At 39.5% G+C, this 122,022-nt stretch overlaps 2 protein-coding genes across 5 annotated transcripts; one reads left to right on the top strand and one right to left on the bottom strand.

Moving 5' to 3' along the window:
- Positions 1-646: 646 nt before the first annotated feature.
- Positions 647-20,434, bottom strand: LOC101395985 (survival of motor neuron protein). Of its 3 annotated transcripts, XM_004420470.3 has the most exons (10): positions 20,322-20,434; positions 17,575-17,646; positions 15,972-16,091; positions 14,847-15,047; positions 14,547-14,699; positions 13,005-13,094; positions 11,766-11,876; positions 7,570-7,620; positions 2,299-2,324; positions 647-982 (listed from the first exon to the last, which is right to left on the bottom strand). In XM_004420470.3, the coding sequence occupies exons 1-8, from the start codon at positions 20,394-20,396 to the stop codon at positions 7,573-7,575; spliced, it is 870 nt and encodes a 289-aa protein (XP_004420527.1). In that variant the 5' UTR covers positions 20,397-20,434; the 3' UTR covers positions 647-982; positions 2,299-2,324; positions 7,570-7,572. The 3 variants fall into 3 exon arrangements, with proteins under 3 accessions (XP_004420527.1, XP_087286344.1, XP_087286343.1); XM_087430218.1 differs by lacking the exon at positions 13,005-13,094; XM_087430217.1 differs by lacking the exons at positions 647-982; positions 2,299-2,324 and adding an exon at positions 4,385-7,403.
- Positions 20,435-33,130: 12,696 nt separating this feature from the next.
- Positions 33,131-120,751, top strand: BDP1 (BDP1 general transcription factor IIIB subunit). 2 transcript variants are annotated; one of them, XM_087430215.1, is made up of 39 exons: positions 33,131-33,541; positions 36,147-36,426; positions 38,116-38,225; positions 39,868-39,927; positions 41,214-41,342; positions 42,459-42,592; positions 43,570-43,664; positions 50,681-50,735; positions 53,239-53,382; positions 56,656-56,940; positions 58,354-58,501; positions 63,024-63,179; positions 66,352-66,511; positions 68,580-68,671; positions 69,674-69,869; positions 71,113-71,246; positions 74,787-75,660; positions 76,850-77,037; positions 77,488-77,710; positions 79,627-79,805; positions 80,777-80,987; positions 82,616-82,755; positions 86,764-86,965; positions 87,223-87,386; positions 88,433-88,817; positions 92,177-92,299; positions 96,793-96,829; positions 97,310-97,402; positions 98,470-98,695; positions 99,771-99,928; positions 102,452-102,602; positions 102,851-103,031; positions 105,478-105,541; positions 105,828-106,014; positions 106,972-107,176; positions 111,432-111,471; positions 112,088-112,355; positions 113,995-114,241; positions 118,062-120,751. In XM_087430215.1, the coding sequence occupies exons 1-39, from the start codon at positions 33,336-33,338 to the stop codon at positions 118,191-118,193; spliced, it is 7,062 nt and encodes a 2,353-aa protein (XP_087286341.1). In that variant the 5' UTR covers positions 33,131-33,335; the 3' UTR covers positions 118,194-120,751. The 2 variants fall into 2 exon arrangements, with proteins under 2 accessions (XP_087286341.1, XP_087286342.1); XM_087430216.1 differs by lacking the exon at positions 33,131-33,541 and adding an exon at positions 37,146-37,244 and having other exon boundaries at positions 36,335-36,426.
- Positions 120,752-122,022: the final 1,271 nt, after the last annotated feature.

Genomic DNA, 122,022 nt, shown 5'->3' with positions numbered 1-122,022 from the left:
ATAGAAAATTCCCTTCTGCTAAGCTTACTTATCAGGCATTGAATATTCATTTATTCAACAAACATGTACTGGGAAGTTACTAATATTACAGGCACAGTGAGTGTGCCCAGGCAAAACCTCTGAAGAAAGAGCACTTGTCATGTTAGCCTCTTCTCCCGCAGCTAAAGGACAAGAGAATCCCAGGTGCGTGGACACCCCTCCTTAGACTAAACTCAAACAGTGGGAATTTCTACCTCTCCCGAGAATGTGAACTGAGAGACACAGAGACAGTCCAATGGAACTGAGGTAGTGACGAGGCGAGAATGGCGCGGGCAAGCACGTGAGGCAGTGTGCATGACGAGGAAGTGGGGAGGCCAGGAGACAGAGGCCGACAGACAAGAGGAGGTGCAGGGAGGAGGACAGTACGACCTCCGAGAAACACAACACAGCCTTGGGTCCTGACTGGCCAGGTCCAGTCCTTGCGACCTGCAGCTTCCGTGAGGCTTGGTTCCCTAACCTTGTCCTCACCAAAGCGTTATACAATCAGTTGCATCTTCACAATGCTACCCCTTCACCCAGGTAAGTCTGAGGAGTTTTCTCTCTACATCTTTAGAAAGACTCCACCTCACCACATATATTCCAAAGAAAAATATTCAGACAGTCAAAGTTAAAAAGCAATTATCATTTATTTTTAAAAGCATTAATATAAAGCTTAACATACTAAGAAAGTTACAGTATACAAATGTGCTCAGTCGTGATTTTGACAGCTTCATTTTTCTGCACCATATGGGACTTTGAGTTTCCTTTAATCACTCACATTTACGTTGTTCAGTTATTCAAACTGATCACTCCCTTGAAACACCTGGCACAAGGGACATGCAACAAGGGGGAAATGCAGACGATTGTGCCACCTAACCAAGCGTTCATGAAGAAAATGATGAAACCTTTGTTCACACCAACCAGGGCACATCAAAATACCATTCTCCTTGGGAGAGAGGTGCACCTGAATTTGAAAGAAAAAAGAATAGATACAATTATGAAATTTAAAAACCTATTTTCCTATAAAATCTTAAAGAAAGAAGAGAGAGAATGGAAGCAATACACTTATCATGGTAAATAAAACCAGAATAAAAATATGCTAAATAAAGACAATGTAATACTAATTTCAATCTTTATGGGATACTTAAATAATTAGACAAACTGTGAAATTCATTTAGAAGAGTAAATGAGCAAGAATATTTAAAGAAAATTTTTAGATAGCACTGGTATTTGATCTGTCCTAACAGAATTTAAAATTAATTACAAAAGAATGATCAAAATCATGTGTTAAAAAAAGAACAGTTATTAGAACAATACAAACAACATTCTCCAACTATAATATAATAAAATTAGAAATTAAACCTAACTACCTAGAAATTAAAAGTTATTAAACATTTCTAGAGTTGAAAACAAAATTCAAAATTTTGGAGTATCTAGAAAACGATAAGAATTCTACATAATAGAATCTACAGAATACAACTACAGCACTGTTCAGAGGAAAATTTATGGTCCTAAAACATCCATTTTAATAAATAGGTAAAGAATTAAAAAAAAAAAAACATAAGGAAAGCAGAAACAGGATATTAACCCCTGTATAACATTTGAGTCCACTGGACCCAATTTTAGGTTTTCTTTGAGTTTCAATTTGGCCAAGATTTATTAAAATTATAAATGCATGCCCTCTTCAATCCAGCAGTTCTGATTCTAGAATCTAATTCTAGATTAGAATTCTAGATTCTATTTAGACAATCCTAAAGATGTATTCATACATCTACAAAAGAATTATGTAAAAGGGTACTGACTGTAGTAGTACACAGCAAACAACTGGAAACAACCTAAACTTCCATCCATAAGAACTCAAATTTAAGTATGGTACATATCTACATATAAAAATATCCTGCAACTGTTTAAAACAAGATAGTTTTATATACTGATATGGAATGTTCTCCAGAAATACGGAGCGGGGCCGGCCCAGTGGCTTAGCGGTTAAGTGCTCGCGCTCCGCTACTGGGGGCCCGGGTTCGGAACCCAGGCAACCACCGACGCACCGCTTCTCTGGCCATGCTGAGGCCGCGTCCCACATACAGCAACTAGAAGGATGTGCAACTATGACATATAACTATCTACTGGGGCTTTGGGGAAAAAAAAGGAGGAGGATTGACAATAGACGTTAGCTCAAAGCCGGTCTTCCTCAGCAAAAAGAGGATTAGCATGGATGTTAGCTCAGGGCTGATCTCCCTCAAAAAAAAAAAAAAGAAATACTTAGGAAAAAGCACTTACCTATTAAAGAACACTGCACGAATTACCTACAAAAATGAAGATTAAAAAAGTTTAAAGGAGTAATGATGATAGACACATCTCGCCAGATTTATTTTAATTACACATTATTTATTTTTTATTATCAATAAATGTACACAGCACAAAAATAGAAAAAACACAGAAGGGGTATAGTGTGAAGTCTCCACTCCATGCCTGCCCTTCAGTCCCTCTTGAGAGGTAACCCAAGGATCACCCTGAGATGATGATAATGCACACACACACACGGATGTAAATATACATTTACACTAATGGCAGGGAGCATAATACACTCAGTTCTGCATCTTACTTTTTTCACTTAAATATATCTTCCTATCAGATTGCTAAACATAACAAGCAACAATGTAGTTTTTAAAAAAACAAAAAAGAATTAAAAGAATAAACTGAATAATGTTCAAAAATAGATTCAAACTATTTGAGAACTTTTATTTTACAAATAAGAATAACAGTGGATAAAGAAATAACTTTTAAATAGACTATACCAAGTAGAAACTCTAACAATTAAGTAAGCATGAAGAATGAGGGCATTATTAACTAGTTTATTCTTTTGGGGAAGCAATGTGACAACATACAATGACCCACAGAACTATTTAGAATCTGAGGCCCAATATATGAAGTTAATCATCAACACACCAAAATAATTCTATGGAACTATGTTAAACAGAAAAGCCCAAAATAGATTTGTTATTGCCACGTAGAAATCTATATCAATAATTCCAAATTTGACATATTAATCTTATGTACTTGAGAGGTATGGAGTGTAACACCATTGGTTAGTACATTTTGTTTTAACCACCACAATAGATTAATCTTTCAGGAAATATGCAACAACCGAAAATTAATTGTTCCAAAACGGGAAAGGTGATGCAATGAATTGTGTCATCAAACCAAGTATTCAAGAAGAAAATGATGAAACGTTTAAAAACAGGAGGAACAGCTACTAGTGTACTTGTTTTCCTGCCACAGATGATGCAATCTGACACAGTGCCCAACGTTAACGGTTTTCAGGCACTGGCCACAGACAGCGCAGGGCTGAGATCCCTGAGAAAGGGAAACAGGCGAGGCGAGCTTCCATCCACCCCTTCCTGGCTGGCCACAGTGCCCACACTGCAGAATGGAAGGCGGAGCCTGAGCAGAAAGTACTGCTCTTGCTGAGTGGAAGAACCGAGGTCAGAGTTTGCGCCCTAGAATAAGGCAGCTGGAATTTGAAGATGTAGGGCCTAGAGAGGAGGGACATGAAGAGAAGGAGCTCCAGAAACGTGTGTAGAATTTCCACTGGGTCCTTGCCCACATCCTCAAGTATGCACATGGAGGACAGGACTCCCTGGAGCCTGAGAGCCGGAGAGAGGGTTCTGAGGTCACACAGAGTGCACCATCTACTATGTGGTCCAAGGCAGTCCTTTCACCTATGAGTCTGCTTTTGCGTCTGCAAGATGGGAATAATAATAGTATCTAACTCGATGGTGCTATAAAGATTAAATGAAGTAACTATGCCTAGCACACACGGTAATCACTTGAAAAATACAGCTATTATTATTACTTAGAAAGGAAAGATAAATTTCATGTGACAGTTTCTAGTTTCTTTTAAAATAGAAACCTGAGGCCTGCCCCATGGCCTAGTGGTTAAGTTTGGTGCACTCTGCTTCGGCAGCCCAGGTTCACAGGTTCGGATCCCAGGCTCGGACCTACACCACTCGTCAGACAAGCTGTGGTGGCGTCCCACAAACAAAATAGAGAAAGACTGGCACAGATGTTAGCTCAGGGCTAATCCTCCTCAAGCGAAAACATAAAAAATAAAAACCCAAACTAACACATACCTAAGGGTCTACTGAAACCAAGTTCTATAAAATAAGATTTTATTTACTTTTAAGTAGAAGTCTTTACCTATACACAAAGACTCTTTAATGCTCAAGTACACTGCTTCACATCTGTCTTCTTCTGCCTGGAAACCAAGAACTGAATTTTATTTTTAATATTTTTATTTTAATATTTCAGTAATTTAATATTTTTTAAATATTTTAATATTTTTAATATTATTTTATTACAAAAATTTTATTTAAAGTAGAATATAGCTCAACTCTAAATTATATGGATTTTAAAATGTAAAAGGTCAATTTATATGTCACAATAACTAGTAACAAAAGGATCAGAACTTCAAAGCTCTGAAATTAGTTTCTCCAAAAGCTTCTCCAACTATATTACTTGATATCTTCAAAATATATTATATATATTATCTCAGAGCTGAACTCACAAGTAATTCTAAGTTAAAAACAATCCTGTGCAAAAGAGTACATGCTGTATGATTCCATTATGCGAAGTTCTAAAATAGGTAAAACTGATCTGTGCTCACAGAGGTCAGGGATGGTAAGCGTGCGAACAACGGCACACCTTGTCAAAACTGATCAAACTCTTCACTTCAAATCTCTACATTTTACTGCACATAAATTATACCTCACAAAAAGCACTGGGGAAAAAAATGGAAGCTGTGTACAAATGTTCTTGAATCCTCTGCAAAGGCCACAATTCATATATAATGATGACCATGTGCCAAGTGCTTAGTGAGATAACTGAACACTGAGTGTCTTCTATGGACTGCAACTGTATATGAAACACGAACTTCCCCAGAAGCAGGGGCTGCTCTTGTTCAACTTTCAGAATTTATTTCTGAATTAAAGTCATTCATTGTTTTCCCATTCACCCAGACAGAGCTTCAAACAATACATGACTTAAGTTCATCACTATTAAAAACCACCGACCCTGTAGTTTATTTCTGTTAATGGCAACCACACAGAAAAGCTAAACTTACAAGAGGACTGAGACCAAGGAATCTCTGGCTGATCCCTTAGTGAAGCCACTCTTCGAATACGGCCTCTCACTTTCTGTTTGTCTCTCTTCTGAGCGTACATTCTGCCGTGGCTGAGGAACAGACCACGGAATTTCCCATCTAGGATTCCTCACAACCACGAGGACAATCACTCCTGTGAAGGCCGGAAAACCAGCCCCGTTGTAACTTTATTACTAGGGTTAGTCTAGACACACAGCGTGGTGGCTGTGCTGTGTTCTGTCTGTACTCAAGGGGCAGGCTGCTTCACTGTTCAGCATTTAAGGCAAGGTAAATAGTGCCTAAAAATAACCCTAGGTCAAACACCATTACAGTTAACTTTCAAAACCAGTCACGTAACGCAGGATTTGTTATAAGAAAAGTCTTCCTTAAAACTGCAAGAAATAGAACTGATGCCTAACCTTTCATCATGGGTGAAAGAAGTGATCTGAAAACAACTCTGAAATCTCTCTCCCATTCACCATTTCTCTCCTTTGACACTCCCTCCAGTCTATGCTCTAAGCCCATTCCAGACTTCAAAAAACTGCAGATCCTGCAGACCTGATGAAGAACAAGACAGAGTGCCTTGTCTCTCACGACAGAGGAAAGACACACAGTAAACAACAAAGATACTATCATGTGAAAAGCTATGGAATAGAAATAAGTCGAGAGCAGATTCAAAGAGGGGAAATTATAGGGACGGGGCGGGGGTTGAGAGGGCTGGCATGGGAACAGTGACGTGACATATTGAGAGCTACCTTAGGTCTCCAAACACTGCCCCGGTGCTTCCGGCTTTGTGCCCTCTCCGCCTGGAACACTAACCCATTTCATCCCCTGCCTCATTTTTCTATTCCCCTTTTTAGACTTGGCTGAATAACTAGCTGAAGAACTTCAAGTAAACAAAAATGACTTTAATCAAAGAATGAAATATGAATCATTACATTTTTAAATGTGATGATTTATATAATTTTAAAAATACCCCTCCCAGGAATGAATCTCCCCTTTTGAAAATCAAAAAGAAAATGTTTTTCAAAATTTGCTTTTCAAGGCAACATGGAAACATCTACCAAGAATCATAACGTCCACACTCTTTTACCAAATAGTCACAACACAGAAACTTATCCTAAGGCTATGACAGAAATGACAGAATAGAATCAAATTACTATATATAAGAAGGTTATTTACTATAGCATTATCCAGAATGCCAAAACCTACTGAACTAAAGTAATAGTGGCATAACACGCAGGCAAACAGTCTGACAGAAAGAATATGTGAAAACATTAAAAATATGATGTTAAGTGGGGATACACACACACACACACACACACACACACACACACACACTCCATATCAAAATATAGATGAATATGGACCAAAAGTGTAAAATAATATGTGAAAAAGGAAAACAATGATAGACACACAGCTTTTACTAATTCAGTTTTAAAATACTGAACATTTTTCTTATGTACTTTTCAAACACACAGAAAATAGAATAGTTCAATGACTATCCATGCGCATATCGCTTAGATTCAATAATAACCATATATGCTTCATGCACACACACATATACATTCTGCTAAATCATTTAAAAATATATTAAGAGACATAACACTTCACCTCTAAATACTTCAGTATGCAAATTTAAAAAGACATTCTTCTATAAACTACAACACCCTTATCACAGCTCATAAAATGAGCAATAATTATCTAATATCACTTGAAATCCATTCCATATTCAACTTTCCTCAACCCTCAAGTCTTTTACAGATGGCTTTCAAAACAGGGTCCAGTCAAGGATGCCACATGGCATTCGTCTGTTATGTCTCTTAAGTCACTTTTAATCTAGAATAGTTACCCATTCCACGCCATTTTTTTCTTTCATGACACTGACTTTTTGAAGAAAGAGGGCCAGTTATCTTCTATGACATTCCACATTCTGGAACTGTCTGATCATTTCTTTTCTGTCGTCATTTAACTTGTTGCTCTATCTCCAGGATTTCCAGTAAATGGGAAAGCAGATCTTAAAGGTCTGATAAATTCCAGTTGAACTGTTTTGACCAGAACCTTTCACAGGTAACACAGTGTGTTTCATAAGGCATCACACATTCAAAGGCAGTCTGGCTGCCTGACTACGGATGCAGCTTCTTCACTGAGTCTAGGGACCTCTCTATTGTGAAGAAATGTTTCTCTTTCCACACCACCAACAAACCAGTGTTTGCTGAGACAGCACTTTGACATCATGAGGATTCTAGAGAGGATGTAGATCAAGCTATTATCAAATAGTTTGGGCATCAAAATGTCTTTAATATTGTTTTACGTTAACTTTTCAACACTTTAATTTTTAAACATGTTTTCCACAAACTATACAATTTATACACAAGTAAGATTCACTTTTATAATGATGGCAGACTTACTCCTTAATTGAAGTGTGAGCACCTTCCTTCTTTTTGATTTTGTTTGAAACCCTGTAAAGAAAATAGATGAATTTAAACGAATAGCATACACATCTTACATAGGTGTGAATAAACATTTTGTTTCACATAAGACATTTTACTAATTCTATTTAACAAAACATCATCAGAAAATAAGTTTACAGCTTTCCAATGTACTTTAAAAGTGATCTCAAAGTAAACAATTATTAGGCTGCAATTAAGAAATTTTCTTCTGGGCCAACCCTGATGGCCTAGTGGTTAAGTTCAGTGAGCTCCACTTTGGCGGCCTGGGTTCGGTTCCTGGGCGTGGACCTACAGCACTCATCTGTCAGTGGCCATGCTGTGGCAGTGGCTCACATACAAAAACAGGAAGATTGGCAACAGATGTCAGCTCAGGGCGAATCTTCCTTAGGAAAAAAAAAAAAATTTCTTCTTTCACTAAGTCCAATGATGTTCCTGAGCCGACTTATACCTTATTTCCATCAAATAAAATATACGATGTGTCATGCTCATTTATTAAAATAAAACCACTAAAGACCAGTACTCACTAAACAAAAACATTTTTTTTTTTTTTTTTTTTTTGGTGAGGAAGACCAGCCCTGAGCTAACATCCGATGCCAATCCTCCTCTTTTTTGCTGAGGAAGACTGGCCCTGGGCTAACATCCATGCCCATCCTCCTCTACTTTTATATGGGATGCCACCACAGCATGGCTTAACAAGCGGTGCATCGGTGCACACCCGGGATCCGAACCAGCGAACCCCCGGCCACCGCAGCAGAGCACGTGCACTTAACCACTTGTGCCATCGGGTCGGCCCAAACAAAAACATTTTTTTTTAAATTTTTAATTTTTTCTGAGGAAGATCGGCCCTGACCTAACATCTGTTACTAATCTTCTGCCTTTTTTTGCTGAGGAAGATTAGCCCTGAGCTAAGATCTGTGCCCATCTTCCTCTATTTTCTATATGGGATGCCACCACAGCATGGCTTGATGAGTGGTGCGTAGGTTCCTGCCCGGAATCCGAACCTGCGAACCCCAGGCCACTGAAGCGCAGTGCTCGAACTTAACCACTGCGCCACCAGGCCAGCCCTTAAACAAAAACATTTTAGACTTTTTTTTTTCTTAAAGATCAATACTCAAATATTTGTTTTTCCTAGTCAGACCTAGCCCAAATGTCCTATTCCTCTCTTCTGGCCTCAATGCCTCTATCTTCCCTACACATATACTAGCTTTCCACTTCACTACTAATCTATACCTTAGGGGTCATAAGATGTACTAAAAGTTATTTGTTACTAATAAATACCAAAGTTATGGCCTATTTTACGTGATTTCAATCACATTACTCTTAGTTGTTCACATTCTGCCTGGATCTCTAGAAGGAGAAAGAGGCAGAGGTTAGAGCTGTATCCAAATCCCGTCTGGCTGCTCGTATGGGAACAGGCTGGTAATGGAAAAGTGGTCAATCACACGTGCTTCGTGGAGCAATGGTGTCTAAAACATACTGAAGCTGCTGGGAAACTTGATAAGGAGTAGTGGCTTTTTTTTTTTTTTTGGTGAGGAAGATCAGCCCTGAGCTAACATCTGTGCCCATCTTCCTCTATTTTGTATAAGGAATGCTGCCACAGAATGGCTTGATGAGCAGGGGTGGTAGGTCTGTGCCTGGGATCTGAACCTGCAAACCCCAGGCTGCTGAAGTGGAGCGTGCGAACTTAACCACTACGCCACTGGGCTGGCCCCACTGGCTTCTTCTTTTTAATGGTAAAAATTTCAGAGAGACAAAAATGCAAGATCTAGGAATTTACACTTCTGAATAAAACATATGTTTATATTTTAATTTATGCGGATATACAAATAATATCCCTAAAACTAAAGATCATTTTTCTGGAACAAATTAGTCATAGGTTTGCCCTGAGTTTGTGGCAAATATTCTGGACAAGGCTGCTTTCCCAAGAATTGCTGCTTGCACTCAGAAACAGAAACATCTGCACTTTGTTGGTCAGGACCAGAGGTGAAAGTCCACCGAAAACCTGTGAAGTTTTAATAACACAGTACAATAGAGTACATGAAACAGGAATGCTTATAAGTACAATTTGACTAACTAATTTTCATCAATGTCACCCTTCAAATCAAAAGGATTCTAACACATCAGTCATTCATATTTTTTAACTGTTGCTAGAGCTATCAAAGTAGAAAGCAATAAGATCCATAACTATTTCAGGCTATGGTAAAACAGACATTTTCAAGCTGCACTGGTGGCAATACACATGGAAATAAGAATTGTGGAAAGCCAGTCAAGCAGCACCAACAGCTGTTGAAATGTTTCTACTTTTTGACTCGATAATGGTACATCCAGATATCATAAGAAAATAATCTACAAGAAGCTATATATAAAAATGGTTATCTAATTATCAGAGGAAAAACTTGCTAGTGTTCAACATTCAGCAAACTACGAACATATTCTGAATTAGATTTATCATGACCAGGCACTATTCCAGATGCTAGAGATCCAAGAGTTACAACACAGACAAGGTCTATTCTAACATTGATTGTAATGATGGCTACATAACTGTGAATATACTAAAAACCAAACCCATTGACTTGTATACTTTAAAAGGGTCAATTTTATACCATGTAAATTATATCTCAATAAATTAATAAATTAATAAATATATTAAAAAATATATTCATAGCAACACTAGTTTTAATAGCTCAAAATTGGAAACAACCCAAATGTCCACCGATGGTTAAAACAAAGATTACAGTATATTCACACAATGAAGTGCAATACAGGTACAACTACACACAACAATGTAGATTAATCTCACAGAGTGTTGAGCAAAAAACGCCAGTCACAAAGGAGTATATTGTGTGAATCTATTAACAAAAGTTCAAAAAAGGGCAAAACCAATCCATGAGGTTAGAAGTCAGGAAAATGACTACCCTTGGGAAAGGGATTGGTAATGACTGGAAGGAGACATAAGGCGGCTTTGGGATTGTGATAATGTTCTTTTTCTTGATATTGCTGATTACACACATGTGATTGTGAAAATTCATCAAGCCATTCACTTATAGTATGTGCACTTTTCTGCACGCATAGTTCAATAAAAAGTTTACACTAACAACAACCAAACAGAACCATGAACCTATGCATAATATGAACCCAGAAGTAAGTCAAAATACAGTGCATCTGGATAACAGAGCTATGGATGAATCCCCACCCCCTGCATCTTTCCCTGTCTAAAAAATTTTAAAATAAACATAAATCATGTCAATACTCTATATGTACTTTATATACATTATTTTTCAAAATATTTCATAATTTAAAAAAAATGCAGAGAAATCTGAAGTATAGAAGAACGAATCTTAGGAAGTTAGTCCGATGACTGGTCTCAAAACAAATTACAATTGTTAATTTGTTACTTTTCATCATCTTTTTTGGTGATTAAAAGGGGAACTTCACCAAATGGTACAAACATACCACGGTTATACAACAGCTGAAGAGTAGCTTTTAAATAAGAATGTTAATGGGGGCATGTACAGATTGATACATTTAAAAAACTACACCTTCAAGTCAGTTGTTTATTTTCCTCTACATATTAATTAACTGAAAATTCAAGTGCGTACAATACCACGTCATAATCTTAGCACAGCATAAGTTTCCTTTTTTAAAAATCTAAAATTTTCCTGCTAAATTACAATAGAACATGTCTGCAACAGACTGATGTAAAAATGACAAGTTTGAAGCCTCAGTTCCTAAAGTCCAGTTTGGCATTATCACCCTAGACCTTTCTCTATGCACACAAAAAAAACCTAATTTTTTGGTCTTTCTTTTATCTTTTCTCAAAGTATTATCCTTTCTTCTTCCATCTCCTGCAATCCATTTTATTTCAAATCAAAACAAAGATAATGAGATTGAAAAATAATTTAGAAAGAATGTCACTAAATTAGAAAATGTATAATCAAAATAATCTAATAGCAAAGATTTTTAAATGCACTACAATTACACTTAGCGGGGACAATAGAAATTTAAGCCTTAGAAAGTTGTATTTTTTAAACTTTAAGGTAGTTTTCAACTCTTAGGATCCATCTAACATAACAAACTGCTTTTCAGTCACAAACAAAACAAAGTTACATAACCACGAAGTGACTGTCGGGAAAAGAAGCTGAGTGATCACTTACCATATAGTAACCAGTATGATAGCCACTCATGTACCAAGAGATTAGCATACTTCCCAAAGCATCAGCATCATCAAGAGAATCTGGACATATGGGAGGTGGGGGTGGAATTATCTGGAAATGGAGAAAAATATACTTGAAAGTCAGTAAACAAAAATGTGAGGTCTGGAGGTCCATTTTACGTCGAGAATGCTAGATGTTAAGTTATCTTTCCCTACATTCCATGTTATCTCCTATTTAAAATTTTTAAAAACCTGACATCTGGAGAAGACCAACCAATAACAACAACAAAAGACGAACAAAATTAAATTGAACAAGAATCAAAAGACAAGCAGTCACATAAGATGTTTAAACATTTTGCTTTGACTAAAACTGTTGTTCTACTGCATTAAGAAGCTACGAGGAAAAGATGCAGCATAAACACTTCCATGGTTTTCCTCAGGAGACGCCTACACCACACTCCAAGCAACGGTCCTGGGCCACACATCTGCGCTGCTCCCATCCCAACACAGTTTACCAGGAGGTGTCTTTGTAGCTACCTACTGTTGATATTTAAAAGTCTACCACCAGGGCCGGCCCCGTGGCTTAGTGGGTAAGTGCGCGCACTCCACTACTGGCGGCCCAGGTTAGGATCCCGGGCGCGCACCAACGCACCGCTTCTCCGGCCATGCTGAGGCCGTGTCCCACGTACAGCAACTAGAAGGATGTGCAGCTATGACATACAACTATCTACTGGGGCTTTGGGGGAAAAAAGGAGGAGGATTGGCAATAGATGTTAGCTCAGAGCCGGTCTTCCTCAGCAAAAAGAGGAGGATTAGCATGGATGTTAGCTCAGGGCTGATCTTCCTCACACACACACACAAAAAAAGTCTACCATCAGACACCAGGATAGTCTACGTGATCCGCAGGTAACATGCAAGCATATCTGAAAGGGCAAAATATTAATCCTCATGTACAGTGTGATTCAGTCCTTTTAAATAGGAGCTACCTCCCTATTGAATGAAATACAACCTCTGCCAGGAAGGCAGCAGGCAATATAGGGCTCAGAGTTGGGGCCATAAGAGGACTGAGTGTGGGTAGCAGAAGGCACTAAAAACAAAAAACCTCAGGTTTAGTTCAAATGTTTACCCATTACAACCTGGCCCTAGGGATGGTCTAAAATGACCCTTCCTAATTACCTATGGTCTGCTAATCCCAACTGCATATGAAAGCAAAGTTGAATCTGAATTCTTTTGTACTTACTGGTGGTCCAGAAGGAAAGGGAGGCAGCCAGCAGGAGAGGAAGGGTGGTGGTGGTGGTGGCGGTGGTGGGCCATTGAATTTTAGACCTGGCTGTAAAGAATATTTCAAAGAAAGACTAATTTATCAATTTAAATATGAAAGAAGGAAAAAAGATTCAATGCCAAAAAGAATCAAAATAATTGTCCAGAATACTATCTATATTATACATATCAAAAAGATTAAATAGAATTTCATGTACCAAATGCTCAAGTCAAATAGACTCATAAATCTAGATTTTTCTCATTTCCTTTTTATATAAAAACATTCAGGGAGTAAAACCAAAGTAAGAAAGATTTTTAATTACCTAATAAGTCAGAGACAATATGTTTAGCACGATATTTTAATTGTAGAAGACTATATGCCCCACAATTTCGTTAACTAAATCGTATAATCTTTTTTTTTTTTTTTTTTTGGTGAGGAAGATTGGCCCTGAGCTAACATCTGTTGCCAATCTTCCTCTTTTTGCTTGAGGAAGATTGTCCCTGAGCTAACATCTGTGCCCATCTTCCTCTATTTTGTATGTGGGATGCTACCACAGCATGGCTTGATGAGTGGTGTGTAGGTCTGCGCCCAGGATTTGAAGCCGTGAACCCTGGGCCGCCAAAGGGGAGCACTTGAACATAACCACTACGCCACTGGGCCAACCCCTGTACAATCTTTTTATGGACGTCCTTTTAGTTACACATGCTAACTTAGAGCATACTTTGTAAAAATTAGTAAACCTCTCACTTCAGAAAAATCAGCCCCCTGAGACCAAAAAAGCAATTGATATATATAAATTAAGAAGTTTGATCATTCTAGTAACAATAATATAATCTTAAGGAAAAGTTTTGATGAACCTTAATAAGTCATGCTTGATTTTTTTAATTTTTAAAATTATTAGTGCCTGAATACCACAACTTCCAGTGAAGAAATCGTTGCTTTATACAAACAACTGGACAGGGACATACCTACTTGGGTTCCATCACATAACCTAAAATAAAAATCTCTCATATTTAAGTTGATATGTTATTTATAACCAAAAGAACCATAAATGAAAACAAAATTTACATTTTATTCTACAAAACCATCTGGTAGCTCCTTAGGATTTTATCTGTATTAGATGTAAATACTGTGTTCTCTTCCAATTTTTCAGTATCTTACACAAGATATGCGGAACTTACTCCCCATCTTACACACATAGGGAACTAGAGCAGAACACTCAGCTGATGATAAAGCACCGTTACCCCCTTTAACTTGAGATCACTAAATTATTAGTCTAATATGTAATATGACAACGCCATAAAAGTAGTTGGAAAAGTCTTTCATTATAAACTATTCTGCATTACTTTTCCTTTTCAAAGGATTATTTCCCTTTCAAAGAATTCTCAAGTGTGTCTTTGTAACATCTAAAGAAAGCTACACAAGTTTCATGGGAAAAGCTACAATTCACTTAATGGAGGGGTTGAATGTTGCAATATTATTAACTATCTCCTGGGAAACTGTTTCTGGGTAGAAGTTTACCTTTCCTGGTCCCAGTCCTGCTGGCATGGGCGGTGGTGGAGGGAGAAAAGAGTTCCATGGAGCAGCTTTTGATTTGATGTTATTTGGTTTATTTCCAGGAGACCTGGAGTTGTTCTCACTTTCATCTGTTGAAATTTGACTTTCACTTTCATTCTTTAAAAAGAAAAAATATGTGTATTTTTGTAATAAAAGTGTCATTAGGGAAAATTTAATGCCTCAGTGGATCAAACTGACAACTATACTGTTTCATTTCTCATCTAGTCTCTGCTTCCAAGAATTCTATTTTTTTTGTATCCTTACCTCTGGAGCATTCTGTTCTATATTATTAGCTACTTCAGAGGTTGGGGAAAGTAGATCAGACAGATTTTGCTCCTCTCTATTTCCATATCCAGTGTAAACCACAACACAGGTTTCTCTCCTAAAATCAACTGAAGCAATGGTAGCTGGGTAAATGCAGCCGTCTTCTGACCAAATGGCAGAACATTTGTCACCAACTTTCCACTATAAAAGAAACCAAAGATACATGCACACACGTATTTCTTTTAAAGAGGGTAAACTATAATCTTGTTTAGGTGGGGTGAAGTGGGGCGTGGAGGGGATAGTCTCCAGTTAACTGATCTGGAAGGCAGAATGATACAGTGAAAGAGGCTTGGGGCCAAAAACACATAAATCTGAATTCTAATATAAACAGAATTCTGCCATTTACATAATCATGCCATATATTTGCCATATAATATAAATTCTGCCATTTATATAATCATGGACAAGTTTCTTACTCTCTGAGTCTTGTTTTCCTCATTTGTTAAGTGGATTAATACAATCCACTTCACACATCTGTTATAAAGAACAGAAAGGCAGGAAGGCGCGTCGTGTCCAGCACTCTGGCCCAGCACTCGGCCAGTGCTTATCAAACGTTAGCTCTCTTCCTCCTCGGTAACGGAGAAACTAAAGTGACTCATGAGACACCAAAACATTTAGTTTCCAGGTCTACTCTTTTAAATAGCAGAAATGTCTCTACCCAGAATTTATGGTTCCCGGGTATAAATAGTTTTAAGGCTTTTGAGGAAAAAAAGGAAACCAATCTCTCAGTTTAAGAAGTAAAATACTGCCAATTCAGTTTAAGGCCCTGAGGTACTCCTCCCAAATAGCACTGTCTTCTCTCTGCCCGCCCCCCTTACCGCTGCCAACATAAAGCAAACACTGTCCTGAATTTAGTATTTAGCATTCCCACCTAATTCCTTAGCCTTTTATTGACATGCATGTTCCTGAACAATAGAAAGCCGAATAGCTGTTCTAGAAATTTGATGATTACATGTCAATGGAAAACACTGTACAAATCACTGTAAGTTACAGATATTTTACACCATTTAATAAAGACGGTAACAAGAAATCCTTTGAAGTAAAGTCTCATTGTTTTAAAATAACCTGCTTCAGGGGAGTTGTAGGATTCTTTTTTTGGTTTTTATTCTTCTTCGCAGGTTTTCTTTTAGGTGTGCCTTTTTGTTTATTTGAAGCTTCGGAAATGTCACCATTCTTTAGAGCATGCTATGAAAATATGAATAGAAAGGGACATGTTACAGAGCAATACATAAAAAAAGTCACACTATAACTCAGTCACTATAAGCTGGTCTCAAGGGCCCACCACTTCCGATAGACAGCCTCTACTTCCTCTTCTCCCCACCCCACAGGCTACGGAAACTGCTCTCGAAGGCACTGTCTATCTGATTATCAGCTCCTAAGATCCTTCTAAATCAAGTCTCCTCACTCCCAACCTTTCTGTAACATTAGACTCTGCTGACTACCTTTCTTCTTAATATGTACAACATTCTGGACGATAGCAATATAGGGCCCCAATGCTTTCAGTACTTCTCCAACCGAGTCTTAAACTGGGCATTCCCAACAAGAACTGGCCATCCTTCCTTACCTGCTTACGACCATCTACTCCTATTACTTCAATTATCACCTCTAGGTCAATGCACTTCCAACACTATTACCCAGCTCTGACTTTTCTCCTTAGTTCAAGCCAACATTTCCAATGACTAATTTCATATCTTCACATTTACCTCAAACGCAACACAAATAAAAGTAAACTATCTGTTCCCTAAATCAGTTCTTTTCCTCTACTCAGACTATTTCCCCCTGCAGTATCACCTACCCCACCCCACACCAAGCCCCCTTTCAATCTGCATTTTAGAGAACTCTCTTGGTGACCCTGCCTTAGTGCACCTCTAGTCTAAGTGCATACTGGAAAGCATGTTACTGAAAAAATTTAGAATTCAGCTTCAAGGATGACATACAGGTCAATCTTTACCTCATGCTACAGGAGTGACTACAGGAAGAAGGGGACTCTGTGCTTGGTGTTCTGTAAGTGTATGCTCTGTGCCTGGACTACGATGGCCCATATATGGTGCTCAATAATACTAAATACTTCAGACAGTGGGGAAAGCAATGATGTTGGACAACTGTGCAGACGTCTTGTTTGGGCCACAAAAACAGACTATACTCCCTAAAAGAACTGTATACTCTTACCATCAGGAACACTTGAGTTGATACCCAACTCATAGGATTTGGGGAGGATTAAATGAATTTAGCATATATAAAGCACTTAGAACAGTGCCTAGAACACTGTAAACACTCTACAATTATTAATTATTGCACTACTGCTATTTATAATCATCATCATCTCAATAAAAAGCAATAAATATTTCAATATACAAAAATAATTCAGGCTGTCCTTCAAATCTGAGTTAGAGGACTTCTATAGTTTGATACAATGTAAACATATTAAAAGCAATAAATGTTTAAAATTCTCCTTAAATTGCCTCTGCTAAAGGGATGACATTTACACAGACTACCAACTTCTAAAGGAAGATATCATCTTATTTAACTAACCCATGTCATCTTTTAATTTTCAAAATTAGAACTGAATAATACGCACTTTAGCACTTTACTATAAGTATGTTATCAATTACTTTTTTTCCCAAATAAATAACATGAGGAAGTAAGGAAAAGAGTAAACATTTCACACCTTAAATGAAGCCACAGCTTTATCATAAGCTTTTATCAATGCTGTATCATCCCAAATGTCAGAATCATCACTCTGGAAAGGGTAAACAATAAAAACAATTCATGTTTGGATGAGTTTCATCAAAAACATATGCTAGATAGTACCAAGAACCATCTTAAACCAGACATAACAAAATTAAACTAAAAATGGGTATTCTAAATCCTAAATAAAACCACAGGAAGCCTTCCTCCTTAGAGATGATATGACATTACGCCCAAAGCTAGACATATTGTTCTAAGAGGTATGCCATGAAGTCAACACTCCACAATTTAAGTCCTACCCACTGACAAGAAGTGGATCTGTTCAAAACGTAACCCATGTTTCACTCTTTTCTAAGAGCAGAGGAAGGGTTTAGTCTGCAGAGTCGGAAAGCATCTGGCCATCAGCTTGACTTTATCCAGACCGGTAACTCTGTTCTGACCACGGGCTCAGAAAGCATACATCTTCCTCTTGACCTTACAATGTGCCTAGATTATTCAAAGAAAAATTCTCAAAATGCTTAAGGATACAAATTGTTAATAGGGATTAATCAATTAATTTTCATTTCAAATGGGAGTGATATTAAGTAACTGGGAAAAGATGTAAAAATCATTATGTTATTTTTATTTTTACTTACATTTAATTCAATTCAAATAGAAATGTTTTTGAGCACCCACTATCTACTAAGCACTTATCATTGAGACGTATATGAAATCATACCGCCTGCTCTAAAGACAGATGGTCTAATTAGGAATTTAAGACATACTGCCACACAAAACAAAACAAAAAATATAAAAAAACAGGATCAAACATTAAAATGTGAAGTACAAACAATAAATGTTTTAATTACAGTCATGTGTTGCTTAACGAATAGGGATACGTTCTGAGAAATGCGTCATCAGACAACTTCATTGTGCGAACATCATAGAGTATATTTACACAAACCTAGATGATAGAGCCTACTACACACCCAGGCTATATGGTACTAATCTTATGAGACCACCGTTGTATACGCGGTCCATTGTTGCCTGAAATGTCGTTATGCAGTGCACGACTGTAAAAGGAAAGAAATGATTTTCTCTGGTTCAAGATGGTGATGTAGGAAGAGCTGAACTTACCTTCTCCCACCAACACACCAAATCTACAGCTGCATATGGAACAATTTCATCTGAAAACTAGCTGAGGAACCCCTACTCATCCAGCAAACAAGAAAAAAAGAAAACAACATGGAAGTGGGTAGGAGAAACTGAGACATAGTAACCCACAATCAGGAGGAAATTCAAATCCTGGAGCTTCTCCCTGAGGAGTGAAGGGTTTGAATCCCCCACTACGCATCCTAACTTTTAAGACCTGCACCTGAGAGACAAGCCCCCAAAACCTCTAGCTTTGAAAACCAACAGGGCTCGCATCCACGAGACCCACAACGGAATAGTAAGCTGAGAAACGGCTCTTAAAGGGCTCAGGAGCTTGGACTCACCATCCCCAGGGCCCAGTGCAGAAGCTGACTGAGAGGTGTCTAGACTGTGTATGAAAGAGGTGCATTGGCTTATGTTAGGGCATCAGCATGAGAGGCAAACACCTAATACAACACACACCTAGGGGCCTGCTGGGATACTCTCTGGGGACAGAGGCTAGCAGGCACCATCTTCATGCTGTCTGCCTTGCTCTAGACGGCAGGTGCTATCTCTATGCTCCACCTCTGCCACGCTCCAGAGAGCCAGTATCTCCTGGAAGGCAGCTTCTGCACACATCTGATGCCCCAGTATTTGCGGCTGCCACCCAGAGGACACCCTTTGATCACCTTTCTCTGGAGGCCAGGGGGCTTGCATTCCTGGGTCCCATGGGACTATAACAATCAGAGCGACAGTTCTTGGCAGGCTACCACCCCCAGGGCACATGTGCAGACAGCAGACTGAAACACACGCCCAGTCTTTCGGAGAAAGAGGCGTATTGGCTTGTCCTGGAGCTTGGGCCTCAGGAGCAGGATTCAAGTTTGGCACACATCTAGAAGCCTGTAGTGGTGTTCTTGGGGAATGCAGGCTGGTGGATGCCATCTTTACGCTCTCCCTCTGCCTCACGCTAGCTCACTGGTATCTCCCAGAAAGGAGCTTATATACTTGTCTGGAACCGTGATTTTTGCAACTGCTGCCAGGGGACACCCCCAGATTGCCTGGCTCTGGCAGCCAGTGGGGCTTACACTTGGGGTCCCACAGGACTGTATATGTTTGCATACTTTAAAAGCTGTGGCCTGAGGGTCTGGCTTCCAATCAGCCCGAATCTAGGTGCTGACTGAGATCCTCCCCTTTGGGATACTAACAGGTCTTGGAACACCCTCAACAACCGGGAACCACTAAAAATAAAATAGGCTGCTTGGACAATCAGGAGAGTTTGAGACACAACCAAGAGCTGGGCAGGGTTGAACAATCAAGTTCATCTTCTAGACCCCTAACTGCTTTCCTCGCTTCCCCCTGGGCTCCCCCGCTCAGCCCCAGTCGGAGAGAACGAACAGACCAGAGGAGGACTAAGTTGCGGCAGGGCCTCGGCGCAAAGCCCACAGGACGCCGAAGCTGCGCGGGGAAGGAGCCTGCGGCTGAGGCTCCCACATGGGGAAAGCTGGGGAGACCAGCGGACCACGGCCCCGCAGTGACCCAACTGGCCAGGGCCCGCCGCGGCCACGGAAGGAGCGCGAGGGCCTGGGGGGAGGAAGGCAGCGCCGGCCGCGACCTCACCTGGCCCGTGCCGCGCCGGAACAGCACCGAGTCCTCCTGCTCCGGTCCGCCGCCGCCGCCGCCGCCCATCGCCATGGCGAGCCTGCCCCGGGGTGCCGGGCGCGCGGCGTCCCTCCGAGTGACGACTTCCGCCGCCGGGGCCTCTGGGAGCGGAAGAGGACGGCGGCCGGGAGGGCCCCGCGCGCTCGGGGCGGTCGCGTCTTTGTGCGCGGCTCGCTTTGGTGCTGCTTTTCTGTGTTCTCTCAATTGTTTGATTTCACTTTTTCATATGTTCAGAGAGTGATTCGAGTAGGGTGTGTTGGTTTTAAACAATAAATTTTCTTAAAAACTAGTGTTCATTGCAGATAGTTTAGAAAGTATGGGTAAGCAATACAATAAAAATCAGTGCAGAGGTAACCAATAATAATACAGCTACCATTTTTAAAAGTGCTTTTAAGAGTGTATATATTTATTTGTTTAATTTTCACGACAACCCTATGAATTATGGGCTATTATTCCCATTTTAAAAATGAGGAAACTGAGGCACAGAGCATCTGCACAGCTGCCCGGAGTCCAGGCACCAGAGCTCATGCCTCCAGACACTTCCCAGCCTTAAACATTTAGGTTAATATCCGTTCTCCTAAATCTTTTCTAGTAAACTTTTGAACTTAAAAAAAAAAAAAATGGGATTGAATGTCATATACTGTTTCAGGATGTGCATTTTCCCACGTTTGTCTTTACATGGATCAAGCAGGTTTCTAGTTCTTAGTGGGAGCTCACCGTCTACTTCTCCCGTATTCCTTATTACACGTTTAGGCTTGCCAGATGGCTTTCACATAGTATATATTATAATTTACTAAAAAAAAAGTCCACCCAAATAAGTTTGAGGGCTCCCCTTTGACTTCTATAGATATCAGAAATAGATGTATTTTTTTATTTTATTTTTATTTTATTATTTTTTGTGTGAGGAAGATCAGCCCTGAGCTAACATCCAACGCGAATCCTCCTCTTTTTTGCTGAGGAAGATTGGCCCTGGGCTAACATCCGTGCCCATCTTCCTCTACTTTATATGGGACACTGCCACAGCATGGCCTAACAAGCGGTTTGGCAGTGCGTGCCCAGGATCTGAACCTTTGAACCCCGGGCTGGGGAAGCAGAGCACACGCACTTAACCACTGCGCCACCAGGCTGGCTCCCTTAGATGTATTTTTTCAAAAGCTCACATAGATTTTTCTCAATCATATAAATTCTCAAAATGGCATTTGATACAGAAATTTAAACAGAATTTGGAACCAGGTTTCTTTTTGTTTTTATTTTTTTGATATATAACTTACATACCATAAAATTCATCATTTTAAAGCATACAATTTAGAGAATTGTAGTACATTCAAAAAGTTGTGCAGCCACTACCACTATAAATTCCAGAACATTTTCATCATCCCTAAAAGAAACCTTGTATCCATTAGCAGTCACTCCCCTTCTCTCCTCCCTCCAGCCCCTCACAACCACTAATCTACTTTCTGTCTCTATGGATTTACTTATTCTGGGTATTTCATATAAATGGAATCATATAATATGTGACCTTTTGTGTCTGGCTTTTTTTACTTAGCATAATGTTTTCAAGGAATTAGTTTTAATAAATTTGAAATGGCAGGTTCTTTGTTGAAAAAAGTATTTCTACTTAGGACCTACTTCCTCAAAAATAAACCTATGGCATTTTTGTCCTCAAAGAAAATATGAAGTTCTTTTTCTCCTGATGGTGACATCCAGATTTAAATCACTATACTTTACAAAGCTATTTCATAAGATAGACAAAACACTCAAAGCATAGTGTAGTGAAACTTCCAAAGGAACCATTTCATCAGATTTGAAGGCACTTACATAAACGTTACATTTAACTTCATGAACTGGAACCAATCTTTGTGCCTAAGGAATTTTCATACTAAAAACCTGTCTTCAGTGACTCTTGGAACTTGCACGTGATCAAAGGAAGGATTCAAATGATTAGTAATCAGGTTTCCAATTTGAAAAATATATGTTGGAATCGTCAAGTAGAATAGTGAATAAACAAAAGACAAGGCCAAAACCAATTAGTTCCTTACCCTCACCTGACTTCAGGATCTAGGGTCAAGAGATCAGAGATGTGTCAGTGATTTGTGTACAAGAATGTCTCACTGCACTGAACTGTTACAGCACCAGAAAGTTGAAAATTCCAAATGATGTTTTGGAAGAATATTTGAACGATGTAATGGACAAATGGTAGTATAATTCATAAATGACATAGATATAATCAGCCATCCAGTATGTGAGGTTTGGCCTCTCTACCCTCACATCATATACCAAAATACATTCTAGGTAATTTTTATAAACTTGGGATGGGGGAGATCTTAAGATAGAAACAAGAAACCAATCAAGGATTGAAAACTCAAATACCTTTTGGGGGTCAGGCAGGTAAGGTAAATGAGTTGAGGCGGAGTAAGCAATAGGGTGGTGGGTACTGTAATCAGTTAACTCGAGACTATCCCTCTTCCACTCCACCCACTCCCCACCCAAACAAATGCACTCAACTTCATATTTAAAAATTTTAACATGTCAAGATAAGTCGCTGGCTGTCAGTCTGTGTCCTCACTTATAAAGAAACTAGACATTTGATTATGTAATTAAAAATTCTGGTAAAACCAACATAAATAAAATCAAAGGACAAAAAATAGTTTGGGAAATATTTGTAACATATAAGAAAAGACTAATATTTCTAAGACTAAAATTTTTTTTACAAAAGGTTTGTCAAATAAAAATGAAAACAGCGGGCGCTGGCCCGGTGGCACAAGCGGTTGAGTGCGCACACTCCGCTGCGGCGGCCGTGGGTTCACCGGTTCGGATCCTGGGCGCACACCGACGCACCGCTTGTTAGGCCATGCTGTGGTGGCGTCCCATGTAAAGTGGAGGAAGATGGGCACGGATGTTAGCCCAGGGCCTGTCTTCCTCAGCAAAAAGAGGAGGATTGGCAGATGTTAGCTCAGGGCCGATCTTCCTCACAAAAAAAAAAAATGAAAACAGCAAAACAGGCAAAGGTGAGAACACGCTATTCATAGAAGAAAAACTCAAAGGTGGCCAATAAGTATGAAAATGTGCCTAACCTCTGGAAGCTCTGCACTCAGTCTGCCTGGGTTCATATCCTTAAGCTGCCACGTACTAGCTGGGTGACCTTGGGGAAATTCCTTAACCAAAATCTCAATTTCTTCATCTATAAAAATGGACATACTAGTACCTACATGTGAAGACTAAATGCAATAAAAAGCACAAAGCAGAGAGAAAACATGGGCAGTTCCCAAAAAGGAAAATCCAAATGTCCAATAAACATATGAAAAGATGCTCAACCTCTACAGTCAAGGAACTGTAAGTTAAAAAGTAAGATACCATTTTTCACTCAGGTTGGCAAAAGTATTAGAAGTTAATATCTGATATTATCAAGGGCATGGGGATATGAAGTGCTATCCTTTTGTGGAAAATACCTGTTTAAAATTACAAACATGTTGGGGGCCGACCCTGTGGCATAGCAGTTAAGTACTTGTGCTCCACTGCTGGTGACCTGGGGTTCGGATCCCGGGTGCGTGCCAAGGCACCACTTCTCAGGCTATGCTGTGGTAGCGTCCCATATAAAGTGGAGGAAGATGGGCTCATAAAGAATCTTTATAGTACAATCAGACTTCTTCATTACTCCTTTTTATTAGAATGTTAACTTAAGCTGTTGTAATCCTTTTGCCCTTGTGACTACCATCATATAAAGTTTTGAAAACTGAAGTTAACCCAAGAAATAGAACAAAGCTTTACTTTGACTGAAAATCTGTGCTAATATGAAGATAAAAACTCAGGCTATTAAACTTCATGTTTGCCTCATTTAGGATCAGAGACACTTAGGATTCCATCCTATTGACAGGTGGTACCCTTGGTAAGTGACCTATCACAAGATTGCCAGAACCTTCACTAAGATATTTGGTGATCTGTCCATTCACATAGCGGTAGACATATTAGATCAGCAAAAATTTGTTGAATTGTATGATGTGAAAAATCAAGTATTTGAATAACACTTTAAAGTTATGTTCTTTATTACTTCAATGGTATTTTTATTCTCTTTACAATAATGATGCATATTTACTTCAGAACAGAACAAGGTCTCAAGCTTTAGTTTCTCTTGGTTAACGTATAACCATTGTTAAGTCACAAGTTTTTGAAGTCTCAGAACACACTAAACACTGGCACTCTGCCAGCACACAGAGTGAATCCTAACATCACATCTGCGTTGTGGGTGACGACGACGTGCCAGTGCAGGTTCATCAGTTACAAAAACACACCACTCTGGTGGGGATGTTCATAACGCGGGAGGCTGTGCATGAGAGGGGCAGGGGGCATATGGAACATCTCAGTTTTGTTGTGGACCTAATTCTACTCTAAAAAATAAAGTCTGTTAAAAAAAAAGCACTTATTCCAAAAAATTTTAAAGCTGTGAGTAGAAGTCTTCCTGAGACCTCATTTAGTTTACATTCACTTAGTTGCTGTTCCAGGTGGTTTGTACTGTCTGTTGTCAATTCTTCAAGCAAACCAGTTGATTATAAAGTAAAATTAGATAAATGTATCGTAAATTCCATTATCCAATACAGTTGACTTTAAAGATCTACTTTAACAAGGTTTAAGATAAAGATTCTGGATTTATATAAGGGATCGTATTATGTGATCACATTATCTCTCGAAAACATTATATAATGCTCACTGCTGATAAACAATGTTCATCCATATGTAACATGTATGGTTGGTGTTTTATTCTTTGAAGAATGGTTCTGAAAGATTACACTAAGTCAGGCTGAAAGGTAAAATTTAAAATAGTCTTATAAGGATATGTTATAACATATGTAATGACTGTTCACTCTACAAAATCTTGATCATAGAGCTATGACACACCTAGCTGGCAGTAGCACCCAGGTTTTCCAAATAGTCATCATTTTTCTCTTGTCTGCATAGACTTCTGCTCATTAGCTGCCTTCTGCTTTGGTTGCATGATCCCGGAGTCCCTATATTGGAAGAAAAGGCTCTAAGTTCTTACAGAAAAACTGATTTTATGTTCTCACTTGTTTTCTATACATAACCCATTCAGTATATTAGAAGACAATTTAAAAGAAGATATAAACATTCATGTCTTTCCATTTTCATGGATGGAGACTGAATGGGAAGGCAAAGAATGTAAAGGCTTTGAAATCAGATTTTATTTTGAATACCATCTCTACCACTATCATGACCTTGGGCAAATAACCTCAAAGTCTTTCAAAATCGGAGCAATACACATCAGGGCTATTCTGAGGAATAGCTATGAATACATATGTATATAAAAGCATCTGATATTAGGCAACTATATGCAGAAATAATGTCAATTACTCTTGATTGTCAACAAAGTTAAGAAGTCTCCTAGATATCCTAACTGGTACCTAGGATTAGGACACAAATGTTATGAAGCAATTCAGTTTCTTACAAACCAAAAAGCCCAATAGCTAGTGATTAAGAATGGATTAGGGGCAGGCCCGGTGGCATAGCGGTTAAGTGCGTGTGCTCCACTTTGGCAGCCTTGGGTTCACAGGTTCAGATCCCGGGCTCAGACCGATGCACCGTGTGTAAAGTCATGCTGTGGCGGTGTCTCATATAAAGTAGAGGAAGACAGGCACGGATGTTAGCCCAGGGCCAATCTTCCTCAGTAAAAAGAAGGGGATTGGCAACGGATGTTAGCTCAGGGCTAATCCTCGACACCAAAAAAAAAAAATATATATATATATATATACGTATATATATATATACACGTATATATATTAAATGGTTATGTATTGAACACTATGTGCCAGGCATTTCACTGGCTCTAGATTAAGCCCCACAGCAACTCTGAGTTACTATCCTCATGTTTCAGATTAAAAAATAATTACAGGTTTAGAGCTAAGTAATTTGCCCCAAATCACATAAAAAACAAGATTTGTCCAATTTCAAAGTCCAGGCTCTTTCCTATGTTGTTATCGCATAGATTTAGTATTACAATTTTGTGTGTGTGAGGAAGATCAGCCCTGAGCTAACATCCATGCCAATCCTCCTCCTTTTTTCCCCCCAAAGCCCCAGTAGACAGTTGTATGTCATAGCTGCACATCCTTCTAGTTGCAGTATGTGGGACGCCGCCTCAGCATGGCCAGACAAGCGGTGCATTGGTGTGCGCCTGGGATCCGAACCCTGGCTGCCAGTAGTGGAGCGTGCGCACTTAACTGCTAAGCCACGGGGCCAGCCCCTTGTATTAGACTTTAATTCAGGACGAGTAGCTCTGTCCATGACAGTAAGACATTTCTGCAAAGCCAATAGCAAAAACAAGGAATGAGAAGGAAGGAAAAACAAGACAGCTACAAAGAAATGAGGTATGGTGAAAAAGAATAGTGATAGTTACTTTTCTGTTCAAAACCAAGCTCTGCTGTGCTTGCTGCATGACCCTAGTACTGTTACTGAAGCCAGAGCCTCAGTTTCCTAGTCCATGCATTGGGGCTAATACCATTTTTCAGTGCTGTGATGAATAGACATAATACATATAGAGCACCTAGCAGAGAGCTTTATAAGGAGCGTGTATTCATTAAACAGTGGCTATTACTGAGCTAGACAGGGTTCTCCAATAAAAATAGTATTTCAGAGTCACCGATCTTTTCACTTTTACTCCAATGTGAGCAAACAGAAATTTAAGGCAAAGCTTATCAGTTTAATAATAAATGTCATAGAAAGAAAATGTGAAGCGTGAAGGGCTTCAGCCTCATTAAACAATGATTCGTAACTCTGGCTGCACATCAGAATCACCTGGGGAGCTTTTATAATGTCAGAGTTAACTTAGGTATAATAAAGTTTACCTAGAGCACCTTTTAATGCCCAAACCCAGACCAACTAAATCAGGACTGGGTGGAGGGCACAGGCTGAGCAGACATGAAGGTTTCCCAGGTGATTCTAATGTGCAGCCAGGCTTCAGGACCATGGAGAAGCCACACTGAAGCATGTAGTCAATTATTCACCTGATCTCCAAGTTCCTCATGGACAAAATTTGATTTTAGAATAAAATTAAACTTTGGTTAATTTTTTTAGAAACATGAATGCTTTTTTGGTTTTGTTTTGTTTTTACTAAAGCTGCAGTCTCAAAGTATTTCTGTAGCAGCTTTGTATTATTTGTCACATACAGTCATACACCAAGGCTGTGCACCTGCATTCCCTCCAACCCAGTGGATCTTGGGAAATCAATATGGCTGCTCTACTTTTTTGTGTTTCCTTCAGAACAGTTATCACTATAACTGAGTCACCTGTCATGCATACCAGTTTGGGTAGTACATCTGCTTTGAAAATGTATCCCTAGCACTTAACAGTGCCTTGCATATGGAAGATGTTCAATTATTTTGCTCAATGAAGTTCTTATGGTTCTGGTGGAGTTGCATGAGATTCTCTGCAAGACAAATTACAGCTTGAGGGTTTCAATTCATCATCCATGGGTTGGGATAATGACTCCCCCATACAGTTTTAGCATGCCTGGCACGGATATTCAAGTGTTACCCCTTTCTGTGGGTTAGGCCTAGTTTACCAAGGATTTAAAGAATGCTTTCCATTCTCCAAATGAACACTGCAGTGCCTTGAGAACTGTCACTCATCTCTGCTTTCTCCAGAGGTGCTTAAGCTATCCTCTTTTCGTTTTCCCTTGTTAATTTCCCGGGATTTCTTCAAGTTTTTCTGGCGGGCAAGTTCCCATTGATTTCCTGCTACAAAGAGAAACAGTCATGCTCTTTTCCCATCTCCAAAATTATTTATATTCCATTATAAGGCTCTTATTTAAATGCATCTGAAGTTTACTTTTTAACAGATAAGCCAGCAGAGTACAGCACTGAATGGTGCAGATGTGATGACAAGAAGGAAGCTTAAAGGTAAACACTTAGGGTCTTAAAAGTATTACCATACTTATCAAGGTGTTCACTGGCTATAAATACCAGATCCCTTAAATCGTCTGACTCTACAGGCCAGTATTCCAAAACAGCTTCTGGCTTTTGAGGGGTGTGGGTGGAAAGAGAGGTGGATACACAGAGACCACACTTCCACTGCTGAGAGAGCAAACGCAGACGCTCGTGAAACAATACCTGCGAGGGCCAACGACAGAACTAGGTGGGATACTGCGTCGGAGCCCCGTCCCCAGTGAGCATTACGACTCTAGGTACCAGCTCCGACCACGTCCAGACTAGGCCCCGCCACCCCCAACCCCCACCACCGGGCTCCGTCCCCACATCTCACCTCGCCCCTGACGGCGGCCGGACTGTAGCCCACCGGCCCTCTCCCTCTGAGACGGCAGGCGGCGTCCCCGCCACACCGGACCCAAGAGGATCCACCAGCCGGCCCGCCGCTTTCCCCCACCACGCGCATCCAGGGGCCATGCCGACTACCGGACCCAGCCTGGCAGAGCGGCTCGCGAACGCACCAGCCGCCCTGCACGCTCTGCAGCCGCCTGCACCTGCGGACGCGCGGGGCTGGGCCTGCGCGGCCTCCGCCGGCCCCGCCCCGCCCGCCGGCCCCACCCGCCCCGCCCCGCCCCACGACGGCCCGGCCCCGCCCCGCCCGACGACCCCGCCCCGGCCCACGACGGCCCGGCCCCGCCCGGCCCCGCCCCGCCCGCCGACCCCGCCCGGCCCGGCCCCGCCCGGCCCCGCCCGGCCCCGCCCCGCCCGCCGACCCCGCCCCGCCCCACGACGGCCCGGCCCCGCCCGGCCCCGCCCCGCCCGCCGACCCCGCCCCGGCCCACGACGGCCCGGCCCCGCCCGGCCCCGCCCCGCCCGCCGACCCCGCCCGGCCCCGCCCGCCCCACGACGGCCCGGCCCCGCCCCGCCCGCCGACCCCGCCCAGCCCCGCCCGCCCCACGACGGCCCGGCCCCGCCCCGCCCGCCGACCCCGCCCGGCCCGCCCGCCCCACGACGACCCCGCCCCGCCCCACGACGGCCCGGCCCCGCCCCGCCCGCCCCGCCCCACGACGGCCCGGCCCCGCCCCGCCCGCCGACCCCGCCCGGCCCCGCCCGTCCGCCGACCCGCCCCGCCCCACGACGGCCCGGCCCGGCCCCGCCCCGCCCGCCCGCCCGCCGACCCCGCCCCGCCCCGCCCCACGACGGCCCGGCCCCGCCCGCCGGCCCCGCCCGCCCCACGACGGCCCGGCCCCGCCCGGCCCCGCCCGCCCGCCGACCCCGCCCCGCCCCACGACGGCCCGGCCCCGCCCGGCTCCGCCCCGCCCCACGACGGCCCGGCCCCGCCCCGCCCGCCCGCCCGTCGACCCCGCCCCGCCCCGCCCCACGACGGCCCGGCCCCGCCCCGCCCGCCCTCCGGTGACCGCCACGCCCACCGGCCCAGCCCCGCCCGGTCCCTCCCGGCGCACCCCTGCTCCGGCGACGGACCTGCCCCCGGGCCGGGAGACCACCGCCGGCGTGGAGGGGTGAGACTGCGCGGACCGGCCGCCGCGCAGACGGGCAGGGCCGGGCCCGCAGTTCCCAGAGCGGTCGGCGCCCGGGGCCCCTCTGCTGGAAAGGGGGTCGGTGTGTGAGACCCGTGTGAGCGGGTGTGGACCTCCCCCGCCGCGCACCAGGCACCGGGGCGTCACTGCCCCCGCTTCTGGGGGCCCACAGCGAACGCTCCAATATCTGACTTTCCGAGGAAAAACGTTAGCGTGCTTCCTTCAGCCCCTTGCAGAGGCGGGAAGGGGAGGAAGGGTCAGAACAGGGGGAGGGTTAACTCCGCGAAGGCCTTGGCGCGCTTTCCTTCCTTGTTCTCGCTCCACCCTGCTGGGTGGGCTTTGTGGTTGTCGTTTCAGGGAAGGGGAGATGAGACCAGAGCGACTGGCCTAACAGGGAGGTCCGGTAGAGGGGAGATTCACGTCCACCAGGGCTGCTCCCGTCCTACCCCAGGGCCTCGTCGCGGTGACAGGACGTGAGGAGCTCTAGGGGATGGCTCCTGCTTGGGTTGTGAGATGGGGAGAGGATGGTGGGGGCTGCAGGCGGCACGTGGTCAGAACACCCACAAAAGCCTACCTTAACTTGAAGAGGCTCAAAACGAGTTTATTCAGGAGTAGCTCAAAGAATTACAACCCAGGATGTGTGTGCAAGGGCGAACCATACTCAAATCCAGAGCATAAAGGAGCGGAGCTGGTTTTATAGAAAACAAGGGAGAGGGGGGCTGTTTTAAATATAGAAAACAAGGGAGAGGGGGGCTGTTTTAAAGGAAAGCCCATCCGGGGAAAGTATCAGTTCAGGGCGACAATGGCTTCTCATTGTCTGGGCTGTTGCCAGGCGGAGAGAGAAATCTTCCTTCAGCAGTAAAGTGGCTGTACTTCCTGGGGAAGATGCGAGCCCGGGTCTCTTCCTGGCTGGCGTCATGGACGGTGTGATGGGGTGAGAGCTCCTCCTGCAGGCCGGCCCGGCCCAGTTTAGTTGCGGGTTCTTTCATTGATTTCCACACCTGGGAACCCACGTAAACTCTGCGGAGCAGCTGCCGCCGCCGGAAACAGACGTGTAAAGATGCTTGACGGTTCATTTGGTTGATACTTACTTTCTTCATCTATTCCGTTAATTATTAAAGACTGAGAAATCTGTGGCGTTAGTCTGGACACCCTAAAATTACCCTATTTTTTTTAAGGCTTTTATTTTGGAAGATTTCAAACAGGTACAAAAGTATAGAAAATACTATAATGGACCCTCAAGTATATATGACCAAGCTTTGACAATTTTTATTTTACCTTATAAACATCGCCTATTTTAGAGAAGGTAGGAGAAAGTGGTGAAGACGCAGGGCTCTCAAGATCGAATGTCTGGGTTGAAAGCCCAGCTCTACCAATGAGTAGCTGTGTGAACTTGGGTATGTTATTTCCTTGCATTAAAGCTTCCTTACCAGAAAAATTAGGAAGTAATTGTACCTCCTTCATTGATTATACCTCCTAAATTAATTGAATTAATATATGTGAAGTACTAAGTGCCAGCATACGTAGCACTCAATATGTTAGCTGTCATTGTCATTATTCTTCCAACCTCAGAGAGCCTTGCACGCTTATCACTCTCCCCCCACCCTGGCCCACCTGCTCAATACTGCTTACAGGCCAGGTGTCTGTTTCTACTTCGACGACCTCTTCTGGAGTAACTTGAACAGCGGGAAAAGATTGATTTTCTGGCCAGGCTCTTTACAGAGATAAGGAGATCATCTACAGAGGAAGGGAGGGAAGGAATTTGGGATTGGAAGGTAAGTGAGAGTTGTTTCTGTATGTGGTCTTCATTTACCATCTAATTGAGCTTTATCTTTGCAGCTGAAAATACAGTTTTTGAGGTGTAGGGATACACATGATGTACACCATGTACACAAGAAATGTTGGGTGTGTCTGCCAGAGAAAACCGGAGACTTTTAAAATTACTGTGATGCCATTAAGAATTTATTCCACAAATTCGGGTGTGTAATAAATATCTTATGACTTTATATTTAATAACAAAATTAAGTCTGACTTTGTTCCCATCTCTTTATTAATGGGAAATTAAATCTTAGTCATTATTGACTTCTTTACCTACAGAATTGTGGGAATTCCCTAGACTCTGAGGTGGAACAGAACATTTGGGGAAAGGCCTTGTGTCTTCAGTTTATACCAGATTATGCTGTCCAATGCTATATGGTCCTGGCAGTGGCTCCAAGATTCCTGAGACGTCTTCAGCAGGGGTTTCTGTGTTGAGTTCTAGGCTTCTTTAGGTGTCTCTGAGGTCCTCCATCCCCAGAGTACTGGAGGGAGCCTACAGAACCCACACACCTCTATTTTCTTCCCAAGTCTTAGAGGTATCTCTTCTCTCTTCTGTGCTGTGAGCCTTGCCTTCCTACTCTCAAAAGCACTTGCCTCTCTTTCTCCTTCTGGATGACATAGCAATCTCTTCAATCAGTTCAGGATTTTATTCCTTTGACTTTTTGTTATTAATGTAGCAGGATGTTCTTGTAGAATCCTCTTCTCCTTCCAAGAAGGAGTCAGGCATTTGTATTGCCATGAGTGAGGGGATTTGTATTGCAGGTTCAATGTCATACTCTGCAGAGCCAACGTCATCTCTGCCCATTTCTCCTCTCATCATAGAGGCCTTCCCTAACCACCCCACCTAAAGTAAGCCAGCCTCCCATTAATCTCTGTCATATTACCCTTTAAATTTCTTTCATGGCATACATTCTTAAATTATCTTGTTCATTTGTTTGTTGTATTTTTTCCTCCCCAACCCAGAACGCCTTATTGCTGTATTGCTACTTCCTGAAGCAGATTAAGAGCGCTCCCGTTAATTTACAAGCTTTAAGTATAATAATTCTTGAGCAGGTAATACACTCACACTAAAAGGTACACAAGGATATACAGTGAATGGCCTTCCTCCCCGACATGGTTTCCAGAAACCCAGTTCCCCTCCTAGGAGGTAACTATCACCGGCTTCTTCACACCTGCGTTTCTAATCCATGTCCTACTCCATTCAGAATTTCTAAGGCCTGGGGAGGTGCTTGTGAACAAAGTCGGCAGCATTTTCGTAGTCCCGTAAGGGTTTGGGCCGAGGGGTGACTCCCCGCGTCCCGTCTTCGCAACCACTCCCAAGGACGCCCGCAGAGGGAGAGCCCGCCGGCCCGCGCCTCCCTTCCGGCTTCCCGGGTATCCCGGACTCCGAAGTTTGACAGTTACCATGGCGCCGGGCGCTGTGCGTCTGACGTCACTCAGCGGCGCTGGCTGGTGACGCGTCAGTCCCGCGCCCTCTGAGGGCGGGGGAGCAAGTGTCGGGAGCCGGGCTCTTAGCGGAGCAGGGTCATGAAGAAGAGGCGGCGGGGGCGTGGAGCTGCCGTCGCTGCCCGCCGGGCTGGTGGCGTGGCTGTGTGGGACCGGCGCCGTTCGTAACCCGCTCTCGGGGCAGCGGCTGGGGCTCGGGGCTGAGAGCGGCCGCGGGGCCGCCCCGGCCCCCGGGCTCCGCCATGTTCCGAAGGGCACGGCTCAGCGTGAAGCCGAACGTCAGGCCCGGGGCTGGCGCCAGGGGCCCCGCCGCCCCCGCTGCCCAGCGCGGACAGGAGCCTCCCCGGCCGCCGGAGCCGGACGCGGCCGCGAAGCCGGCGGAGCCCGCAGATGTGCCCCCGGCGGGGCTCGGGGCGCCGCAGCCCCAAGAAAAGGCTCCCAGGAGCAGGTAAGCCTGCAGGGGGAGCGTCTCCTCTGCCCCGCCTCTCCGTGCCTCTCGCCGCGAAGCTGCGCTGATGAGCTGTGCCCGAGGAGCACGCGCGCGCTCGCTCTGAGCATCCAGCGGAGGCCCGGCGAACCCACTCCCGACTGCGGTGTGTCCTTCTGGCCACAGGGTGTGGCCAAGGGGGAGTTTGTTCCGGTCTGTAGGTTTTCCTGGAGGGCAGCAGGTCTTCAGGTGGTGGTGGGAGGAACCCAGGTGTAGTAGTCTTGAAGTGAGGAGTAGCTGCACGTGGTGCTGTTCATCGGAGAGTTTAGGTTACCGTAGTTCTTCGGGAGTACTTTGCGGGGGTAAGGAGTTTTTTAATTTTAAGAGCATTGATTTTTAAAACAAGACCAGTGTTGCTTTGGATCTGCTGATTAAGTCAACGAGAAGGAGGTCTGGTGACTTGCCTTCGTTTGAGGTGTGCCCCTTTAACTACGGTGACCATGTTTTCACGGAAAAGCATGTGTCGTGTTCCACATTTGGGTTTAGGAGTCCTTTACTTAACAGTTTAGTAGACTTTGCCCGGGTAGAATTTGCTTATCTGTGAAATTGGGATAATGTTACCTGCTTTGGAGAGTTTTTGTGGAGATTAGAGAAAACTGATGTAAAATGTGTTGCACAGGACATGGCAGAGTAGTTGCCTACAAAAAGTTGTTTTTTTGTGTGTGTGTGAGGAGATCAGCCCTGTGCTAATATCTGCCAATCCTCCTCTTTTTGCTGAGGAAGACTGGCCCTGGGCTAACATCCGTGCCCATCTTCCTCCACTTTATATGGGACGCTGGCACAGCATGGGTTGCCAAGCGGTGCGTTGGTGTGCACCCGGGATCCGAACCGGCGAACCTTGGGCCCCGCAGTGGAGAGCCGCACTTAACCGCTTGCGCCACTGGTCTGGCCCCTGCTATTTGTTTAAAATAAAGATGATGGAGCAAAGTAGAGACGTGTTGAGCAATAATGGCCTGCCTCGGTTTCTGTACTATGTATGTGAGGAAACCAATAAAAACCAACCCTATTAAATAAGAGTGAGATGTTATCAGTTCTGTTTATGCTCTGACAGGAAGGTGAAATTTTTATTTCTTTCTTTTTGGCTCAACTTCCTCTGTTGGTCTGAACAAGTGCGGGGTGTAGGGTGTTATTTTGCTAGTGTAGTGATGCTTAGTAATGTGCAAGTTTCTTGCATGAGTTTGTTTCAACATTTCTCCCAAAAATGGAGTTACAGATAGAAATACCAGTCACCGTTAATAAAGTTCACAGGGATCCTGTTTACTACGTATGAATGCATGATTGATAATGTAATAAATTATTCAGAGTTTGTAGTCTTGAGACATTTAAGCTCAAGGATGTTTAAATTTTTTCTTAGGGTTGACATTTAGGGAGTAAAGTTTGTTTTTTATCATATGTTCTCTCTTTTTTGTGGGTCTTTGCTAGTTGTAAAAATCTACAAGGTGTGTGTTCTGTTCTTATGCATTCAACATAGCTGGGTGAAATGCAAATGGTGTATGTATCACATAAGGGCTGAGATAAGAATTTAAATTGGAGACTTTGGAAAGGTTATTCTATAGGTTTAGGCATTTTCCACTTTTACACAAAACTAATCATAACATATGAAAAAAGAGACTTTTTTTTTTTTTGTGAGGAAGATTGGCCCTGGGCTGACATCCGTGCCCATCTTCATCTTCCTCTACTTTATATGGGACGCTGCCACAGCATGGCTTGATAAGTGGTGCATTGGTGCGCACCCGGGATCAGAACCTGTGAACCCTGGGCCGCCAAAGAAGAGCACACGAATTTAACAGCTACGCCACCGAACTGGCCCCCAAAGAGACTGTTTTTAATTCTTAACTCATACACTCTCTCGTCTTGACTTAATTTGCTTTCAGGCCATTCCTGAAATATTTATGTCCAATCTGAACTGTACCTAATATGTAATTTTGGAATGACTGAGAACTTTTTTGAGTGAAGAGTTTGATAGCTGTATAAGTAGAGTGATACCTGACAAAAGATAAATGATTTCTCCCTCAAACAGAATTTTGTTTGTTTAATGTAGCTAAATGTATATCTTCAAATCTGCAATACAGATATTTCAGAGGTTTGAAGTTTTGTATGTTTGATTTGACTGATCTCAGGTTAATAATTTAAAGTAAAATGCCAATAATTTAGATCAGTTTAGGGTAATGTCAGTGTGGATTACAAACTTAATTTAAAAAAAACCAACTCTCAGTTATCTAGTGATTCAAATTAGGCTAATTAAGCTTTGTTTTGTGTCTTAGATTTTGGTTGTTTTTTTTTTGAAGGACCTGGCATGAGCATAACATTATGTGTTCTCATGTGCTTAGGGACTTGAAGTTTGAAAAAAGATCAACAATCTTCATTAGAGTTTACATATCTGTTAAAAAGATATACTGAACAAAATTTTTATTGCAACCTCTGTCATAATTAACATATTTCTCAAGTCATTGATTTTTTAATAAGACTTGACTATTTTAGATTTTTACCAGACTAATTTTTAAAACTAGAATATTTAAAAGAAGACCTGTGGTGCCTTTTTTTTTTTCTTTTTTAATTTTAACAGTGATGAAAAGCCTGATGGTGAGAATGATGTTGAAGAACCCAGTAAATGTTCCCCTACTGTTTCACAGAGAAGAAAGCGAATATCAAGTACTCCTACTGTGGTTAAGCCTAGTGTCAGCGTTCCTTCAGAACCTCATCCATTGGAGATACCAGTTAATCAAGCAGTTCCACAGCCAAACTCTGTTCCAACGAAAGAGAAACAGCCATGCTCAGACAGATATCGAATATATAAAGCCCAGAAACTGAGAGAAATGTTAAAAGAAGAATTGCGAAAAGAGAAGGTAAGGGAGAAAAATCAGAATTTTGGTTGTTGCCTGGTAGATTTCTGTTTTTATGTTAGTCAAGCATCATTGGGAGGAAAAATAAGCATCTGTAGCATTTTGAAAGGGAACAAAACTAAATAACCTCCGTCATGTTAATGGAATATCCCCTTTTGTTAACAGAATGATTAAGAAGCTCTGTGGACTTAAGCAATTTTTTCTTTTTTCTTTTTTTTTTTTTTTTTTAAAGATTTTATTTATTTTTTGCCCCCAAAGCCACAGTAGATAGTTGTATGTCACAGCTGCACACCCTTCTAGTTGCTGTATGTGGGACTCGGCCTCAGGATGGACAGAGAAGTGGTGCCTCGATGTGCACCCGGGATCCGAACCCGGGCCGCCAGCATCGCAGCGCGCGCACTTAACCACCAAGCCACAGGGCCGGCCAGCAATTTTTTCCACGATATTAATTTTTATATATTTTATTAGTTTATATCTTTCATTGTTTTTGGTGAAGGCCACAAATAGAAGTTTTATACACACGCGCGCGCGCGCACACACACTCACACAAGCATATTTATAAAATAAACCTTCAATCACATTTTTTGTGAAGATGTCCAAGTGACGTGAGTTATATCATTTGAATTAAGACAAGTACTGTTGAGCAAAATGATTTGGTAATGTTTTTTAAGTTGACAATATGGAAAATTATAAATGGGAAGAATTTGCCTGTATGCATATAGGAGAGCCTGTGTTCTTTGTACTCTTGAAGATGGATCGGTTTTCTGAGAGGACAACGTAACAGTAGTGAAGCATGCAAGCTCTGGAATTAGACACTTAAGGTTTGAATCTTAGATTAGTCCCTTACACTGTAACCTTGAGAAATTTAATTAATCTTTCTGTGTCTACTTTTTCATCTGTAGAATAGGACCGATGATGCTATCTACCTCGTTGGAGGGTTGTGAAGACTGGATGAGTTAATACACGTAAAACACATTTAGACTACTGTCTGGCAAATAGTAAGGCCTGACAGATGTCAGCTTTTATTAATTATAGAATGCGCCTTTTTTTTTTTACTTAAGAGGAAATCATTTAGCTTGGTGCTTTATATTCATTATCTCATTTAATTCTCTCAATTATGTGAAGTAGATATCACTATTTTACACAGGAAGAAACAAGCTCAGAGAGGTTATTTGCTTTGTGTCAAACATCAGTGGAGGATATGGAATTTGAATCCATATCCTCTAAAATCTAAGCCTCTAAAAATGGTCTATGTTTTATAGTGTCTGCTTAATTAGATTTCTTTTGGGAAATTAAAAATTAAACATTTGCTTCAAGAGTTTTATAAAATACACAGAATTCTGATTCACCACAAGGTAAATAAAAGCTGTATTTATAAATTCTCAGTAAACTATTGTAGTTAGAAGGCATCAGTAAGCATGATTTTATTTTTTATTTTTATTTTTTTATAAAGCATAATTTTATACATTGAGCTTTTATCCAGTCCCAGTCACGTTAGTTTTTAAAATTCCTTAATGTGCTGCAACCTTTTAATATTCAGTTTATAAAATTTTTCCTAAAATTAGGCATAATTGTGGTAGGAATAACATTCAGGCACTTGAATGCATCAGTGGGCTATATTCGAATGTAGTACATCTGAAATTCTATATTTATAAAATAAAAGTGGATCTGTGTCTGTGTTTGTGTATCTAGAAGCAATGGAAAACCAAGTGTGCCGTAAATGAAAATCAGAGGCCACCAGATCGTTCAAAAATGACTATGAGAGACTTCATATATTACCTGCCAGATAACAATCCAATGACGTAAGTAAACTTTATTTTGTTTTTCTTTGAGTATGTAGTGATTTAAGTATCACTTTTAGAGTACAGTTTCTTGTTTCCCAAAAGCACGTTTACAAAATTTATAGCGTATATGATGTCCTTTTAGATAGAATTTTATGATACAAGAGAGTGGTATTTCAAGTAACTGCTTTCTTGGGATGGTGAATGATGCCCTTTACCTCTGAGATTAAAAACAGGTTTCCTTTGTTATGTTACCAAGATGTGGTAACACCAACTAAACAGCTTTTCTCTAATCAAGACTGCAATTTCTGTTTCTTTTAACTATAACTTGATTTAAAGGGGTGATCTTGGGCCGGCCCCGTGGCTTAGCGGTTAAGTGCGCGCTCCACTATTGGCGGCCCGGGTTTGGATCCTGGGCGTGCACCGACGCACCGCTTCTCCGGCCACGCTGAGGCCGCGTCCCACATACAGCAACTAGAGGGATGTGCAACTGTGACGTACAACCATCTACTGGGGCTTTGGGGGGAAAATAAATAAATAAAAATGAAAGGGGTGATCTCATTTTTATGCCTCCTCGTTAAATGCAGTGCATTTATTAACAAACCCTCCAAGAGCAAAGCTGCTGCTGCTGCTTTTTTTTTTTTTTTTTTTTTGCTGAGGAAGATTTGCCCTGAACTAACATCCATTGCCAATCCTCCTCCTTTTTTTGCCTGAGGAAGATTAGCCCTGAGCTAACATCTGTGCCAATCCTCCTCTATTTTTTTGCATGTGGGACTCTGCCACAGCATGGCTGGTGAGTGGAGCAGGCCCACGCCTGGGACCCGAACCCACGAACCTGGGCCACCGGAGCAGAGTGCACAGAATTTTAACCACTTGCCATGGGGCCAGGCCTGAGAACACAGCTTCTTTATTTATTTTTGTGTGTGTGAGGAAGATCAGCCCTGAGCTAACATCTGTGCTAATCCTCCTCTTTTTGCTGAGGAAGACCGGCTCTGAGCTAACATCTACTGCCTATCCTCCTCCTTTTTTTTTCCCCCCAAAGCCCCAGCAGACAGTTGTATGTCATAGCTGCACATCCTTCTAGTTGCTGTATGTGGGACGAGGCCTCAGCATGGCTGGAGAAGCGGTGCATTGGTTGGCGCCCGGGATCCGAACCCTGGCTGCCAGCAGCGGAGCGTGAGCGCTTAACCGCTAAGCCACGGGCCCAGCCCCAGAACAAAGCTTCTTTAATCAAAGTGAGCCTCAGGGGGCAGGGAGTTGATGATAAATCTCCTCCTTGTTGTGTCCTTGGTGGTTTAGCAGGTGGATGTAGGAATAGTGCACATTTCCTCTGTAGCGTTTTTCAGGTTCAGTGAACCCTAGGTCTTTGGCCTAGTTGAAGGATGGGCCAGAAACCTAGGTTTTGAGTTTGACATCTAGGAGTTGGAGATGAGCCCCTGAGTTGCTTCCTGCTGCAGGACTGGGAGCCTTCCTTCCCTGAGGAATGAGACGGGGAGAGCATTCCCTGCTTAGGGCCTAACAGATTATTTATACTTGATGACACAAGTTTTTGACTGAAAAATGGACTGTTGGACCACACCGTCATTAATAGCAGTGTTATAGTAGATCATAAAATGTAAATTAATTATTTATTAAAAGGTACTCTGTTATTTGTGTTTAATAGTTCTTCACTGGAGCAAGAAAAGAAAAATGAAAAATCATTGACACCAGTCCAGACAAGAGAGTAAGCATCTCGTCTTATTCTTTTTTGAATATATTCTGTTATGGGTACATTTTTTTACAAATGAAATCAAATGATGCTTCCTATTATAGTCAAATTACATGTGATAGGAATTTTTAAATAGAATCACTAACAAGAATAAAAGTTACTGCCTGATTTAAATCAATATGAAAGACCACACTATTTGTGTATTACATATACAAATGGCCAATGTTATGATTTTAAATTAAAACTTTTAGAATTAAAAAGGGTTTTGTTTTATTTTAGAATAATGATATAGTCCCATGGTACAAAATTCAAAAAGAGCAAAAGTATCTTGAGAAGAGTCTTCCAGCTCTGTTTTTCTGCCCTCTAGTTCCTCTCCCTGGAGGCAACAAATGTTACCAATTTCTTAATGTATCATTGTAGTTCTAGTCTGTGTCTGTCCCAGCAAACATGTATATATCTTCCTTTTTTCTTTCTCCTTCCTTTTAGCATTCTGTGTAAGCTGTCCTGCGATAGGTATAGTTTTGATGCCACTAGGGAGTCTGTTTTTTGTACAGACTCCCTGTTGCCTTCCATGTTGTGCTGTCTTATGTTAGCTTACTCCCAAGAAATTCCTCCAAGAGACCTCTTAGGAATATAGCCTTGTAATTCAAGATGGGGGATTGTGGAAAATTAGCAGAAACATTGGGATTTTTCTGGTTGTTACATAAAGGATTATTAAGTAATGATCACTGTTTTGCTTAGAATCTCTGTTGTTTTAAAGCAGAACTTTAGGAGTTCCAAAACCTTAAGGAGATAATGTAATTGAATGGAAAGTATATGGGATTTGGAGTCATTATTTGGAAAACTCTTTGGCTTCTTCATCTACCCTTACTGTTGTGTAGTTTAGAGCAGAAGTTATCTTCTCCAAGCCTCACATGAGTGTGAAAGTCCTAACCCCCAAGGGTTATTCTGAAGAGTTAATAAAGGTATCTGGAAACTAATGCTATATAGCTGTAAGGGTTATTTTTGTTAATTCCATAATAACGGGATGGTTTACTGTGATACTCTATTCAGACAGAAAAGAGGAGCATTTCTTTCTTTTTATTTTCGAAGAGAATAACGCCTTCTTATTAAATGCTACCAGATAAAATTTGAGAAAATCTTATAACCATGTCGTGAACAGCACAGCACATAGTATTTTCAATTAGGTTATAGAGCAAGTTGGAAATACAAAGTTGAATTTGCAGTATTTTATTTTGGAAGTTCATAGTATCGAGCGAACACTTGTCGTATGTGAGTTAACATATCTTTCTATTTGGCAGGCAAGAAGGTAAGAGTACTCCTGATGCTGGAGATGATGACCAAGTACAGGAGGAGGTGGACGAAGGGCCATTACTGGTTCCTCGAGTAAAGGTGGCAGAAGATGGTTCTATTATTTTGGATGAAGAAAGGTAAGTTTAAAAAAAGAGAGAGAGATTATGGTTTTGTGAGAACAAACATGCTTTGTCTAATGAGAGAGATTGAGTTTCCATATCTGTCGTTGTCACTTAGTTTCTGATGTTTATGTTTGCATAATGGATGATGTAAATAGAAAGGTGGGTTAGGTTCATTTTTAATTTTTTAGCAATGTTTATAATACTGTGCATTGTCTGAGAAGATGGTACTGTTGACCTATCATCCGTTAACCTACCATCGTTGTTACTAACTTTACTGGTAATTGGGATGAGCTATTGAACTAATCATGTGCGGTCCTTCACCGAGGATAGATTTTAAAGATTGACTCTGTCTTGAAGTCAGTATTCAAGTTTGCATATTATTAACCAATAGCATGTTCTTGTGTGGTGGTAACTAATGAAAATGCAATGAAACATTAATTCACTTTCTGGTTTAATTTCTCAGTCATAACATTAAATTTCTCACATTTGGCATTGTGGAATTTGTTGTCTTTCCAAAGTGTATTTTTTAAGAAAGATGATAAAATAGTAAGTAAATAAAAAAGAGGGATGGAAAGTCTTCTGGCAGTTTAATTAGTAAAAAATCATTTTATAGCATATAAATTTTATGATAATTAAATGTAATACTGTCAATAATAATTGCTTTTACATGTTGTTTTCCATTATTTTGTGATAATTTTACTGGTCATTAGATAGTTAAGAGCGTATTTCATTGCTTTGCAGGAATGTAAAACTTTAATATAAAACGCTTATGTTTTTCAGTATCCCCTATTGTGTCTAGCACTATAAGGTAATAGGTATACTAAATATAGGAGACATGCAGAAGACCATAAAACAAATAATTTTTTAGATGGCCCAAAGATATTTTGTGAATTTTATATTGCTGTTAAGGATTTTGAAAAAAAAGTTGGCATTTTTTACTCCCTGGCAATCACATTTTAAGTGAAAACTAGCTTATTTTTGGAAAATATGCATACCTCAAATGTACATTATTATACTTTTGATATGACTTCTGCCACGGTATATTTCAAATGTAACTACTCAAATCTCATTTACTATTTGTTTCCTTACTTGTTTTTAATGTGAATCTATTTAAAAACGTGTTTCTTTCAGTTTAACTGTAGAAGTTTTAAGGACAAAAGGCCCCTGTGTTGTTGAGGAAAATGATCCCATATTTGAGCGTGGTTCTACAACTACATATTCCAGCTTTAGGAAAAGCTATTACTCTAAACCTTGGTCAAATAAAGGTAAGTAATTTTCATTTTAAATTGTGTAGGTTATTTATTTGAAATAAAGTGAATTGTTTTCTCTGTTCCTGAATTAAACCATGTCTACCCTAAGTAAATAAAATGCAAACTACAATGTTGTTTCCTCTCTGCTTGAATTTGTGGGCACCTCCTCCTGCCCCCTGCCATGGGATGATATCTCTGACTTTATTTTAGAAATCTTTTTAGGAATTAGCATTATGGTCATTTTGGCTGAAATATTTCTCTGTGAAAAATTAACAATATTTCTAATGCTCATAATAATGTTCTGCTTCAGATGGTATTATGTGATAGTTTCTAAAAGGTAAAATTTATGCTGTTAAAAAAGTATATAATACCTATTGCATGCTGTTGCATATTACTTACTTTTTATTATAAAAATAATGCAGTTTGTTTTGGGGAAAAATTCAAACACAACAGAATAATATAGAGTGAAAAGAAAGATTCTGTATTTCCCTTCTCTGACTTCCCCAATCCTATTCTCTTGAAGTTACTTCCATTAACAGTTTCTGGTGTATTTTTCCAGTTACTTTCTTTCACATACTACTTAGCACATCTTAGTTGCTTACATAACAGTAGCATTGTACTGGCTATGACTAACAGTTTTTTTCAGGGCACTTTGAGACCAGATACGCAGAATGTGGTTTTTTGTTTTTGTTTTTTGTTTTTATTCCAGCTGCTTTGGTATCAGCATGCAAATTTTCTAATACCGTGTTTCTACATACAAGTTTAAAGAAGGTGTTTTTAGATTTAAGAGGTTCTTGGCAATAAAATTGAAATATGTGTATGTATATGTAGACAGATGTACGTCTATGACTAAAGATTTACTGGATTTTAATAAAAAAACTATTAAGTACTGTCAAATTTATTTTTAACTCAAACTATTTGCTTATGTAAATTTTTTTTCCTCTGAATATTAAGATTAATCTTCAGTCTTTCTAAATCTTTTATTTTTACAGAAACAGATATGTTTTTTTTAGCCATCAGCATGGTAGGAACTGACTTTTCTATGATTGGACAGCTTTTTCCTCACAGAGCAAGGATAGAAATTAAGGTAAAGTAAATGCGTTACATTTGTTGATTGGAAAGAGACCAAAAATTACTAATACTGTGTTTTTAACCTTTGATTTAAATTTCAGTCCATCCTTTTTCACTAGTGTGTTTTGGTACATCTGTCCCTCTTTATAGCTCAAAAAGTAATATTTCTCAATTCTAGTATGAGTACAGTCTCCTTAACTTGAGTATTATATTTTCTTATTTATATCTTGCCCACTCCTAAGATGGATTTGAGGGAGTGTTAATAAAGCCACTGAAACTAAGATAAAAGAAGAGTTAGATAATGAAAAGAAAGATAAATGTAGCAGAATATTTGGGTTAAGGGTAGCTTTTTGGACACAACATATATTTCTGAATATCCTAGGAAGGCATGAAGAGAAGCATGCTAAGTTACATAGTTCTCATTGTCCGATCTAACCATTGCTTTTCTACCCCACCTTAACTGTGAGGACAACCAGTGTCACTATTAACAACAGCAGTGATGTCAGTTAGTGCTTTAATATGCCTGAAAGGATGAGCTTTCTCTGTTTTATAGTTCCCTCTGCTGAGAAGCATCCTTACGAGCTTCCTGCGTTGGAGTGTGTTTGAGTGCACGCTGTGTTGCTGTAATGCATTTCCAGCTCTCAGTGAGCTCTTGTCCACCATGGGCTTTTTCTGTCATGAATTAGAGGGACCATTAGGAAAGATAGTTTTTTTTTTTTCCCACTAGACCAGGCATGGATCAATTGCCTGGGGACCATTGTACAGTGTAATGGTTATTATGTTTCTGCAGAAGATGAGGAATTGTTTATATTCTTTATGTTCCCTTTTCTAATGTTGATACTTGATATAAGGAGAACAAAATGTTAAAGTTCTGTGAAGGCTAGAAATTGATTGTCTTGGAGAGCACCCAGATCTGAGTAATTAATGATAAATTTGTAACTAGACCCATTTCTCTCAAAAATCATTTAGGGCCAATCCAGGTGGCCTAGTGGTTAAGTTCAGCGAGCTCTGCTTTGGCAGCCTGGGAGTTCCTGGGCATGGACCTACACGACTCATCTGTTAGTGGCCATGCTGTGGCGGTGGCTCACATAAAGAAAAAAGAAAAAGAGGAAGATTGGCGACGGATGTTAGCTCAGGGCAAATCTTCCTCAGCAAAAAAAAAAACATTTAGATTCTTCCCCTAAAAGTTTAGTGTGGTTCCAGCAGGTCTTTGGACAAATCGTAGAAAAGTGAAAATGGACTAGTGAATTACCTTGATTTTTGAACCAACCTTGTATTCCTGGGTTAAATCCCATTTAGTCATACTGTATAATTCTTTTTATATATTGCTGAATTTTATTATGTTTTCTTGAGGGTTTTTTGTATCTTTCTTCATGAGGGATATTGGTTTGTAATTTTCTTTCTTTTTTTGTTTTATAAACAACAGAAATTTATTTCTCACAGCTCTCAAGGCTGGAAGTCCAAGCGCAGGGTGCCAGCATAGTCAGGTTCTGGGGAGGGCCCTCTTCTGGGTTGCGGAGTTCTCATTGTATCTTACCATGGCAGAAAGAGGTTAAGAGCTCACTGGAGTCCCTTTTATAAGAGCACCAATCCCATTTCTGAGGACTCTGTGCTCGTCACCTAATTGCCACCAAAGGCCCCACCTCCTAATACCATCGCATTGAGGGTTAAGATTTCTTTTGTTTTTTTAATTTGCTTACCTTTTGACCCCCTTCACCCATTTCTCCCATTCCCAGCCCCCTGTGTCTGGCAACCACCAATCTATGAGCTTGTTTTTTTGTTTATTGTTTTTAAAGATTTTTATTTATTTATTTTTCCCCCAAAGCCCCAGCACATAGCTGTCCGTCATAGCTGCACATCCTTCTAGTTGCTGTATGTGGGACGCGGCCTCAGCATGGCCGGAGGAGCGGTGCCTCGGCGCGCACCCGGGATCCGAACCCGGGCCGCCGGCAGCGGAGAGCACGCACCCAACCGCTAAGCCACGGGGCCGGCCCTGTTTATTGTTTTTAGATTCTACATATAAGAGAGGTCATATGGTATTTCTCTTTCGCTGTCTTATTTCCTTAGCATAATGTCCTCAAGGTCCATCCATGTTTTCTCAAGTGGCAAGATTTCATTGTTTTTTATGACTGAATAGTATTCCTGTGTGTGTGTGTATACACACCAAATTTTCTTTATCCATTCATTAGTCACTGGACACTTAGGTTGTTTCTATGTCTTGACTATTGTAAATAATGCTGCAATGAATAGGGGGTACAGATATCTTTTTGAATTAGTGTATTCATTTCCTTTGGACAAATACCCAGAAGTGGAATTGCTGGATCATATGGTAGTTCTATTTTTAATTTTTTGAGGAACCTCCCAACTTTTCCATAGTGGCTGTGCCAGTTTACCTTCCCACCAGCACCATATGAGGGCTCCCTTTTCTCCACATCCTCTCCAACGTTGTTACTTCCTGTCTTTTTGGTAATAGCCATTGTGACAGGAGTGAAGTGATATCTCACTGTGGTTTTGGTTTGCATTTGGATTATGCTTTTTTATCCATTCTGACACTCTGCCTTTTAATTTAATTTTATTATATATTGCATTTCTGCAAGAGATGAGGAACTGTTCATCATATTCTTATGTTCACCCTTGATAAAAATAAAACAAAATGTTTGTTTTACATTTTATGTAGTAACAGTTCATTTACATTTATAATTTTATTTATTTATTTATTTTTCCCCCCAAAGCCCCAGTAGATAGTTGTATGTCATAGCTGCACATCCTTCTAGTTGCTGTATGTGGGACACGGCCTCAGCATGGCCGGAGAAGCGGTGCGTGGATGCGTGCCCGGGATCCGAATCCGGGCTGCCAGCATCGGAGTGCGCGCAGTTAACCGCTAAGCCACGGGGCCGGCCCCATTTACATTTAATGTAATAATTGATATGGCTGGGTTTAAGTCTACTATCTCACTATTTTCCATTTATCCCATCTTTTTTTTTTTTTTAAAGATTTTATTTATTTATTTTTCCCCCAAAGCCCCAGTACATAGCCGTATGTCACAGCTGCACATCCTTTTAGTGGCTGTATGTGGGACGCAGCCTCAGCATGGCCAGAGAAGCGGTGTGTCGGTGCGCACCCGGGATCCGAACCCGGGCCGCCAGCAGCGGAGCGCACGCACTTAACCGCTAAGCCACGGGGCCGGCCCTATCCCATCTTTTTTATTCATCTTTTCCTGCCTTCTTTTCGGTTAATCAGATACTTTTTAGTATTACGTTTTATTTTCTTTATCGTGCCTTTTTACTCTTTATAATTCGTACTTTGCAGATAATAACCTCCTACGAGTGTGATTCTGTTCACCCTCCGTCCTTAGTGCTACTGCGTATTTTACTGCTACCTTGTACACCCCCCTTACAGTGAACTTATTTTAGCTTAGAGTCTTTGGTCTTTAGAGGAAATTGAGTGGAAAAAGGAAACTAGTCTTTACTGTTCAGCCACATGGTTACAGTTTTTGATGCTTTTCATTCCTTGTTGGTCTGAACGGCAGATCTGCTGTTGAAAAATTCTCTCAGCTTTCATTTATCTGAAAGTCTTTATTTCAGTCTCATTTTGGATGGATATTTTTGCTGGATATACAATTCTGGTTTGACAGTTTTTCCTTTCAGTTTCTTAAAAATATCATTCCATTGTCCACCGGCCTCCAGTGTTTCTGATGCAAAGTCAGCCATTATTCATATCATTCTTCTCCTGTATGTGTTGAGTTGTTTTTCTGTGGCTGTTTTCAAGACTTTATTCTCTAACTTTGGTGTTCAGCAGTATGATTATGATTTGCCTAGGGGTAGCTTCTTTTTAATATGTTTTCTGCTTTGATCTCTCCTTCGAGGACTCCACTTACATGTGTTACTCCGTATGACCTTCTACTACAGGTTACTAAAGCTCTGTTCATTTTTTTTCCAATCTTTTTTTTCTATTTTGGTTTGGTTAGTCTCTATTACCATGCTTACAAGTTCACTAATCCTGTCATCTGCTAGCCTCAATCTGCTGTTAAGTCCGTTCAGTGAATGTTTCATTTCTGATATATTTTTCATTTCTGTAATTTCCACTTAGTTATTTTTCTTAGTTTCTGTTCCTCTGCTGAGATTTTTTATGGGTTCATTCCGTATTTTCCTTTAATCCTTGAACATATTTATAACAGATGCTTTAACTTTCTTGTCTGCTAATTTCAACATCTGGGTCTTGTTGGGGTCTGTAACTGTTGACTTTCTTTTTATTTCCTTGATTGTGCATCACATTTTTCTATCTTTTCTCATGTCTTGTGGGTTTATTATTAGTATTATTGCATGCTGCCATAGTGGATGATGTGTGTATGGTGTCTGGATTATGGTTTTTTTTCTTTAAAGAGTGTGAGTTTTGTTCTAGAAGGCAGTTAATACACTGCCATCTCTCCTCATTTCTGTCAAGTCTTGGTTTTAGGCTTTGTTAAGGCAGATCTGGGCTGGTCCTTACTCTAGGTTTCTCATCTGAACCACAGGAAGTAATTTGAGTTTACTGTTTTCTAAGTTCTCCAAGGATGGTCCTATTAGTACCATTCTAGGTGCATAGAAGGTAATTCATTACACATAGGGGATGCCTTAGGGCATTAGGGCTTAATTCTCATGCTAGAACCCCGATTGAGAAAGGCTGCCTGAGGTGTGGTCCTTAACTCTAAGTAGTGCCCTTTTTGGTGTTTGAGCTGCACGTCTGGGTGTTAACAAGTCTTTCCATTCGTGTAGGCTAGAACTCTGTCGTCTGCTGTGTTATGTGACTTCTGGTGTCTTTCTTCTGCTCTCATCCCTGTAGTAGCTGTTCTCCACTAGGCCTCGTGCTCTGGGCATATGCAACCCAGATGTAGACCAAGGGCTTAGAGGGTACTTCCCCCAGGCTCGTGAGGCTTCCCTTTGAATAGCTCTCTTCTCTCTAGAGCCCTGTCCCTAAAGATTCTCTCCCTCCTCATCTCAGTGGGACTTTTTGTGCTCTGGGTGGCCTCTATCTCCCTTTTGTTGGTTAGGAAATTTAGCTCAGGCAAAGAGCCAGAGTGAAGGTTGGTACATCTTGTGTGCTTCCCTTCTCTCTGGGATTGTGGGATTGTAGTCTTCCTTTGCCTATTGTCCAGTGCTTGAAGATAGTTGATGCATTTGTTTTGTTCAGTGTTAAAGTTATTTATGATGGCGTCGAACGTGTGTAACAAGCGCATAACCAGTTACTTTGTTGGGGCCAGAGGTGGAAATTATGGAATTTATTTTATGATCATGGAATTTGCCCTGCAGTGGTTCTTGCCTATGAAATCAATAACTAATATCAATACATTCTTCAAAAAAGTTTTTTTTTTTTTTGTGAGGAAGATCAGCCCTGAGCTAACATCCATGCCAATCCTCCTCTTTTTTTATTTTTTTGCTGAGGAAGACTGGCCCTGGGATAATATCTGTGCCTATCTTTCTGCATGTTATATGGGTCACCGCCACAGCATGGCCTGACAAGTGGTGCATCGGTGTGCGCCTGGGATCTGAACCTGGCCCGCCAGCAGTGGAGCGCATGCACTTAACCGCTACGCCACAGGGCTAGCCTTCACAAAAGTTTTTAATGTTCTGAATTATATTCCCAATTAGGTAAAATATGATGTAGCAATGTTTTAGAATAGAATAATGCCCAAAGCCTATTAGCATTTCTCTCAGGATGTTTAGTTTAGTGAGTATAGCCTGTCACTTATTATGGAGGTAACTTTTGAGAAGATGTTTAAAGAGTAATATGATCTTTTAAGGGAAAAGGATGATCATCATTGAAAACTTTTCTGTTACTTGGTAATAAGTTTTATAAGGAAAAATAAAGAATGGAAAAGAGGGGTAACCTCTAGATTAAAAGATGTTAAAGTCATATTAAGTTTTTAAAAAATTTGAAGGCTAACCTATCGAGTCTGAGGATGAAGTTTTGAGTGATGAGCAGGAAGTGCAAGAGAGTAATTGCTTTGACAGTTGGGTCAGTAGTTTGGTTCTTTCAGAGGGAAGACGGGGGCCATGAAGCAGGTCCTTTGTCTTCTGTGATTTTCTCTATTTTTTTCAATAAAAAGTTTTATTTTTCTTTTTTTAATAAAGTTTTAGACCACTGATCTGTAGAAGGGAGAGACTGGCGGATTGTTCTCCCCCTGGATGTGTGTGCGTGGTTAGACGTGCTCAGACACAGACTTATGCCCTGGGACTTCCTGGTGGCCTTAGGGTGCATTGAGCCTTAAACCGTTAACTGTCTCCATCTTAATGTAGTTAATCGGGTCATAGGTGCCCAGAAAAGCATGAGGAAATGTCCCCAAATACAAAGAAGTTTCCAAAGATAAGCTTGGTCTGCTTAACAGTTTTGCTTAGTTGTTTCTTTTCAGTCTCCCCTCCAAGCCATGAAAAACATGTTAGAATACTAATGTAAGAGGTTTGACTTGATGTGACTGTATTCGTTTTTTTTTTTTTTAATAATTTTATTTATTTATTTTTTTACCCCCAAAGCCCCAGTAGATAGTTGTATGTCATAGCTGCACGTCCTTCTAGTTGCTGTACGTGGGACGCGACCTCAGCATGGCCAGAGAAGTGGTGCGTCAGTGCGCGCCCGGGATCCGAACCCGGGCCGCCAGCAGCGGAACACGCGCACTTAACCGCTAAGCCACGGGGCTGGCCCCATATTCGTTTTTAAAGAGTTAATACGGCTTGGCTTAATCGATGATCAGTTTGATCTGTTTCCATGCTAGTTGACTTTATGTTTTTCTGTCCTCTGTAAATCCAGCTTCCGTTGCTGATTCTTACTGTTGATCCTAAGGAGCTTCAGGAAGCTTAGTATAAATCTTTCATCTCTATTTTTAAAAAGCCAGAGGTTTAAGTAACTTGCCTATAGGCAAAGACATTTAACCTATTAGAGAATCATATGTTGTTATAAGACTTTGAGTTTAATGCTTATTGTTGCTTTTTTCTTAAACAAAATCTTCACTTGTTTAATGGAAGAAAATTACTATAGGGTTTTTTGTTTTGTTAACAGAATAAATTTAAACGTGAAGAGAAAACAAATGGATGGAGAATAGACAAAGCATTCCGTAAGTATTAAGACTTCTTTTACAGTGTATCATTTGGAGATCCTAAAATATGACCAATCTTTTGTCTTTGGTTCCATTGTGTTTTAGATTTGTTTTGTACTATATTGTCATAGGAAGAATAAGACTGGACATGTTTCCCTTTAGCGGTGCAGGTGTGGCAGCTGATACAGATCTGTAAGCAAGGGATTAGCTAAAACATCAAGAAGCAAGTAAGCAGAGTTCTGATCCAAGAGGTTACAGATGGGCTGAAGATACCATTTCTGAATGCGCTTTATTCTGAGGGAGCTGCATTCAAGAAGGAGTTAATTGTTTCTGGAAGATATTATGTTGTAGATGAGGCCTTCCAGCCGTCAGTCAGTCATTCAGTCAATAGTACTGCCCACCTGCTGCCTGCTAGTCACTGGTGTAGGCGTTGAGGATATAGTGGGGAACAGGCTAGATGAGAATCCTGCATTTAGATCCTTAAGTCTAATTGGGTGGGGGAAGGGATATAGTTGGTAAGCATGATGATTTCAGAGAATGATTAATTTCTAAGAAGAAGGAAAAAGCGGGAGTTAGGGGATGGATGTTTAGATTGAGCGGTCAGGGAAGTTCTGTCTGAAGAGATGACGTTTAGATTTAGACTTTTTTGAAGGAATGAAGGAACCTTTCAGCTTCTAATAGCCTCATTAAAATTAACATTTTAACTTTTTAAGTTCAGAGAAAGACATCAAGGGATCTGTAAAGAAAAACAGAATTAAATGTAGTACTGTTTAAAGTAGCTTCTACAGGGCCAGCCCGGTGGTCCAGCGGTTAAGTGCGTGTGCTCCACTGCGGTGGCCTGGGGTTCCCAGGTTCGGATCCTGGGTGTGCACCTACGCACCGCTTGTCAAGTCATGCTGTGGCGGCATCGCATATAAAGTAGAGGAAGATGGCTATGGATTTTAGCTCAGGGCCAATCTTCCTCAGTTAAAAAAAAAAAAAAGAGGATTGGCATCAGATGTTACTTCCGGGCTGATCTTCCTCACAAAAGAAAAAAAAAATAAAGTAGTTCCTACATTGTTTGGAAGATAATTAGCAACATTTCTTGATTAATAAATGTATTCTATGCCTTTTGCCCTAGTGCTAACCTTAGAAAAAAAAGTCTAAAGAGAGGACTTAGGTTGTGTAGCAAGTATGTTTATTTTATGAGCAGACACCACACCTGAGATTGTGTTGGGTCCTCAGGGAAACCACTTCCAGGAATGGCGCCTGGGAGATCTGGAATATTGTGGTCCTCAACCCTTTCCATTTTAGAGAAGTGGTCCTGAAACTTTTCATTATGTTTAATGAGTTATAATCAGAAAAGAATTTGTAAATCTGTAAACGGTCTTGATAGGGTGTGGAGCTATTGTTAAAACCATTATAATAGATACCGTTAAAATTCACTGATTTTGGTGCTTTGTAGTGGGAAAAAAATTAAAATCCAAATGGTGCTTTTTAAAACTTATATTTTGAATTCCTCTGAGCACCGTTATGGATTATTTTAGTGCTGTGTTTTTCAGAATTATTGTTGTGGAAGGTCAGGACAGATAAAGGCTGGGTCCGGGTAAAACAGGACCTTCAGGAATCCCAGGTTTGGGCTTGGTTTCCTGAGGCTAGGTTATTTTTGTTTTGGTATATACCTTTTCTCTAAGGCCGTCTTGTAATCATATTATAATCAAACCAATCTTCGGGCTTATGTATAGAACACCATTTTCTCTACATTCACTGTGTCCTTAGACGCAGAGCTTAGGCAGGGGTTTAACTGCTGTGTGGGTTTGTCCCTCATGGATTGCTCTTCTGATGGAGTGCTGTGGTGGGTATTTCATGAGAGAGGTCCTGATCAGCGTTCATTTGCTTCCATCTTTGCTGCTATTTGGAAGAGTGGAGTTAATAGGGAGAGGGTTGTGATAAAGAGTGGGCATCTGGTGGTGTATAGGTTCAGAGGGCTCCTTAGTCACCCCAGCCTTGTTGAAAAGTAGGTTTATAATGTACTCATCCTGTAATTTGTAGTCTGAGTTTTGGCAAAGATGTACCCCTGGAACCACCACCCAAAGCAAGATGTGGAAGGTTTTCTCCCTCCCGTGTTTCCCCTCCTGGTCAGTCTCCACTGCTCTTCTGACCCAGGGCTACCCCTATTTTCATTTGAATCATCATAGATCAGTTCAGCTTGTTCTGGAATGTGTTATTCATGGAATCATACAGTATGTACTCTTTTGTGTCTGGCTTCTTTCCCTTAACATGTTTTTGAGATTCACCTATATTATTGCTTGTATCAGTACTTCTTTTTTTCTTTTTAACTAAAATAGTTTGTTCCTTTTTATCGCTCAGTGGTGTTCTATTGTGGACTGTTCTACAGTGATTAGAGTTGTTTATCCATTCTCCTACTGATAAAGCCTATTTGCTTTTGATATTATGATACTTAAAAAAATAAAAACTCGAAAGTTCTTTTCCTTTTTTAAAAAGAAAAACTTGAAGTTTTTTTTTCTTTTTTTTTAAACAGAGGAAAAGCGCCCTTTTGACTTCGATTTTTTTGCTCATTTGCTTCAGAAAGTTCTTGCTGAAGAAGAGAAAAGAAAACAAAAATCCGTTAAAAATCAGAGTTTAAAGGAGAAGAAATCCTCTAAACCACGAAAAAATGTAAAAGGTATTTATTTTAGAAGAAAGTGTGTTATTTTACTTGTGTGTTACTATTGCAAGTAATACACTTGCAATTTTGTCCCTCAAGTCTTTGTGTAGGTCAGGTAGTTGAGATCATCAGTCATGCAGTGGGAGGGAGGTGATTTTTCTTCAGTTTTCCGGTTATCTGACCCAAAACAGCAGCTCCCTTTAAAATTTTACAATTGGCACGATTGGGTTGTTTGACATCTTTCTTGTATCTAGAGCATAGTTGTAGCTGATAAAAGAGCGTCAGAATTTTGGATTGTCATGTTTGGTTACTTATTATCATTTTCCTCTGTAAAACAAATCTTGGACAAATTTCTAATACTTAAGAAATATGTGGGCCGGCCCCGTGGCTTGGTGGTTAAGTGAGCGCGCTCCACTGCTGGCGACCCGAGTTCGGATCCCGGGCTCCCACTGGCGCGCTGCTTCTCCGGCCATGCTGAGGCCGCATCCCACATACAGCAACTAGAAGGATGTGCAGCTATGACACACAACTATCTACTGGGGCTTTGGGGGGAAAAAATAAATAAATAAAATCTTAAAAAAAAAAAAAAAAAAAAAAAAAAAATATGGAAGTCTGATACTTTGGGCTTGTGACTAAATTGTGTTGTTTGAGCATAGCTTATTTCTGAGGGTTAATGTCAACTTGTACCAGGTAGAAATGGTTTAGGTGTTTCTATTTTTAGGCTTATATTTTCTTAACTGTTTGAACTGGGATCTATGAGGACATTGTTTAGCTACAGTTGCATAATGTAAAGAATCTTGGAACTACAGGGAACTGTATGTGTCAGCCAGTCCACATCCCAGCCCCTTTCCGTTTGTTTTCATCACCCAGAAATAGCCCTGCAGATCCTAAGTCACTTTTTCCTAAGGTCTCACAGTGTTAGCAGTGGCAGAGGCAAGACTCAAACCCAGACTGTGAGAGCCTTTGTTGGGGGTTCCCCAAGACCAACCCCAGGTTCGGTGATTTGCCAGGAGGACTCATAGGATTCAGCATATCGTTGTGCTAACAGCTGAGATTTATTACAGTGAGAGAATACAGAACAAAATCAGCAGAGGGAAAATGCACACGAGTCAAAGTTGAGGGGAAGCCACGTGCAGGCTTCCAGAGTCCTCTCCCTGTGGAGTCATGCAGCATGTGCTTGATTCCCCCTCACCTAGTTGTGACGAGATGTGTAAAAAGTTGTTTACCAGGGAAATTTGTTAGAAACCCAGCACCCAGAGTTTTTACTGGAGGCTGGTCATGTAGACACCCTCTAGCTGGCATGTACCAGAATTTGAGACTCCCAGAAGGAAGGCAGTTGTTCAGCATAAACCACATTGTTTGTACAAACAAGTTAGGCACAGTGAGCCACTTCTGTCAGTTAGGCTGGTGGGAACTCTCCCCACCCCGAGTTTCAGGCACAGACCAGTGCAAACCTTGTAGGCAGGCCTTCAGAGGACGGCAGTCAGGCCTGCTGTGGTAACTCCCTTCTACACAGAGCCAGTGTAAAATGCCTTTTCTGGAGTGTGGTGCCTATATCTTTTTGAAAGTAGTGTCAATAACTGCAAAGTTATTTCATTCTGACTGTATGTAGCCCTAGAAGACTAAAAAATACATATATATATATTTTTTTTTTTGTGAGGAAGATCAGCTCGGAACTAACATCCATGCCAGTCCTCCTCTTTTTTTTATGCTGAGGAAGCGTGTCCCTGGGATAACATCTGTCCCCATCTTACTCCACTTCTATATGGGACGCCGCCACAGCATGGCCTGACAAGCGGTGCATCGGTGCGCGCCCAGGATCCGAACCTGGGCTGCCAGCAGTGGAGCACTTAACTGCTACGCCACAGGGCTGGCCCCTAAAATAGATGTATTAATCTTATGATTATCGTGTTACAAGCGATAGCACAGGTGACTCACCGTATCTTATTTAGTGTGAGAACTTTTCAGATATATTATTGCAAGTCTCAGAATTTAAAAATTGCTGATTATTGTTTTGATAGAGAATAAATCAAGTGTTATTTTCTCAGTTTTAAAATCTTGTTTTGACTTTTTTTAACAAAAGTAAATAACATTGAATTTTATTATTTTTTTAAGGTTAGATGTTTTTAGGGATGATGTCTGATCAACTATTGTTGTGAAGTTAAGTTTGCTTTTGGTTTGGCTGCAGTTTCCGTGATGATCTCTATATTTTGGTTTTTTAAATTTAATTTGTTTTTATCTTTTGATATAGTTGACTATTGATATGTCTTCATAGAAAGGGCAATCAACAAAAGATTGTTGATTGAAAAACAAATGATACAGAAAATAAAATTCTTGAACTCTCTCTCCTACCCTGCCCTCAAATCAAATTCTTCAGATTTCCTAGGGATAACTATTACTAAACTCTTTTCTATGCCTATATATGTGTGTGTATTTTAGAGTATATGTAATTGTTTTTGTTTAATAAAAATGAGTTCATACTATATATATTGTTGTGCAACTTGACCTTTATTATGCAACAATACATATATTTTTTTTTTTTGGTGAGGAAGACTAGCCCTGAGCTAACATCTGTTGCCAATCCTCCTGTTTTTGCTGAGGAAGATTGGCCCTTGGCTAACATCCGCACCCATCTTCCACCACTTTATATGTGGGACACCTGCCACAGCATGGCTTGATAAGTGGTGCATAGTTCTGTGCCTGGGATCCGAATCCTCAAACTCCGGGCCACCAAATTGGAGCATGCGAACGTAACCACTGTGCCACCGGGCCAGCCCCTGCAACAATATTTTTTGAAATCTTTTACGTTACTACATATAACCCTACCTCATTATTATTTGCTGCATAGATTTTTATAACATAAATGTATTATAACTCATTTAGTTGTTCTTTATCAGACATGTTAGATTGCCATCAATTTTTTTTTTTTTTCCTGAGGAAGATTCACCCTGAGCTAACATCTGTCGCCAGTCCTCCTCTTTTTGCTTGAGGGAGATTCGCCCTGAGCTAACATCTGTTGCCAGTCTTCCTCTATTTTTTGTATGTGGGTCACTGCCACAGCATGGCCATCGGCGAGTGGTGTAGGTCCCCACCCAGGAACCGAACCCAGACCGCCGAAGCGGAGTGTGCTGAACTTAACCACTAGGCCACCGGGCTGGCCCCAGGTTGTCTTCATATTTTTGTTTATAAAAATACTACTACTCAATACTACTTTGAGTATTTATTTTCTCTACCTTTAAGAATTTCTCTGTAGGTTGTTCATATATTGATAACCATTTCTCTTATTTTCAGCAAAAAAAGTTGCCAGTGAAGGAGTGAATGATGATCCAGATGAGTCTGTGAGCACTAGAATTCCAGATACAGAAGGATCTCAAAAGGATGCTCAGACAGTTGAAGAAGAACAACAGCCTCTGACTTTGTCAGAACAGGATTCAGAGCAGATTGCATTAGAACCAAACTTAAATCAAAAGAAAAGGAGAAGGAAGAATCAGGATGAAGTTGGTAAACAGGAAGTAAAAAATCTTTCAGGAAATGCCACTGTTCAACCAGGTCCTTCTAAAGGAGAAAAGCACAAAAGTAAGTTTCTTATGTGTTTTAATAGCCCCGTATTACTTGAGAAGATATGTACAGTAGTATGGTATATAACTTAAATGTCTTTGTTCTGGATAGTAGCAATTAATAATGTTCATTAATTGGTTCTGTATTCATGTGTTAAACCCTTTTATTTTTTTTTATTTTTTTTTAAACCCTTTTATTTTTAATTTAAAGAAAAAAAAGTTTATTGTAAAAAAAAAAAATGAAACGGAGATGTTTTTCTCTCTTGTTTTCTCTAAGATGCATTACCTCCTACGTACCCCCATTAACAGTGATTAGAAGTCACAGGTATATAGTTTGATGTCTGTTGCTTGTGTGTGTTAATAAATCAGAGGTTTTCATGTTCTGTCTCTTCAGAGCACCTCTGTGAACCACAATAAGTTGTTATTTCTATAAAAGAGTTACTGAAATAAGTGTTCCTCCCATTTTTTTAAACTCCCTTAAAATGCAGACGTATTGACACTTATGAGTTACTAGGGGACAGGGGCTAAGAGTTTAGGGAAGCCTTGGTCTCTTAAGAGTTCATCTTTACATTACTAAAAGCAGATGGTCAAATAAAGAGAGGAGAAAAAGATAGTAGTGAACCAGAACAGCCTTTCTTTAGACTTTACATTATATGTAGTTGAGCTTCACCAATATAATTTTTTTTTCCGTCAGTATAATTCTAATAAATGAATCCTGGTAGCTGGCATAGTATGATTTATAGACATCACAATATTACGCTCTTTTGCGGCTTACTATTAAAGACATTACATATAAAACAGAATAGCTCAATGATTAAGAAATTGGGCTTTGGAAATCAAACAGACCTGGGTTTAGATTTTAACTCTTATTTGCTAAATATGACCTTGGGCAAATCACTTAAGATCTTTAAACTCAGGTTCTTTTTCTCTGTGCTGAGGTTAATATTAATACCTTTTATAGGATTGTCGTGAATATTAAATGAGATATTCATCTGATGGGCTTAGAGTTTCTGTCACTTAGTAAGTACTCAGTAAATTATAGCTGTTACTTGTTACTAATGTTTAAGCAGAAGTATAGCCAAGTACACGTCTACTTGTTACTAATGTTTAAGCAGAAGTATAGCCAAGTACACGTCTAGTTTCCTGACTAGATATAGAAAACAAGTCAGTTTAACCACTTAAAATGTAAACAAGATGAGAGGAAGATGCTGCAAACTGCCCAGAAAATTTTGGGCTGATCCTCAAAACACAGTTGTAAGTTGATTGGGTTTTCATTAATGCTTATTAATGCCTTGCATATAGGAACTTGAATGTTGCATGGATTAATAATTTATAGGAAAAGACAGTGTTTTATATGTGAATTCCTTTATGCTTTAAAAAATAGATGTTTTTGCTATAATTTTTTGGATTAACATGCATCCTGTATTCATAGATAAACGTCAGTCTTCAAGGCCTGAGATAAACGAAGATGAAGGCAATACGGAACAGAAGCTACCCTGCGCACAGAACGTAGATGAGGTTGTGGGTTTATCCTCCGGTGAAAAGGATGAGGAGGAAACTGAGCCTGTCCTTTCCTCGAGGTATTTTCTGTCTCTTTCCTGACTTTGTCTACGTCTTCTGTCGATTACTGAGAGAGGAGTGTGAAGTCCCCAACTGTAATTGTGAGTTGGCCCATTTCTCTTTTCAATTCTGTGAGGTTTTCTTCATCTGTTTTGAAGCTCTCGTTAGGTGCACATGTACCTAGCTTTGTGGCATCTTCTTGGTGAATCACGCTTTATCGTTTGCGTGGGATCGTTCTGGTGTCACCCTTTGTTCTGATGCTGGCTCTGCCACTGCAGCTCGCTGTGGTTGGTGTTCGCATGGGTTTATCATTTTCCGTAAAAATATTCTCTTTATCTTTGGTTTTCAGCAGTTTGAATTTGATGTATCCTGCTGTCTGAGTTTTTTGTTGTCATTGTTTAAATTGTGGTTAAAAAACACGTAACATGAAACCCACTCTCCTAACAGATTTTGTAAGTGTATAGTACCGTGTTATTAACTGTAAGCACAGTGTTGAACAGCACATCTCTAGAACTTCGTATTGCATGACTGAAACTCAATATCCATTGATCTTCGGCTCCTTATTCCTCCTTCCCCTCAGCCCCTGGCAGCCACCGTTCTACTTGGTGTTGCTGTGAGCTCGATTACTTTACACCCTCATGTAGGTGGAGTCCTGCAATATTTGTCCCTCTGTGATTGGCTTATTTCACCTAGCATAATGTTTTCAGTGTTACAACATCCATGTTGTAGCATATGACAGGATTTCCTTCTTTTTTTAATTAATTTTTATTGAGGTAACATTGGTTTATAACACTATATAAATTTCAGGTGTACATCATTATATTTGGATTTCTGTGTAGATGACATATCATGTTCACCACCCAAAGTCTAATTGCCATCTGTCTCCATACACATGTGCCCTATTACCACTTTTGCCCTTCTCCCTCCCACCTTCTGCCTCTGGTAAATATTCTCTATGTCTGTGTGTTTGTTTGGTGGTGTGTTTTTTTTTTTTTATCTTCCACATACGAGTGAAATCATGTGGTATTTGGCTTGCTCTGTCTGACTTAGTTCGCTTAACATAATGCCTGCAAGGTCCATCCGTGTTGTTGTATATGACAGGCTTTCCTTCCTTTTTTATGGTTGAGTGATATTCCCTTATATGTATATATCAGATTTTTTTATTCATTCATCTATCAGTGGACATTTAGGTTGTTTCCATCTCTTGGCTATTGTGAATAATGCTGCAATAAACATGGGATTGCAGGTATCTCTTTGAGATACTGTTTTCAGTTCTTCTGGATAAATACCCAGAAGAGGGATTGCCAGATCCTATGATAGTTCTATTTTTAATTTTTTGAGGCAGCTTCATACTGTTTTCCATAGTGGCTGTACCATTTTACATTCCCACCAGTAGGGCACAGGATTCCAGTTTCTCCACGTCCTTGCCAACGATTGTTATTGTCTGTTTTTTGTTTTTTTTATAATGGCTGTCCTAATGGATGTGAGATGATACCTCATGGTTTTGATTTGCATTTCCCTAATGATGTCAAGCATCTTTACATATACCTGTTGGCCATTTGTATGTCTTCTTTGGAGAAGTGTTTGTTCATGTCCTTTTCCTGTTTTGTTTTTTTTTAATATGATTTTATTTATTTATTTATTTTCCCCCCAAAGCCCCAGTAGATAGTTGTATGTCATAGCTGCACGTCCTTCTAGCCGCTGCACGTGGGACACGGCCCCAGCATGGCCGGGGAAGCGGTGCGTCAGTGAGCGCCAGGGATCCGAACCTGGGCCGCCAGCAGCGGAGCGCACACACGCAACCACCAAACCACGGGGCCAGCCCCCTTTTCCCGTTTTTTAATTGAGTTTTTTTTTTTCTATTGAGCTGTAGGAGTTCCTTTTATATTTTAGATATTAAGCCCTTACCAGATATATGGTTTGCAAATATTTTCTCCCATTCTGTAGGTTGCCTTTTGACTCTGTTGATGCTTTCCTTTGCTGTGTAGAAGCATTTCAGTTTGATGTAGTCCCACTTGTCTGTTTTTGCTTTTGTTTCTCGTGCTTTTTGGAGTCATAGCCAAGAAATCGTTGCCAATACCACTATTATGAAGCTTTCCTCCTATGTTTTCCTCTAGGAGTTTTACAGTTTAAGATGTTACCTTTAAGTCTTTAATCCATTTTGAGTTTATTTTTGTGTCTGGTGTAAGATAAAGGTCTAGTTTCATTGTTTTGCATGTGGGGGTCCAGCTTTCCCGGCACCAGTTGTTGAAGAGACTGTCCTTTCCCTATTGTGTAGTTTTGGCTCCCTGTCAAGGATCATTTGATCATATATGTGTGGGTTTATTTCTGAACTGTGTGTTCTGTTCCATTCGTCTATATGTCTGTCTTCTGAAAAATTTGATGAGAGCTCTTTATTCTCATGTAGAAAAATATACATATGTATATGTGCCAATTTATTCATACAATTCAGAAGGTTAATAATTTCTTTGAAGCTGAGCCCTGGACTTGTGATTCTTAACTTGCTAGGTGACAGACATGTAAATTGTGACTTCAGAGATACGACTTATTTCATAAACTATACACAAAACAATACTGATGACAGGGAGAAAACAACCCTGTAATGACTGTTAAAATTCCAACTAACTAGTTTTGTAAAACAGCAAGCTGATTCTAAAATTGTTATATACACAAGGACAAAGGGTCATGAATGGTAAAAGACAATTTGGAAAAACGACTCTGGAGAGGAAATGTGTTCAGACTTACTGCAAAGCTAGAGTAGTTAAAGCAGTGTGGTACTGGTGCAGGAATAGACAGGTGGACTCAGCGCAACTGAATGTTGAGTCTGGGAAGAGGGATTTAGGATCTGATACATGGCAGAGGTAGCATTAGAAATTAGTGGGCAAAGATTGAACTAATGATTCATTAGAAGTTGCTGACATATGAAAAATACAATATTAGACTCCTATGTCACCCTGCATGCTAACATCTTGATAGATTAAAGCAAATCTTTAAAACTTTCAGAAGAAAATGTAGGAAAATATCTTTGTGACATCGAGGATTTCTTAAGGCATAAAAAGCACAAACTTTAAAAGATAAAATTAGGGGCCAGCCCTGTGGCATAGCGGTTTAGTGTGCGCTCCCTGCTGCTGGTGGCCTGGATTCGGATCCCAGGAGCACACGGATGCAACACTTGTCAGGCCATGCTGTGGCGGCGTTCCCATATAAAGTGGAGGAAGATGAGCACGGATGTTAACCCAGGGCCAGTCTTCCTCAGCAAAAAAAGAGGAGGATTGGCATGAATGTTAGCTCAGGGCTGATCTTCCTCATACACACACAGAAAAGATAAAATTAATAAATTTGCAGTAAAATTAAATACTTCTGTTGACAAAAGTCTCCATAAAGAAAGTGAAAGGCAAGCTACTGATTGGGAGGATATATATATATTTTTTTTTGGTGAGGAAGATTGGCCCTGAGCTAACAACTGTGCCAATCTTCCTCTATTTTATATGTGGGATGCCACCACAGCGAGGCTTGATGAGTGGTGTGTATGTCCACGCCTGGGATCCAAACCCACAAACCCTAGACGGCCAAAGCAGAGTGTGCAAACTCAACCACTATGCCACCAGGCCTAATCTCCCTGATTAGGAGATTTTATGTGTAACATCTAACCAAAAAAGAATACGTAAAGAGCTCTTACTGATCAGTTGGGGAAAGATAAGCACCCAGTAGAAAAAATGAGCAAAAAAAAAGTATAGCTAAATGTGAATATGTGTTGAAAGTGGGTGCTAGTTAGTTCATAGCCATCATTTGTATTATTTTTAGTTGAAACGCTTCATAATACAGCAGTCCTCTCTGCATAGTACAGTGTTAATGGCAGCTTGTGCACAGTGGAACTGTGTTCTTGATTTACACGGCTTTTGGTTAACACAGTACCATTCAAAGCAAGGACTGCCTGTGTAAAATTTTAATGAAAGATAATTCCTAAATATTGGTATGATTTCACACATACATTTGATTTGTGAACCCCATATAATTAAGAGTTTTTAATTTTGTGACTTCTTGAACACTTTCCCAAGCTTGTAATCTGTGGCTGCTACTTTCTCTGAAGGAACAATTTTTAGTAACATGGTGCAAGAAGGATCATAGAAAAGCCAAAATATCCATTTCAATTATTCCATAGTATGAAGGATCATCTTCCAAAGTATTGGTTTTGTATATTTTTTAAAACCTTTTTCTTTTTTTGGTGAGGAAGATAAGCCCTGTGCTAACATCTGTTGCCAGTCTTCCTCTTTTTTGCTTGAGGAAGATTGTCCCTGAGCTAACATCTGTGCCAGTCTTCCTCTATTTTGTATATGGAACACCGCCACAGCATGGCTTGATGAGTGGTGTGTAGGTCTGCACCCAGGATCCAAACCCGTGAACCCTGGGCTGCCAAAGCGGAGCACGGAACTTAACCACTACGCCACCAGGCTAGCCCCTAAAAATCTTTTAAATAACTAGTATAAAATATGTATTACTAGGAATTCTTTTCCCCCTGATATGTTTTCATTTCCTCCGTAGTCAACAAGATGCCATGTCAGTAGCAACTGAGACTTCAGGATCAAGCACTTTAGGTTTGCCTTTATCAGAGGTGGGAATCAGAGCACTGTGTGAGGTGCATAATGCTGAGAGCAGTTGTACAGAAGGGAGAACTGATGACCTAAAAAATAAATCACTGTAAGTATTTTACGTGGTAGGATTTTTAAATTTATTTTAAAAATTTCAATAATTTCTTATCATTTTAGAAGTGGTAATGATGCTGCTTCCTTTAAGGATTAGGAGGGCCCTGTAGACCATTTAGTATGTTATTGTTCTGTGGTCTGAGTGTGACGGCAAGGTTTTTCACGTTATATTTTGTTACAGAAAGATTGTCTTTCATATCTGATGTATTACCGGCGACATGAGTTTTAGCAAAGTGGTAACTTATGAAATTCTAAAATAATTTAGAAGCCTAAATATTTGCTATGAGATTTTAGTTTTACTTGGTTTGAGTTATTTTTCATGCCTGTTGTCAAAGTGGTAGATTTTTATATTGATGACTTTAAAGATATTACATTTTCTAGTATGCAGATACTGGTTAAATTAATATCTTCACTAAAAACAGAATAAAAGCACCATAGAATCTCCCTTTGAAGAGATATCTCAAAAATTCAGATTTCCTTGTCTCGCTCATAACTCCTCATATGGGCTTAAAAGCTGTTCAGTTTACAAATTTTTTTTTATTTTCAGTGAAGTATAGTCACATCAAGAATCAAACATTTTTTTAAATAAAAATTTAAATGCGTCTTTGGATTAGGCAATATATTCTTAGGGTTCAGGCATCCAAAAGTACAAGGAGGTGCAGAGTAAAGTAACCCTCCTACCGTGTCCCTGTTCACGCTAACAAGTAACTAGTGTTATTCGTTTCTTAGATTCTTTCAGAGACTTAAAAACTACATTAAAGCTAATAGAAATATATATTCTTTGTTTTTTAACTCTTTTTAAAAACCTAACGGTAGCACACTGTACATACCATTTTGCAATTTTTTGGTCTTACATCTTCATATCTTTCCGTAAAGACCTTCCATATTCTTTTCATAGCTGCATAGTGTTCTCTTGTATGGATAAATCAGTTTATGTTATCAGTGCCCTATTGATGGCTATATAGGTTGTTTTTACAAACAACGCTTATAATCTTGTATCTCCATGTTTTCATCTATGTGCAAGAATATGTGTAGGGTAAGTTCCTAACAATGGAATTTCTTGCTCAAAGGATATATATCTGTGTGTGTACATTTATACATTTATGATTTTGATAGATACTGCCAGAGTGCTCTCCATAGGAGTTATGCTAGTTTATATTATTCCACCCAGGACATGAGAAAGAACTGGTCTCCCTCCCCAACAAACGATGTCATTAACTCAGAGTTTTGCCAGTCTTGATAGGTTATAAAATAATAGCTCAGTATAGTTTCTCCACCCCACTGCTCCTTTTCTGGCAGGGATATGTAATATTTTAATTTTTTTACTTCCATTTCTTATTTTAAAGTTTTCTAACCTAAAGAAAAGTCAAAAAAATAGAACAATGGACATCTGTATATACTTCCCTTTAGATTCTCTGGATTCTTTTTTTTTTTTTGTAAGGAAGAGCAGCCCTGAGCTAACGTCCACGCCAATCATCCCCCTTTTTTTTTGCTGAGGAAGACTGGCCCTGGGCTAACATCTGTGCCCATCTTCCTCCAGTTTATATGGGACACCGCCACAGCATGGCTTGACAAGTGGTGCATCAGTGGGCGCCCGGGATCTGAACGCCGGGCCACCAGCAGCAGAGCGCGCGCACTTAACCGCTACGTCACAGGGCCGGCCCCTCTCTGGATTCTTTTTTTTTTGTGAGGAAGATCAGCCCTGAGCTAACATCTGTGCTAATCCTCCTCTTTTTGCTGAGGAAGACCAGCTCTGAGCTAACATCTATTGCCAATCCTCCTCCTTTTTTTTTTTTCCCTCAAAGCCCCAGTAGATAGTTGTATGTCATAGTTGCACATCCTTCTAGTTGCTGTATGTGGGACGCGGCCTCAGCATGGCCGGAGAAGCGGTGCGTCAGTGTGCGCCCAGGATCTGAACCTGGGCTGCCAGTAGCAGAGCGCGTGCACTTAACCGCTAAGCCACGGGGCCGGCCCTCTCTGGATTCTTAATGTCTTGTCACAATTGCTCTCACTCACACTCTCTGTCTACGTTTACTTTGTACTTTTCTTATTGAGAGTGAAGATGAGTATCTCTTCACATTTAAAACCTATTTTTATTTTGTTTATTGTGAGTTCTCCATATCCTTTGTCTGGTTTTTAAATGACTTGTTGATGGTATTGTTTTGTAGGAGCTCTGTGTATTTTAGGGAGGTTAGCCTTGTGATATGAGTTGTAAAACATGCTTTCTTGGTTTGTAGTTTGACTTCTGACTTAACCATGTTTTGGCCAAGTAAAAGTTTTTGATTATGTTGTCAAATTTCTCAATTTTTTTTCTTTTATGGCTTATGAACTTTTAATCCAATTTTAGAAAGGCTTACCCCACCTCAGGGTTATAGAAGAATCCATCTGTGTTTTCTCTGTGGTTTCATTAAATCTTTCGTCCAGTTGGAATATACTGTGAGGACCGTGCAAAGAGTGGAGCTAATTTTGTTTTATTCCCCAATTTTCCAGTGTTCCTATCAACATCTATTTAGTTCAATATTTATTTTTAAAAATAGATTATTTTGTATTTCGTCTTATCCTCACTGTTTTGAAATGCTGCCTTTATTATATGCTAAAATCATGTGTCTTTTGGCGTCATCCTCTCCATTTTCTTTTGCTGCATTTGTGTGTTAATTCACATCAGCACCGCAGTGTTTTAGGGTTCATGCTGACTAGCACATTTTTAACATGGGATAGAACAAGTTCGTTAGCCACTCACTGCTCTTCTTTTTCAGTTTTCTTTGCTACTCTTCCTGTAAGTAGGCTTAAAGGAGTATTTTCTGGCTCTGAGTGGATTTTTTTTTTTTTTTTTTTTTTGGTGAGGAAGATCAGCCCTGAGCTCACATCTATTGCCTATCCTCCTCCTTTTTTTTCCCTTTTTCTCCCCAAAGCCCCAGTAGATAGTTGTATGTCGTAGCTGCACATCCTGCTACTTGCCGTATGTGGGACGCAGCCTCATCATGGCCGGAGAAGCGGTGCGTTGGTGCGCGCCCGGGATCCGAACCCGGGCCGCCAGCAGCGGAGTGCAGGCACTCAACCGCTAAGCCACGGGGCCGGCCCCTCTGAGTGGATTTTTAAAGAATTTTCCAGAATTTCGTGTGAATATGCTTCATGTTGGTGCAGTTTACATAATGTTAATTTTTTAGGGAAACTGATCAAAGAGAAAATATTAAACCAGTGGGAAGAGGACGACTCCAGAGACCTAAACCCAATTTATCAAGAGCAGTTGGGAAGAAATCAGTTGTTTCACGAGGTAAAACAGATGCAGAGAGCGAGAGTTTACAGCCAGAAACTCCAGTTGAAAAGGTATGGAGCAGGAGACTTTATGTAAGTTAAAATTATGAAGGTTTTTCCTAAATAGTTGGAAATAAAAATGTTTAGCTTGTAATTGCAGAGTAATGTTAGTGATACTAAAAGACACAAGAGTTTACAAAGTAATATTAAATTTGTTTTACTAGTCTCCTGTTTATGCGTTTTCTTTAGAACTGAGGAGATATCATTTTAGACATCGTAAGTAGAGACAAATCTGTCTTTTCTTTACATAAATAAATAAATAAATTACTTAAAGTTTTTATTCAAAATATTTTTAAACCAGCTATACATAAAATTAACCCACAACCCTTTCATCTAAATGCAGACACTCACATTCCTCTATTTCTCCTTTATAAACTTCTCTCTTTTTATGTATGTAAACATTTCTATAGATTTTAATCGTAACATATATAATACTTAAAACTTTTCTCTGAAACTATTCATTTACACTTTCTTGGGGTTAATTGATCTTTTTAGTAGTTGCATCAGGTTAACATATTATTAATTTACCTAACCATTTCTCTAATGGTGGACATTTAGGTTCTTCCCACTTTTTTTTTAACTCTTGTACATAAAAGCAAACAATTTTGTAAATAGAGCTTTCTTAAGGAAATAGGCAAAGAATAAATTTCCAGAGGTGGTGGGATTAATGAATCAAAGTATTTTAAATATATTTATGGTTCTTGTTCTGCATTGGCCAACCAACAGTCAAAAAAAATGAATCTATTGGGGACGGCCCGGTGGCGCAGCAGTTAAGTGTGCGCTCTCTGCTTTGGCGGCCCGGGAATTGCAGGTTTGGATCCCGGGCGTGCACCGATGCACCACTTGTCAAGCCATGCTGTGGCAGCGTCCCATATAAAGCAGAGGAGGATGGGCACAGATGTTAGCCCAGTCTCGATCTTCCTCTGCAAAAAAAAAAAAAAGAGAATCTGTTTACATTGCTACAAGCATTTAAATGAATGTTCCCTGTTTCCTTATATCCTGCCAGCATTATATTGTTATAAATTTTTTATTTTTGCTAAAATACTTTTAAAAATGTTAGTCTACCTTTTTTTCTCTAATGTGAAGTATCTTATCACACTTTTCTTTCTTTCTTTCTTTTTTTTTTTGGTGAGGAAGATTGGCCCTGAGCTAACATCTGTTGCCACTCTTCCTCTTTTTGCTGAGGAAGATTGGCTCTGAGCTAACATCTGTGCCCATCTTCCTCTATTTTGTATGTGGGATGCCGCCGCAGCATGGCTTGATGAGTGGTGGTCAGTCTGCGCCCAGGATTTGAACCTGTGAACCCTGGGGCGCCAAAGTGGACCCTACAAACTTAACCACTATGCCACCAGGCTGGCCCCATCACACTTTTTATAATATAGTTATATTATAATTTTGTAAGATGTTTTTAAATTCTAGAAAATTGGGAAAATATAGATTCATGTAAGAATTGAAACAAAAAGTACTTGTAATTTCATTATCCAGATACAGTCAACCTTTTAGTGTATATCCTTCCAGCTTTTCTTTTACAAAATTGAGTAGTAGTATTAATTCAGTTTTTATATCTTTCTTTGGTACTTAACATTTCATAAATATTTTTCCATATCATTAAACCTCTTTTGAAGACATGGTTTTTGCTGACTTCATAATATTCTGTCAATGGGTATAACTGAATGTGTTTAATCATTTACTCATTATTGGATATTTTGTCTGTTTACCATGTTCGCTATTTTGCATAATGTTCCAGTATACATCTTTGTACTTAAATCTTTGTCTAAATATTTTCTTAGAATAGAGTCTTCGAATGGTATTACAGGGCCAAAGAGTATGAACGTTTTTAAGGCTCTTGATTCATATTGGCAAAAGGCTTTCCAGAAAGGATATACCAATTTATGCTTCTATCAGTAATATATGAGATTATATGTTTTATAATATTCTCATCTGCATTTGTAATGTTAAAAACTCCCTTATAATTAGAAATACAAAAAAATAAATTTCATTGTTTTAATTTCCATTTATTTTTACAAAGTTTGAACATTTTTATGTTAAGTAGATTAAATGTAAGAAATTGAATTTATAGAATCATGTGGAAAAGGATAAAAAGAACACATTTGATGTTTCTGGAACGGAGAGTGCAGAGAGAGAGAACCCAGAAGCTGAGACTGTATCTAAGTAAGTATTTAAGAAGTAGAATAAAAATAGTAACTCTTACAAATGATTGTAATAACGTGTTTTCTACTTGATAATGTCTGAATTTTATTTTCAGCTAGTATACTTAAGTCCATTTTTTTTTTGGTGAGGAAATTGGCTCTGAGGTAACATCCATTGCCAATCCTTCTCTTTTTGCTGAGGCAGATTGTCGCTGAGCTAACATCTGTGCCCGTCTTCTTCCATTTTGTATATGGGACGCTGCCACAGCATGGCTTGATGAACGATGAGTAGGTCTGCGCCCAGGATCCGAGCCTAGAAACCCCGGGCCACCGAAGTGGAGTGCACAAACTTAACCACTACGCCACTGGGGTGGCCCCTTAAGTCCGTTTTTGACTATAGGTGTTGTTGAAACATTTTAATAATGCTCTTTATGCTTAATATTTTAGAAATAAATTATAGTATGGATCCACTGAGTTAGCAGTTACATTTTTCCCTCAACTTATTAACAAGATTTTAACAAAGTCTAGTTAGGTAAATTAATGGTTAAGATACATGTTTCTGGATAATTTTGCTTACAGCAAGAGGTTTGCAAAGGGAATATTTAACTTGGAATGGAGATCTAGAATAGGCCTTGCTCCGATATGAATCTGAACCAGTGGGTTCTGGATGGTACATTTATGCTGGAATCAGTGTCCAGGGCCCTGGAGCTGTACGTGACGCAGTAGTGTCCTGAGTGGGGAATAGTGTTTGTTACATGCTTGTCAGGTATATATTTTTCTAATTTTGTGGTGAAAATTTGATTATAAAATGCTTTTTTATAGTCAGGCTTTCAGGATTATGTCTGTTCCAAAGAGTTAAGGTGTAGAAGTATGATAGCTTTGAGGATGTTCTTGAGGACACTTGTGAGTTATTTTATATTCCAAATGGTTTACTTATTCATAAGTAGGAGAAGGGAATAATGAAAACAAGCAAGTATGTGACTTCAGAATAACCATCGATTTTATTCCTTCGTAATTGTTCTAGTTCAAGTGAAAAAATTTGTCTGCAGGAAGATGATCAACCAAAGGCTTTCAGACCTTCACGGCTAATGAGGGGCCGATTGCAGAGGCCAAAGCCAAATGTCAGTAAAGCTGCTGAAAGAAAAGAAATTCTTACATCGCAGGAAAATATTGGGGCCAATGTAGAAAAGAATGAAAATGAATCCTGTGTTGACAGAGATGTAAGTACTGTGATTCCTTCCAGTTTCTTGTTAAACCAGTACATAAGCCTCCTTTCACCCCGTCTTTTTTTTTTTTTTTTTTTTTTAAGATTTTATTTCTTCCCCCCAAAGCCCCAGTGGATAGTTGTATGTCGTAGCTGCACATCCTTCTAGTTGCTGTATGCGGGACTCGGCCTCAGGATGAACGGAGAAGTGGTGCCTCGATGCGCACCCGGGATCCGAACCCGGGCCACCAGCATCGCAGCGCGCGCACTTAACCACCAAGCCACAGGGCCGGCCCAGCACCCCCTGTCTTAAACAGCAACACTATATAATTGTGTACATTGTTTATTAAATTTAAGGCCAACATCTCATAGCTGGTGGCTTTGCTAATTATAAAGCCATTTAACTTTGGGCTCTCCAGACTTGGAGCATTTACTTGATGGATCATCTGCCTTCATCCGACCTCATGTTTGGACTTCCCTTCCGCATCACTCAGCAGCTGTTTAAGTTACACTTCCCTTTTGAAAACATAGCTAGATATGTAAATTTTAACACTGGCTTTAGCAGAATAAATGTTAAAAGCTCCCTACTAAGGGCCGGCCCCGTGGCTTAGCGGTTAAGTGCGCGTGCTCCGCTGCTGGCGGCTCGGGTTCGGATCCTGGGCGTGCACCAACGCACCGCTTTTCCAGCCATGCTGAGGCCACGTCCCACATACAGCAACTAGAAGGATGTGCATCTATGACATACAACTGTCTGCTGGGGCTTTGGGGGAAAAAATAAATAAATAAAAAAATTAAAAAAAAAAAGAAAAGCTCCCTACTAAAATACAATTCCCAAAACAAAGGTTATAAATTTTAGATTGTTTACATAATAACTAGTCTTTGCAATAAGGGTAAAAGTTGGCATAATTTGAGATTTGAATTTCTTTTGTTATAATTTCCAAGGTCTAGGTTGTGATACAATGATAAGAAGGATTCAGAAAGTAGACCCCAGTGGGTAAAAGACAAGCAGGTCCTTGCATTCTGGTTGGGAGGAAAAGAATGGGGGCTTTGAGATGAGGTAAAAGGTCTGGCTTCATGAAATTTTCTAAGATAGCTAAAGAAAAAACATTAAAAAGCATCTGTTAAATATCATTTTATAATTTTGAAATGTTTACCATTTTCCTTGAACTCAAATTGGACAAATTTTTAATGAAATCTTTTATAAATGGGTATTTCATTGTGAAACGTAAAACTTTTTAAAAAATGTGTTTGTTATTAAGACTCCTGGACAAACAGAAGATCAGTCATGTAAAAGTGTTGAGTGTGAGGACACCACATCACAGTCTGTGGAAAAAGATCCTCCTTTTCAGAATGTGCAGCCAGATGAGCCCAAGGCTCTTCATGAATGTGTGAGGTAAGCATCATCTTAGTGATTATATAATTTTTGAATTTTGTGGAAAGTTTTAGAAATTGGTTTTTTTAAAACAACAGCAAATCAGACTGACTTGTTACCTGTATATACATCAAGTTACATAATTACATTTGTGTACCAAATTTGGAGGGTACCAAACCAGAGCAATGGAATTATTAGTGTACTTAAAAATTTTTTTTTTCCTTTTGGGAATATTTATTGTTCACAAAAGCAGTGAGAACAGAATGGACTCCCATGCACCTACTATCTAGTTTCAGTAATTATTATTATTTTATCTAGTTTCAACAATTACTAATATTTTCCCAATCTCTACATTTAAAGTCTGGCGTATCCTGTGCTTTCTTACAGCTAGCTGTATTAGCTCGTTTAAATACCACCTAACCTGAGAGTGAAAGCTGGGTTTCCTGAACTATTTTAAAGGTCTTTATTAGAAGACAGAAAAATTTGTTTATTCCTTACTTCTTTACTCCTTTGCTTCTTTCTTCACCCTTCTCTCCTTTCTTCCCTCTCCTCCCTACGTACTCCTCTCCTCACCCCCAAACCCTTTCATTACTCTGCCACACAGTGTCTAGGTAGAAGCCTGCATAGCTATGTTCTTGTTACGTTATCTCTGATACAAGTACTAATCACAGATAACTACAATTGGGATTTTTTGTTCATATGTTTTTCACTTTAAGCTAGACGCCGTTAATAATTCACGTGGCTTGGTAGGAAATTGTTTTCCCTGAGTGGCCCTTGGGTTTTAGAACCCTGGTGGATGTTGTTTAGAACTGATACCAGTCAGATCTCAACAGCTTTCTCTGCAAAGGCAGTGTCCTTCTGTTTCATCATGTGGCCTTTCTGGCCTTTGGGTCTCCAGCATCCTTGAAAACAAGTCTGAGATGCTGTGTTTTCTCAAATCGCCACCCTCAAACACTTTGAAATGTTCAAGGTGCTGTGTACGAGAAAGAAAACAGAGAAAGAGGCTCTGAGATGAAGAATGCATTAATAATTCTACTTGATTCAATAAATTGGTGAATATGTTTTTTGAAACTCACTCTTCTAGGCTAATTTTGCATCCTGTCTCCTTCATAGAAATATTTTGAGGTTTGTCTCTCCTGATTGGTGAGTTATCTTATGGAGGTTTATAAATACTTTGAAGATTCTTAAACTCTGTATTTTAGAAAAACGCATCTGTGGACCATGGAGCAGATTTATAGTTTTGTGCCCATTCCTTCTCCTACTTTGTCCAGTTCTGGTCCTCTTTCTTTCTGTGCTTTTCTCCTTAAAATCTGTGATCTGAGGAGAGAGTTGTGGATCCACTCTATGTTTTAAGTTGAGAAAGCATCTAGTTCAGTTGCAGGTCTGATCTCCAGTCTCAGACCTGCCGTTAGTTCCTGGTGCAGCTCCTGGCGCTCTGTGAGAGGAGGGCTGTCTCGTTCACCGCATGTCCTCAGTGCCTAGCTCCTGCCTTCCTGGTGTATGATACGTGCTTAGAGCTGTTCGTTGACTGGTTGTTCGTGAACTCCAAGTAGTGTGATGTTTGTTTATTATTTATCCATAAAAGTTAATCTTATCAAGTCCTTTTATTACTTAGAGACAATCTAAGCACATAGAATATAATCAGAATATTTCGTATTTGTCTCTGGAAATGTGAATGATATTCAAGTAATGAAATTGTTAACTCTTTGCTTAAAACCTTTATAGATTTTAAGAATATACTAGTGTTCAAAATGTGACTTTATAGTTTATCTTTTCTCATGATAACCAAACCAGGATTGCTATCACAGGAACCTCACTAAACGGTAGATACTTCCAGATGGAAATGAAAAGAATCATAAGGGGCCGGCCCCATGGCTTAGTGGTCAAGTGCGTGTGCTCTGCTACTGGCGACCCGGGTTCGGAGTCCGGGTGCGCACCAACGCACTGCTTCTCCAGCCATGCTGAGGCCGCGTCCCACGTACAGCAACTAGAAGGATGTGCAACTATGACTTACAACTATCTACTGGGGCTTTGGGGGAACAAAGGAGGAGGATTGGCAATAGATGTTAGCTCAGAGCCAGTCTTCTTCAGCAAAAAGAGGAGGCTTGGCATGGATGTTAGCTCAGGGCTGATCTTCCTCACAAAAAAAAAAAAAAAAAAAGAATCATAAGTCAGAAAATAGAATGAAATCCACCAAGAACTAACCAAATTCAATTTTCTTTATTGATCAATATTAGTTTTGCATTGAATCTTATCAATTACTAAAGTTATTGATAAGTATAAGACACCTCAGTTATATAAAAAAGTATAATTTGAAAAGCAGTCTTATTCCTAAGGACCTGCCTTGTGTTATCAAAAATTGCATTATGAAAAACAGTTGTTTCAATGAAGAAAGACAGCTTAGGACCTAGGAAGTTCAAACAAGCAATAGCATCGTTTTTAATCTTTTTTTTAAGTCGTCAAGTGTATGCACTAGTTCAGCCTAACATTACTGAGTAAGTCTAGTGTTTCATTTGATCTGGCTTCTGCCCAAGATTAATGACCTTTCTTAACCAGTCACTAAGAGCTCTTTCATTCATGTTTTTTTTTTGGTTTTACTGGCTATTTGTTATGATAAAGCACAAAGCAAAGAGTGCTGCTGCTTCCCTGGAGAGCAAGGTGCTTGTTCTAGGTAGTGATTGTTGTATGCCCAATAGCATTCAACAGACTGCAAAATAGTGTTATTTAGTTAATCTTTCTTTTTATTCCCAATTTATATTATAAAAATCACAAGCTCTTAGAGAAATATCTGTACAGGAGATCTCATTTTTAATTGTTTTTAAAAAGTGAGGAGGGGCAAACCTGTTCCTAGTCATAAGACTGTATCTTATTCAAACCATGCCTCCATCCGGCTATTTGAGATGCTGGTCAAGTCTGGCCATAAGAATGAGTTCCTTAATTCTAATGGCAAGGTATATGTCTGGGTGGAGGGGTGGTAGGGGAAAAAGGTAAGAGGAGCTCCAGTGTAGAGGACTGGAGAGGCTTTCTCAGCCAGTATTTGCGAAGGGTAGTGTGGATGACAATTAGAAAGAGACTATTTAGGACTAATTAGCTGCTACTCTAATTGACCTAATTGATAGATTTCTCTATATATGTCTCTATATACAGTCATGCGCCACATAATGACGTTTCAGTCAATGGACCGCATATATGATGGTGGTCCGGTAAGATTAGTACCATATGGCCTAGGTACGTAGTAGGCTGTACCACCTAGGTTGTGTAAGTACACTCTGTGTTGTTTGCACAACAGTGAAATTGCCTAAAGATGCCTTTCTCAGAACATCTCCCTGTCCTTAAGCAACCCATGACTGTAGTATATATATTATTTTAAAAGTTTGCTATAATTTCAAAAGATGGAATTTTTTTTTTCTCTCCGTTAATTTTTAAATTTTTACACAGAGATTCCTGGGGCTTCCTTCATTTTTTTTAATTTGAGAGTTTGTAGTGTTTCAATAGTGATTTCTCAACCATCATCTCTTCAACTGGCAATCTGGTTTAAAATTTGATTGTCTTTTTTTATAGTATTCAAGAGGATAATGAAGCAAGTATACTCAAACAAGTCCCAATTCTAAAGACTCAATATCAGAAACCAAAGCCAAATGTAGGCAGAGGGACTGGAACAGGAGAGATTTTCTCAAAGGAAGAGGCGGTTCTTACCTCTGGGGAAATGACAGCAGCTCTGGGAGAGATTGCAAGACCGGAAACCTCACCAAGGGAGCAGGTACCAGTGGAGGCTGATGCTGCTAAGGAGATGGAGTCAGATTCGAAAGAAACTGAAAGAAGAGGCATCTCTTCCGGGGAGAAGATACCAGAAATGATTGACAGCACTGTGGAGATGGAGACAGGTTTGGAAGAAACTGGAAGAGGGGTTTCCCCAAGGGACAAGGTGCCGCAGGTGACTGATGCCACGGAGGAAAGAGAGACAGATTTGGCAGGAAGTGGAAGCGGAGAAACATTCACACAAGAAGAGGCCCCAGAGGAGGTCAGCACTATCGGTGACGTGGAGACGGGTTTGGAAGAAACTGGAAGAGGGGTGTCCCCGAGGGACAAGGTCCTGGTGGGGCTCAGTGCCGCAGGGGACAGGGAGGTGGATTTGGAAGAACCTGGAAAAAGAGACACTTCCCTGACGGAAGAGGTCTCGGGAGAGATGACTGCCGTTGAGGAAACCCAGGCAGGTTTGGAAGAAACTGGAAGAGGAATTTCCTTGCAGAAAAGTGGAGCAGACGAGATTAGTACTCCTGGGGAAATAGTGGCAGGTGTGAAAACTACTGGAAACATAGACATTTCTCTAAGGGAAAATGAACCAGAGGAGCCCGAAGCCTCAAGACACATTGAGACAGATTTAACGCAGAGCAGTCGTGCTGACGGCGGCACTCTGCCGTCACTAAATCTCGAAGTACGTATTTTTCTGTCCTTTAAAAATTTTTTGGGGTACTTTGTCAGGGAAAGATTATCAAATTAGTTCCATGATTATTGCCTTTAAGTCCAACAACGTTTAAAATCTCTAAACGCCTAAAGTCGTTCTTAGCCCTAAATTCTGTGTTCCAGGACCTTAAAGAAACAATATGTTCTTTTATTTACTTATTTTTTTTGTGAGGAAGACCAGCCCTGAGCTAATGTCCCGTGCTAATCCTCCTCTTTTTTGCTGAGGAAGACTGGCCCTGGGCTCACATCCATGCCCATCTTCCTCTACTTTATATGGGACGCCGCCACAGCATGGCCTGACAAGCGGTGCGTCTCTGTGCGCCCGGGATCCGAACCTGCGAACCCCGGGCCACCGAAGCGGAGCACGTGAACTTAACCACTACGCTACTGGGCTGGCCCCAATATATTCTTTCTTTAAAATAATTAAAAAAAAATTTTAATTCTGGAAAAGTTGCTATTCTTTTTTTTTATAATTTTATTTATTTATTTTTTCCCCCAAAGCCCCAGTAGATAGTTGTATGTCACAGCTGCACATCCTTCTAGTTGCTGTATGTGGGACGCGGCCCCAGCATGGCCGGAGAAGCGGTGCGTCGGTGTGCGCCCGGGATCCGAACCTGGGCCGCCAGCAGCGGAGCGCGAGCACTTAACCGCTAAGCCATGGGGCCGGCCCGAAAGTTGCTATTCTTAATGTCAGTTTGAAGTTACTCTTTCAGATAAAAGGAATGTAGGAAGTGGACTGAAACTGTGCTAACTCTGGTATGAGTATATGTTGGAATTATTTCTTTTGACCATATTTGTATCAGTTTTTTTCTTTTATTTCCTGCCTCACCCCTTTTTACTCCACTTTTAAAAGTTCCTTTTATTAAAAGTTTCCGGTTACTTGAAGTTCATGCTATTCTACCATTTTCGAGGACTTTTTTTGGACAGGTAGTAACATTTGTGGTTTGGAAAAATCATAATATGCATTTTAAAAAGAAGAATTTCCTGAATTCTATGTTTTAACATTTGTAAATTCAATTTTATGTTATTGAAAAATTAAAAAAACAAACTTGTAGATTTTTAAAGAAGAATGTGGAGACTATAGTAGGGTTTTGTTTTAAATGTATGAAATGCTTAAGGAATCTTGTATATGTGCTGATTCACTGTGGGTATTCCTCCAGAACATTAGCAGTGAAGCCCTATCCATGGTGCATACATCTGTAGAAGAGGAAGGAAATTATGAAAAGGAAAGATCAAGTCAGTTGATTCATTTGAAGACATCTTCACAGACTTCTGAACTTGGTAAAACAGAAGACCAAGGGATGCAATCTCTAGATGTTCCAGAGCAGTTTTCAGATATTAATTTAAGGTACGAGTATATAGATCTGTGTGCTTTTAAAGAAAAAACATATCAAGTTATATTTGCCGATTATGTTAAACTAAGTGAGGTTTCAAGACATAGTATCTATAGCATAGTGTTAGAGGTTTTAAGCTAGTTTTGGGAAGACTGGGAGAGAGGATTGAGGTCCTTCTGACAGTTGATTGTGAGAATTACTAACCTACAGAACTGGATGTAACACATACTCCTAAGCCACTATGGGTATAACAAACCTATATTTTCTTAATGCAAAGATGATATAATTCCTAGGCTTATACGTGGATTGTACCACTGTTTTTCAGCATCTACGAAATAGTCCGATTTGTTTTCCTGTTAAGAATTAGAATGAAACATTTACTGCCGGTGTCTAAGGTTGTCCTAAGACTCCGCTCCCACTGCCCTTCAGTTCATTCTAAAGCTTGATAATCCTTGTTCCAAAAGCAAATCTCTTCCTCAAGAACAGAAGCCATTTGAAGTTAAACCAGCACCTTTTGTGAGAAGTCGATTCAAAAGACCAAAGCCAAACTTAGCGAGAGCAGCTTTAAAGAGAGAGACTATGGAAACAGGAACATTTGTGCCTGGGAAGAAATTGGAAACCAGTAAAATGGAGACTGGTGTGATGCAACAGAGCACAGAACAGACGAATATGCTCCCTTCTCAACACGTGAGTGATATTGAAGATGGAGGGTTTATTTCAGTTACTATGGTTACTAAAGTAAAACATCTGGAATTGGATTTTCACAAATATTTCCTCAGATAATTTTTACTGTGTGTGATAAGATTGTTCCTGTACTAATAGTGACTCCTTGTTCCACAAGGTTTGTGTAGGAACCTCAGCTCTCTGATGATGGGCAAGGGTGTCACAGGAAGGAATTGCAGAGGTCGGGACTCTAGTTCAAGTTCTGACCTTTATTCTTTGTGTGACCAGAGCCAGATGATGCAACCAGTTTCTTGATAGGAAAAATGAGAACAGCAGTCCTTTATTTTACTCTGTTGTGAAGGTGAAATAAAAAGTTAGAAGCTTGATGTGATTTAAAGGAGATATTTTATTTACTTCATTAACTTGGTCCATAACAGTTTAAGACTGTGCGATATGGCATCAAAAACTTTGAAATGAATTGTTAACACTCATAAGTTGTGTTCTAAACATATAAACTTTTTTGAATTAAAATTCTTCTTTTACATTTTAAAATAGCTTAGTTCTTACTGTGCTTGAACATTTGTACTTTTTCCTCCTAATCTTATATTTGAAAAAGGTAAATTGCTTTTTTTTTTTTTTTTTTTTTGCTGAAGAAGATTCACCTTGAGCTAACATCTGTGCCAGTCCTCCTCTATTTTGTATGTAAGTCACTGCCATAGCATGGCTCATGAGTGGTGTAGGTCCGCGCCTAGGATCTGAACCTGTGAACTCGGGCCACCAAAGTGGAGTGTGCTGAACCCAAACACTAGGACATTGGGCTGGCCCCTGGTAAATTGCCTTTTTTTTTTTTTTTTTGTGAGGAAGATCAGCCCTGAGCTAACATCCATGCCAATCCTCCTCTTTTTGCTGAGGAAGACTGGCCGTGGGCTAACATCTGTGCCTATCTTCCTCCACTTTATATGGGACGCTGCCACAGCATGGCCTGACAAGCGATGCATCAGTGCGTGCCCGGGATCTGAACCTGGCCCGCCAGCAGCGGAGCGCGCGCACTTAACTGCTACGCCATGGGGCTGGCCCCTAAATTGCTTTTTTATTTTATCTGATTATAAAAATTTCAAATTGGAGGGCTGGCCCCATGGCTTGGCGGTTGGATGTGTGCACTACGCTGCTGGCGGCCTGGGTTCGGATCCCGGGCGCGCGCCGACGCGCCGCTTCTCTGGCCATGCTGAGGCCACGTCCCACATACAGCAACTAGAACGATGTGCAGCTATGGCATACGGCTATCTACTGGGGCTTTGGGGGAAAAAAATAAATAAAAAATTAAAAAAAAAATATTTCAAATTGGAAAAAATATGTAATCCAAAAAGTGAGAGTTCTTTATCATGTCCCATCTCTCCCTCCCAAGTTAGTCATGTAGTGATTTTGAATGTATCCACCTAGACTTTTCTGTATAGATACTTATTTACATAAATAATGTGTGCGGGTATTTTCATTATTTTACACAAATGGCATCATAGCTTGCCTTCTGATTTTTCCACTTAACATGATATTGTGAACATCTCTTTAGATCAGTATATAGAAATTTTTCTTCTTTTAAATGGCTCTGTACTGTTGCATTATAAAAGCATTATCATTTATTTATTCAATCCCCTGTTAATAGTGTTGTGTTGTTTCCAGTTCTTTTGTTTTGTTTTTTTTTTCCTTTGTTTTTTGGGGGGGCTGTTACTGCTGTAATAAATATCCTTGTATATAATTTTCTAGATATTTATTTTTATAAGATACATTTGTAGAAGTAGAATTGCTAGATCTTAAAATTTTTGATAGTCCACTATTGTATTCTACAAAGACTAGACCAATTTACTTCTCTAATAGTATATGAGAGTTTCTGTTTCCTGATACTTTTACCAACCTCGATGATAGTTTCTTTATCTGCCTTCTAGAATGTGGCTTCCCTAATGACATCAAGAGGAAAAGACAAATCAGGTCACAGGCAGGAGGAGGCTGTGATATTATCATGTGTGCAGACTGAAAAGGAGCTGTCACCGTCCAGTTTTTGTGAACCTACTGAGGAGTCTCAGTCCACACAAGCCCAGGAAAAGGAACTAGTTGTTTCCATGGGGTAAACAGTGGTAGTTCTTTGAAAATCTAAAATAAGAGAGAATTCTTTCAAATTTTTTTAATTTTTATTAAGATGTGTTAATGTGAATATCAAGAGTACTTGGCTCATTTTTATTCATATGGCAGACTGCCTGAAATAGAAAATCGAACTGAGTTCAACACCTTTTAATGCTTGCCTGCTTATATTCACTGTTAGCTGCTAAAGATCGTATACATAGCAATGCATTTAAAAAAATATATATATGTATTCATTACCTTTTTTAAAACTAGTAAAATACATATAACATCAAATTTACCATTTTAACCTTTTTTTTTTTTGCAAGGAGATCAGCCCTGTGCTAACATCTGCCAATCCTCCTCTTTTTTTGCTGAGAAAGACTGGCCCTGGCCTAACATCCATGCCCATCTTCCTCCACTTTATATGGGACGCTGCCACAGCATGGCTTGATAAGCATTGAGTTGGTGCATGCCCAGGATCCGAACCGGCTAACCCCCAGCCGCCGCAGCGGAGCGCGCGCACTTAACTGCTTGCACCACTGGGCTGGCGCCCTTAACCATTTTTTAATTGTACAGTCCAGTGTCATTAAGTACATTCACCTTGTTTTGCAACCATCACCTCCGTCCATCTCCAGAACTTTTTTATTTTCCCAAACTGAAACTCTGTCCCTATTAAAGACTCACTCCCCACCCCCTTTCCTTCAGTCCCTGGTAACCACCATTCTACTTTCTGTCTCTATGAATTTGAATATTTTAGGGACCTCATATAAGTTCATTACCTTTTGAGAATTGAAATAAGTAGTTTCTTTTATGAAATAAGATATTTATAATCAGAGAGTAATTTAATTTTCCCGTAGTGGTACAAAATATTTTTGTAGAGAGTTTATTAGAGGAGATTCAAATTTTATATTTTTATAGTGGTTTTCATTTTTTTTACAGTCAAGCTCTCTCTCTCCTCCCTGTTCCCTTTTCTAGGACTCAGAATCTAAACGCTTTCCAACAAGAAATGAAGGAAAGTGTCATCCAAACTGCTCAACCAGTAAGGGGCCGACTTCAGAGACCCCGACCAAACATAAGAAAGGCTGGACAGAGACAGAGAGTAGGAAAAGGTGAAGCCAACGGCATAATTAAGGAAGAAAGAACAGTACTACAAAAAGATGAAAGTAAAAAGAAATTCCCAACAGGGGTGAGTTACTGTTATATAATTAAATCAAGCCTTTCAATGCATATTAATTTTATTTATTTTTTCCCCCAAAGCCCCAGTAGATAGTTGTATGTCATAGCTGCACATCCTTCTAGTTGCTGTATGTGGGACGCGGCCTCAGCATGGCCGGAGAAGTGGTGCGTCGGTGCACGCCCGGGATCCAAATCCAAGCCGCCAGCAGCGGAGTGCGCACACTTAACCGCTAAGCCACGGGGCCGGCCCTTAATGCATATTAAAAGATCAAATGGGGGCCAGCCTGGTGGTGCAAGTGGTTAAGTGTGCGCGCTCCGCTGCGGCGGCCCAGGGTTCGCCAGTTCGGATCCTGGGCACGCACCGACGCACTGCTTGTCAAGCCATGCTGTGGCGGCGTCCCATATAACGTGGAGGAAGATGGGCATGGATGTTAGCCCAGGGCCAGTCTTCCTCAGCAAAAAAAGAGGAGGATTGGCAGATGTTAGCTCAGGGCTGATCTTCCTCACAAAAAAAAAAAAATATATCAAATGGAAGCTCACACTTGGCTTAGAATATAGGCATCTGACACTTAGTCGACTCAATGAATACATAATGTATCTAGAGTTTTTTTTTTTTTTTTTTTTGGTGAGGAAGAGTAGCCCTGAGCTAACATCTGTTGCCAATCCTCCTCTTTTTGCTGAGGAAGACTGGCCCTGGGCTAACATCCGTGCCCATCTTCCTCCGCTTTATACGTGGGACGCCGCCACAGCATGGCTGGATAAGCAGTGCATAGGTCCACGCCTGGGATCCGAACCTGCAAACCCCAGGCCACTGAAGCGGAGCACTCAAACTTAACCACTGCGCCACTGGACCAGCCCCTCGTAATGTACCTAGTTTTGTTTCAGGTTTTTCATTCTGGATTTTTTTTTAAGTGAAAATAGATTTATTTTTTTCCTAATGAACCTATCCATTGTGAAAATATCCAATCAGTACAAAATAATATAGTAACTCACCCAAATGTCACCACCCTGAGGTAGCCCTGAAACCTTGTGACATATCTTAATCTCCTTGCACACAGATGTGCACACATATGTAAATTTAAACAATAAAATCGTGTACATATTAGTTTGTGACTTACTGTTTTCACATTAAGTAGCTTTCCATGTCAAGAAACATCGGGATATGTCATTTTTAACTGCTGTGTAACATTCTGCTGTTTTGAATGACAGTTGAACCAATCTCTTATCCATGGATCTTTTGATATTAGAAAGAGACTTCAGTAGTGTAATGCCCATTTCAACAGCTCTTGTTTTTCTGTCCTTCTTTTCTCTGTCTACCAGGGGAAGATCTAGATTTAAAAGGATTGTATTCCTTATTTGTACCCCCCCAAAAAGACTTTTTTTTAACAAACCGTTAAACTTTTTGGGGGAGGTTCACAACAGATGGCTATTGTTTTAAAGCATATGTAAACATATTACTACAGTAATCTTTGACACTTTCTTTCTGAATTAGGCAGTTTTGTTTTGGGCAACAAAACGTAAACATTGTATACCCAGTTTGAGTCTTCATTTTAAAAAGCTGAATTCATTTCTTAATGATTGAAAGATTTTAGGAGGTATGTTCTGTTGGAAAAAAAAAATATGGTTTTGTCATTTCAGGCAAATTCTCAAATTGGAACTGAAATTGAAGTTATATCCTCCAAAGTTTCAGAAGGCGGAATGTATGAAAATCAGAGTCACGTGGCTCTTGTAGGAGACCTTCCTGTTAACAAAATAAACGTTTTAGATGAAAAGATGAGGTGAGTTTACTTTTAACCAGAAAAGCATGACACTTTACAAAGATAAAGGTTGGCTGTTTGCATAATTATTTTATATAACTTTACGTCTAGAAAATTTTATGAAAAGATAAAGTAATAATTATGAAACTAGACTATTTTAAATCTTCTTAAATACTATGAGAATTGCATGACAATGTTCTCTTATTCGTAATTTCTCTGAAAAGTTTGGCAAGCATCCCCATTTTTTTATTTTAAAACTAAACTTGTATGGTAGACAGAAGTTCTTAAGTCCTTTTATCTTTAGGAATTTATAACCTACGGACTAGAATTCATAGATAAGAAGTGCTAATGAGGTACTTACTTTATGCTATATTTAGAGCTGTGTCCCAAGCCGAATGGTAAGAATGGTATGTTTTAAATGCGAGATGCTAGAAGGGTGAAGATACTTCAGACCTACCACTTTTATTTGTTACTTGCAATCTGCTTTCTTATTAAATTAGGCTGTGTTAGTTTCTTCTTTTTTAATACATAAGGAAAATAAACACACCTTTCTGTTTCTGGATGTTCTCCATGGTCCCTCTATTATTTGCTATACTATCTTTGTACTAGGACATGTTTTAGTAAAGTATTAATTAATTTTCCTCTAGGGTGTCTTCAGCATTTATCAATTTACTTTGAACCTTACAGCTTCCTTTAATTATGTAGAATTAGCTTGGTTTTTGGGAAATGCAGCAGAGATGTCACTGTGCCGTTTTTTCACCTCCTGTGAGGCTGTAGAAGTGGAATGGGGCATATTACGTCATCTGTCCGAACAAGTGCTCCTGTTGGTTCTGGATGACTTGAAACGGTTTGCTTTTATTTAGGCAGGTTTCCTATATGAAGCTTTTATTGTTTTAGTGTGAATTTCATTTTTTTTTTGTTTTCCTTTTTGTGTGTGTATGTGTCTTGAAAAGCCTTTTCATATTTTTTTTAAGACTAAGGCCGGTATTTACATTAATTTCAAGTTCCCTTACTAAGCAGTTTCTTCGTTTCTTTAAACTGGATATTTATGTACTGCTTAGAAATATTTTTCACTAGAATGCGTTACAGATACATTTGTTGGGCCGGCCCCGTGGCTTAGTGGTTAAGTGCGTGCGCTCCGCTGCTGGTGGCCCGGGTTTGGATCCCGGGTGCGCACTGACGCACCGCTTCTCTGGCCATGCTGAGGCTGTGTCCCGCGTACAGCAACTAGAAGGATGTGCAGCTATGACATACAACTATCTACTGGGGCTTTGGGGAAAAAAAAAATAAATAAAATTAAAAAACAAAACAAAATAAATACATTTGTATTACAAATGCTAAATTGGATTAGATTGATAATTGATGACACTGAGTAATTTATCTCAAAACATGATTCCAGAGAACACTTTCTGAGATGTTAATCCCCAGACATTAAAGATGAACAGCTTCACGTCCCTGGCTTTTCCTAATTACTACTTATGAATTTATTGTCCATGTATAATTTAATCCCTCTTGGTCTAACAGAACCTTATACATTAATTCAGTCAACAAACATTTTAGCGTTTCCTATGTGCCAGGCATTGTTCTAGGTGCTGACAATACAGGACAATATGGAATGAACAAACAATCCTGTCCTTGTGGAGAGTCTATTCTAATTGGGGGAACAGATTATAAACAAAAGAAATAAGTTGAATAAATAAGTAGAGAAAAATAAAGCCAGTGGGGCAGTAAGGAGTATCATGACTGGGGAATTTACTTTTTGATTTGCGGTGGTCAGAGAGTGCTTCATTGCATGGGGACCACTGGAGAGAAGACCTAAAAGAAGCGAAGGAGCAAGTCAAGAGGATGTCAGGGGGAAGAGGGAACAGCAATCAATAATTACGGCAGGCAAGAGCACGCCTGGCCTGTCTGAGGACAGCAGAAGGGCCAGTGTGAAACCGGTGGAGGAAGAGGAGTAGATGTGGGAAAGGTGAGGCTGAGCGGGAGAAAGGCGGATTATGTAGGACCATTGGCGGGATTTTGCTTTTTACTCTAAGTGAGCCTTAAAGACTAGTGACCTTTGAGGGCAGTGTCTCCTAATGCTCTCATTCATAGTTGACTAAATAGACCTAGAAGATTTAAATGGTTTGCTCAAAGTAACATTGACAGTTTAGTTTTTAAAATTAAGTTTTCAAGATTTATGACTTTGAGACTAGCAAATTCCTATAGTTATATAGGTAGAGCTTCCTGAAAGAAACTTTACATGTTTCAAGAGATTTTATGCTCAGCCTTTGCTTTTATTTTTTGGTGAGGAAGATTGGCCCTCAGCTAACATCCATTGTCAGTCTTCCTCTTTTTGTTGAGGAAGATTAGCCCTGAGCTAACATCTGTGCCAATCTTCTTCTATTTTGTATATGGGATGCTGCCACAGCATGGCCTGATGAGTGGTGCGCCAGGATTCGAACCTGCGAACCTCGGGCCACCAAAGCAAAGCACGTGAACTTAACCACTATGCCACTGGGCCGGCCCCTGCCTTTTCATTTTTTAATGAGAGAGATCTAACTTGTAATTTTCCTGTATGGAAATCCATACCTCACCCCCAACTCCCCTTTTTTAACTTTTTCTGTTCACGAAGTTTATTCCAGCTTTTAGTTGTATTGTAACTGATAACTTTCTTCAGAGTGTATATTCTGTATAGTTTTCGTTAGCTTATTCTTTTTTTTTTTTTTTTTTTAAAGATTTTATTTATTTTATTTTTTCCCCCCAAAGCCCCAGCAGATAGTTGTATGTCATAGCTGCACATCCTTCTAGTTGCTGTATGTGGGACTCGGCCTCAGGATGGACGGAGAAGTGGTGCCTCGATGCGCACCCGGGATCCGAACCCGGGCCACCAGCATTGCAGCGCGCGCACTTAACCACCAAGCCACAGGGCCGGCCCCAAGTTAGCTTATTCTTATGTCTAGCATTTTCTTATCCTTTTTGGCCTCACTAGCACGTTTGGCTTATGTATATATTTTATTCTTAAATACCTTTGTAGAATCATACTTGATTGTACATAGGTTATACTTAAGTTAAATGTAATTTGTTTTCCCAATTGTTAGCCTATACTGGCATGTGTTCACCAGCATCATAACCTTATTAGAACCTCCTTGGTGTTTCACTGCCATAAGAGCTTTGCAGGGTTGGAACATTTGAATGGCACTAACTACTTTCTCTTCCAGGTAATTTATTAGAAATATTAGGTAAGATTAGTCATTAATCTAGATCTTTCAGAGAACTCACGATAGGTACTTTCATACCCTGTTATTCTCTATAAATATCAAGGTTTATATTAGTTTTAAACTTCCTAATTCAGAATCCAGATCTTTGCCAGTTATTAAATATTTCCCCGGAAACCTTAAGAGAGCTGTTCAGGTTGTCTTGGGAGCTGGCTACTCTATCGAATGTTAAGACCTTGTCTGTCTCTGACTTGGCCGATAGAAATGGGTTACATTGAGATATTTATGACACTGGCTGTGAGTAAACCCTTTTCTGTGAATTGATAGGCATGTGGTGGGAGAACAGTCTCAAGCTTTCAAACCTGCTCATGAACCAGAAGGACCAGGGTTGTTGTAACCTTTGTATATTTGTTCATGCTTCAGAGCTAGTTGAAGGCATTTGTTTAAAGTGCCATTATGAAAGCCATCTTCAAATACTGGCATTTTTTTTATTTGGATCTAGTTATTTCTCTGAAAATTACTTAAAGTAGCATGAAACCACATACCACACACCAGATCAATGAATGAAGGTAAAAAAAGATGAATATTGTCGTAAAACTACTCCGCAGGCTATACAGAAAATGGAAGTTATAAAAGCTTTTATGTTCTTCCTTTCATGTCAGCATGTGTGGTTTTATTTTACATACTTGGTTTTATAGCCAGTTTATGTATAGTCCTTTGAACATAGAATTGGTTTATGCCCAAAATTGATTTAACAGCTTGTTAAATTCCTTGTTACATCAACAAGGAATTCTGATTTTGGTTCTTCAGCATGATTTGTACTTCATTCTAGACATGAACATAAAACGTGTGTTCCTAGTCCAGCACAATTGATAAGAAGGCAATTCCAAAAGGCTAAGCCAAATTTGGGAAGAGCACATGGTGGGAAAGAAGCACCAGGTATAGAAAGAGATGGAGCAGATCAGAGCAAGGCCAAGAAACTGGAAGATAATCTGCTGCAGCAGGGAGACTCTGACCCCCAGCTCCTTCAGAAAGTAAGTCTGAAAAAAATAATTTTTATCAGTGGGCTCTATTTTGTCAGGATCATGAAGGAGAGCATTAAAAGAATAGTTTTGCCTTTTGTACTGTAACTATTTTCATGAAAATTGAGTGACTTTCTAATATTATAAAAATTTAGTAACCAGTCACTTCTGTGTGTGTGTAAGCCTAGAGCTTTAGGCACAACTGCCAAACTAAATTACCATAGAGATTGTTTCCATGGTAATATTAGCTGTTTCTTCTTAAATTTAAGGAAAAAGCTGAGTTTCTGACATCTCTGGAGGTTTCAGCAAGAAAAGATTGTGTAGGTTCCAGAGAGGCTAGTTTGGCCAAAAAAGATGCTCAATCATCAAGAAATGTTGGGGAGAATTCTATATCTTCAATTGTTGAAGAGCAGCATCTCAGTAAACTAACAAGGTAAAGTTTTAACAAATACTCTCAGAGTAAGAAATAAAAATAAAGCAAAATAAGCCAGAAGGAGAAAGACAAACACTGCATGATTTCAGTCACATGTGGAAGATAAACCAACACACGGACACAGAAAACTTTTTGGTGGTTACCAGGGGCAAGGGCGTGGGGGTGGGCACAAGGGGTGAAGGATGCATTTATGTGGTGACTGACAAACAATAATGTATAGCAAAAATTTCACAATAAAAAAAAATTCTCATCACAAGAAAAGAAATAAAAATAACATTCTTTATGGATGTCCTACCTTACTGATAGAGTAGAAAGATGGTTTGTTAACAGAAGTATAGATTGTTTTTTATTGACAGGTCTGTTTCTTTCCCACTTTTGATTTTTATTTACTAAAATTTACTTTTTTCTGATCTTCTTAGGAAGATTTTTATTTCCTACATTTAAAATTTCTGGGTGTCAAGTATATTAGACATGAGCAGAAGCCTGACCAACGAGTAGTATGTGTTACCTAAATAATTAGGGTGCTGAATCGAGTGGAGTCACAGACACAAGTGAAGGGTACCCTTCTTCCACAGTTTTCAAGGAAAGTGGAAGGGAACCTAAGTTCTAAAAAACAACGTTGTTCTGATGAATCTTCCACCTTCCCTGTTTTGACCTAATCTGTTCACCCAGCAGGATAAACCAGCATCACTTTTTGATCCCATATTCTGTGTTTATCAGCCCAGTATCTTTATCCCTCGTTCAGATGATTTCCAGTCTTGCATTTTTTTGCCACTTAAATAGCAATGGGAAAAATGGCCCAGAATTAAAAACTTACTATGAAAAATTTGTAGGTAGATAACTAAGAATTAACTCTGAATGAGAAACTAAGTAGTAGTAACAGTAAATTCCTTTCTTCTGTTCACAGTGTAAGTTTTTGACAGAGTGGGTAGTGGGAGTTTTCATTTTAATGGCTTGAACTGGGATTTCACTCTAAAAGTGTGGTTTCCATTAAAATTATCCTTGTGCGTGTAATGACGGTATTGTTATTTTGATTAAACATCCAGCTGTCCACTGTTAAGAGAGTCAGAGTACTCTAAGATTGCTCTGGATCAAAGAACAGCTGTCTCTTCTGCCTCTGAGTGTGAGAAAGGCCGTAGTGAAAGGAGAATGCGTCGGAAGATCAAACCAAATGTCACCAAAGGGCGCGGATCAAAACGAACTCGGAGTAAGACCTCTAGGAAGGTACCTAGAGCTTCCAGGGCCACGCTGGTGACTCTTCGGGCTTCCCAGGAGGAAGACGAAGATGACGCCGAAGACTTTGAGTGTGACTATGAGGAAGAAAGCTGTCATCTCGCTCCGGAGGAAGTCAACAAAGCTCCAGTGTTTGTCCCTGTGGGTCTCAGGTCTCCCGAGCCTGTCTCTGCTCAGATCGAGGAAACCATGGAAGAGGTATTTTTTTTGTTTGAATCCCTGGAACTTTATTTCACTTGTTTTTTTCCTTTAGTGGATTATTATTTCTTCTCTTAGTGATTGTTAGGATTTGAGAAAGTTCATTCTCTGAACAACCTCTACCAGATGTAATTTGTTGGGGGCCTGGTGGATAGCCAGCCTAAGGCATCAGTAGAAGTCGGCTTGAATGATCTGCGATTACTCAGCCCCTACCGCCCAGGCCCAGCACAAAGTGATCAGCGTAAGAGTAAGGACAGAAATCTGATTTCACTTGTATCTGGAGGCTGCTTAATCTACTTTCTGATTAATTCTTTTTTTAATTTTGGTAGATGTTTTCTTTTACCTTTTTGTGTAGGCTCAGGCTGAGCTCTGGTTGGTAGAGAAGGTAGAAGGGACACATTCCTTTTTTTTGTTTTTTTAATTGTGGTAAAATACACATAAAATGTACTGTGTTAGCCATTTTTAAGTGTACAGTTCAGTGGCATTAAGTAAATTCATGTTGTTGTGCTGCACCATCATCACCACCCATCCACAGAGCTTTTCATCTTGCAAAACTAGAACTCTGTATCCGTTAACCAGTAATTCCCCATTCTCCCTCCCCTCCAGCCTGTGGCGACCACCTTTTTGCTTTGGTCTCTATGACTGCTCTGGGTTACCTCATGTAAGTGGAATCACACAGTATTTGTTCTTTTTGTGACTGGCTTATTTCACTTAGTGTAATGTTTTCAAGGTTCATCTATGTTGTAGCATATGTTAGAATGTCCTTTTTAAGGCCGAATAATATTCCGTTGTGTATATACACCACATTTTTTGAATCTTTTCGTCTGCCAATGGACAGTTGGTTGCTTCCACCTTTTGACTATTGCAATGAATGCTGCTATGAAGGTGGGGGAAGGGTGTACAAACATCTCTTCTAATCCCTGCTTTCAACTCTTTTGGGGATATATCTAGAAGTGGAATTGCGGGTCATCTATTTTTAATTTTTTGAGCAACTGCCATACTGTTTTCCGTAGCAGCTGCATCATTTTATGTTCCCAAATAATAGTGTACGAGGGTTCCAGTTTCTCCACATCCTTACCAACACTTGTTATTTTCTGGTTTTTGGATAGTAGCCATCCTAATGGATGTGAGATGGAGGAACATTGTTACTTCAACTTACTTTATTATAAAAGCTCCTTACTACTTTGCCTGTTGGTCTGTTATTCCATCTGTATAGCTTCAAAGTTTTCTTTCTGCCTTAATTTGCAGTAACTTGTTTTGCTTATAGAGCAGCATATCTGAATCAGTTTTGTAGTAAGCATTCATGATAGTTTCTGAGTCGTTTGAAACAGAATCAGGAGTTAACTGGATAGTAGTGATGATAATAAGAAAAGAAGTAGGAAACATAAAATAATTCAGGTATGTTAAGTTAACCGAGAATTAATGGCCTACTGAATCTGTAAATTCACATTTATGAATGGAAATCCAAGCTCACCTTTATTGGCTATTAATAATCACATGCTAGATGTTATAAAGTTAATGAGTTAGAATGGTTGAAGCTAAATAAAAATGATGCAAAATGAAGTTGTTTCTTATAACTGAAAGTTCAAAGTAAATATAGTGAGCTTAAGTTTTAGTTGAAACTAAGAAAATAAATACAAAAGGAAAGTTAATTTTGTGTAAGGACAGCTGGTTGACACTGCATGAGAATTCATTTGCTGTATGTTTTGTATTTTACAGATTTCTTTGGGTGAAAGGTAAATTGCTAGTGAAAACTAGTGTCAGGAATAAATTTGTGAAAATCAGGTTCCAGAATATATCCCTGAATTAATACAGAATGCCTTCGTAAATAGCGTTAATGATAAGAATTGAGCAACGAAAGATGATATTCCTTATAGCCAGCTTACTAAATCAGGGAAATTCATTTATACGTTAGAAAATGTTTCCTTTAAAAAAGCATTGAAATACAATGGCATGTTATTAAATCATAAAGGGATCTAATGTATTGATACGTGCTACAACGTGAACCTTGAAAACATCATGCTAAGTGAAAGAAACTAGTTACCAAAAAATCACATATTATATGATTCCATTCATATGATATGTCCAAAATAGGAGAAATCTCTAGAGACAGAAAGTAGAGTAATGGTTGCTTAGGGGTTTGGAGATGAGGGATGAAGGGAGTGGTAAGTAAAGGGTGTGCGATTTCTTTTTTGAAGTGATGAAAGTGTTCTAAAAGTGAGTGTTGATGGTTGCACATATCTGTGTATATTCCAAAAAAACACTGAATTATATGCTTTAATGGGTGAATTGTGTGGAATGTAAATTATATCTCAATAAAGCTGTTAAAAAAATAAAGCTTTGAAAAGGTATAGTGCTTAAAGAACCAACTTTCGATTATCTAGGATATCCTCATTTTCCACCCCGTCCCAACTCCTCAGAAAATATTTTGTCTTTTCAAATCACTTGAACTTTTTAATTCACCCCAAGCCTATAGGATATTAGCAAAGATTTTTCTCTAATGTTTGCGTCTGAGAAAACAGACACAGAACACTCTGGTGTTACTATAATAAATGTATCTTGAAGGCAGATTTTTAAACTTGACTCTTTACTCAGTTTCTGCTGAATCACACAGTCTTTTACATTCATCTGTCTGTTAGTAAGGGAGTGGGAGCCAGACTGTCTTGTATAGGATCTGGGAGATAAATCTTAGTTCTTTTAGCCCCAAGATTATAGGGATGTTTGACCAATAAGACTGCCAAATGAAGAGTAGATGTGAGCAAACCCATTTTTTACATGGCCGTTGCTGTGGCTATCAGCATACAGGTTTTGGGGTTGTGGGAGAGGGTGGTTGCCTTGGTGGGGGTTGGGTGGTGATAAATCCTTTTAAGTGCTTTCAACTCATCTATTGTAGCACTTAGAACAGTGTATAGTTAGTTGATTACACGTCTGTTTTTCTTAGCTTGTGAGTCCCTTGAGGGCAGGGACCACATTTGTCTTATTCAGCTTTGTCTTCTTGTACCTGTAGCCCTCGAGTTTCTAGGAAGCACTCAATAAATGTTAACAGACGGGTGAGAGAAGTTATGGGAAAGTAAGAACAAAGTGCGAATAATGGAAAGTGAGATGCTGGTGGGTACTAAGAAGATTAGCTTTGGAAATTTTGCTTACGGTTTGTAAGAATCACAGACCCCTCAAAAACCTTAAATATTTTACTTTTGCCAAGTTGATGTCAATCAGTTTAAGAATTACTGTATTTCAGTTTTTTAATCATGTATGAATGTGGATTATTTCTTCAGTTTAACATTTTATTTTACTCATTTGTTTTGTTTTGCTGTGTATAGTATGCCAGAATGAAATAATGAAACTTTTCATTTTGACAGCTTGAAATAACCGTGAATGTCCCAGATGTCGGATGCATAGCTGTTGTTGAACATCAGCTCTTAAACACAGATGCAACTACTCAGGAAATGGAACAAGAAGGAAATTTGAACGCATTATCTGTTGTAAGCATCCATTTTAGTATGTTTTGTCTTAAATTATTTGTTTACTTTCAAAAGACTGGGAGTTTATTTTGAAAGCTTTAGGTTTACAGGCAGTTCTTAGCTGATTTTTACCATGTAGAGAGTTGTAAGCGTGAATAGTGGAAACTAGTGAAAAATCCATAGGTTTTTTATTTGACTTGAAAAGCATTGATTTTTGTGTGTGGGCATGGTTCTTAATGTTCTCATAGACTAGGTTACCCTTCTACTTTCGTGAAATCTGTACTGAATATAAATTATTTAAATATGTTGAGTTGCGTTTTGTTTGGCGCTCACTCTTTCTTATTTGGTTGGTATTTATCTTGTTTTTGCAAGTGATGACTTGGAATTATAACTATTTTTAACAACTTTGGTAAGATACAATTCATACCCCACACAATTCACACATTTAAAGTGTACAATTCAGGGCCAGCCCCGTGGCTTAGCAGTTAAGTGCTCGCGCTCCACTGCCGGTGGCCCGGGTTCAGATCCCGGGCGTGCACTGACGCACCGCTTCTCCGGCCATGCTGAGGCCGAGTCCCACATGCAGCAACTAGAAGGATGTGCAACTATGACATACAACTGTCTACTGGGGCTTTGGGGGAAATAAATAAATAAATAAAATTATTTTAAAAAAAAAGTGTACAATTCAGTGGTTTTTAGTATATTTGCAGAGAAGTGCGAATGTCATCACTGTCAATTTTAGAACATTTTCATTGCCTCAAAGAGAAACCCCATGCCCATTAGCACTTGCTCCTCATTTCCTCCCAACCCTCCCCAGGCCTAGGCAACCCCTCGTGGACTTTCTGTCTCTATAGATTTTTCTCTTCTGGACATTTCATATACGTGGACACATACAGTGTGGTCTTTTGTGTCTGGCTTCTTTCACTTAGCATAATGTTTTCAGGGTTCAGCGATGTTGTACTGTGTATCAGTGCTTCATTTCTTTTTTTTTTTGGTGAGAAAGATTGGCTCTGAGCTAATGTCTGTTACCAGTCTTCCTCTTTTTGCTGAGAAAGATTGCCCCTGAGCTAGCATCCATGCCCATCTTCCTCTATTTGTACGTGGGATGCCGCCACAGCACGACTCGATGAGCGGTGCTTAGGTCTGTGCCTGAGATCCGAACCTGTGAACCCTGGGCTGCCGAAGTGGAGCGTGTGAACTTAATCACTACACCACCGAGCCGACCCCAGTACTTCATTTCTTTTTGTGGTCAAATCATGTTGCATATGGATATACTACATTTTGTTAATCCGTTCATCTATTTACGGACATTTAGGTTGTTTCCATCTTTTGGCTATTATAAATAATACTGCTGTAAACATTTGTGTACAATGTTCTGTATGGACATATGTTTTCATTTCTCTTGGGTACTTTCCTAGGAGTGTAGTTGCTGGGTCATATGGTAAGTCTGTTTAATCATTTGGGAAACTAGCAGACTGTTTCCAAAGCTGCTGCACCATTTTACATTCACAGCAGCAGTGCATGAGGGTTCCAGTTTCTTCACATCCTTGCCAACATTTGTTATTTGACTTTTTGGATCTAGCCATTCTATTGGGTGTGAAATGGTACCTTATTATGGTTTTGATTTGCATTCCATAATGATTAATGATGTCGAGCATCTTTTCATGTGCTTATTGGCCATTTTTATACCTTTGGAGAGATGTCTATTCAGAGCCTTTGCCCATTTTTTTGTTATTGGTCTGTCTTTTTATAATTGAATTGTAAGAATTTTTTATATGTTCTGGATATGAATCCCTTATCAGATATATGGTTTGCAAATATTTTTTCCCATTCTATGAGTTATCTTTTCATTTTCTTGATGGTTCCTTTTAAAGCCACAAGTTTTTAATTTTGATGAAGACCAATTTATCTGTTTTTTTTCTTTTGTTGCTCGTTCTTTTGTTGTCATGTTTAAGAATCGTTTGCCAAAGCCAAAGTCCTGAAGGTTTACTCCTATTTTACTTCTAAAAGTTTTATAGTTTTTACTGTAGTTTTACACTTAAGTCTTTAATCCATCTTTACTTAATTTTTGCGTATGGTGTGGGGTTACGGTCCTACTTGGTTCCTTTGCGTATGACCGTCCAGTTTCGCACCACTTATTTGAAAAGGTTGTTCTTTCTCCTGCTGAATAGTCTTGTACCCTTGTCACAAGTCAGTTGGCCATAGATGCCTGGCTTATTTCTGGACTCTCAATTCTATTCCGTTGATCTAGACATTCATCCTTGTGCCGAGATGCTCGATTGATTACTGTACCTTGATAGTAAGTTTTGGAATTGGGAAATGTAAGTCATCCTACTTTATTCTTTTTTCAGGATGGTTTTGACTATTGTGGGTCCTTTGCAATTCCATATGAATTTTAAAATCAACTTGTCAGTTTCTGCAAAGATGTCAGCTGGAAGTCTGACTGGGATTGCATTGAATATGTAGATCAGTTTGGGGGGAGGTATTGCCATTTTAACAATGTTGAATCTTCCAGTCCACGATCATGGGATGTTTTCTCATTTATTTAGATCTTCTTTGATTCTTTTAAACAGTGTTTTATAGTTTTTGGAGTATAAGCTTTGCACTCCCTTTGTTAAATTTATTTTCAAGTATGTTGTTATTTTTGATGCTTTTGTGAACGGAATTCTTTTCCTAATCTCCTTTTTCGGATTGTTTATTGCAAGTGTATAGAAATACAGTCAATTTTTGTGTATTGGTCTTGTATCCTGCAACGGTGCTGAACTCATGTATTGGTTCTAATAGTTTTTAGTGATTCCTTAGGATTTTCTACATTTAAGATCACGGCGTGTGTGAATAGCGATAGTTTTACTTCTGCCTTTCCGTGTTAGTTTCCTAGGGCTGCTATAACAAAGTGCCACGAGCTAGAGGGCTTAAATCTACGGAAAGTTATTCTCGCAAGTTCTGGAGGATGGCGTTCCAAAATCCAGGTGCTGCCAGTGATGGTTCCTTCTGGAGTCTCGAAGGGGGAAACCATCCCAGGCCTTTCTCCTCCTCCTGGCAGTTGCTGGCAGTCCTTATCCTTTCTTGGCTTGTGACAGCACAGTTCTAGCCTCTGCCTCTGTTGCCGCATGGTGTTCTCCGTGTGTGTGTGTGTGTGTGTGTTAGGGCCAACCCTAATCCAGCATAACCTCATCTTAACTTGATTGTATCTGAAAGACCCTATTTCCACATAAGGTCACATTCACAGTACTGGGGTTTAGGACAATCTGGGTGTCTTTTATTTCTTTGGTTTGCCTAATTGCCCTGGCTAGAACCTTCAGTACAGTATTGAAGAAAAGTGGCAAGAGTGGACATTCTTGTCTCGTTCCTGGTCTTAGGGGAAAGCATCCAGTCTTTCACCATTAAGTTTGGTGTTAGCTGTGGTTTTTTCATAGAAGCCATTTATTAAATTGAAGAAGTTCCATTCTATCCCTATATTGTGTGAGTATTTTATTATGAAAGGGTGTTGGAATTTGTCATATGCTTTCTCTGCATCTATTGAGATGATCATGTGGTTTTTGTTTTTTATTGTATTGATATATGATGTATTACATTGATTGAATTTTGGATGTTAAATCAAAAATTGCATCCCTGGGATAAATCCTGCTTGATCGTGGCATATAATTTTTATGTTGCTGGATTCAGTTTGCTAGTATTTTATTGAGGATTCTTGTGTCCATATTCATAAAGATCATTGGTCTATTATGAATCTAACACCAGATTCTTGTGGTGTCAGGGGCTGAAGTCCTGCTCGTCCAAGGAAAAAAGTGCTCCAGCTGGGATCTGCAGGGAGAACGGTCTGTGTTCCTGGCTGCAGCAGTCTGAGATGGAGTCTCTGCCTAGCTGACTTGGGAGGAAGTGGGGAGAGAGCAGCCTTAGTTCAGATACCATAGACTCTCGCTTTTGTTACTGAATTTTCATCAGTTTTCTTGAATAGGTGTTTCTGTATCTTATGCCCTTAGGACCATTTCCAGAGGCCTTAAATGGTTGTTTTTTAATGAATTTCGCCAGTTTCACTGGGGGACAGGGTCAGTGGAGCTCCTCATGCTGTCATGCTGGACATCGATCCTGTAACTTCTTAACCTATTAAAATCCACTTCAATTTTAAGTCATTTGGTAGGGTAAACAATCTGCAGTATTCTTCAGACCTTGGTTTCCATTGGTCAAAACTAGTGGCAGATATGATTCAAGTTGAAGGATTATGAAAGTGGAGAAGTAAATTTTGACTATGATCATATTGCATGTTGCAAATTTGCATATAATACAAGGAAAAGGTAAAATAAGGAGCAAGAGACAAAAGAATTTGGCTTTTAAATTGTTTCTGTTCTTGTTTATGAAATTTTATGAATAATTATAAATTAAGGGGAAAAATAGTTTCCACTCCATTGTAATCAAAAGCATAGAAAGACCTGTAAAATGTAGTGCGTTTTGAGATACAGAACAATATATTTGGGAAAATACATAAGATATTAACTTATCTTTTTCTCTTTCAGGAAATGACCACAGGTGAACATACCCCAGATGAAACAGGTAACTGTTAATAAGGAAACTGCTAAAACTATTTGGTTAGTACAATCGCAGAGAGTTAGTGGTGTGCTTCTTAGTAAATGAGTCAGCTTTCAGGAGAGTTGAACAGGAAGATTCAGCTGTTGACTGTGTTACCTCCTTGAGAAGCTTGGAGTCTTGGAATGTTACCTTAGAAAGTGAGTTGAGTTAAATGTTTAATAAAGAAGTATTTATTTCTTCTGCACGGGTGTGAGTATTTTCTTTGAAAGCATTAAGTTGTTTAATGGGAGGGAGGCATTTTCCATGAGTAACAGCCAACAATTGATGATTTCGTTATTTGTAGTATATAAGCTGGACAGAACACTACCCTGGTAAGGGATTAGTGGTACAGAGGATACTGAAACTTGTTACTAGAGGATAAGCACCTGAGTTAAAAATCTTTTCTAAGTAAACAAATTTCCAGATTCATTCTTCTGTTTTAATGTTGCTATATTTTCTCACAAGGTACCAACGATGGAAGCACTGAAGCTGCCATAACTTTACTTACAATGGGAGATTTAGTGCTGCAGTCGGAGATCAGTACAGAACAGAGTAAAGGTAAGAATGAAAAATAAATCCTACAAAAAATGAAACCTTTAAAATCCAACTTCTAAGAGATTGTACCCACACTTGAGTAATAAGTGAATACCTGCCTTTTACATTTGAAGTTGGCATCACTTTGTTGTTTTTCTAGAAAGGGTAATAATATGTGCATTGATCCATCCAACTAGCCCCTTTAGATATAGGGGCCACCATTTCGACCACTTGGTTTATTATTCATGGAATAATTTGTGTATGTGGAATAGTTAATCTAGTGACTCTTCTACCTTTATCATCATAAACATCATTGGTTAACTGAGCTCAGTGATTAGTGATCACTTGATACATGTTCTTTAGCAAAGGAGCTGCTGCTTTGGATAGTCTTCACAATTAAGTGACAGTCGAATCAGGATGAGGGTCAACAGTAGTCATTGAGATAATTTAGACTGTTCTGTTAGTTTGGATTGAGCCAAAAGATATGTCAACCCAGATTTTTAATATTTTAGGCTGACCTTATAGAGAAGCCATGGTCTTTACTATCTAAGTATTGTCTACTTTAAGTACATTAAATGGATAATTATGTTAATTATATTCCTGTTAATTATTTTGACTGGTGATGAGTGGCCTGCCTTTATTTTAGGTGTTAGACTTTCAGGCCCATAACTGTTGATTTATCAGGAGAGTCTCTAATGTGTGTTCCCTGTAGGGCTCCTTTCTCAGTGGCAGAGCATTGCATGGAGCCTGTCACAAATCTCTAGAACATAAAATACAGGTTTTAAAAATTGTAAATGAAGGTGATCCTATCTTGAAATTCATTTGAGGTTCTGTAGTTACTGAAAGTAACAAAAAGATTCATTTTTACTTATAATAGCACAAAAATTTCAGTCTATAAGAATTATTAAACTTAGAACAGGTCAAATCTCTGGCATGAAATATGAGATCATAAATTTAAATTTGGAGCCAAAAAGAGCAAACTTTAAAAATAGTATAGAATTTTACAGTTGCTGAATGTTGAAGGATTTGTTTTATTTGAACATCTATTTGTATTGAGTCCGTTTTAATTTTCTGTTTTTCTTCTGTGATAGGAGTATGTGTACTTCCTGATGTTCATTCAAAGGATAAAAGCCATCTTCCTTTTAGCCCAGATAATGTAGATCATAGAATTGTTTGTGAATGTCAGCAGCTTCCTTCACCTATCAATAGCACATCTCCTCCATCATTAGAAGAAAACAAGATTGTATTGGAGGAACAAAGTACTAAAGAAGAAAGTGGTTTAATGGAGAAAGTGGAGGAAAACGCCGTGTTGGCCAGGTTTATTTTGCTTTATTAAGCTATTATTTCTTTTGAGTTTTACTAAAAAATAAATTATAGTATTCAATTAATATATTTTGGGGCTGGCCTGGTGGCATAGTGGTTAAGTTCACACATTCCGCTTCGGCGGCCCGGAGTTCTCCAGTTCACGTCCTGGGCATGGACCTACTCACCGCTCATCAAGCCGTGCTGAGGTGACATCCCACGTAGAAGAGCTATAACTACAGTGTGATATACAACTATATACTGGGGCTTTGGGGAGGAAAAAGAAAAAGAGGAAGATTGGCAACAGATGTTAGCACAGGGCCAATCTTCCTCAAAAAAAAAAAATTGAAAAAAATGTATAATATATTTAACCAACTGTCAACTTAATTAATAGCTTAGAATAATATTTACATAAATGTAAAGTAGACAGTACTAATTTCTCACCCTTTAAAGTAAGATGGAGGCCGGCCCCATGGCTTAGCGGTTAAGTGCACGCGCTCTGCTACTGGCGGCCCGGGTCCGGATCCTGGGCGCACGCCGATGCACCGCTTCTCCGGCCATGCTGAGGCCGCGTCCCACATACAACAACTAGAAAGATGTGCAACTATGACATGCAACTATCTACTGGGGCTTTGGGGGAAAAAAAGGAGGAGGATTGGCAATAGATGTTAGCTCAGAGCCGGTCTTCCTCAGCATAAAAAGAGGAGGATTAGCATGGATGTTAACTCAGGGCTGATCTTCCTCACAAAAAAATAAATAAATAAAGTAAGATGGGCTGTTTTGATTTTAGTTTAATGGTTTGCATATTAAAATTAGAGCAATATGTGTATCTTTGACTCTTTAATGAAGTAGTTTTATGTAAATGTAGTCTTTGTTTGACAAACGTTGTCCAGATCCTTCCCTTCTCAAGACTTTTAGTAACATTACTACCATGTAATTTTAGCATCAAGAGATAAAGGAACACTTATAGACAATGTGGTACCTGAGAAGGTGGCACATAACTGTGTCTGTGCTAGATAGAATGTATCAATGGGAGAGAGAATTCTTACACGGTTGGTAAATTTCTCTCTTCCCATCTGTCTTTTTCTAGGAATACAACTTCTGAAGTGACCAATAATTTGAGAATGAGAAGTAGATTTGCCGAGACTAAACCAGATCTTAAGATTTTAGGGACCAATAGGTTTGGTGCTCATCAGGAAGTTCCCAGTTTGTTTGTAACTAAAGCAGAAGAAGTGGACGTTCAAAGAGGTAAATTTTATCGTTCCTTTACAGTTACAAAATTACTTTGACACAAGAAATTGCATTATCATTTCAAGTGGAATATTCAGTTGTTAAAATTATTTTATCTTACTGTTAAAAAGTTTCAAACATAACAAAAAGTAGAATGAGCTATAAAATAAATACTCATAAATCCATGTACTAATTTCAGTAATTATTACCATTTTGCTCTATGTACACGATCAGACTTTCTCTTCATATATATTCTTTTCTGTGTGTGTGTGTGTGTATGCATGAATACTCAAGCAGACCTTTCTTAGAAAGGTATACATGCATGTGGCAAAAAATAAGACAGTGCCCAAAAGGCGTAAAATTTTCCTCCTTCCCTCCTTCCTTGGTTCGCAGCCCCCTAATTCCACTTCTAGGGTAAACTGCTGCTAACAGTTTTTATTGTAGACTTCCAGAAATGTTTTATACACATGAGCATGTATATGAGGGTGTGAGTGTGTACACACATCCATCCATATATATATGTACACACACACACACACACACACACACACACATACTATACATGTATATTCCTTTCAGAAAGAACAAAAATATATGCATACATACTGTATCATATACACTGTTCAGCACTTTTTAAAATAACAGTTTTATTGAGATAATTCATACACCATACCATTCACCCATTTATGGTGTTTGTATATTCACCAAGTTGTGTAACCGTCACCATTAGCAGTCACTCCACATTTCCCCCGACCCTTACCAGCCCCAGGCAACCTCTAATCTACTTTCTGTCTCTATAGATTTGTCTATTGTGGACATTTCTTATAATTGAACTCATATAATATGTGGTCTTTTGTTTGGCTTCTTTCCCTTAGCGTGTTTTCACGGTTCATGCATGTTGTATTATGTATCAAATACTTCATTTCTTTTTCTTTCTGAATAATATCCCATTATATAGATATGCTCCAGTTTGTTTATCCATTCATTTGTTGATGGGCATTTGAGTTGTTGTCTTTTGGCTATTATAAATCATGCTGCTAAGAATGTTCATGTATAAGTTTTTGTGTGGAAATGTTTTCATTTCTCTTGGGTTTATACCTACAAGTGGAATTGCTGGGTCATATGGTAATTCTGTGTTTGACCTTTTGATCAACTGCCAGACTGTTTTAAAAGTGGCTGCAACATTTTGTATAGTCACCGACATGCTGTGAGAGTTTCAGTTTCTCCACATCCTCCCAGACACTAGTTATTTATTTATTTATTTTTTTTGTGAGGAAGATCGGCCCTGAGCTAACATCCCATGCCAATCCTCCTCTTTTTTCTGAAGAAGATTGGCCCTGGGCTAACATCCTTGCCCATCTTCCTCTACTTTATATGGGATGCCGCTGCAGCGTGGCCTGATAAGCAGTGCATCGGTGCACGCCTGGCATCCGAACCTGGGAACCCCGGGCTGCCGAAGTGGAGCGCACGCATTTAACTGCTACGCCACCAGGCCAGTCCCCACTTGTTGTTATTTGTCTTTTTGGTTCTAGCCATCCTAGTAGGTGTGAAGTGGTATCTCATTGTGGGTTTGATTTGCGTTTCCTTGATGACTAATAATGTTGAGTATTTTTCATGTGCTTGTTTGTATATCTGCTTTAGAGAAATATCTATTCAGAGCTATGCTCATTTTTAAATTGGGGTTTTTTTTTTTTATTATTAAGAGTTCTTTATATTGTTAGCACTTCGTGTTAAAGATTAAATTAATATATTGAAAAAATCTTTCTGTATGGTCACGTAGTACCCTATTTCATTTTTTTAGTGGCCTCACTATATTGTGATGTCCATGTTGAGTCCTGGTCTCACTTCCCTTTCCACCTCCCTGCCTGCCAAGGGCCCACGCCACAGGGGACTGGGAGGAGCAGGACAAGAAGTGCAAGTAGCAGGCTGCCTAGATGCTATTAAACCATACGTAGAAGATCTCAATAGTTAGCATCATCTTTTCCCTGTTTTGGGGTTCCTGATTTCTGGAATTTCCTTTCGACCAGCAATGCCCGTGGTTCAGTTAGTTAATTCGTTACTTGCTCTGGCTGGAGTGGTACCCCCAAGCTCTCAGTGTGCAGGCTCAAGTTACGGCTTTCATAGAGAAGTCATTTTCTTCCCCTTTGTGACATTGTTCTCTGTAGAACAGCTCCCTCCTCAACACTTCCCCCAAGGTGGAACTAGCCAGGCCTCGTGTGTACCCACCTCTAAGCCTCTCTGGTGTGTGGGTTTCTAATTATAGTGCTGTTATCGTGAAGTGGAGATAGAGTTGCTGTGGCAGCCAGGAGTGCAATATGTGCAGTACAGGTCCATTAATCATTCGTGTTGCTGTTCAAAAATCTCATTGGCTGGGACCACCCTGCTGCCATGTGAATAAGCTTGCTTTTTAGATTAAGAGAAGTTTGGAAGAGCCACTATATAGTGATCTGTCTTTGAAGAGAGAATATGTTTCTAATGTGGAGGTTGTAGCTGTACTATTTTGGACTATAACTTATATGTGTTGTTTTTTTTTTTTTTAAGAAACTGAGAAAAATGCTTCTAAGGCAACAGAATTAGGAGATAAAAACCTTGGATCAGTTACAACAGCAGAGAGTAAGGAGCAGAGCAAATTGGCATGGGTACATGGTATTGAAGAGGCCAGTATTTCAAAAGAAGCAGAGCTAACTGGAAGGTAAAAGAGGGAAGGGGTTCTGGGATTTGACGTGTATTCTGTTTTGACTATAGCCACAAGCCGTAGCTATAAGAATTTGATTGAAAAAAGCGTTCTGTTGGATTTAACATATTTTAAAACTTTGAAAACCATTAAATTAGATGATCTTGGTGCACCTAGCTCTAATCATCATTCTGCCGTTGTCAGCTTGGTTTTACATACAAAACTAACACACACTCTAAAACTCTGATGGGTACTTTCTCTTTCAGAAATGAAGATCAAGAAGAGGGGCCTCACGAGGGTCAGATACTGTCAGTTGCTGCAGTTGTTTCCTCCGAGCCAAGGCCCCACACGCTTGGCTCGGGGGGAGGTCTCAGTGCGAGTTCTGTGGAAGAGCCCCTGAGAAAGGACTCGGATGGAGACAGTGTGCTTACACTTCACGTGCCGCAGGTAAGGGACGGAGAGGACAGCGAGGGTGGCTGGGTGTGTGTCCCCATGTTGAAAAATTAAGGTATAATTTACATACAGTAAACTTCATCATTTTTAGTGTGCAGTTCTACAAGTTTTGACAACATACACAGTCGTGTAATCAATACATGAACAGTCCCATCACTCCCAAAATCCCCTTGCTCTTTTTTTCAGTCACCCCCCTCTCCCCAGCTCCAGCCCCTGGCAGCCAGTGATCTGTTTTCTTTCCCTAGAGTTTTGCCTTTGCAAGAAGAATGTATTGTGATAGAATTTTTATTGAGTATGTTTTTAGTCTCTGGAGCATAGGGATAAAACAGCCAATACCTAGCTTTGCTGTAAAAGCTTTGAAAAAGGAAGTATTTTATACACAGAGAATTCACTTCTTACTTCTTAGCCCCTGAATCTGAGAAGTTCCTTCACAAAGCAAGTGTTTTTGAAATGTTGCTACTACATGTTGGACACTGTGTGAGGCGCTGGGGACACAAAGTGATGGGAATCAGATGAGTAAGTGAAGGGTTAAACTCTGATAGGTGCTGCGGAAGAGAGTGCGCAGGACTCTGTTGGGGCCCCACCCAGTCCAGTGAAACCAGTCTCTGGGAGTAGGGCACAGGTGTTAGCTTTTTTTTTTTTTTTTTCCCTAAGTTCCCCAGGTTATTCTGATGTGCAGCCAGGATTCAAAGAATCCTTGATCGGAAGAACGAGTATGAATAAGCCAGTTAAAGGGAGAGGAGCATATGCAATGACGAGGGTGAAACAGAATGACGTGTTCAGGGACTGTGAGTAGTTTTGAGTGAATATAAGTGAAGGGAGTGGTTAGACACAAGTTAGGTAGCCTGGGAACAGATCATAAAGGGAATTTTGGTGACTTGCTAAGAATTTTGATCTACAAACAAAGTTATGGGATTTCCCCCCCCCCAACTTTTTTATTTTTACTTTTTATTTTGAAATAATTTTAAACTTAGAGAACAGTTGCAAGAATCTTACATAGAACTCTCATCTCCCTTTGCTTGGATTCATTAATTGTTAACCTTTTGCCTCATTCGGTTTTTCTCTCTCTCTCGCTCTGCGTCTCTACAGATAGATGCTTTTTAAAAACAGAACCATTTGAAAGTAAGTTGCAGGTGTGAGCCGTCACCCATAAATACTCAGTTTGTATCTGATCAGAACAAGGGCATCCTCTTACAGAGAGTTGGCAGTACTGTCACCACACTGCATGTTGTCACCCTCCATACTACCTGCTAACATTGATTTAATAGTGATACGTCACTAATAGAGTCGTGGTCATTTCTCCTGACTCTTAATCTAGAGTAGTTCTCCCGCCCTTTCTCCTCTTTTGTGAATTGGACACTTTGGAAGAGTCCAGGCTAATCCACAATCTGGATCTTTTTTTTTTTTTTATTGCTTCCTCATTATTAGATTTGAGTTAAACATTTTTTGGCAAGATTACTAAATAGTTGATGTTGTGTTCTTCCTTTTGCATCACATCCGAAGACACACAATATCAGTTTGTCCCATAATTGGTGATACTGACTGATCACTTGGCTAGAATGGTGCCTGCCTGATTTCTCCATTGTAGCAGCCTCTTTTCCACTTTGTGTTAGTAGTTTATCAAACGAGACCCAGCAACCTTTCTCCCAATAGTTTTAGTATGCATTGATGATTCTTGCCTGAGTCTATTATTAACATTGTTGGCTGCAAAATGAAAGTTTTAAGATTTTAAGCAATAGAGAATTACAAACAGAATTGCATTTTGGAGAAAGCAATGTTTGCAGTTTTGTGGAAAACAGATTGGAGGGAGCTATGCTGGAGGCAGGGGGACAGTCAGTCTGCCTCCATTCAGATGTGACCCGCTCACAGTGCAGTGGCTGCTGTGCTGGGGCTGGAGAGAAGGTCGAGGAGTTTGCATCTCGCTCTCCTGTTACTTCAGAAATCGTTGCATAGAATACACATATTTAACGATTTAGACAGAATTCCTTTTATATATATGTTTATTTAAATGAATCAGGAGTTATTGGTATAACTAAAACTTTGAAAACATTTGAAAAATTGTATATGGTTAGATAAGTTGAGTTTTAAAACCATAACTGTCACTGTATCAGATTGTCAAGAAAACTTTTTAAAACTAAGATTTGGGGGCTGGCCCGGTGGCGCAGTAGTTATGTTCATGCGCTCTGGTCCAGCAGCCTGGTGTTTGCAGGTTGGGATCCCGGCGCAGATCTATGCACCGCTCATCAAGCCATGCTGTGGCAGCGTCCCACATGCAAAGTAGAGGAAGATGGCCACAGATATTAGCTCAGGACCAATCTTCCTCAGATTGGCAACGGATGTTACCTCAGGGCTAATATTCCTCACACACACAAAATAAAATAAATAAAAAAAAACTAAGATTTGGTCAATCTCCCTCTTTCGTTTTAATTTTTTATGGCAGTGTACACCAGCTAGTGTTCCAGAAGTCCAACAAGAAAATGTGATCAGCACTCAAGACCTAACAGGTATGATAGTAGCTTCAATAAAGAACCTCGTAGTGTGGTTTTTACCTTCCATTTGACTGTGGAAAAACAAAACAATTTTTTTAGTCTATGATGGCCTTAAATTAAAAACAAAAACTTGAAATATTTTGTGTATTTCAGAATTATAAATTCTCTCCATAGTGAGTCATCTTTATCCTTTATGAAATAACTTTTTATTTTTTATAGACTCTTTAGAGATGAAATAAATTAATGATTTTCTGTTGTTTCATGATTCATCTTTTCATTACTAACTTTTAACCTTTGATAGTGAATCTGGTTGCTAACGTACATCAAAATGATGAGGATGAACAAGCGTTCATTTTAACTCTGGTGGAAATTCCAACCAGTGCAGTAGAAGAATTTACTGATACCGCCGCACAGTTAACGCCAAGCCCTCTACTGCCAGCGCCCATATTGGTCAAATCAGTGAGCACAGAAGAAAGGGGCGACACGAGGTAACGAATGAGCTCAACTGTTTTTGCTGAGAGAAAGGGTGCTTTATGCCTCAGATAGTGTTGATTGAACAAGCCAGTCACTAACGCTGTTCATAATTGTCCTGGAGCTCTTGTTTAGTAATTATATGGTAAATTAGAGAAGAAATCGTTGATTTTATATCTGATAAAGATACCATTTAAATGTATAATATAATACTTTTGTAGGAAACTTGTTTGGTATTTTGTTTTTCAAGCTTCAGTGCATGGTTGTGTGTCCTAGTTGTTAGTTCAGTTCTCTGTGTGAACCACCACCGCAGTATGACAGCTGACAGATGGGTGGGTGGTTCCACGACCAGGAAACAGACCTGGGCTGTGGCGGTAAGAGCGCCAAATCTTAACCAGTAGACCACTAGGGCTGGCTCCTTGTTTGGTATTTTAAGTGTTTTGAAAGCTAAAAGAATTTAGCAATCTGGATCATAAAATGGCTTCTATTAAAGGTGTGGTTAGTTTATAAACATACATATTTTAAATTCTGAAATAAATAAGCATTTGAAGAAAGTTGCAAAAATAATACAGAGAGATAACATTTCTGTATATTCTTACTATTCTTAATTCTTTACTGTGGAATTGTTAAGTTGTATTGTAACAGTCATTGGCTAAGATACTTAATTAAGTCTTTCTAGTAGCATTAGATATCGAAACCTTTTATATTAGGAAGAGACATTTTAGATTAAAATTTTAACTTTACAGGCAAAGAAAACACTATTTTTATACCTTAGATTTAATTCAGTATTATGTAATTTAGGTTGTAAGCCTTTAAGTTTGAATGGAGCTCAAAACTCTCATTTTTGTGGCCATGGCCAAGTGTATATTAGTTACTTTTAAGTTTTTTGGCAGTTTTTGTTGGGAGAGCTCAGCCTTTCACCTCATTAAGTAATTCTGATTCACTGGTTTAATATGTATGTGTTTTCTGTGCAGTATGAGTTTTCCAGTAACTTCAATTGGTCAGAACGCCATGTGTTTATCAAATTCTGGAAGAGACAATTCTGAAAAACCTCCTGCTAATTTGGATCTTATATCTAGGAAGAGACTTCATTGTAGGCTTGATGAAAGTGACCATGTTCCTCCTGCCAAAAAAAATTCACTCACTTCAAGAGACAGTTTTCAAAAATATACCTCCGAGGTAAGATAAGAGTCATTAAGCAAGTAAGTTAGTCGTATTACAACAGATCTATTTCTGTTTTTTCCTTTAGGCTCTTTGTATAAATATAGTTCTAAAACTTTTCACCATAAACAATCCAGGTAAAACCGATTCTGGATTATCACTTCCATCCAGTTCTAGATAAACATTGATGGACATTAATCAGGAAACCCATTTCCAGCTCTGTGTCCTTGGCTAATTAAGTCTGAAAGCATCATGCAGATTTGGATCTTGGCTGTACCACTTAACTGCTGTGAGACCTTAGGCAAGATGGTTCACTTCTCTGATGGAGTTTCCATTGTGTAAAATGATAATAGTCATATCCTCACCACCATTGTCATAATGGTTAATGTTTCCCGTTGCTCTTAGGAGTAACACCAGAACCTCCAAGGCCCTGTGTTTGTCTGGCCCATTGCTCTCTAGTCTCATCTTGTGCTGGTCTCTGCCTCACTCTCTAGCCGTGTTGGCCATCTTTCAGTTTCTCGAATGCACTGATACTCCTTCATGTGCCGGTGCATTTTTTGCTGTCTCTTCTTGATGGAACATTCCCTTTCAAAACATACAGATTTCTTTAGTTCAATCATCATATCTCAGGGAAGCCTGACGCTGCTGTGCAGATTCCATCATGCGTCACTGTGCTGTAGGTTTCTTAGCACCCTCTTGTTTTTGCTTCCGGTACTTTTCATAATGTACTACGCTACGTAACTACACTATGGAGAAGCTGATTTAGAATCTAGATTCTCAAAGGGACGGTTGAAGACCCTTAGTCCTTAGATGATAGCAGACAACAGAGGCAGGGTATCTTCGTATATCTGATAGGTGAAAAGTGGTATCCCAGAATTGTTTTAACTTCTGTTACGATGAGTAAAGTTGAACATCTTTTCATATGCCTAAGAAAGCCATTTGTATTTCCTTTCCTGTGAAATGACTTTCTATATTCTTTAGCCATTTTCAGTTGGGTTGTTGATCTTTTTCTTATAGATTTAGGAGAACTCTCTCTTATGTATGTCTGTGATATGAGTTGCAAATATTTTTTCCCAGTTTGTTGTCTTTTGATTTTACTTTTTATGGTTTTCTCATGCAGACTTTATTTGGTTAACTTTTTAATATGAAAAATTTCAAACATTTAAAACAGTAGACAGACTAGTATAATGTATCCCTATGTACTAGTCACCCAGTTTCAATAATTTATCAGGGCCAGCCCTGGTGGCCTGGTGGTTAAGTTGAGCGCACTCTGCTTTGGCGGCCCAGGTGCAGTTTCTGGGCACGAACCTACACCGCTGGTCAGTGGCCATGCTATAGTGGCGGCCCACATACACAATAGAGGAAGATTTGCCACAGATGTTAGCTCAGAGTGCATCTTCCTCAAGCAAAAAGAGGAGGATTGGTGATGGATGTTAGCTCAGGGCCAATGTTCCTCAGCAAAATAAAGAAAGAAAGAAATAATTTATCAGCATTCCATGCAGACATTGTTTTTTTTTTAAAGTATATTTAATGACATGAAAAAATCATAGTACGTTACTGTATGTAAAATTAGGTCACCAGTTTATAACATGCCATTTAAAAAATGATAGAGGTACATTGGTGTGACTAAATATATAAAGAAAGTATAATGTCTGTCGAGCTTATTTGTGATTTTTATTTTCTAAACTGTGTTTTCAGCATTTTAACAATAAAAAATTGCTTATAAAAAGTCAAAGTTATAGTTTTAAAATTCTAGACTGCACACGTAACTGCAGACATTTATGCGTGTGTGTAATCAGATTTATCAGACTTTTTATGTATATAACATACTCTGGAGAGTATGTTATACATTGAAAGTCTACCTTGAGATTAAACATAAATTCTTCTAGTTAATATTACTGATTTGTTTAGAGTTTATTTAAACAATAAACTTTATTTAGAGTTTATTTATTGTTAGGAAGAGTGGAATCAACTTACTCTTCCCCAGATGCCTACGCAGTTGTGTCAGCACCATTTATTGAATAATTCATCCTTTCTCCATTGATTTAAAATTCCACTTTTAAACAGTTATTAAATTCCCATATTATTTGGGTATATTCCTGAACATTCTTTTCTTCTGCCGTGATTCACCTGTTTATTCCAGGGCCAGTATCACACTGTTTTCATTATTGTTGCTTTTAAGTGCTTTAATATCTTGAGAGGATAGCCTGTCTCTCCCCTCCATACAATTTTTTTCTTTTTTCAAGTTTCTCCTAGTTGGTTATATGTTTTAAAGTTTATATTAATTTTAGAATTAGTTTGTGCAGAGCTTTTAAAAACAATCCTATTGGTACTTGTATTAGGATCATATTAACTTGACAGATTAACAAGGGGAAAATTGATGTCATAATTGTGATGTTGGATCTTCCTATCCAAAAACATGGTATGTCTTTCCATTTGTTTAAGTCTTTTGTGTCTCTCAATGGTATTTTGAGCTCTTCTTTATATCAATTCTGGTACGTTTCTTTTTTTTTTTTTTTTTTTTTTTTGTGAGGGAGATCAGCCCTGAGCTAACATCGGTGCTAATCCTCCTCTTTTTGCTGAGGAAGACCGGCTCTGAGCTAACATCTATTGCCAGTCCTCCTCCTTTTTTTCTTCCCCAAAGCCCCAGTAGGTAGTTGTGTGTCATAGTTGCACATCCTTCTAGTTGCTGTACGTGGGACGCGGCCTCAGCATGGCTGGAGAAGCGGTGCGTCAGTGCGCGCCCGGGATCTGAACCTGGGCCAACAGCAGCAGAGCAGGCGCACTTAACCACTAACCCACCAGGCCTGCCCCTGGTACGTTTCTTATTAGGGTATCCCTAAGAATTTTATCTTTTTTGTTCCTATTGTCATTGAATTCTTTTCTATCTAGAGGGCTTACTGGATTCCCCTCATTGTATGTAGTAATTTTTCAGTTGATTCTCTTGCGTTTTCTTTCTTTCTTTTTTTTTTTGTGAGGAAGATCAGCCCTGAGATAACATCCATACCAGTCCTCCTCTTTTTTTTTTGCTGAGGAAGACTGGCCGTGGGCTAACATCTGTGCCCATCTTCCTCCACTTTATATGGGACGCCGCCTCAGCATGGCTGGACAAGCGGTGCATTGGTGCGCGCCTGGGATCCAAACCCGGGCTGGCCGCCAGCAGCAGAGCGCGCGCACTTAACCGCTATACCACGGGGCCGGCCCCGTCTCTTGCATTTTCTAAGTAAACAATATCATCTGCAAATATAATTTTAATTCTTCTCATATGCTTTTTATATCTTTAATTTTTTTCTCTTTTCTAATTGTATTGGCTAATGTAACTCAAAAAAAAAAGTCAGAAAATAGTCCTAACAGTGGGTATCTTTTTCTTACTCCTGACTTTACTGGGAATACTTCTAGGGTTTATGAAGTGGGATGCTGGCTTTTGGATTACGATAGTTATATATATGTATATGTATATATACATATATATATATATTTTTTTTTTTTTTTTTTTGCGAGGAAGATTAGCCCTGAGCTAACATCTGTCGCCAATCCTCCTCTTTTTGCTGAGGAAGACTGGCCCTGGGCTAACATCCGTGCCCATCTTCCTCCACTTTATGTGGGGCGCCACCACAGTGTGGCTTGACAAGTGGTACGTCAGTGTGCGCCTGGGATCTGAACCCTGGGCTGCCGCAGTGGAGTGCCCACACTTAACTGCTATGCCACCTGGCTGGCCCCTGCAATAGTTATATTTTATGGTGTTAAGAAAATGTCTGTCTATTCAATTAAGAGTTTTTTTTTCAAGAATGAATATTATTGGACACTTTTCCCACAAATAGAGAGATAATATTATTTTTCTCCTCAGATCTGTTGAATTATGTTAGTAGATTTCATAATATTGAACTGTCTCTGCATTCCTGAAATAAACTGTACCTGATCATGATGTATTAGTCTTTTGATGTGCTGCTGAATTACGCTTGTAATGTTTCATTTGATGTTTTGCACTGATGTGAGACTGTTAGTTGATATCAAGTTATGCTTGATTTGTAAAAAGCTTTCCCTCCTCCTGTTTTTATGGAAGCTTTCCCTTGCTCCTGTGCTCTGGAGCAGTTTGAATAACAGTAGCAATGTCTTTTCTATGAATGTTTGGTATAATTCCCATAAGACGTGTCTGACCCTAGAGCTTTCTATGGCTACATGCTTTCTTTATTTAAAAAAGAAAGAAGGAAATAAAATTAATTTTATTTGATAAATGGATTTCTAAATTTTTTTATAAATTTTCTTAAAACAGGTGTGTTCAAAGGAATTAATTAATGTTTTTGAGGAAACAGGTGAGTGAAATAAATTTTAATGTGATTGCACTTTGCTAAGTACCCCAGCTTATTTTTGATGCATCTTGTTCAAATTTGGGATTGAAGCAGAATCTTGCCACTTTTCTCTAAGAATCATGCTTTTATTATTAGAAGTTTTCTTCCTTGCTGAGATCTTGGATTTGGCTCTTTGGTAGCCATGAGAAGCTACTTTTATCCTGTAATTATGAGAAAACCACATGGCTACATAATTTCCTGTAAGAGCTCAGCAGCTATATTTTAGGAATTAGAAAGCTGAGGATAAAGGAGTTTTTATAGGTCCTTAGCTCTACCCTGAGATTAACAGTGATCGCTCTTTCATCTTGCTAGTTCAAGAATTATTTATGGAGAAAGATATTCTAGGTCAAAATATATTGATACAACTAGTTTCTATCTGAATGCAGAAGCTGTTACCATAGCTTCTAACCGTTTACAGTGTTCCTAGTAGTCCAGGTAACTACTAATGTATAGTTTCGCTTACTCTTATTAGTGTGGGTTTATGAAAGAATGTCATGAGTTTTTTCCTTTAAATATTGCAGTTCAATAGGATGTATTAATTTCAATATATGTGCTTACCATTTGTTTTCTTTTTTTGAAGGGGAGCCTTCCGGGGGACAAGATGTCTTCCCTCCCTCAGGAAGCACACATACAACTCCAGAACCTCAGAAAGAGCAACTTGAACCAGCTTTTCAGAGTCTAGAATCTAGATCTCTTGATAAAATAACAGACACACATATTGAAAAGAATACCCCTCAGTTACCTCAGGCTGAGATGATTGTGTCTGATAAGGAAGAAAGAACTTGTGCTGCTTCTAATTCTGAACAAATGGACAGCATCACATCATCTTCAAAAACCCGACTCTCCAGGTACCATGAGAAAATCTTGGTTTTCTCTGTAGTGATACATTTCTCTGTAGTGATAAATATAACCTACTCGGAACAGATGTAACAAGTGTGTAAAGACTAAGTCCAGTGCTATGGATGGTGTTTATAAACCTGTTGCTGTCAGTAATGCAGAGGAAGGCGTTTCATCAAAGGAAATACAGTGATGCCAAGCACTGTTGTAGGACTCTCAGACAAATATACATTCCATATCATAAGAGCTTAACTGGAAGTGCTGAAACTTCGAATTTTTGGATAGAAAATCTTTAGAATTTAGTATTGCACACTGTCTTTTCCAGATTGTCTGTGGTTATTATTTTGATCGTTATTTATTCAACCATACAGTAGCTGCCAGTGCAGATGTAGATGGTCTGAGACATAGGGCTGACTTCAGAAGTAGCTCGAGAGGTTGTTTTATTCACATCACAATGTGTGCATTTTCTCCCTTGTGGCACACCAAAGAGGTCAACCCGGGCTTTCTTCCCATAAGAGAAAGTGTGGAATTTAAGCTCCAAGCCCACTTCTCCCACCTTGTTCTCATGCTCTAGAAGCGCGCCTTCTGGGTTGTGGTTAATTATTGGCTTGTCAGCAGCATTCAAATCATTAACACAGTGTTGGTGAGTTGAAGAATAGAGGACATGCACCAGCCTCCACCAAGAGAAAGGGGGAAAATGGGTGTGTGTAGCTTGAAACTGCGTAGTTAGTGAATCTGTTTTGTTATGTAGACCCCAGACAGCAAAGCTCAGCAGTAACTTTTCTGGCCTTAGAGATGTGTTGAAAATAGAATGAGGGAAGCGTCATGGGGGTTTGGGTGAAAACTGGTTGAAAAGCAGTGTTCTAATTTGTAAAAGATCACATAGTATATATTTTAGGCGTTGTGGCCCACATGGTCTCGGTTGCGGCTATTCAACTCTGCTTCTGTAGTGCAAAAGCAACCATCTATGTAAACTGTGAGCGAGGCTGTGTGCCAGCAAATTTGTTTATGGAACCAGGCGGTGGACTGCATTTGGCCATGGACCGTCATTTGATGCTGCCCTAGAGCCTTGCTACTCAGAGTGTGGTCCTGGGACCGGCAGCATGAACATCATGTGGGAACTCGTTAAAATACAGAACTCAGGTGCCATCCCCACCAACTTGGTTAGAACTTTCATTTTAGTAAGATCCCCAGGTGATTTGTATGCACTCGCAAGCTTGAGAAGAACTGCTCTAGAGTAAGCTTTGACCTTTGTCACAAATATATGTCATGGCATAGTGGTGTTAGTACTTAGTGGGTGTGTTGATACCACTAATGTGGCATCACATGTGCTGTTACAGCATTACTGGAAAGAAGTTGGTGTTAAGAATGTGTCTTCCGGGCCGGCCCTGTGGCTTGGTGGTTAAGTGCGCGCGCTGTGATGCTGGTGGCCCGGGTTTGGATCCCGGGTGCGCATCGAGGCACCACTTCTCCGTTCATCCTGAGGCCGAGTCCCACATACAGCAACTAGAAGGATGTGCAGCTACGACATACAACTATCCACTGGGGCTTTGGGGGGAAAAATAAAATAAATAAAATCTTTAAAAAAAAAAAAAAAAAAGAATGTGTCTTCCTGGGTATTCTTGAGTGTCTTTTTGTTTGTATTTCTAGACCTGGCAGAAGACCCCTGGGATTTTTGTCTTTAATATGTTCAAAGAATAGTTTGGAGTCTGATGAACCTACTCAGGTTCATAGTAAGAAACGCCTAAAACCTGTTATACCTGTGTCAAGAGAGAAATTGAGAAGGTCGAATCCACTCAGTGAAAGCCAGAAAAAACTTCAGGAGTCCTCTGCTCTGCCTCCATCCCCCAGTGTTGTCAGTGCTCCATCTGAGAGTGTCGGCAGTTCAGCCGCTCAGGTACGTGGTGACTGCTGCGTTTTACTGTTTGTATAGAATGGGCTGGATATCAGGCTCAACTAGGAAGAGCATGGCAGTTGTTTTCATTATTACTGCAGAGCAACTCCTACCCGTCTCCTCCCCCTCATACCCACTATACTGGGAGGAGATACGGTGTGGAATGAGGAAATGATGCTGTTCAGTACAGAGCCAGTGAACTAGCCGTGAATGGACACTCAATTGCTGTTCTTTTCATGCGAAGACCCTCTGACCTGTGGAAGCAAAACAAAGCAGTGCTTGCCTTTTATTTGCTTCAGGAGGTGTGTCCTGACACCCACAAGGATTCAAGGAATGGTGAAATTGGAATTGTTTGCATGTTTCACTTCTCTGTGTTCTGAAGCTATCCACATGGCAAGTACTGGGATGGAAAAATTTGTGAACCTGGATCACAGGCTTTGGCACAGTATTGGGGTGACTTAAGATCTCAACAGAGGAAAGACTGGTGACCATCTATTGGACAGCTTGAGCTCAAAGGAAGGAGTACTTTGTAAAGAACAGCTTTAAATTCTTTTAAATTTTATATTACTTCCTAGAGTAGTTTTCTGGGACCAGGGTCTTACGAGTCTGTATTAGAATTGCCAGATGACTGTGGGGAGCAGTTACGGTCCCAGTGGTGTGGCGAGGCCAGTTCGCTCACACCTTTGCCAGCCTGAGGGAGTGACTCTTCAAAGAAATGTTTTTCTTATTTAACATAATGGTAGAGGGATGGAATTGTCATCCATTCGTTTAATTTGCATTTCTTTAGTTACTAACTTGGTTTTTTCCCATATATTTACTAGATTTTCTGTTTTTTTTTTTTTTTCTTTCTTTGGTTCCTATCTTTTGCTGATTTATAGCTTTCGGGATCTTGGTGATTTTCTTACAAATTTGCGTGAGATCTTTTTGTATGTAAAAAAGCCATATACCTTTTAGCTCTTTGCTGCCAATAGTTTTTTCCAAGTTTATTTACTTTTTAAAATTTCGGATATACATCAGTTTTAAATGCTTAGTCAAATTCATTACTTTTTTCTTTGCAATTTCTTAAATTGCTTTTATATTAGGAAATTTTTCTCCAGAGGTATAAAATTTTCAGTAATCAGTTTTAAAACTTTAACTCTATTCATGGTTATTGACTTTGATATACAGTGTGAAGGGAGAATCTAAACTAAATGTTATTCTCAAATTGCTCTTTATTTTTTGTAGAAGTAGTATATTCTGTGTTTTAAAATTTATAATCTACAAAAACGAGAGTACAGTAAAAAGTTTCCCACATCCATCCTTTAGCTACCTAGTTTTCCTTCCCACAGATATATGGTATTATCAGTTTGGGGTTTACTTTTCCAGAGATATTTACATATACACAAATATAAACATTTTTCTTCTTTTTTCGGAAATAATAGCACGCTATTTTCTTCCTTGCTTTTTTCACCTAACAGTATGTCTTGGAGATCTTTGCAAAACCACAGATAAAGATCTTCCTCCTTCTCCCTCTCGCTCTCTCTCTTTTTAATTTAAATTAAGCTTTTTATTTTGAGATAATTGTAGATTCACATGTAGTTGTAAAAAAGCAATACAGAGAGATCCCATGTCCCATTTATCCAGTTTTCCCCAGTGGTGACATCTTGTAAAACGATGGTCCAATGTCACAACCAGGATATTGACATTGCAACAGTCAAGATACAGAACATTCCATCACTGCAGGAATCCTTCTACAGACACACCCTCTTCCCTCCCACCCCCACGCTCTTAACTTCTGTCAGCCTATTCTCCATTAAATTTGTCATTCCAAGAATGTCATGTCACTGGAATCTTATATACAGTGTGTGAGTGGAATCCTACATTTGGAATTGGCTTCTTTTCTCTCAACGTGATTCCCTAGAGAAGTCATCCAGATGCTTCTGTGTGTCAATAGTTTGTTCCTTTTTATTGCTGAATGGTATTCTATAGTATGGGTGTGCCAGTTTTGTTTATCCGTTTACCCACTGAAGGACATCTGGGTTGTTTTCAGTTTTGGGCTATTATGAATGAACATTTGTATACTGGTTTTTGTGTGGACATAGTTTCCATTTTTTAGGAATAAGTGCCCAGCAGTGCCCTCCGTGTTTTTACTGACTATGTGATATTCCATTGGTTGGACATACCATAGAGTGATGCTGGTCTCACACACTGGTAGGCATTTAGGTTATTTCAAACAGTGTGGTAATAGATAACTTATGAATGGGCCATTTTGCACATTTATCTATAGGTTAAATTCCTAGAAAGAGAATTGCTGGACAGAAGGAATGATCATTCTGTTGACCATCAGTGCCTCATTGTCCTCTGCAGGGACTATGTTACTCTCTATTCTGATAAGCAGTGTAGGAGAGGGATTTTCTTCACACTGCCATGTGATCAAATGTTTCTGCTTTTGACATTCTTCATAGATTTAATGAGCGCATATGAGTGAGATTGAGCATGTCTTCGTGTATTTGATTCATTTATACTTTTCTGTGAACCATCTGTTCATATCATTTGACTTTTTAAAAATATGAGGTTATTTCATATTGATTTTCATATTGATTTGCAGAAGCTCTTATTTTTTTTTACTTTTTTTTTTTTTGTGAGGAAGATCAGCCCTGAGCTAACATCCCATGCCAATCCTCCTCTTTTTGCTGAGGAAGATTGGCCCTGGGCTAACATCCGTGTCTGTCTTCCTCTACTTTATATGGGACGCCGCTACACCATGGCCTGACAAGCAGTGTGTCCATCCACGCCCCGGATCTGAACCTGCGAACCCCGGGCCTCTGAAGTGGAGCACGTGAACTTAACCAGTATACCACTGGGCTGGCCCCTAGAAGCTCTTATATTAAAGAAAACCTTTTGTGATATAGGTTACAAATATTTTTTTTCTTTATCTCATTTGTCTTTTGATTTTGTGTATGGTAGTGTTTGCAATGCAGACATTTTTTATGTTTACGTAGATAAATTTATCAATCTTTTCTTGTATGGCTTCTAGCTTTTAAATTCTCTCTCCTCCACTCCAGGATTATGAAAGTTTTTTCCCATGGCATTTTATAGTAGATACTTTTAAAATGTTTTTACATTTAAATCTTTTGATCATCTAGAATTTATTTTGGTGAGGAATAGATCTGACTTTTTTTTCCTAAGATGTTTATACAGTTGTCCAATATCATTTATTGAATAATCCAATTTTTCTCATTTTTTTTGGAGATATCATTTTTATCAGATACTAAATTCCCATGCATATGTGTTGGGGATCCTTCTAATCTTCTGTGTCATTGATGTGTCTTTTCCTGTGCCAATACCATGCTGTCTCAAGTTTTTATAGATTTATCACTATGCTGATTTCTGATAGGATTGCTTTGATTTGGTATGTTTCCTTTGGGTACTGTTCTGTTTCATCGGTCTGTCTGTTCTTATGCTGGTCATGAAAATGTTTTCATCATAGATTTAATAATGCTATGTGTTTCTATATTAAAATCTTTTCATGGAGATTAGGGTGAAGTAATGGAGCATGTGTGCACTGTAATTAACCTGATCATGTTTAGTGTTGTGCATTTGTTGGTTCCAATTTTGTTGTTATAACTAATGCTGCAAAGTTTGTCTTATTCATAAAATTTTCACTATGTTTATAATTATTTCCTTAATATAACAGCATAGAAATGGAATTATTGGGTCAGTGAGTATGAATGTATTTAAAGTTATTAATATTTATTACTATATTGCTTTTCAAATATCAATTTAGACTACCACTACCAATAGATAAGTGTTATATGACATACTTATTTTATTACTTTTTCAGGTTTCTTGTGATCACCCCTTGCCCAAAGAAGAATGTAAAAGTGGCCAAAGCCGGGCACCTGAAGGGGAGCCAACCACAGTCTCTGAGTATTTCTTTAGTGACATCTTCATCGAAGTGGATGAAACAGAATAAAAGTCTTTTTTTTAAAGTCTAGGATTCCAAAGTCAGTTATATCAACAAAGCAGTAGATAGAAAAAAGAACCCCTGGCTCTTTTTCTCTAGGTTGATTTTGAATATTTAATGAACTTGATTTGAAGCTTTTATTATCAGTGGAAGACATTGCTGAGATTCCTTTCCTTCTGATTTATTCCACATTCTGGAAACACCAAGCAGTTAAGCCTGCTTTCTCAGACAGAGACAGCAGCTCTTGTTTACATGCTGCCTCTCCGGTGCCGAGCACAGTGGACACTTTGGAGTGTTGTGGATAGTGTCTCTGTGTACATACGCATCACAGTGCCAACGTGTTTGGAGGTGCATTGTCCTTAACAGTTAGCCAACTTCTTCTATGCAGTTTTTCTGTTTGTTTGGGTTTGGTTTTGGATGATGAGGGCCTTTTCCGTAGCCTCTCAGTGCGTGAAAGCAGATTGTGAAACTCCGTGTTAGTGCAGTAAAAGGTAACAACTTCTCTAGTATCAGCTGTTTGACTGACTGAAAAATAGGCATTTTTCTAATTCATGTTGATGTAACATTAGTCCTAATCTGAAGAACTAGTATTTAAACTTATTATTTATAAAGATAAAACATCAAAAAGCTTATTTATTTTTAAATTTTTTATTTAAAAGAATATTCAGTTTTAATTATTTTCACCCCTCAGATTATGGGTAAAGAAGGCATTAACAAATTTATGTTTGTCTCCTTGCCCTCTTTAATTTTAAATATATTTAAAGTGGTGTGTTTGGATAGTGTATATGTTTTGAATACATTTTTTTCTCATTCTTTAGTATATTGACTTTGTACTGTGAATTTTTTGTTTTTATTTCTTGGATAATCTCAGGATTTGTATGGGGAAAAAAAAAACGCTTAACTTCATTTATGAGGCAGATTTCCATACAAAACTCAATGTCCTGTACACACACATACACTCACACACACATTCCTTTTTTTAAAAACCAATTTCTTGATAGTTTTCCCCCTCCATTAAATTCTGCTTAAGGAGCACTTAGGCCTTTAAAGCATAGAACATAATTGTGATGTTAAAAACAAAAAATAAGAAAACAATAAGATTTTATTAAGTCAGTGATCATCATCAACATGAATTGAAGAGTTATTTTTAATTTCAAGATTTTGTGATTTACATATGTAGTTCTGTTATCCACCCAAGCAGATCTTTGGTGGGTCAAATTAGACTTCTCAAAGAGCAGGTTTACTCTCTCTTTGGAAAGCCGCCTGGGTTGGTAATACGTTAGATCAGGAGTCAGAAACGTTTCCTGGGCAGTATCCTCGCATTTGTGGGCCGGAAGGCATCTGTGGCACCTGCTCAGTCCTGCCACTGCGATGTGAGAACAGGCCCAGACAGTAGCTGAGTGATGGGCAGGGCTGGACTGCGCTTTGGTTTGAGCCCAGCAGTGGACAGTAATGTTCTCACCAAGACATCCTTGTCTGTGAGGTAGTGGTGCCTAACAATTAAAACTGTGTGGATTGTATTATGAAATGATCAGTATTTCAATTGGGAAGATATTTTCATGTCTAGATAATTGTGTTTGTATATTGCAAAAAATGGTGGCCGGCTTTCAGTTCATTACTAAAATAGGATGTGGCTCAGCAAGTATAACAGTAACCCTAATTTATTAAAAACAATTGATATTACAGCATTTCTTATTATTCCCCTATAGTGAAATTTACAGTTTAACTTTTTTATCATAAAGGAGGATCTGTAAATCTGAGTGGAAATTCTCTATAGGTATGCATTTATTTATTTTGTGTGATTAATATGTCACAAAAATCATGGTAGTAAATCACATTGCTATTTTAATGCCCTGTTTTTATAAATTTTTTAAAAATCTCATATTCTGAAAAGGTTTCATGTAATTAATGTTAGTTTGGGTGTTAGGCTGCCACAATCAAACTATTATTTTACCCCTTGTGTAATATTTATTTTTTAACTTTGTTAACATCTTTCTCTTGCACATCTACAACAAAATAATTTTATGGAAGATGTAACTTCTTACTATATAAAGAATAATTTTATCTTTGGGCATTCATTGCATTTGAGAATCAAGTCAGCCAGCTAAATTATCTCACTATTGTATCCTTAAAACTAGTCTTGGAAAGAGAAACTTAATCAGTGTATTTACCTGACAAGGTGGAAAGAGCTGTTCACACCTGTGTTTAATCTGATTCACGTGAAGATGATGTTGCGAAGAATTTGCATTTGTATAAATCCTTAAAGGAGATATGATTAAAGGTCTTTATCTTTTCTTGGCTTTTCCTCCTGAACACTTACGTCTTAGCAAGTGATGAACATGAGGATTTACAAGCCTAATTGCTGGTAAAGGATTGAGGCACAGATAAACTCGGAGTGCCCACTGTCGGCCACCGTGCTGTTTGAAATAGAAGTGACCATGCACACTGTCTCGCTTGAGGAAGCCTGACAGAAGAGCAGTGTCTGTCGTTTGCAAATTTTCTTGTTCTAAAGAAAGCAGTTATGTTCTATAGATATAAATTATGTAAATAAAAGTTATTTTATACTATTTCTGTTGTGTCCTTTTCTTTTCAAATGACTTAATAAAGACATTAATGTTTAGTGCACCAAAATGAGTCAGTTTTTCAACTACAGCTTATACTTCCTTTCTTCCATAAAAATATAGTATAACTGGAAGAATTAGTCTTTTTCACTAGGGCATGAGGTGGCCCCTAATCTTTTTTCTTATTTGCATGCTGTGAAGGATATTTTTTTGATTTTGCAGGAATAAAGAAAAGACTTTCCCCCACGTTTGGAACGTGAAGAGTTGCTTACTTTTTTCTTTGTTTGCTCCTTCTGATGAATTTTTAGATACAAGAACTCAATCCCTTCTACTCCTTTTTTCTCTGTCACTTTTTTTCTCTATAGAGGAAGACAAGTGGGAAACTTTCGTCCTGGATATAATATAAACCTGGACGTCTCGAAGTGGGTATTGGCAAAATCTCAATTGGTCAAAAAATTTAGCGGAGAGAAATATCTGTGAAAACTTTCCTAAAGGGTAGTCTAGCCATTTCTTTCAGCAGACAAAATTTTTGTCTGATCATCAAAGAGCTGTGCATGTCAGCTACATTGTTTTGTCTGCTCCTGTTTAAGGACGTTATGTGAAATAGTCCAAAAGCCTAAAGAAATTATTTTTACTGTAATGATTATATCATCCAATATCCTACTTAAGAATATCTATAGAGGATATTTCTCTCTGGCCTCAGTGCCAGGAATAATTGGGCTTCTGTTCCACTGATCTTATTCTTTATATGGGCTATGTGAATCCTTGTGCTGTTTTCTTTTGTGATGGAAAGCTAAATTTGGGGCTAACCTGTAGCAAGGTAAAATACTTCATATTACACACTTTGCTTGCTAAGCTCACTCTGACTTTATCTTTTTACCTTCATTTCCCCCTGCCCAGATTTTTAAAAACCTGTCACTTTTTCAAAACAACAACATACCATTTGTTATGCTGGGCACTGTACTAACCTCTTAATATGCGTTTCCTGTTTTAAAAAATTATTACACATGGCTTAAAAAGGGAAATAGTGCTAGAAGATTTCAAACGAGCTGTTTCTTCTGCTTTTGCTTTTTTTTTTTGCTGAGGAAGATTTGCCCTGAGCTTACATCTGTGCCAGTCTTCCTCTATCTTGTATATGGGTCGCCACCACAGCACGGCTGACAAGTGGTGTAGGTCCGTGCCTGGGAACCGACCCCAGGCGGCCAAAGCGGAGCATGGCAAACTTAACCACTAGGTCATGGGGGCCAGCCCCTACATATTTCTAAATATAATTATTC

The sequence above is a fragment of the Ceratotherium simum genome, chromosome 4 (assembly GCF_057802395.1).
Source record: "Ceratotherium simum simum isolate JZ-2026a chromosome 4, ASM5780239v1, whole genome shotgun sequence".
NCBI classification, from domain to species: domain Eukaryota; kingdom Metazoa; phylum Chordata; class Mammalia; order Perissodactyla; family Rhinocerotidae; genus Ceratotherium; species Ceratotherium simum.
This window is presented reverse-complemented; position numbering and strand designations above follow the sequence as displayed.

Coding starts and splice junctions, on each gene's coding strand:
- BDP1 (XM_087430215.1), top strand. CDS start 33,336: ATGTTCCGAAGGGCACGGCTCAGCGTGAAGCCGAACGTCAGGCCCGGG. Junction 96,830..97,309: donor ACATACCCCAGATGAAACAG/GTAACTGTTAAT, acceptor TTTTCTCACAAG/GTACCAACGATGGAAGCACT. Junction 106,015..106,971: donor GAAGAAAGGGGCGACACGAG/GTAACGAATGAG, acceptor TTTTCTGTGCAG/TATGAGTTTTCCAGTAACTT.
- LOC101395985 (XM_004420470.3), bottom strand. CDS start 20,396: ATGGCGATGGGCGGCGGCGGCGGCGGCGGACCGGAGCAGGAGGACTCG. Junction 11,877..13,004: donor CCTTTCCTTCTGGACCACCA/GTAAGTACAAAA, acceptor CTCCATTTCCAG/ATAATTCCACCCCCACCTCC. Junction 7,621..11,765: donor ATCATACTGGTTACTATATG/GTAAGTGATCAC, acceptor TTTTCTTTACAG/GGTTTCAAACAAAATCAAAA.